Here is a 121,896-nt window from a genome sequence, read left to right on the forward strand (position 1 = left end):
ACATCATAGTCTTAGAACTGGTATCTCATGTTCTTTTGCCTCCAGGAGTTTCTAGGACTGGAACATAAGCATTTGTTTAACCAAAATTGTTCCAGACTTTCACCATTTCATTGAATTAAATAGAGAGGGTTAGAAATCAAAGGTGCTGTGTAGAGATACATTGATACTACCAGTTTGCCAAAGACTAAAAATTGTAACTTCTTAGTTTAAAATGAAAGGCTTTAATTTGTTACTTTCTCTATCAAATAGGTCCAATCCCAGAACAATAACACTGGTTGGGGGTGTTAAATAACTAGTAGTGGTTGCTTCGATTAAGATGCGATTTTTAGTTAAGTTCACGAATCATGAATCACGACCATCCTGTTATTCGTCGATTGCCTCGAGCAGGCCCCAGTAACGTCTCCTTCATCCTAGTACTGAGATTTTTAAGAAAGTGCTATATTCGAGGCTCTTTAGGAGAATGAGACCCATCATTGTTACTGGTATTTGGCATATTGGGTACGCCACGGGGAGTTTGCCAGACTCTGCCGTGTGGGCAGGTTACATTCAGTAGCCTGCCAGATGGTCCAAAGTAGGAATGAGATAATAAGATGTCATAATAAGATGTCGCACAGCCACAAATGCTTAACTTTAGTTAAGTTAAGGTAATTAATTTACCTTCATGAAGTAGAGTATAGACCAAACATTATGGCTGCTTACTACCTGTATTGCAAACCATAACACCCAAAAGGATAGATAGCAATTCTGATTGCTGGGGGTAAATTCTAAACAATAATGATGTATATTTTGTCAAAATAATGAATGTAATCAAAGTAGAGAGAGAGTTAAGTAGAAATCATCTGCCTCACAGGCATTGGGAGGGTGGGAGGGGGGTATATTGGGGTTCTTGGTAGTGAAAAAAAGTACTGGTGAAGAAAAACGTGTTCGATCATTGTATGACCGGGAATTAATCTTGAAAGCTTTGTAACTTTTCCTACAGTGAATCAATAAATAAAAAAGAGCAACCAGTGCTGACGTGGATGGGGGGAGAAAGGGACTCTCCTTCATTGTTGTTAGGAATGCTGACTGATCCAACCTTTTTGGAGAACAGTGTGGGCAGTTCCTCAAGCAGCTGGAAATTGAGCTTCAGTCTGGTTTTCACCAGCTGTCGACTCTGTGACATTGAGTGGGTTTCTTATCCTTTGTGCAACCGTTTCCTCAGGTCTAACAAGGGCTCATGGTGGAGATGGCAGAACTCTCAGGACTCCATGAACACTTTCATCTCCAAGCCTGTCTCCTAGTTGGAGGGATGCTCTGAATTCCACTTCTGACAGTGAAATCCAGTTAGAAATAAAACAAATCACTTCTGGATCAGTTAAGAATAGGCATGTGTTCTCTACCCTTTTCCCTGTCTTGTGTGTTTGGGGAACCATGTGTGGAGATGGTGAGATTAAAATTTAAAAAAGGGTACACAGGGGGCTGGAGTGATAGCACAGTGAGCAGGGCATTTGCCTTGCACGCGGCCGACCCGGGTTAGACTCCCATCATCCCACATGGTCCCCTGAGCACTGTCAGGAGTGATTCCTGAGTGCAAAGCCAGGAGTAACTCCTGGGCAACGCCAGGTGTGACCCAAAAATGCAAAAAAAATAAAAGGGCAGAGATGTTATCAGCTTCATTCTCAGAGTAACTTGATGTAGGGAAGTCTCTGACAAGTCACAGCCCTTCACACGTAGTGTACTTCCTATTTCATTAGGTACATCTATTCATCCAACAGATCCTCTATACAAAATTCTATAAATAGAAGAGGTTACAGCTTTTCACATATTGGTCAAGATTACTGCTCTCTAGAAGATCATATTCCAGAGTAGTAGGCATGGAAAATGAAATAAAAAAATTAATTCGATAGACAGGTTGTCTGAATCTCTCCTTGACCTTGTGTCAATTTCAATTTACACTGAGACAAAAGGTAAAAAGGTAAAGGCCCTCCCGTTGATCGTCGATTTGCTTGATTGGGCCCAGTAACGTCTCCATTGGAGACTTTGTTGTTACTGTGTTTGGCATATCAAATACTCTCGGTAGCTTGCCGGGGCTCTCCGAAACTGAGACAAAGAATCCTAGAAATGACAATATTTTGTTCACAATGTGCCTACTTCTCAGTAAGAGAAAACACAGAAACCTAAGAGACAAAATCTTACTTCCTTAGAAACACACTGGCACACTCAATCTGGTAGACAGAGACTGCTGCTCAGGCCTTCTTTACCTTCAAGTATTGGGGCCTTTGTCCTTCCTTATTTGGATCAAAAGGTGTCGCCTCTGTGCTGGACACAAAAGTCCTCTGTGTTCTATGAAGGGTCTAATGACTCAAAGGCCTCTGTAGGGTGGTGAGGGGTGGAGCATGTAGGTTGGGCATTCTTCCCAGACACTTGGTCTACTGAATTTCACCAAAAGTTAGTTGTGCTGGTGAAGTTTTGCTAAATATTTGTCAGAAACAAACAAAAACAACAATGTTCTGAGTTATTCTTTTAATTTTAGAGATATTTGCTATCTCTAAAGACTGAAAATACATATATATATTCATGCCATCACTATACATATATACATATATTCTCAGCTGCTTACCTTTCTCCATACTGTTTACCATGACCTCTTCTAGCCTCTATATTGTTTATCTGTCTTAATTATTGTCTGCCTCTCCATCCCTCTCCCTCAATGACTAGAGTGTGAGTTTGTGAGAAAGAGGATTTTCTTCTTCAAGTTGAATCCTGGGTTTAAGGTCTGCACCATTGCCCACAGGTTTTGTTGAATAAATATATAAGGCTTTTTGAGCCCCTGGTAGAGAGACTGGCTAATTGCCTACATACTACTGGGATTTTCTTTTCCTTTTACACCCATCTTGGTTCCTCACGCCTGAAAATATTTCTGCAATGGTAAGGGGTGCATCATCAAACTAATAACCTGAATTAGGGCACATACCCTTTGTAATATTCCTGAAGCACAAAGAAATAAACTTGCGGATTTGGTGAGTTGTTGAGTTATTTTGCTCTTCATCCTTCCCGATCACTCTATCTGGTAGACAGAGACTACTGCTCTGGCCTGCTTACCTTCAAGATAGGTAAGCACACATATGAGGCATGACTCTAACCAAGAAACTCAAGCTTTGGCTGGTACAATCTCCCAGAAAGAAATGGAGAAACTAGAGATCAGCTAGTCTCACCTTGTATCTAGAGAGAGAGGGTAATCTCTACCTCACAAGCAACCTAGAACATTGGGGGAAAGATTTTCTTTTTCTTTCTTTTTTATTGAATCACTGTGAGATACAGTTACAAATCTTTGATGTTTACGATTCAGACATACAATGATCAAACACCCATCCCTCCACTAGTGCACATTCTCCACCACCAATGTCCCCAGTATGCCCCTTCCCTTTCCAACCCTTCCCCATTATATATATATATATATATACATTTTTAATTTATTTTAGTGATTCACCATGAGGTACAGTTACAGACTTACAAACTTTGGTGCGTATGTTTCAGTCATACAATAATCGAGTATCGTTCCCTCCACCAGTGTCCATTTTCTCCACCAGTGTTCCCAGTATCCCTCCCATCACCACACCACCCCCCTGCCTCTGTGGCAAGCACATTCCCTTTTACTCTCTCTCTCTCTCTCTCTCTCTCTCTCTCTCTCTCTCTCTCTCTCTCTCTCCTTTTTGGTCTTGTGGCTTGCAATAGGGGTATTAAGTAGCATCATGCTCGGTCTATAGTCTACTTTCAGCACACATTTTCCCTCCATAGCGGGTCCTCCAAGCATCCTTTACTTGGTGGTCACTTCATCTTCCAAGCTGTGGAGCAATCCCCTTGGTCCTTATTTCTACTCTCCTAGGGTGTTAGTTTCCCAATCTGTTGCTTTATATTCCACAAATGAGTACAGTTCTTCTATGTCTGTCTCTCTCTTTCTGACTCATTTCACTTAACATGATGCTCTCCATGTTGATCCACTTATATGCAAATTTCATTATTTCATCAGAAAAGATTTTCTTTCAGAGAATTCTGAGTTGATGGAAGCAGTGCACTACTTGATGCCATGAGTCCTCGCTGTTTCTAGGTCTGTCCTGCAGTCACGAGGAATTAGTTGCTGTTTCTGTGCTCATTCTGATTCTGGATGTTACTCTCCCAGCTGACTAGACAGAGTTCCAGTCACTGAAGCCAAGGGTAAGGCAGACAGACTGTGAACTAGCCCATGAGCCTAATGATGGGGGTGCCAAAGCTTTTTCCAGAGCAACCTACTTGCATGGGGAAACAAATTGAGAACTCAACACAGGTGACAGGAGACTACAGTTGAGCAAGAGGCCCTTCTGATCAGAGTCCACACAACCTGTTTTTCTGTGCACCAGGCACCTCCTTCATTGCTGAGTCAGGGCTTATCCTCGTGATCCCGCCTCTGCCCTCTGGAGGAATCCTTTCCTAGTTGTTTCCAGGAGCCTTGGGAGTTACTGCCCTGGGCCTGGTCCCTGTGATTCTCTTCTGTATTCTGAAGGTGCTGCTGGACACCCATTTCCAAGATGAGAAAACTGAGGCAAAAAGTGGACAGAGTACACGTGCCACCGGAGACCCCAAACTTAAACTCACAGCCTTCAAGTCCCAGAGTTAGCTACTTTGTCCACCAATCCTTGCTACATCCTTGCTATATCCTTTTAGATAAATGAGTTTTCAATTTCCTTTCTGTGTTGCCCTTTCCTTTCACCACAGTATCTCCCTATCTTATTCCTTTATCTCTTCCTTCCTTCCTTCCTTCCTTCCTTCCTTCCTTCCTTCCTTCCTTCCTTTTCTCCCTCCCTCCCTCCCTCCCTCCATCACTTTCTTCCTTTCTTCCTTCCTCCCTCCTCCCTTCCTTCCTTTTCTCCCTCCCTTCATCCCTCTCTTCCTTCCTTCTCTTCCTCCTGTCTTCCCTCCAGACCTAGGTTCAAGGCCCAGTTACAGTGCTGCCATTTATGAGACAATTCACTTACCACATCTGTCTCATCATCCATAGAAATGAAAAATATTAGGTCAAGGGCTGGAGTAATAGCACAGCGGGTAAGGCAGTTGCCTTGAATGTGGCTGACCCAGGTTCAATTCCCAGCATCCCATATGGTTCCCTAAGTACCGCCAGGAGTAATTCCCGAGTTCAGAGCCAGGAGTAACCCCTGTGCATTGCCGGGTGTGACTCCAAAAAGAAAAAAAATTAGGTCAATGTGGTTATGATCACGAAGATTTGGCTGTGGGCATTTTATACAGCTCCTTGTAAAACCTCGATACTTTTTACCTGACAGTTTACCTGATGTTAGAGTAGCACTGAGCCTAGTCAGTAAAGTTTGAAGCACTTTAAAATAGGAATTGAACCAGAAAAATTGAATGAAGTCAACCAGAAAAATTGAATGAAGTCATTCTACATAGGATTCTGCCTCATCTCTGTTAATTCTAGGCTACAGGACCTTGAAAGACCTATAGTGTCTGGTGCCTGATTTTGCATCCTTCTGTAGACCCATTTGTAACAGGTTGAAGCATACCAGAGACAGGGGTGAGGAAGACTTATGAAGTTCCAACTAAGGAAAGAAACTATGATTTATTTCCAAAGGACACAACTTCCTTTGAAGAACAATCCTATCAGAGAGTTTTCCGAAGAAACCAAGGACCTATGTTTCCCACTTTCCTGACCACTTTGTGGGCATATAACCTGAGTCTCTGGCTACCACACATCTCTATGGATGATGATACCAGCTTCTCAAAGTGAAAATGACATAATGAGCACAATAACAGCGTCTCCTAGAGATAGGAGGTGCCCACAAGTTCCAAGGATATTGAAAGCCCCTGGATTCAGAAAAACCCAAATGATACCCTTACTTCTCCCCCAAATCCTTAATTGTGTCTGTTTGTAGGCTGTGGGTACGGGATCTCACTGTGAGAAACCAGAGGTTGTCCGTTGGCACAAAGAGTTAAGAAACCAAGTCAGAGACACAACTTTAAGAGTTTTATTAATAATAGCAAGTGAGAGAAGCTGTCAAATTGCAGATTCGAATGCAATGTCAAACTTCAATGTGTATTTCTAATGGTATGTTTCCCACGTCTTCACCTGGCGAGCCTTGAAAGAAAAAGACATTATTTTTAGAGCTAGACATTATGTTTAGTTCAGTGTGATCTTATGTATCCAAGTTTCCTGTGTCTTCTATAATATATCGGGAGACTCTGAAGTGCATTTTAATAAGTGGCGTTGTATTTGGGATGTGTGTGTGTTTGTGTGTGTGTAGCGGGGAGCTTTTTATTTGTATGCCCACATGCAATGGAAATCATTTTTGAGATCGAAAACTTAGATTTATTAAGTGAAATGGTCTAAATTAACCTTTATTTACAATCTGGTAAGATCTGAGTTTATGTTAATCGTGACATCTTTTGTCACAGGGTTAGCGATTCTTTAGGCATGATGGATTATCCCCTTATATTTATTTGCTGTACTTCCATGAATGGAGCAGTAGCACAGCGGATAGGGCATTTGCATTGCACGTGGTTGACCGGGATTCGATTCTTCTGTCCTCTCGGAGACACCAGCAAGCTGTCGAGAGTATCCCGCCCGCATGGCAGAGCCTGGCAAGCTCCCCGTGGCATATTCAAAAAGTCAAAAATAGTAACAACAAGTCTCACAATGGAGAAGTTACTGGTGCCCGCTCAAGCAAAATTGATGAACAATGGGAGGACAGTGATACAGTGCTACTGCCATGAACACATTTTAATGACCTTTTTAGAGAGATTTTCTTTCAAACAAAAAACTGGAGTGCCCCAGATATCTCATTTCTTCACATGACCTTTCTCTATGTAACTAACCACATCTTCACAAAATGACATCAGCTGAGACAGTAAGTAAAAAGGATGGGAAATGTTCAGGACATGCAGAGGCAATAAGCATGGGTCGTGACTGAGGTGATAGGAGAGCTGAGAGGGATCCAAAAGGGGAATGACCTGATCAAGTTTAAATGGTCCACAGGTCTCTCACTAGACTACCAATTTTTTATTGTCTCTCCAACTTTTAAATTGTGGTGGGTGTCATAGTAGCACAATGAACTGAGATGTAAAGAGCTTCGAAAAAGAAATAAACTGATGTATGGGGTTGGAGTGATAGCACAGCTGGTAGGGCATTTGCCTTGCACGTGGTCAACCCGGGTTCGATTCCCAGCATCCCATATGGTTCCCTGAGCACTTCCAGGGCTAATTCCTGAGTACATGATCCAGGAGTAACCCCTGCGCAACGCTGGGTGTGACCCAAAAAGCGAAAAAATAAAAAAAGAAACAAACTAATGTAGTCAAACTAAATTATATTCACAAGTCAGATTCTATATACTACAGCAGAACTAATTTTTTTTTAAAAAATTGATTCTATCTTTTTTTTTTAAATCAAGGTTCATACCGTCATCCAGGAAAGTAGAAACTGCATCATCTGAGAAACTAGTGGATTGATTTATTCTGAAGAGGTCTCCGGTTTATTTTTGATCTATCATTGACAAAGCACATGGCACGTGTAAAGTGTTGGCCCACATAGCCTGAACTGAATGGTCCTGTCCAAGGGGGTGATGCTCTTGAATCCGTTTCTTCGTCCTGTATTACAGATGAGGGTTAGGTGAATGTAACAAATTAATGAAATTATATTAAAGGAAAATTAAATACATAAAGCAATTATCAACAACTTACACAATTACAGTGTCGACTGGACCTTGCCATAAGTTTGGTGCCGATGGAGAACACCAAAAGCAGGCCTGTCATTCTGTCCTTCAACTACCAGGTAGGATGGTTTTTGATAATTAAGAACTGGGAGAATGGGAGAGAATGAGTACCTTTCCCAAGCAAGGATTCAGAGATACTCCTTGCTCAGGAGTCTGCCTAGATGCCCCCCCCCCATTTGACAGAGGGTTCACATCTCATGGTCCTTGCCATGAATATACACAGAACTTTCTGGATATGAAGATTATCCACATCTATGGGAGATGTGTAGAATATTTTCTGACTGAAAAAAGATTACCAAAACAATCTATTGATAGTCATTTTCATATCCTTGAATCCATAGGTCCTTTTGGAAGGAAAGGAGACCATGAGATGCAGAGTAATTTTATGGAAAGTGAGGTGGGATTCTATATAATAGTATAAACACCATTATTAGGCTCTGATTCCAGGAATAAGATTTCTTGCTGTAGGATCGGATAATATAGCAGTATGATAGATGTGTAGGACACAAGTGTAACTGTTCACAGGAGTACCACTGGTGGGCTCTACTGATATTGGCACTATAGGTAATTAACAGATTTTGCTCTTAACTCTTTCATCCCTCATATAAAATATCCACACAAAACTTCAGTTGCACATCTTATTTTACATATAATACCTAAGTTCCTCCAGTATAATGCAGTCAGCATATTTACCAGTAGAAATATGAGGTTATGACAAAATTTTCATATATTTGAATATGCAAACTTTGTACACAGCACACACCTTAATGTGGAAATGTTGAATTTTTACCATGAATATTGTGAAATTTGTCATTCACGGTCTCTGTGGCTACTACTCTAATAGGAACACAGATGAGAGTAAAATTCATGCAATAACCCAATTCTATTTATGATCCGATTCTATTATGTCCAAGATCTGCTATTGCCAAGAGAGATAGTGCATTGTTTGAGGATAACCCTGCCCCCCGCCACCCCCCTCCAACCCCTTAACACACACACAGACACGCAGACTAACACAAAGACACACACACACACATCGGTGGTGTATCCAAGAAGCACAAACTCATGTCCTGCTACACATGAAGTACCTAGGGATTCTGCAATATCCAGTACTGATTGTATTTGAGAGCACAGGAGACTTGTAGCCACATGGGGCTGTCTCGGAAAGTGGCAGAGGAAGGATATTCTTCTCAAAGAGAAACCAAAAGCAACCAAAACTTAGTGATGTATAAAAGAACATGTTCAGTAAGAGCAAATCCTTCATTCCTCATCTCACAACAATAGGCATAACACTTGCCGTATCCTCTTCACGTTCATTGTCCTTCGTCATAGGGGAGTTGATAGTGTCTACAATGGGAACTGCAGGGTCTGGTGCAGATGAAAGGCAGGGAGTAACAGACATTTCAATCGAGAGATCTGTGCAAAGGAGACAAAAACCATGACTCCATTCACCATCTCATACTCAGGTCCATGAAGCAGAAGTAGAGCTGTGCCCCTTAGTTTCAGGTGAAGCCCAGCACCCAGGAGGATGTACACTGCAAACCGGTTCCTGTCTACTCATGTCATGGTCAAGCCAGATATCACAAAATCCTGAACGAGCAAACTCCATCCCCAAACAGATAGGCGTTGCATGGAATCAGAGTCCGGATCTTCACACTGATGATATATCAGGTGGGAGAAGACCAAAGCCCTCACTCATGACCTGAACACGTGCTAAGGAGCATAATAAGCTCACCCAGCCTAGTTTAAGCTGCAAACTTCTGACGAAGGCCTTGCAGCTCGGAGTAAAAGAAATAGCAATGCGTTGTGGCCGTTCCGACTTGCTTCTTTCCTACAAACTCCTCATTCCTTGTAGATTAATCTTTCTCTTACTGATCCTTTTAGTTTGTTTCTTTTGGTGGAACCATACCTTGCAGTGCTCAGGACTTACTCCTGGCATTGTACTCAGAGATCACTTATGGCATTTCTCAGGGGACCATGTGATGCCGGAGATCAAACCTGGGTTGGCTGAAAGCAAAGCAACTGTGCCGCTCACTGTACACTCTTGCTGGCCTTCATTTTTGGCTTCGTGGGGGCTTCTGACCTGGGCTTCTATTCCATCAAAACTCCCTAACATTTAAACTTGTCTCTATTATATGGGACACCTATAGGCCTTTGGACTTCCATTCTCATAAGAACTGCAGAAGGTCTGTGCACGTTCACCAAATCGCATTCCCTCCCTTTTGCAAAATCACGCCTTCACTCTCTTTAGAAGTTCAGTTAACTGAGGTGTTAACTCATCACCAATATACTTCTAAAGACAGGCGAGATATTTTGTCATCACTCTCAGCCCATTCCTGGCCTTGCATGCTCCACAACTCTTTCTTTTTGTTATAAGCAGAGTGAAACTATGAATGTGCTCTGGTAATCACTTCACACTGCTCATATGATCTCACCAGAAGACTGAGGTGGAGTAGAGAGTATTGGTTCCTGGAAATTGCCATGAGGTGGTAGAGCTGATGTTGCAGTATCTACATTGATTGAGTTCCGCTGTTCCAGAGAGTCTGGCCTGGTCACAGGTTCATGCTGAGGTTGTGGAGTAGCAGCAATACTCGTGTCCTGCTTTACAAATTGAAGGTAAATGGATAGGTCAGATAAATGCAGTGACATCTAGAGAAGAAGAAACCCAATAAAGTAATGTGTCAAGCACCTTACACTATATATGCAAAATAGAGCGGTATAAACCACACACAATATTGGAGAATGAGACCTTCTAAGGTCCCTGCCAGCATCTGAGTGTAAGTAGAGATTACCTGAAAGAAGGTACAGGTGCTACCTCTTAAGACTCTCTCCGTGGATATAGACTGAAGAGTCCTTCCCTAACATGCCACCAGAGGTAATGTTAACCAATCACATGCCTTAGGCCAAAAAACATAATAATAATAATACTCACTCCATAAGGCCTGAAACCCTTTCTCTGTCTACCTACCTCCCCACAGAAATATAGAATTCTACCGTTAAGAACTGAAAGACTAAGACTAGAAGAACAATTTTTTTCTAATTAAGAATTCACGTTTCCAGGGCTGGAGTGAAAGCACAGTGGGTAGGGTGTTTGCCTTGCACATGGCGAATCCAGGTTCGATTCCCAGCATCCCATATGGTCCCCCGAACACTGCCAGGAGTAATTCCTGAGTGCAGAGCCAGGGATTAACCCTTGTACATCGCCAGGTGTGACCCAAAAATCAGAACATTAAGGAATCCACATTTCCCAGAAGAGGATTCTGAGCTAATCAAGACTCTGCCTGCACCAATGACATCTACCCACCAGCCTCCCTCCTGTAACAGACAGACAGACAGACAGACAGACAGACAGACAGACAGATCTTTATGTTGCTGCCTTGGATCAGACACACACCACGCATCTTTTGGGAGATGAGAATTGCAAAATCCCTGTGGAACAGTTGCAGTTTCTGATAGAAGATTCCTTGATTAACCTAGTGAAGTTACTAATGTGTTATTTATTTCACAGGTCTTTATGTAAGTATGAGCATACATGTGTTTCAATTTTAGAAATAAGGTCCCATGGTGTGCAATTAGACAATATAGCAGTGTCATTGATGCAAAGGACCCAAATTTAAGATGCATATACTGCTGAAGGACTACTCTGATGCTAGTTTAATGAATGACTTCCCCTTTCTTTATTGATTTGTGTTACATAGAGCATCTCTACACAAACATATCATTTTTGATATTTTAAATATTTTTACAAATATTTCACTTTGCTTGTTGGGATCAGTAACTTTCATTCTTCGCTGTACACAGCACACATCTACTTAATAATCTGTCTGCACCAAACTCTTTTGTGTGCTCAGTTTTGCCACCTGGCATTGGGGGCCTTCTCTTTTCTTTCAGTCCTACCCATACACACAACACTTTTGGGAATAGAGGTTTGTCAGTTCCTACAGAGCTCAAGTTCTTAAAATGCGGGTTGCCCATTAGTGGAATATAAAGTATCAGAATGGGAGACTAACATCCAAGAATAGTAGAGATAAGTACCAGGAGGATTACTCCACACTTAGATGCTGGCCTCACATGCTGGGGGAAAAATGCATCTCAGATAGAGAAGGACCACCAAGTAAAGGCCCTCATAAAGGGTGGGAGATGCAGGCTGAAAGTAGACTATAGACCGAACATGATGGCCACTTAATACCTCTATTGAAAACCACAACATCCCCAAAGAGAGAGAGAGAGAGCAAAAGGGAATGCCCTGCCACAGAGGTGGGGTGGGGTGGGGTGAAGGGGACGGGTTGGGGGTGGTGGGAGGAATGCTGGGACCATAGGTGGTGGGAAATGGGCACTAGTGCAGGCATGGGTACTCGATCATTGTATGACTGAAACGCAAGCACAAAGCTTTGTAAGTCTGTAACTATATCTCACAGTGATTCACTAATAAAAAGTAAAATAAAATGTGAGTTGCCACCTCAAAAGTTGTCTATAGTTGAATGATTGTTGTGAAAATTTGGGCAATAGTAAAACATGCTACAACCAAAAAATCACCATATCACTGTATCACCGTCATCCCATCGTTCATCGATTTGCTCGAGCAGGCACCAGCAACGTCTCCATTCATCCCAGCCCTGAGATTTTAGCAGCCTCTCCTTACTTGTCCTTCCCAATGGTGCCGTATTGGAGGCTCTTTCAGGGTCAGGGGAATGAGACCCATTATTGTTACTGTTTTTGGCATATCGAATACACCACAGGGAGCTTGCCAGGCTCTGCCTTGCGGAGTACCAAGCTACTCTCAGTAGCTTGCCGGGATCTCCAAGATGGAAGGAGAATGTATATAAGAGAATACGAGCAAGTATGTTAAAACCAAACACATGTGTGTTGCTTTAGGTACATCAGTGGGCTAGACTATAAAAGGTCGAATGCGGCTGCATGCGTGCTTCCGGGAGTTTTGTTTTATAGTCTCTGGATCTTGGCCATTGATGGGATTGCATGGAGCCAGGCCAGTTTGTGGGTGTGACTGCCGAGCTACTGGCAAACAGGGGATCTGGGTGGAGGAGGCCCAGTCCTGATCTGAGCAGGCTTGGAGATCTCAGCCCCGGGTCCCGCATACCTGGGTTCCTCTGCCGGTTCCTTCATGCCCGAGGCTTGTCCGAGTGTGGAGTGTGGACTTGAGTAGGGCTGTGGCTGGGTTCTGGAGGTTTTTGGTTGCTGGGGCTTGGATTGGGGAGGGGAGGGAAACTTAATCTGTCCCCCTCCGAGGGGCCTCATCGAAGACAGCCTGGGGCGGGGGCAGGAGATTCTGCATCAAGGCAGAATCAAAAAATATATATGTAAAATAAACTGGGTAATGAATATGATGTATCTCTGTCAGCACTTTGTCATGTGTCTTTTCTTAAAATAGGTCACGAGAAGAAAAAGTTTAAGAAGGTATATTTAAGAGAGCAACTGTAAATCACGATAATGTTTTAGGATGCTAATGAGATTCTATCCATCTTGGTCCACTGGTGATTTTGGTTATTATGGAAGACATGAGATCAAGAGTGAAAGAGAGGTAAAATTAATCTATTGTGTATAATGTTACTCCAAATAGCAGATTTTAACACAAATGTGTTTTCCAATGTTCCCATGAAATATATGATACTGTTTTCTTATTTTCCTTTCCTCTTTCTTCCTTCCTTCTTTCTTTCTCTCTTTCACTTTTTTCTTCTCTCCTTCCTTCCTTCCTTCCTTCCTTCCTTCCTTCCTTCCTTCCTTCCTTCCTTTATTCCCCATACCTCAGTGGCACTAGAGCTTCTATCTGGCTCTATGCACAGGTATTACTACTTCAAGCAGTACTCTGCAGACGATATGTGGAGTTGGAGTTCATACCATGTGAGACAAGTGTCTTCCCTGTATATTACCTCTGGCCTAACAAAACTGAGATGCTATGACATGTGCACAAAGCAGAACAGAACTTGTTCATGTGAATACGGAAGAAGATTGGATAATTCACACCTGTAGTTAATCTATGATTTTCATTTCACTATGTCACATCCACTCTACCTTATCACAAAATGACTTTTATGAGACAAATTTTAGGTCACTGCTACCTGTAATCCACATAGAAAATTTTAGGTGTTTTTTTTATAGTAGCCATCCCAGTCGTCTTGGGCAGTCTCGAGTTACTTCCAGATATGCTTATGGTACCATGTAGTAATGAAGATAGACTCACAGCTTTTCACATGATATGCACATGCCCTAACACTTGAAATATTGGCCTGATTGTTTTGTTGTGTTGTAAGAGTAATCACACCATGAAAATATTCACAGAACGCATAAACCAGAAAGTAGAGATCAGGATTCACTGTGGTTTTGAAAACATCAAAATTTCCAAAGAGTTAATAGTTATAGCTAATGGGAGTGAAAACATTGACAGCATTACCTTTTGCTTCTCGGTGTCCTTAGGCTGATTCGAAGTGCCACTTTCCCCAGCTTCCAGAAAACGTACTGTCTCTGATAATGACAAAGGAGTGAGGAACTTCACCTGATTTGCATAATCAAGCGGAGAGAAAATGAAATCCCTCCCTTCCCTGTCTCTCATGCGCACACTCAGTTCCACTACTCAAAAGCATTGATGAACCACATGATTCAGATGAGCCCTCAGGACAAGAGGAAGTCCGAAATAATTCCATAGGGACCTGTTCAGGTATTTTCAGAACTAAAATAGTACCTTTGGACACTTCAAGACTCAACTAGACACTGACACTAAAGAAAGGGTTTCAAATAAGTTATTAGGAAAACCACAATTTCATTTTGTTAAGATATTTTTATAAAAAAGAATAGCCTGGAACAGGCCTTACTATCTTACCAACAACTGGCTCACCATCAACAGAATGTGTCCCATTTCTATATTTTTTCCATCCTAAGTCTTTATGTTAATCAACTTCTATAATATTTTAGGAATTTTACAGAGGTGTGTAGTTTCACTGATGACATAGAAGAGTAAATTTACATGGCAATGTATGAATGAATTACTATAGTTAGCCATAACATAGTAAAACAAAAAAAAATCCCAGGAAATCATTTGACAGTGTTTAAAAAAAATACCTTCTTTTTCGTATAAAGAAGAGACAAAAACTTCACAATTGACTCACAGAGCAAAACTGTTCTAACCCATTTTTCTCTTGGGCAAATTTCAATTATAGAAACCCAACATCAGGAGAGAGCTTCGAGATTCCACAGGAGGAGGGGATGAGCCTCTCCAATTTCAAGGAACAGGCCCAGAAAAGAATTCTTTAGGGCACCAATGATATTAGCACCTGTCACTCCTAGAAACAGGCAGCTGTTTCAGGTAGTGCTTAGGATCACATCAGGGAACATGATAACTTCCCAAGAGTTAAGTGACTGTACTTCACAGAATTTCCCTATACCTACTTGTCTCTGGAAAAGTCTTCATTCTAGGTCTTTGTGCCATTTGCCTCCTGAATTCTTCACGCCGCCTCATTTCTTGTTCTATATCCAGTCTTGAAGATGGGAAGAAGATTGGGCTTCAATTAGAATTACAAACTGCGTCCTTCACTAGACATTGAACAGCTCAGCTGAAAAACTTCAACTTTAACCCCAAGTGTAATTATCACTATTCAGTACCTCTGTTTCAAGTCATCAAGTTCCCTGATCTTCTGCGCCAAATCCCAGTTCATCTTAAAATCTTCTGTCTGTGGGACAATAACACACCCATATTCAGTCATGGCCAAGAATACACAAAGGAAAGAGGAGAAAACAAAAGAAAACATACCCTGTTAGCATCAGTTGCTGCCTTCAAAGTAGTTATCTGAAAAAAATTCAACACATCAAAACCCCTGAGTTTTGTGCTCTGGGACCATTACAAAGTCTGCAAAAGGCGTTCGTATCCAGGGCAGATGCAATTACCTGTTTTTGGAAGGAGTTCTCTATTTGTTTCAGTTTTTCTTTCGTGCTTTCAATTTGTTGCCTATGAGATAGATGGTTCTTGTCACATAAAGCACAATATGAGCTTGAACATAAATTATCTCCCTTGGGTTTTTATGCTCACATCTTTCCCCTGATGTAATTTCTCCATTGTCATGTAACTTTTTCCTGATTATAAAAGTGCTCTAGGTGAAACATTATCATTTTGATTCCAAACCTATATTTTTATGCCTTCAGTGTTCACAACGGATATAATTTCCTTACCCATTACAAGAATTTCCCTGACTTATCAGGTGATAAGTATCTTCCATCAGAACACACTAGTCTCCTTTCATTTATATCTCTATCATATTCCAGGAGTTAAAAACCCATGTCCCAGGTGTCACAAACGTATCTATACATGTAATTGATCTTACATAACATTGTTTCTTAAAGACTAGGATATTATACCAGGCCCCCAAAACGTTTGCATAAACTAAGTTTCCACATAGTTTAGACAGCATTGTGAATCAGAAGCCACCATAAGTAACAATTTTGGGGTATACTTTTTTGTAGAACAATAATTCTTGTGTCACTTCTCTTTATGTATGTCTTTTGAACATTTACTTCTATTAGTATGTTACCTCAGGATAAATCTTGTGTACATATTAAAAACAAAGAGTCAAAGGGGACTCCTAAGCCTTTTATGGTTGGGATTTGAACTCACTTAAAGACGTCCTGTTCATATGTAGCTAATTTTAACATTTCTTCTGCTTTATATATCTCTTCCTCCAGTAAGCCTCTTTCTTGTTGCGTTTCTTTAAGCTTCCTATCATGGAAAAGAGGCACAGTTGTCCATCATGCCAACTGTATACTCATTTAAAGGGATCAGTCATGCTAGCACCTCTGATCATCTGCCAGAACTAAACTCCTGGCAATATAAATCAACATTTTTCAAAATATTTTTTACCACTCAATTCCTAGCACGAAAGTTTAGCACTGCACTGTAGCAGTCCTAAAGTCGTCCTGTTGTTCATTGATTTGATCGAGCGAGCACCAGTAGTATCTCCATTGTGAGACTTGTTGTTACTGTTTTTGGCATATCGAATTTGCCACAGGGAGCTTGCCAGGCTCTGCCACGTGGCCAGGACACTCTCTGTAGTTTGCCGGGCTCTCTGAGAGGGATGGAGGGATCAAACCCAGGTTGGCCACGTGCAAGGTAAATGCCCTACCCACTGTGTTATCGGTCCAGCCACATAGTCAATAGACCTGTATGAAAATGCACATTATCACTTATTACAACAATGAAAGGGGCTGAAAAGATAGTTCAGTGGTTAAGGCAAGTGCTTTGCATGAAGCCAACCTGACTCAGACCCTGGTTCGATACCTGGCCCAAGCATTGAACCAGCAGAGAATCACTGGGAGCCCGACCCCCTCCCCCAGACCTCCTTAGCACTGCTTGTGAGTACCCTTCCCCAACAAAACAGAAAAATCAAAACCAACAATAAGAGTTAATGATAAATGTCCTAAAGAATGGAAATAGCAAGGCGGGATGCAGTCATGGCTGGTGGGAGTGTCCACTCTCTGGAAAACAGTATGAAGACTTTGCCCCAAAATTAAAAATATCACTTTCGGTGGACCCAGTGATTCCAATCACTGCTATCTACTCCAAGAACATAAAATCTTTGAATTCAAAAAGATGCATGCACAACAATGTTCACTTCAGCACTCTGAATAGTCAGGATGTGGAGAAAAAAGTTGTGACTCACATACACAATGGAATCCTAATCTGCAACAAGAAAAGGTGCAATCTTTAAAAAAGTTGAATGCAATTTTAAAAGGGCAACGTGTTCAGATTGAAATCTAAAGAGCAGTAAAATGAATCCAGGGACAATCAGAGATGAAGGGATTAATTCCTATACTACTTTCACTGCTCCAATGTGATACTAGGAATGCTTGGTCAGAAAGAAAAATTCTGGTTTTAGTAATCAAGGTAGATATTTCAGACACTACTTGTGCTGAAAAATCTAAAAAAAAATTTGGGAACAGGATCTGAAGCGAGAGCACAGTGGGTAGGGTGTTTGCCTTGCATGCAGCTGACCCGGTTCAATCCCTGGCATCCCATATGGTCCCCCACCGCCCCCAGCACCACCAGGTGTAATTCCTGAGTGCAGAGCCAGAAGTAACCCCTGAGTATTGCTGAGTGTTACCCAAAAAGTACACACACAAAATAAATGTGGGAACATAAGCAAGGATAAATACAGTTTTGTCATTGGGGGTACATTCATTCAACAGATTAGTAAGAATTCACATAAGAACATCATACGCATTGATCTTAAGGGTTTCCTCTTGATAATTAAAGGTGGACATCGTGTTCATATTGTTGTTTTCAACGAGTTGATTGAGTTCCTCTTTTTTAGACTTGCTGAGCAGCATCAGTCCATTACAACTATCTTCCAATGTCCTTATTTTTTCTGTAAAGGAAGAATTATTTTTGATGTCTCTGTTCATTGGTTTTGGTAGAAGAGAAGAGCAGAAACCCTGAAGCAGAAATACACTTCCCCTTCCCAATTCTAACTGACTTCCTATCTGAATATTTTATTTCCTCCCAACAATCAACCTATCTTCTATGCGATGTTTATGACCTCTAATTTTTATCAGTTCTGAATTTTCGACGTTATCTTTCTGTGAGATAAGATCAGCCTGTGAGAAAAGAAGGAGAAAAGTAGCAGCATCCAACAAATATTTGCCACCAATGCTCCATGTTAAAGTTATTGTTCCAGGTATAGCTCAGAAAAATGTAACAGAACAAAAATAATTGTAGGGAAAAAATCGTGAGTTACAAATATTATGTGGACCCACAGATTTATTGTTTACTGAATAATGGGCCAGATGGCCAGATGTGAAGGCAAAAGCAAATGTATTGGAAAATTGCTCAACTAGATACTCCTTTAATGACGTTTTATAATGGCTCTTATATTGATGCCTTCCCTTAATTCACACAGCAAGTCCTCCTCTTTTCAGCATTGTTTGGGGCAGGGACCCTTAAACTAGGTTTGATGGCTTTATTTCTCATCTATTCACTGGGCTATCCTATTTATTTTGGAATACAACCTTGAAGGGTCAAAAATAACACCCATTGCAAAAGGTAGATATGCTTTCTGTTTTTTATTTTACTTTTTTGATTGAGTCATTGAGATAAGCTTTCTGCTCTTAAGTCAAAAAGTTATCATGGTATTGGGGCTGGAGAAATAGCTCAGCGGGTAGGGTGTTTGCCTTGCACGCGGCCAACCCGGGTTCGATTCCCAGCATCCCATATGGTCCCCTGAGCATCGCCAGGGGTAATTCCTGGGCGCAGAGTCAGGAGTAACCCCTGTGCATTGCCGGGTTTGACCCAAAAGGAAAAGAAAAGTTATCACGATATTAACTGCAGAAATATCAAACCAATATCAAAAGTTGGTGCAGATTTTATATGACCACACTTTCTTATGGTGACTAGCATGAGGAAGTGGTAATGTCAAGTCACCGATATATCAAAAAACTTAAAGCCATATGATGGAAAAGCTTAGCAGTCAAACAAACTCTTCCTATGTTCTTTTTTCTTTACCTTTATTTTTTTGCTCCTCTTGAAACAGTATTTCAATGCCTTCAGAAGTTCCTTTAATATTTTCTTGAGAATCTTTAAGCTATACAAACATGTAAGAAATGAAAATGTTTTATATGTCACGGTATTATATAATCCTTTCTTCAGTACATCTATTTATACAAATTATTAATAAGATGTAATTTTATTTATGAAATTCGCTTTGCGTTTTGGTGTCTATAGAGTTATGTAAGATCATAGTAGAATTATAAAGGAAGAGTTATAAAAGTAACTGCACCACCATAAGTGGAAGTCACTGAAGGAAATCATGAAAAAGAATTGAATGGGCAATATTACCTGGTGCTCCCGAGTCGTTATTATTTCTGAACTGTCTGGTTTTTGTTTCATGACACTATTGATCTTTTCAGATAATTTCTGTAAACGAACTATAAGGAAATAAAGGTTCACCTGAGATTACTGGGAAAAATCAACGAAAAGTAATAGTCCCAATGTTTCAGACACACGGTTATATGATCCAGCTTCTAAGAATAGAATTAACATTTGAGCTTTACTATTTTTTTTATCTACTGGCATTTTGTAATTGAAGATATCCTTTTTGAAGATCTCTCCAGCAGTGTCCAGGAGGCCTGGTGGCCCAGCAATTCTTGGCCAAATTAGTCAATGGTTCAATCAACAGAAACATGGATAAAATCCCTCTTGACCTGTGGTGCCTGGGATGCCAGGCTCACTCTGGTGATGCTAGAAACATTCAGAGCCACACAAAACATTTCTCAGTGTGGTGAACCTGGCAATGCTCAGGGAACCATGTGGTGTCAGGAATCTATTCCTGGTCAGCTGCATCTTGGGCATGTGCCCTAATCACTGTATTATCTTCTGGTCCCAAGAATACAGTTCTAAGTGAGACTCTGAATTTATTTTAAAGATAGGGAAATAAAATAATGACTCAGTTTAACTTTTCTCTCATTTGTAAGCACATTCTCAGAAAAATTAATCCCTTTGAAGATGTGTGTCATCACTAGGGAAGAGAATGAAAATTCAGGGACTGGAGAGATATTACAGGGAAGGTGTTTGCCTTGCTGGGCCTACCGGGGTTCAATCACAGGCACCCCATCTGGTCCCGAGCCCCACCAGAAGTGGCCTGAGTGCAGAGCCGGAAATAAACACTGAGCACCACTGGGTGAGGCCCAGAAAACAAATAGCATCAACAACAAAAGCCCTGAAAATTCCTCCTCATTTACATCGATGTCCTCTACGTAATAAGATACATTCTCCACAGGCATGAAAGGTTCCCTCAATTTCATTTTCAAACACAGGCCATGGTTTAATTAGCAGATACACTGCCTGACAATATCCAAGATTTTCTCTATGCTTTAAGGTTACTGAGCTTTTAACAATGCCCTTCTTCCTACCTTTCAATAGGAGTCAGTTGTGTCAATTTACTCACTTCAACCTCACACTCAAAGCTTCATGCACATCCTAAATATTTCTATCCAAAATTAAACTCACTCTCTTCTCCCTACTCTCCTGATCTATCTGTGTCCCTCTTTCTTCATCCTGATCTCTTAGCTAGAGGTAAGTCAACTTTACATTTGAGTCATTTATAATGCAAGTCAAATGACAAGTACTTTCATGAGTTCAGAAGTCATAATATTTACTAAGTTGAATTAAAACCTACATCACAATAGGCAATGAAAAATATCACAAGGATAACTTAACCTTACCTACCTTCATAATCTTGTAGATCTCCCTGGAATAGAAAGAAACAAAATTAAATTGAAAGTCATTGCATATTACTGAAAACTATATTTCATGATAAAACAGCAAAAATAGCAATGCAATGAAATGCAATTATAATACGGAAGAGTCCTACCAGACAATGGGGATTACCTTTCAGTCACCAATGAGGTTCTAAAATCACGAAGAGTACCAACATGTGTATATTTGTTTTCACAATGTATTTATGCATGTATGTATGTATATATATAAACACATTGCTGAATAAAATGTAAATGCCATTAGCACCAAAATACCTTCAAGTCTCTGGTTAAAACTATACTTACAAGGTTTATTAACATACTCACTGGTGGATTCATTTGCGAAATGTCAGCGATAAGTGCAAAAATTCCCAGAAGAAGTCCGCTAATTGCCAATTTCCGAATTGCGAAACATATAATCCCAAGGTGAAAGTTTTCATGCAGAATTTTGACAAACTAAAATAATTGAGATAATGAAAAACTAAGAAACTCAAACACGTTTATTTGGTTTTTATTTTGATTGGGGTAGGGGTGGATTTATTCTACACTGGGCAGTGCTCAGGGGCTATTTCTGACATCAGCTGCATACAGGGCAAGCGTTTTGCCTCCTGCACTGCCTCTACATCCCTCCCCAAACACAATTTGATTGTGCAAACATACAAAGCAACAGAGACATTTATTCATTGAAAGGTGTCATGAAGTTCATACAAAAATGTCTCAATGTATAAGAAAAAATCTGATGGACAATGGGCCATTGTCCAGTGGGGAAGGCATTTGCCTTGCACTTGTCTGACCTGGTGAGGTCCTCCCATCTCCTATGGTTACCTAAATACCACCAGAAGTCATTCCTGAGTGTAAAGCCAATATTTACCCGTGAGCATTGCCAGCTGTGGCTCCAAAAACTTGATGCATAAACTGGTAGAGATTTTATCTTATTTTGCATGAAAACACATCTCAAATATTTTAAAGTTAATAGAACTTATCAATTTACAGTCAACTGAAAATTGAGGAAGTAAATGTGAACTTACATTGAAAGAAAAGCTATTGTCTTTTGCAGATGGATAAAAGACATGGAGAAAACCATTTGGAAGACCCTCATGTCCAAACTATGAAAGAATGGGAAACATATCAAATATTAGGGACACCAGTGAGAAAAACAAAGATGTTTATATAAAAAGTAACAGGGAGAGTAAACAGCAACCATGATAATGCTTCACTATTTTAACACAAAGACAGGTTATTGTTCAGCCCAAATTGCTAGGTGCATTCGAATTTTCACTTAATGTTTGCATAACTCAAAAATCAGACACACAATGTCAGATTATAAGGTATATATGAGGACTTGCATTGCAGTATTATTGATGTTATAACACTATGAATATTGAAGTTAGTTAAATGCACAATTCTAAACATTAAAAAAAGAAAAATTCATGTAGTATTTCATTGCAATACTTAATACCTAAAACAATCGGTAACCATCACCAAACTTAATATATTAACCACTAAATACAGGTTTATCTGGCTCATAATATGTATATGAACATTATGGGAAGATCAAGAGGTAAGGTTCTAGAGCACAGCTCACAGTTCCAGGCTCATCTGACAGGCATGTAATCCTCAATATTGTAGTTTTGTCTAAATACAGATTATGAAAAACTGCTTTTATAAATTTCTTTAAAATATATCTAGAAAACTACTTTGATGCATGTATTTTAAGTATAGATTTGAAGACGACTTTTATTAAGTTAACTTTATTTATTAAATTGCTCTTAGTCAAAAAGCTGAGAGGTGGAGCCATAGCACAACAGGTAGGGCGTTTGCCTTGCACGTGGCCAACCCGGGCTCAATTCCAGGATCCCATATAGTCCACCGCCAAGGAGTAATTCCTGAGTGCAACACCAGGAGTAACCTCTGAGCATCGCCGGGTGTGACCCAAAAAGCAAAAACAAAACAAAACAAAAAAAAACCTACCCAACCAGGCGCTGATATTTTAACTGAGAACAGCTAACACCTATGGTTAGATACCTCCATTTTTAGCGCTATCCCCTTCACAAACAAAAATAATATACACACAAGAAAAATAAGTACAAGTGGTGGGATGGACTTCCAGAACTGAATGTAAGAGACTAGGTCTTCACAAGTAAGACTAGTGACCATGAGTAAAGAAGAGGTGGGGGGGGGGGCATTGTCTTGTTTTGCTTTTTTTTTTAAAAGATTCTCCCCACTGTAAGTGACTTTGTTGAGATCTAACTCACATTATCACACAATCCCTCTAGTTAAGACTCAATGTTTTTAAGTATCTCCTTAAATCCTTCCTTCTTTATGCTCTGTGACTATTTTCAGACTTTCATCTGATCAAACTGATGCATTGGTCCACATAGTCATAAACAGAACCCAGAACTGATGTAGATAGTGGTATCCAGAAGTCTTCAGACTGATTCTGAAAATGCCCTAGTCCTGGTCACAGGAAGGACTGAGCTCCTATCCTGGTCTCATGAAAAACATGTTATTTAAACAAAGTGGGAAAGACCCCAGTCTTTAAAAGGAAGAAGCCTACCCATCTGATAAGCAGTTGATATCAAGGATTTACAAGGCACTGGTTGAACTCTACACAATGAAAGCACCCAACCCCATCAGAAAATGGGGCGATGAAATGAACAGAAACTTTCTCAAAGAAGAAATCCGAATGCTCAAAAGGCACATTAAAAAAAGGCTCTTCATCACTAGTCATCAGGGAGATGCAGATCAAAACAATAATGAGATATCATCTCACACCACAGAGACCGGCCCACATCCAAAAGAACAAAAGCAACCAGTGTCGGCACAAATGTGGGGAGAAAGGGACTCTTCTTCACTGCTGGTGGGAATGCCAACTGATTCAGCCCTTTTGGAAAACAGTATGGATGCTTCTCAAAAAATTAGAAATTTGACCCAGCAATACCACTTCTAGGAATATATCCCAGCGATGCAAAAAATATAGTAGAAATGACATCTGCGCTTATATGTTCATTGCAGCACTGTTTACAATAGCCAGAATCTGGAAAAAACCAAGTGCCTGAGAACAGATGACTGGTTAAAGAAACTTTGGTACATCTACACAAGGGAATACTATGAAGCTGTTAGAAAAGATGAAGTCATGAAATTTACATATAGGTGGATCAGCACGGAAAGTATCATGTTAAGTGAAATGAGTCAGAAAGAGAGGGACAGACATTGCACTCATTTGTGGAATATAAAGTAAGGTAATGAGAGACTAACACTCAAGAATAGTCGAGAGAAGTACCAGGAGGATTACCCCACAGCTTAGAAGTTGGCCTCACATGCTGAGGAAAAAGGTAACTCAGATAGAGAAGGGACCACCAAGGATGGGAGACGTGTGCTAAAAGTAGACTATAGACTGAACCTGATGGCCACTTAATACCTCTATTGCAAACCACAACACCCAAAAGGAGAGAGAGAGGAAAAGGAAATGCCGCAGAGGCAGGGTGGGGTAGAGGGGACAGGTTGGGGGTGGTGGGAGGGATGCTGGGACCATTGGTGATGGAAAATGGGCACTGGTGGAGGGATGGGTACTCAATCATTGTATGACTGAAACACAAGCACGAAATTTTGTAAGTCTGTAACTGTACCTCACGGTGATTCACTAATAAAAATTAAAATAAAATTAAAAAAAAAAAGAAAAGGAAGAAGACATGGCCCTCGGGCTGTACTTACATCAAGGGGGGAGAAGAGAGGTACCAAGAGCAGGAAAAAACAGGAAAACACCTGTTTTGTCTCCATGTTCTGCCATCCAAGAACACAGTGATCAAAATAATCACCAATAATCCAGGGAAAGGGGAATTGGATCAGGAGGTCCTGGAGGATGTGTCCTTCCTCCTAGTGACCTGCTGTTTGAAAGTTGCCTGGGAAACCTGGGCACTTTGTCCTCTTCTCTCAACCAATCCCTGCCTTCGCCCTAGCTACATCACAATGGACATTCTCTGACACCTCCTACACACAAGCCCCGCCCCTTTGGGGGTCCCAGTGGCAGTTGCTCTCTGGAACTTTCACAGATGTTTGATTTCAGGTCCTTTCCAAATTAACTCTTGTGTGTATCTCCTATTTCTAGGAACTCCTTCCCTCTTTTCTGGACTCCCAAGATTTTCTGGGACCATAACTAAGCATGTATAAAGTTGGTGATGACAAAGAAGCCACAAAACACACACAAGTTGTACTCTTGGACAGCAGGTACAACCATGTCCCTAACGTACAGCTCTTCTGACTCACCCATTTTATTTATTTATTTACTTTAATTGAATCACCATGAGAGAGTTACAAACTTTCATGATTCAGTTTCATTCACACAATGATTCTTCCACCAGTGCACATTTTTGACCACCAATGTTCCCAGGATCCCTCCTACCACCCCCACCCCATCCCACCGTCCCTGCCTCTGGGGTAGGTACATTCCTTCTTACTCTCTACTTTGGGGCATTATGGTTTGCAATATAGATACTAAGAGACCACCATGTTTGGTCCTTAGTCTACTTTCAAGACACAGCTCCCATCCCAAGCGATTTCTCTATCCATCATTTACTTAGTGTTCCCTTCTCCATCCCAACTGTCTTCTCCCCCAGCAGGTGAGGCCAGTTTCCAAAATATGTAGGGATCCTCCTGGCCCTTACCTCTACTGTTCTTAGGTGTTAATCTCATATTATATTTTTTTATATTCCACAAATGAGTGCAATCTGTCTGTCCCTCTCGTTCTGACTAATTTCACCTAGCATAACACTATTAATGTCCATGCAAATTATATGCAAATTTCATTATTTCATCTTTTCTAACAGCTGCCTAGTATTCCACTGTGTATAAGTGCCAAAGTTTCTTTTACCAGTCATCAGTTCTCAGGCCCTCGGGATTTTTCCAGATTCTGGCTATTGTGAACAGTGCTGCCTGCATTAAACATACAAGTGCAGATGTCATTTCTACTGTGTTTTGTTTAGTTTTTTTTTTTTTTGCATCTCCAGGATATACTCCCAGATGAGGTATTGCTGGTCATATGGGAACTCAATTTCTAGTTTTTGGAGGAATTTTCAGATTGTTTTCCAAAACGTTTGGACCAATTGCCATTCCCACCAACAAGGAATGAGAGTCTCTTTCTCCCCACATCTGGTTGTTCTAGTTCTTTTTGATGTGTGCCAGCTTCTGTGGTGTAAGATGATTTATCACTGTTGTTTTGATTTGCATCTCCCTGATGATTAGTGACATAGAGCAGTTTTTCATGTGCCTTTTGGCCATGTGAGTTTGTTTTTTGGGGAAGTTTCTGTTCATTTCTTTTCCCCATTTTTTGACGGGATTGGAGGGTTTCTCTTGTAAAGTTCTACCAGTGTCATGTAAATCCTGGATATTAGCCTCTACCTGATGGATATTGGGTAAATAATTTTTCCCATTCCATGGGCTCTTTCTGTGTTTTGGTCACTGTTTCTTTTGAGGTGCAGAAACTTCTTAGTTTCATGTAACCCCATTTGTTTATATTTGTTTCCACTTGCTTGGTCAGTGGTATTTCATCCATGAAGGCGCCTTTAACTTCAATATCATGGAGAGTTTTGCCCACATTTCCCTCCATGTACCTTATAGATTCAGGTCTGATATTTAGGTCTTTAATCCATTTGGGTCTGACCTTTGTGCTGGGCGTTAGATGGAGGTCTGAGTTCATTTTTTTGGCTTGTAGCTGTCCAGTTTTCCCAGCTCCACTTGTTGAAGAGGCTTTCCTTGCTCCACGTCACATTTCTTGCTCCTTTATTGAGAGTCTGTGTCAGAATATTCAACTCTATTCCATTGGTCTGCAGATCTGTCTTCATTACAATATCTGCTGTTTTAATTACTATTGCTTTGTAGTACAGTTTGAGATTGGGGAAGGTGATGCCACCCCTCTTTTGGTTAATCTATCAAGAGGTGATAAAGTGGTGTTGAATTCTCCAACTATTATTGTGTTGTTATCAATGACTTTCTTCAAGTCTATGAGCAGTTGTTTTAAGTACTTTGCTGGTCCCTCATTAGTTGATGATATATTTAGGATTCTGAGTTCCTTCTGATGTACAGATCCCGTAATCATTAAGAAATGACTTTCATTGTCTCTTGTCATCTTCTTCAGTCTGAAAATCTATGTGGTCTGATACTAGTATAGACACCCCCGATTTTTTGAGGGAGTTGTTTGCTTGTAGAATTGTTTTCCATCCTTTGACGTTGAGTCTGTGTTTGCTCTGACTGTTTCTTGTAAGCAGCAGAATGTTGGGTTCAATTTTCTGATCCATTCTGCCACTCTGTCTTTTAACTTGTGTGTTTAGCCCATTGACATTGAGAGATTATTGTTATGGCATTTTGTCCCATGTTTCTGTAGTTTGGTTTGAGGGGTTGTCTTGTCTTAAAGTAGCCTGTTGAGTTGTTTTTGTAACCATGGTTTTGAGTGTATGAAGTTCCTGAGTTGTTTGTCTGTGAAGCTACATATTGTTGCTTCAAGTATGAACGAGAGTCTAGTTGGGTAAAGTATTCTTGGTGAGGCATTCATTTCATTGAGTTTTTTCATTATATCTCCCTCCCCCCCCCCACCCACTGTAGTCAGACTCAGTACGTTTCATCAAATAAATCGGCTGTGAATCTTAAGGATGCTCCTTTATAAACAATCTCCTTCTTTGATATTGCTGCCTTTAGAATTCTATCTCTATGGTTTTTTGTTATTCTAATTAGGATGTGTCTTGGAGTATTTCTATTTGGATTTATTTTAGCTGGTACATCTGGGGCCTCCCGAATCTGGGTGCATGTGTTCTTTGGCTCTGGGAATGTCTCAACAATGATATCTTTGACAGTTGCTTCTTCAACAGGGTTTTCTTTCTGTCCCTCAGGGACTCCAATGATTCTTATGTTTTTCCTCTTGGCTTCATCCCGATTTTCTCTTGGTATCTGTATGTTTTCGTACTGAAAATCAAGATCAAGGGAGATTTTGCCCTTCTGTTCCAAGGGAGGTTTTCGTCCTCCATGAGTTTGCCTTAGGACACCTGCATTATTGTTTGGCAGGTGTACCTTCCCAGTCAAACTCCCCACCTAGCACTGTCCCCAGAGGGGGTTGCGCCCACTAGTGCACTCCGCACTCTGCACCACCAGTGCACGCCTCACTTGGTGCAAAAGTGAGAGCCCCTCACGGATGCCCCCCCCCCACTACAACATCAGGTCTGTGAAAAAACAATCAGCCTGGGACTCCGCGCCAGGCTATTTTCATTGGGGCGCCCCAGAGTGGGGCGGCTGAGAGCCCTCCCCACCCCAAGGGACCCAGCCCCGGCAGCCGACCTCCACTACCCAAACACCGCCATGCTCCAGGCTGCATTAGACACTTCCTACCCACCTTCCATAATTACCACACCATAGTTTATGGGGTTCAGACAGTAGGCAACATAATATATATGATATATATATATAATATATACTAGATATGTCAAAAACAGTAACAATGATGGTCCTCATTCACCTGACCCTGAAAGAGGCCCCAAAATGCTATCGGGCTATGCCTGCACGTGACAGGGACGAATGGAGTTGTTACTGATGCCCGCTTGAGCAAATCGATAAACAATGGGATGACAGTGATACAGTGATATAGTGATCTATTTGTTTATTTTGAGGCTATTTTCCATTCTCTGCTGTTGTCAGGAGGTTCTCTGCACCTCATCTTGGAGCCACTGATACTGTCCTCAAACAGCTGTTACTCAGCTGCTCAGGCCTTCCACTGAGTTTTTCATTTCCCCTACCTAGTTTCTTAGGTCTGTCATTTCTGCTTGTAATTTCTTTTCCATTTTACTCATTTCTGCTCTCATATCCTCTTGTATTTTTTAAGCAGTGCGTTCCATTGGTTCTTTGAGCTCCTTATGCATCCTTAACAACTAAATTCCTTATCGGAGAGACTATATTGTTCATTATTACTGTTTGATTCATCTGGGCTAGCGACTTCACTCACTAAGCTTGGTGAATACCTGCATTGTTTTAACATTGTGACCTTTGGGTTTTGTTTCCTGTGTGTTGTTGTTAGGCCCCTGGAGTTGGGCTATCTTTGTGTGTTACCATGATTATGGAAAGGTGAAGTGGGAGGCCTGGGTTCACTGGTACCTCTAATAGAGGAAAAAGATGAAGTAACTTCTTCCTTACAGATACCAGTTTTGAGGTTAGAGATTTTAAAGGGATGTCATGAGGGGTGGTTCCCTGACAAGAATCTCGGGTCCAAGATTCTCTTTGTGTAGGGGGCCTGATTTCAGGCTAGGGAATTGGGAGGCATCCCACCACTGCCATCGATTTATGACTATTTTATTTATTATTTTATTTATTAATTTTTACTATTATTATTTTTTACTATTTTATTTATTGTTTTTTCTTGCTTTTTGGGTCACACCTGGTGATGCACAGGGGTTACTCCTGGCTCATACACTCAGGAATTCCTCCTGGTGGTGCTCAGTGGACCATATGGGATGCTGGGAATGGAACATGGGTCGGCCACATGCAAGGCAAATGCCCTACCCACAGTGCTTTACTCCAGCTCCTTTATGACTTTATCGTTGAAGAAACTGAGTCACCAAGCAGTGTAGATGACTGTATAAAATTTCAAAGATCGAACACATGGTGCATGCCCAATTCGAACCCTAGTAGTCTGGTTCTGAGTACTCAGAGCTGTCTGGTCTTGGAGGAAAAGGGAAAACTAGCTCATTACTCTGGTTCACTAGACCACAGGATATTTCAGATAAATTGACCTTTTTTGTTTTGTTTTGTTTGGGGGTCACGCCTAGCACTGAATTTCAGATATTCTAAATTGACTTGAGTTAACTGTTTACATAAGTTACACAAGGAAGACTCCCTTTAAGTGTCAGGGGTAGTCTTTTATTTCACTTGTCATAAGCACATTTATCTGTTAAGTAATCAAATAATGTTCACGTGTAAAGACATTCTCTTTAACTCAATACTCAAAATCAGAAGACTTTGGGCCTGAGCCATAGTGTAATGGGTAGGGCATTTACTTTGCATGTGGCCAACCCTGATTCAATCCCCTACATCCCATATACCCCATCCTTGCCCCAGCAAGGACTAATTCCTTAATGCACTGCCTAAGTGCAAAAACCAAAAACCAACAAACCACCACCAACAACAACAAAAACCCACTTTTACTTTCCCATTCTTTGTCAGTAGAACATGTTCCATCAAGAATAGAAAGTTCGGGGCCGGAGCAATAGTAGAGTGGGGAGGGTCATGCATGTGGATAACTTGGATTCGATCCTCGGCACCCCATGTGGTACCCAGACCACTGCCAGGAGTGATTCCTGAGTGTAGAGCCAAGAGTAACCCCTGAGCATCGCCGGGTGTGGCCCGCAAAAAACAACAACAACAAGAAAATAGCAAGTTTGTCTGGAGCAGAGCGACCAAGGCGGTTTTGAGAAATTCCTTCCTGGTTCCAGAAATGGCTAAGAGGGGAGTCAACCTTTTCTTTTCACACGGCAATAGCCAGCAAAAGGCGCACGCACTGCCTTTCTCCTCAAGGGCCTAGGAGGCAGGAGCAGGTGATGCTTTCTTTATAAACCAGTGGGAGGCAGAAGCTGTGCCGTTCTAACAGGCTCAGTCCAGTGCCTAGGAGGGGTCCTGAGTGGCATCTTGCACTTTGGGTCTGTGCCTGCTTTTTCAGTCTTCACTTTCTCTGACAGTATTTCAACGCGACGTTGATTTAATCTTTCCTGGAATAAATGACTTTTTTACTTTAAAGATTCACGGGCTGTTTGAGTAGGGGAGAATGTGAGGGTGGGGGGTGGGGTGGGAGGAACATGGATTCAAACTCTGAGGAACTGGGCCATAGAAACAATAAGCACTGAAGACAAAGACCAATAAGAAAAGAGTCAGTTACTTGCTTGACCCGTCGCATTGGAGCCCAACGCCAAGGTAAGGGCAAATGTTCTTCGATTGCTCCCTAATTTTTACTGAAATTTAGTGCTTACATTTTTCATTAACTTCAAAGTAGTTGGAAACATTGAACACTAGACAAAGGTAATAAAGCTTGTTTAAACTTAAATGTTTCACTTGTAACAAAAGCAGACTTTATATTAATATGTTGCTTTCAAAAGGAAACAAGCTAATAGTTTTTAATACATGTTTGTTAGAAAAACAAGCTCCTAGCCACAAGAGAACAAGTTGCAAGTTACCATCAGGGAAGAGAGCAGGAGGCGAGAGGAATGTAGAACAAGGACCATTTTTATGCTGGTGGAAGGAAACTACATTTTTGGTTGGCATCTTGAAGTATGTAGAGATGTCTAATTGCAATTACATACACTTGAAATGTATAAATTGTTATAAGCCAATGTTAATTCAATAAAATTAAACTATGTATATGTTTATAGTCTTGTTAGCTTATGTGCTTTAGTCAAGAAATTTGTCATGTTTCATAATTTCTCAGTTAGGACAATCTCATACACAGCGTCTCAGTGTGATTGTTACTGAAGAAATTTCCAAATCCTCGTCTAAATCTGGGAAAGATTGTATTAAGCAATGTTTGTGAGTCAGTTCTAAAAGTAAAAGCATGATGATGTTGCATGAACATTCTTTCTGTTGGAGGCGCAGAGACAAGACATGCGAGAGAAATGTACCGGTAAATTCGAGTTTTTAAATATGATTGAAGCTCAAACAGCCACTGAATTACTTTGGGACAGTCCCAGAATGTGGGGGATATGATCTGTAGAGCCTACGTGTCCAGCTCCATATCTTCCTCTGATGTTTTTAATCATAACAACATAGCTTTGACAACATAGCTTTTACAAGACAATGTATACCCTGATGTTCTTTTGACAAATGTTCATCCTATAACTGTTTGTACTATCTTTAGTGATTCTTTCTCTACTATGAAGTCATTAGGATGTAACACAAAAAATAGAATAAAAGGTGGCCTCTGGCAGTCGCTCTCCACCTTGAGCCAGATTGATGCCTTGTCCCTCCTCCACATTTCCCTTGCATGTGTTGTCTCTGTGCCTCTGACCAAAAGAATATTCATGCAACTTGATGTTCTATTGTTTTTTTTTTTTTTTTTGCTTTTTGGGTCACACCCAGCGATGCTCAGGGATTACTTCTTGGCTCTGCACCTAGGAATTAATCCTGGTGGTGCTTGGGGGACCATATGGGATTCTGGGGATCAAACTTGGGTGGGCTGCATGCAAGGCAAATGCCCTACCCACTGTACTACCACCCCAGCCCCTGATGTTCTATTTTCATGTGTCAATAGGCCATCTGTACATCTTCTTTGCAGAAGTGGTTATCAGGTTTTGAGTCTATATTTTTAAAATTGGGTTTTTATTGCTGATGTTGTTGCTCTTGAGTTGTGTGACCTCTTCCTATATATTGGACATTAATATATCTTTGACTGCTGTGTGAGCTACAAATATCTTTTACTAGTCAGTAAATTGCCTTTCCGTAATTAGAGTGTTTTTTGTTTGTTTGTTTGTTTGTTTGATTTTTGCTTTATGGGTCACACCCGGTGATACACAGGGGTTACTCCTGGTTCTGCACTCAGGAATTACTCCGTTGGTGCTCAGGGGATCATATGGAATTCTGGAAATCAAACCTGGGTCAGCCACGTGTAAGGCAAACGACCTACCTGCTGTGCTATTGCTCCAGCCCTCTGGGGTTTTTTTAATGTATGAAAACTACAGAATTTTGGTGTAGTTCCATTTATTTAGTTAGTTAGTTAGTTAGTTAGTTAGTTTTGCTTTTGTCTTTGGCGGGCACTCTGCCCCTCTCCTCTTGTCCTAGTGTACCCTTCCCTAACTTATCCTTCCCAACCCTACTCCAGTGCCAAGCTCCGACTGAAGGCCTGTTCTTCTGCTCTTAGTTTTGACTGCTATTCGGTACTTGATATTCCTGGATAATTATACATATGAGATAGATCATTCTAAACCTGTTACTTTCCTACTGACTGATTTCACTCAATGATACTCTCCAGATGCATCCACATCACAGTCAATTGCATGACTTTATTTTTTCTTATAACTGAGTAAGACTATGGTACACTCTATGCATGTGGGCCATAGTTTCTTTACCCAGTCTTTACCCATTTTGTGGGCACTTAGTTTTGTTTCCATATTTTGGCTATTATACATAGTACTATAATGAACATAAAAGTACAGATGTATTTTCTGTGTTGTGTTTTGGGGTCTGTGGGGTATATTTTCAGGAGTGAAATTCATGGTCTATAGAATTTCACTTCCTCGTTTTTTGAGAAATGTCCATATTGTCTTCAAAAAGACTGGGTCAGTTGACATTTCCACCAACCATGAATGAGGGTCCCTTTCTTCTCACATTCCCGCCGACACTGGTGATTGTTCCCCTCCGGTTTCTGGTGGAGATGATATCTCACTGTTGTTTTTATTTGCATCAACATGGTGATTAGCAATATAGTCCAATTTTCCATATGCTTTTTTTGTTACCATTTGTATTTCTTCTTTGAAGAAGTTCCTATTCATCTCTTCTCCCCATTTTTTGATAGGTTTGGAAGTTTCATTCTTGTAGAGTTCTACCAGTGCTTTATATATCTTGGGTATTAACCCTTTGTAAGATGAGGGGTAGGTAAATCATTTCTCCCAGTCTATGGTCTATCTCTATATTCTGGTCTTTGTTTCCAATCAGGTGCAGAAGCTTCTTAGTTTAATGTAGTCCCATTTGTTTAACTTCTTCTAATTGCTTGGTAAGTGGTTTTCATTTTTTAAAAAACCTCTAGCTTCAACGTCATAGAGAATTCTGCCTATATTTTTCTCTCTGTAACTTATGGATTCAGATCTAACATCTAGGTCTTGAGACCATTTTGATTTGACTTTTGTGAATGGCATTAGAAAGAGGCCTGTGTCCATTTTCTTGCATGTGACTGACCAGTTTTCTGAGCACAGATTGTTAAAGAGGATTTTCTTGCTTCACTTTCTATTTTTTGCTCTTGTCCAAAGATTAAGTAACCATACACCTGAGAGTCTGTCTCTGGATTTTCTATTCTATTCCATTGATCTGTTTAAATTCAGTATCACACTATTTTTTAATCACTACTGCATGAATTGTAGGGAAATAATCCCTCAACCTTTTTTTTTTGTCTAGGATTGCTCTAACTATTCAGAGGTGTGGTGGGTGCATTGTTCCATATAAATTTCAGGAGAGTTTGATCTATTTCTTGAAAAAATGAAATAGGTATCCTTATAGGAACTGCACTGAATCTGCATAATGCTTTGGGGAACCATTTTGACAATGTTAATCCTCCTACTATATCAGCAGTAGATGTATTTCCATTTTCTTGTGTTGTCTTTTATTTCTTAAAGTAGTGCTTTGTAGATTTGTATATATCTCTCACCTCTTAAGTTTAGTCTAGGTACTTGGTTTTCTTTTTTTTAAATTTAATGGCTATATTATGATTTGAACTCAATTTTATTTTTTTTAATAGTGAGACATCATGAGGTACAGTTGCAGACTTACACATTTTTGTGCTTGGGTTTCAATTATACAATGTTCAAACACCCATCCCTCCACCAGTGTGCATTTCCCACCACCACGGATCAGTGTGCATTTCCCACCACCACGGATCCCAGTATCCCTCCCACCCCCCAACCTCCATCCCACCCTGCCTCTGTGGCAGGGCATTTCCCTCTCTCTCCTTTTGAGTGCTGTGGTTTGCAAAAGAGGCATTGAGTGGCAATCATGTTTGGTCGATAGTCTACTTTCAGCATGCTTCTCCCCTCCTGGGAGGATCCTCCCAACAAGGTATTTGGTTTTCTGAGGCACAATCATGAATGGGATTTTTTAAAATAACTGGTTCTCAATATCTGGTTCAATATTTGGTTCAAATATTCTATTCAATTTGACTTTTGATGTTTATTGGAGGGGGGTGACGTGGGGAGGGGCAACTAACATTGCTCAGGGCTTAACTCCTGGATCTGCACTCAGAGATCTCTCCTGGGGGGGGGAGGTTGGGAGACTGTAGGTGGTGCCTGGAATAAAACCCAGGTCAGTCCCACTGCCACTTTCGCCCCTGTGTGTCTGTTTTAATGCTAATCACTTTATAATATGATTTGAATTTACAGAATAAGATACTATTATTTTTATTTCCCACTCCCACTCAGGATTCCTTGAACACTCAGGATCTTTTGTTTTTTCCATTCTTCTTTCTTCTTCTTTCTTCTTCTTTTTTCTTTCTTCTTTCTTCTCTCCTCCCCCTCCCCCTTCCCCTGCCCTCTTCCCTCCTCCTCCTCTTCCTCCTCCTCCTCCTCCTCCTCCTCCTTCTCCTCCTCCTCCTCCTCCTCCTTCTTCTCCTCCTCCTCCTCCTCCTCCTTCTCCTCCTCCATGCTACAAAAGTAATAAGAAACATGCAGTAGAGAAAAGCAAAGCTTATAGTTCATCCCTCAGAACTTCAACAAGCCAACTTAAAAGTTTGTACAAATTCGGGGCTGGAGTGATAGCACAGCACAGCAGTTAAGGCGTTTGTCTTGCATGCGGCTGACCTGGGTTCGAGTCCCTGCATCCCATATGAGCACCGTCAGGAGTAATTCCTGAGTGCAAAGCCAGGAGTAACCCCTGTACATCTCTGCTGTGACCCAAAAAGCAAAAAAAAAATTGTACAAATTCTAAAAAAAAAAATCAAAGGTCCATATTGGGATTTGACTGACTTTTCCAATCTGTTCTCTACATGGGATGTGTGCTTTTCTCCCCAGCGTTGAATAAGGTCAATGTGTACTGAGTGGAAGCAGCAGAGGGCGCCTGTGTGTTCTTTCCTCCTACTACACCACACCAGCGCAACCTACCAACTTGGTAGGAAGCTTTAGATAGGATGTGGGAATTGCAGGGCCCAATAGAAAAACTAAAGAATTCTTCCATACAGAGAGTATGCAAAAACCTGAACCAACACTTAACATGCTATGAAACAAGGATTTAGTCGCCTCCTGCGTACATGAGTCCTGGGCACCCAGGAACAAGAAAGTTTTTGCACAGCTTCCATAGCCCTAACCCAAGAAAACAAACAGCACGGATTACTCTGATCCAGAAATGGGTGATCGTGGAAAAGCCAAGATGATATCCATTAGTTTGGCCTGGGTATTCATCTCTGATTTTTTTTCTCACAAAAGTTCTTTAAAGAGAGGTCTAGAAATCAGGGGCTACCTCAGTCAGAGACAGCAGAAGGGCAGAGTGCTGTAAATTTAAGACCTGGGTTGATTTTCACAGGGAATTTTCAGATGAAGGGAATTTCTCTCCAGTGACTTCTAGAGTCAAGACTAGCTTGGTAAGAGGAGGAATCCCCAGGAATCTCAAGACAAGCTGTGACTTGAGGGACACCCCAGAGAAATACTCCCGAAGGATGAACACCCACTGAGGCTGCAGCACTGAAATTCTGGGAGTGCACAAAACAGATGCATGCAAGGCTTGCAGGGACCAAGTGATGGCGGTGTTGACTTCTTCCTTCCCCACAGTGAGGTCACCCCCACGTGGACACCGTGCAGGGTCCCTCCCAACCCCCCCCTCCCCCAGGTGAGGATGCTTGTGGATACAGAAGCCAGAAAAGCTCTGCTCTAGCATTGCTGGACACAACAAGGGGTTTCAGGAGAGTCAGGCGGGCCTTGCTCTAACGCAGCAATACTTCACATTCGTGACGTCCTGTGGAACACAGTGGGGCTTTCTGAGGTATTTTCCTTCTGCAATCACGAGCAGAAGCTTCTCCCAGGCCACCCAGGAGGGGGATGCCAGCCATGAGCCCGTGCCCTGCAGGTAAGACGTATGGTAGGAGCTTGTTCTGCAAAACTGGGAGCACGGATGACTTGGACGTCACCACTAAGCTGCCTCTCAAGTGCAATTCCCGGCCTTCTTTTTCAGCTCTGTAGGCCAGAAACATTCCTAGAAAAGCTGGGAAATCTGTTCAGGTGAGAAGCTTGTAGAATATCATCAGGGTGCAGTAATGGTGAAAGCCACCACCACCTAGAACCCTGGGAGCCGCCCTACCAACTGCCCTTCCCTATGCTTTTCTACCACAGAAATGTATTCATTAAAAAAAAGTCATGTGGATGAGTTTATTCTCTTCTGCGTCTTCAAACGCATCCATGAAACTTCTCCTTAATGACCCGAACTCACCATCCGTGATACTGTCCTCTATATACCCAACTGCGGCATCCAATTCTGCATCAGAGGCGGGAGAGTAGGAAAGCCCATGACTCTCTTCCACTAGAGCATCCATCACCAGCCCCTGGACTGCATCCACCCTGGACCACCTGGATCCTTCACCTCCTACTCAGCCCTGGGGCCAGTGAGCACCTGCACCCGAGGCCCTGCCTAAATTCCCTGCGACTGCAGCCTGGTGTCCCCGCCCGGCCCCCAAACCCCACCAGGCAGCAGCAGTGATCAGAATCTTCTTTCATTTTTTTGCAAATTTTCATTGGGTTAGCACTGTAACACTGTCCTCCTGTTGTTCATCGATTTGCTCAAGTGGGCACCAGTAACGTTTTTACTGTTTGGCATATCAAATGAGTCACAGGGAGCTTGCCAGGCTCTGCCCTGTAGGCAGCAGGATACTCTTGGTAGCTTGTCAGGCTCTCCGAGTAGGGCAGAGGAATCCAACTCAGGTCGGCCATGTGCAAGGCAAATGCCTTACCTGCTATGCTATCGCTCTGGCCCCTTCGTTGGGTTATCACAGGAAATGCAACAATATTTACATCTATATTTTTATTCATTAGAAATAAGTTTAAAAACAAAATATATGGAGGGACCAGTGTTCTAGCACAGCGGGTAGGGCCTTGCCTTACATGCGGTCAACCTGGGTTCCATTCCCAGCATCCCATATGGTCCCCTGAGCACCGCCAGGAGTAATTCTTGAGTGCAGAGGTGGGTGTGACCCCAAAACCAATAATAATAATAAAATATACATACAATGATAATATATGCAAAAAACTTTTTCATGGGACCTGAAGTATAGCCACTGCTTAATATTCATTTATCATCTTTATAGAAATCTAAGTATGATGGGAGCAGATACCTGTGTGTTTAGTTCTTTACTATTTCCTGTACACCTGAGTCAACTCCAACATGTATTAAATAAATTTCCATCTAAGTGTGGGGAGTTCTGAGAGAGTGAAGGGTTCCTTGAGACTGAAAATGGGAAGCAGAATGGTTTCATTGCTACTGCAGTATGTCACAATACCCTTGCATTTACTCAAGTAGAAATCTAAACTCTCCATCTTAATAGGATGTTCTTCCGAAGTTGTTGATGTTCTTATTGGCAGTCATGTAAGACATCATAGTCTTAGAACTGGTATCTCATGTTCTTTTGCCTCCAGGAGTTTCTAGGACTGGAACATAAGCATTTGTTTAACCAAAATTGTTCCAGACTTTCACCATTTCATTGAATTAAATAGAGAGGGTTAGAAATCAAAGGTGCTGTGTAGAGATACATTGATACTACCAGTTTGCCAAAGACTAAAAATTGTAACTTCTTAGTTTAAAATGAAAGGCTTTAATTTGTTACTTTCTCTATCAAATAGGTCCAATCCCAGAACAATAACACTGGTTGGGGGTGTTAAATAACTAGTAGTGGTTGCTTCGATTAAGATGCGATTTTTAGTTAAGTTCACGAATCATGAATCACGACCATCCTGTTATTCGTCGATTGCCTCGAGCAGGCCCCAGTAACGTCTCCTTCATCCTAGTACTGAGATTTTTAAGAAAGTGCTATATTCGAGGCTCTTTAGGAGAATGAGACCCATCATTGTTACTGGTATTTGGCATATTGGGTACGCCACGGGGAGTTTGCCAGACTCTGCCGTGTGGGCAGGTTACATTCAGTAGCCTGCCAGTTGGTCCAAAGTAGGAATGAGATAATAAGATGTCATAATAAGATGTCGCACAGCCACAAATGCTTAACTTTAGTTAAGTTAAGGTAATTAATTTACCTTCATGAAGTAGAGTATAGACCAAACATTATGGCTGCTTACTACCTGTATTGCAAACCATAACACCCAAAAGGATAGATAGCAATTCTGATTGCTGGGGGTAAATTCTAAACAATAATGATGTATATTTTGTCAAAATAATGAATGTAATCAAAGTAGAGAGAGAGTTAAGTAGAAATCATCTGCCTCACAGGCATTGGGAGGGTGGGAGGGGGGTATATTGGGGTTCTTGGTAGTGAAAAAAAGTACTGGTGAAGAAAAACGTGTTCGATCATTGTATGACCGGGAATTAATCTTGAAAGCTTTGTAACTTTTCCTACAGTGAATCAATAAATAAAAAAGAGCAACCAGTGCTGACGTGGATGGGGGGAGAAAGGGACTCTCCTTCATTGTTGTTAGGAATGCTGACTGATCCAACCTTTTTGGAGAACAGTGTGGGCAGTTCCTCAAGCAGCTGGAAATTGAGCTTCAGTCTGGTTTTCACCAGCTGTCGACTCTGTGACATTGAGTGGGTTTCTTATCCTTTGTGCAACCGTTTCCTCAGGTCTAACAAGGGCTCATGGTGGAGATGGCAGAACTCTCAGGACTCCATGAACACTTTCATCTCCAAGCCTGTCTCCTAGTTGGAGGGATGCTCTGAATTCCACTTCTGACAGTGAAATCCAGTTAGAAATAAAACAAATCACTTCTGGATCAGTTAAGAATAGGCATGTGTTCTCTACCCTTTTCCCTGTCTTGTGTGTTTGGGGAACCATGTGTGGAGATGGTGAGATTAAAATTTAAAAAAGGGTACACAGGGGGCTGGAGTGATAGCACAGTGAGCAGGGCATTTGCCTTGCACGCGGCCGACCCGGGTTAGACTCCCATCATCCCACATGGTCCCCTGAGCACTGTCAGGAGTGATTCCTGAGTGCAAAGCCAGGAGTAACTCCTGGGCAACGCCAGGTGTGACCCAAAAATGCAAAAAAAATAAAAGGGCAGAGATGTTATCAGCTTCATTCTCAGAGTAACTTGATGTAGGGAAGTCTCTGACAAGTCACAGCCCTTCACACGTAGTGTACTTCCTATTTCATTAGGTACATCTATTCATCCAACAGATCCTCTATACAAAATTCTATAAATAGAAGAGGTTACAGCTTTTCACATATTGGTCAAGATTACTGCTCTCTAGAAGATCATATTCCAGAGTAGTAGGCATGGAAAATGAAATAAAAAAATTAATTCGATAGACAGGTTGTCTGAATCTCTCCTTGACCTTGTGTCAATTTCAATTTACACTGAGACAAAAGGTAAAAAGGTAAAGGCCCTCCCGTTGATCGTCGATTTGCTTGATTGGGCCCAGTAACGTCTCCATTGGAGACTTTGTTGTTACTGTGTTTGGCATATCAAATACTCTCGGTAGCTTGCCGGGGCTCTCCGAAACTGAGACAAAGAATCCTAGAAATGACAATATTTTGTTCACAATGTGCCTACTTCTCAGTAAGAGAAAACACAGAAACCTAAGAGACAAAATCTTACTTCCTTAGAAACACACTGGCACACTCAATCTGGTAGACAGAGACTGCTGCTCAGGCCTTCTTTACCTTCAAGTATTGGGGCCTTTGTCCTTCCTTATTTGGATCAAAAGGTGTCGCCTCTGTGCTGGACACAAAAGTCCTCTGTGTTCTATGAAGGGTCTAATGACTCAAAGGCCTCTGTAGGGTGGTGAGGGGTGGAGCATGTAGGTTGGGCATTCTTCCCAGACACTTGGTCTACTGAATTTCACCAAAAGTTAGTTGTGCTGGTGAAGTTTTGCTAAATATTTGTCAGAAACAAACAAAAACAACAATGTTCTGAGTTATTCTTTTAATTTTAGAGATATTTGCTATCTCTAAAGACTGAAAATACATATATATATTCATGCCATCACTATACATATATACATATATTCTCAGCTGCTTACCTTTCTCCATACTGTTTACCATGACCTCTTCTAGCCTCTATATTGTTTATCTGTCTTAATTATTGTCTGCCTCTCCATCCCTCTCCCTCAATGACTAGAGTGTGAGTTTGTGAGAAAGAGGATTTTCTTCTTCAAGTTGAATCCTGGGTTTAAGGTCTGCACCATTGCCCACAGGTTTTGTTGAATAAATATATAAGGCTTTTTGAGCCCCTGGTAGAGAGACTGGCTAATTGCCTACATACTACTGGGATTTTCTTTTCCTTTTACACCCATCTTGGTTCCTCACGCCTGAAAATATTTCTGCAATGGTAAGGGGTGCATCATCAAACTAATAACCTGAATTAGGGCACATACCCTTTGTAATATTCCTGAAGCACAAAGAAATAAACTTGCGGATTTGGTGAGTTGTTGAGTTATTTTGCTCTTCATCCTTCCCGATCACTCTATCTGGTAGACAGAGACTACTGCTCTGGCCTGCTTACCTTCAAGATAGGTAAGCACACATATGAGGCATGACTCTAACCAAGAAACTCAAGCTTTGGCTGGTACAATCTCCCAGAAAGAAATGGAGAAACTAGAGATCAGCTAGTCTCACCTTGTATCTAGAGAGAGAGGGTAATCTCTACCTCACAAGCAACCTAGAACATTGGGGGAAAGATTTTCTTTTTCTTTCTTTTTTATTGAATCACTGTGAGATACAGTTACAAATCTTTGATGTTTACGATTCAGACATACAATGATCAAACACCCATCCCTCCACTAGTGCACATTCTCCACCACCAATGTCCCCAGTATGCCCCTTCCCTTTCCAACCCTTCCCCATTATATATATATATATACATTTTTAATTTATTTTAGTGATTCACCATGAGGTACAGTTACAGACTTACAAACTTTGGTGCGTATGTTTCAGTCATACAATAATCGAGTATCCTTCCCTCCACCAGTGTCCATTTTCTCCACCAGTGTTCCCAGTATCCCTCCCATCACCACACCACCCCCCTGCCTCTGTGGCAAGCACATTCCCTTTTACTCTCTCTCTCTCTCTCTCTCTCTCTCTCTCTCTCTCTCTCTCTCTCTCTCTCTCCTCTTTGTTGGTCTTGTGGCTTGCAATAGGGGTATTAAGTAGCATCATGCTCGGTCTATAGTCTACTTTCAGCACACATTTTCCCTCCATAGCGGGTCCTCCAAGCATCCTTTACTTGGTGGTCACTTCATCTTCCAAGCTGTGGAGCAATCCCCTTGGTCCTTATTTCTACTCTCCTAGGGTGTTAGTTTCCCAATCTGTTGCTTTATATTCCACAAATGAGTACAGTTCTTCTATGTCTGTCTCTCTCTTTCTGACTCATTTCACTTAACATGATGCTCTCCATGTTGATCCACTTATATGCAAATTTCATTATTTCATCAGAAAAGATTTTCTTTCAGAGAATTCTGAGTTGATGGAAGCAGTGCACTACTTGATGCCATGAGTCCTCGCTGTTTCTAGGTCTGTCCTGCAGTCACGAGGAATTAGTTGCTGTTTCTGTGCTCATTCTGATTCTGGATGTTACTCTCCCAGCTGACTAGACAGAGTTCCAGTCACTGAAGCCAAGGGTAAGGCAGACAGACTGTGAACTAGCCCATGAGCCTAATGATGGGGGTGCCAAAGCTTTTTCCAGAGCAACCTACTTGCATGGGGAAACAAATTGAGAACTCAACACAGGTGACAGGAGACTACAGTTGAGCAAGAGGCCCTTCTGATCAGAGTCCACACAACCTGTTTTTCTGTGCACCAGGCACCTCCTTCATTGCTGAGTCAGGGCTTATCCTCGTGATCCCGCCTCTGCCCTCTGGAGGAATCCTTTCCTAGTTGTTTCCAGGAGCCTTGGGAGTTACTGCCCTGGGCCTGGTCCCTGTGATTCTCTTCTGTATTCTGAAGGTGCTGCTGGACACCCATTTCCAAGATGAGAAAACTGAGGCAAAAAGTGGACAGAGTACACGTGCCACCGGAGACCCCAAACTTAAACTCACAGCCTTCAAGTCCCAGAGTTAGCTACTTTGTCCACCAATCCTTGCTACATCCTTGCTATATCCTTTTAGATAAATGAGTTTTCAATTTCCTTTCTGTGTTGCCCTTTCCTTTCACCACAGTATCTCCCTATCTTATTCCTTTATCTCTTCCTTCCTTCCTTCCTTCTCTTCCTTCCTTCCTTCCTTCCTTCCTTCCTTCCTTCCTTCCTTCCTTCCTTCCTTTTCTCCCTCCCTCCCTCCCTCCCTCCCTCCATCACTTTCTTCCTTTCTTCCTTCCTCCCTCCTCCCTTCCTTCCTTTTCTCCCTCCCTTCATCCCTCTCTTCCTTCCTTCTCTTCCTCCTGTCTTCCCTCCAGACCTAGGTTCAAGGCCCAGTTACAGTGCTGCCATTTATGAGACAATTCACTTACCACATCTGTCTCATCATCCATAGAAATGAAAAATATTAGGTCAAGGGCTGGAGTAATAGCACAGCGGGTAAGGCAGTTGCCTTGATTGTGGCTGACCCAGGTTCAATTCCCAGCATCCCATATGGTTCCCTAAGTACCGCCAGGAGTAATTCCCGAGTTCAGAGCCAGGAGTAACCCCTGTGCATTGCCGGGTGTGACTCCAAAAAGAAAAAAAATTAGGTCAATGTGGTTATGATCACGAAGATTTGGCTGTGGGCATTTTATACAGCTCCTTGTAAAACCTCGATACTTTTTACCTGACAGTTTACCTGATGTTAGAGTAGCACTGAGCCTAATCAGTAAAGTTTGAAGCACTTTAAAATAGGAATTGAACCAGAAAAATTGAATGAAGTCAACCAGAAAAATTGAATGAAGTCATTCTACATAGGATTCTGCCTCATCTCTGTTAATTCTAGGCTACAGGACCTTGAAAGACCTATAGTGTCTGGTGCCTGATTTTGCATCCTTCTGTAGACCCATTTGTAACAGGTTGAAGCATACCAGAGACAGGGGTGAGGAAGACTTATGAAGTTCCAACTAAGGAAAGAAACTATGATTTATTTCCAAAGGACACAACTTCCTTTGAAGAACAATCCTATCAGAGAGTTTTCCGAAGAAACCAAGGACCTATGTTTCCCACTTTCCTGACCACTTTGTGGGCATATAACCTGAGTCTCTGGCTACCACACATCTCTATGGATGATGATACCAGCTTCTCAAAGTGAAAATGACATAATGAGCACAATAACAGCCTCTCCTAGAGATAGGAGGTGCCCACAAGTTCCAAGGATATTGAAAGCCCCTGGATTCAGAAAAACCCAAATGATACCCTTACTTCTCCCCCAAATCCTTAATTGTGTCTGTTTGTAGGCTGTGGGTACGGGATCTCACTGTGAGAAACCAGAGGTTGTCCGTTGGCACAAAGAGTTAAGAAACCAAGTCAGAGACACAACTTTAAGAGTTTTATTAATAATAGCAAGTGAGAGAAGCTGTCAAATTGCAGATTCGAATGCAATGTCAAACTTCAATGTGTATTTCTAATGGTATGTTTCCCACGTCTTCACCTGGCGAGCCTTGAAAGAAAAAGACATTATTTTTAGAGCTAGACATTATGTTTAGTTCAGTGTGATCTTATGTATCCAAGTTTCCTGTGTCTTCTATAATATATCGGGAGACTCTGAAGTGCATTTTAATAAGTGGCGTTGTATTTGGGATGTGTGTGTGTTTGTGTGTGTGTAGCGGGGAGCTTTTTATTTGTATGCCCACATGCAATGGAAATCATTTTTGAGATCGAAAACTTAGATTTATTAAGTGAAATGGTCTAAATTAACCTTTATTTACAATCTGGTAAGATCTGAGTTTATGTTAATCGTGACATCTTTTGTCACAGGGTTAGCGATTCTTTAGGCATGATGGATTATCCCCTTATATTTATTTGCTGTACTTCCATGAATGGAGCAGTAGCACAGCGGATAGGGCATTTGCATTGCACGTGGTTGACCGGGATTCGATTCTTCTGTCCTCTCGGAGACACCAGCAAGCTGTCGAGAGTATCCCGCCCGCATGGCAGAGCCTGGCAAGCTCCCCGTGGCATATTCAAAAAGTCAAAAATAGTAACAACAAGTCTCACAATGGAGAAGTTACTGGTGCCCGCTCAAGCAAAATTGATGAACAATGGGAGGACAGTGATACAGTGCTACTGCCATGAACACATTTTAATGACCTTTTTAGAGAGATTTTCTTTCAAACAAAAAACTGGAGTGCCCCAGATATCTCATTTCTTCACATGACCTTTCTCTATGTAACTAACCACATCTTCACAAAATGACATCAGCTGAGACAGTAAGTAAAAAGGATGGGAAATGTTCAGGACATGCAGAGGCAATAAGCATGGGTCGTGACTGAGGTGATAGGAGAGCTGAGAGGGATCCAAAAGGGGAATGACCTGATCAAGTTTAAATGGTCCACAGGTCTCTCACTAGACTACCAATTTTTTATTGTCTCTCCAACTTTTAAATTGTGGTGGGTGTCATAGTAGCACAATGAACTGAGATGTAAAGAGCTTCGAAAAAGAAATAAACTGATGTATGGGGTTGGAGTGATAGCACAGCTGGTAGGGCATTTGCCTTGCACGTGGTCAACCCGGGTTCGATTCCCAGCATCCCATATGGTTCCCTGAGCACTTCCAGGGCTAATTCCTGAGTACATGATCCAGGAGTAACCCCTGCGCAACGCTGGGTGTGACCCAAAAAGCGAAAAAATAAAAAAAGAAACAAACTAATGTAGTCAAACTAAATTATATTCACAAGTCAGATTCTATATACTACAGCAGAACTAATTTTTTTTTAAAAAATTGATTCTATCTTTTTTTTTTAAATCAAGGTTCATACCGTCATCCAGGAAAGTAGAAACTGCATCATCTGAGAAACTAGTGGATTGATTTATTCTGAAGAGGTCTCCGGTTTATTTTTGATCTATCATTGACAAAGCACATGGCACGTGTAAAGTGTTGGCCCACATAGCCTGAACTGAATGGTCCTGTCCAAGGGGGTGATGCTCTTGAATCCGTTTCTTCGTCCTGTATTACAGATGAGGGTTAGGTGAATGTAACAAATTAATGAAATTATATTAAAGGAAAATTAAATACATAAAGCAATTATCAACAACTTACACAATTACAGTGTCGACTGGACCTTGCCATAAGTTTGGTGCCGATGGAGAACACCAAAAGCAGGCCTGTCATTCTGTCCTTCAACTACCAGGTAGGATGGTTTTTGATAATTAAGAACTGGGAGAATGGGAGAGAATGAGTACCTTTCCCAAGCAAGGATTCAGAGATACTCCTTGCTCAGGAGTCTGCCTAGATGCCCCCCCCCATTTGACAGAGGGTTCACATCTCATGGTCCTTGCCATGAATATACACAGAACTTTCTGGATATGAAGATTATCCACATCTATGGGAGATGTGTAGAATATTTTCTGACTGAAAAAAGATTACCAAAACAATCTATTGATAGTCATTTTCATATCCTTGAATCCATAGGTCCTTTTGGAAGGAAAGGAGACCATGAGATGCAGAGTAATTTTATGGAAAGTGAGGTGGGATTCTATATAATAGTATAAACACCATTATTAGGCTCTGATTCCAGGAATAAGATTTCTTGCTGTAGGATCGGATAATATAGCAGTATGATAGATGTGTAGGACACAAGTGTAACTGTTCACAGGAGTACCACTGGTGGGCTCTACTGATATTGGCACTATAGGTAATTAACAGATTTTGCTCTTAACTCTTTCATCCCTCATATAAAATATCCACACAAAACTTCAGTTGCACATCTTATTTTACATATAATACCTAAGTTCCTCCAGTATAATGCAGTCAGCATATTTACCAGTAGAAATATGAGGTTATGACAAAATTTTCATATATTTGAATATGCAAACTTTGTACACAGCACACACCTTAATGTGGAAATGTTGAATTTTTACCATGAATATTGTGAAATTTGTCATTCACGGTCTCTGTGGCTACTACTCTAATAGGAACACAGATGAGAGTAAAATTCATGCAATAACCCAATTCTATTTATGATCCGATTCTATTATGTCCAAGATCTGCTATTGCCAAGAGAGATAGTGCATTGTTTGAGGATAACCCTGCCCCCCGCCACCCCCCTCCAACCCCTTAACACACACACAGACACGCAGACTAACACAAAGACACACACACACACATCGGTGGTGTATCCAAGAAGCACAAACTCATGTCCTGCTACACATGAAGTACCTAGGGATTCTGCAATATCCAGTACTGATTGTATTTGAGAGCACAGGAGACTTGTAGCCACATGGGGCTGTCTCGGAAAGTGGCAGAGGAAGGATATTCTTCTCAAAGAGAAACCAAAAGCAACCAAAACTTAGTGATGTATAAAAGAACATGTTCAGTAAGAGCAAATCCTTCATTCCTCATCTCACAACAATAGGCATAACACTTGCCGTATCCTCTTCACGTTCATTGTCCTTCGTCATAGGGGAGTTGATAGTGTCTACAATGGGAACTGCAGGGTCTGGTGCAGATGAAAGGCAGGGAGTAACAGACATTTCAATCGAGAGATCTGTGCAAAGGAGACAAAAACCATGACTCCATTCACCATCTCATACTCAGGTCCATGAAGCAGAAGTAGAGCTGTGCCCCTTAGTTTCAGGTGAAGCCCAGCACCCAGGAGGATGTACACTGCAAACCGGTTCCTGTCTACTCATGTCATGGTCAAGCCAGATATCACAAAATCCTGAACGAGCAAACTCCATCCCCAAACAGATAGGCGTTGCATGGAATCAGAGTCCGGATCTTCACACTGATGATATATCAGGTGGGAGAAGACCAAAGCCCTCACTCATGACCTGAACACGTGCTAAGGAGCATAATAAGCTCACCCAGCCTAGTTTAAGCTGCAAACTTCTGACGAAGGCCTTGCAGCTCGGAGTAAAAGAAATAGCAATGCGTTGTGGCCGTTCCGACTTGCTTCTTTCCTACAAACTCCTCATTCCTTGTAGATTAATCTTTCTCTTACTGATCCTTTTAGTTTGTTTCTTTTGGTGGAACCATACCTTGCAGTGCTCAGGACTTACTCCTGGCATTGTACTCAGAGATCACTTATGGCATTTCTCAGGGGACCATGTGATGCCGGAGATCAAACCTGGGTTGGCTGAAAGCAAAGCAACTGTGCCGCTCACTGTACACTCTTGCTGGCCTTCATTTTTGGCTTCGTGGGGGCTTCTGACCTGGGCTTCTATTCCATCAAAACTCCCTAACATTTAAACTTGTCTCTATTATATGGGACACCTATAGGCCTTTGGACTTCCATTCTCATAAGAACTGCAGAAGGTCTGTGCACGTTCACCAAATCGCATTCCCTCCCTTTTGCAAAATCACGCCTTCACTCTCTTTAGAAGTTCAGTTAACTGAGGTGTTAACTCATCACCAATATACTTCTAAAGACAGGCGAGATATTTTGTCATCACTCTCAGCCCATTCCTGGCCTTGCATGCTCCACAACTCTTTCTTTTTGTTATAAGCAGAGTGAAACTATGAATGTGCTCTGGTAATCACTTCACACTGCTCATATGATCTCACCAGAAGACTGAGGTGGAGTAGAGAGTATTGGTTCCTGGAAATTGCCATGAGGTGGTAGAGCTGATGTTGCAGTATCTACATTGATTGAGTTCCGCTGTTCCAGAGAGTCTGGCCTGGTCACAGGTTCATGCTGAGGTTGTGGAGTAGCAGCAATACTCGTGTCCTGCTTTACAAATTGAAGGTAAATGGATAGGTCAGATAAATGCAGTGACATCTAGAGAAGAAGAAACCCAATAAAGTAATGTGTCAAGCACCTTACACTATATATGCAAAATAGAGCGGTATAAACCACACACAATATTGGAGAATGAGACCTTCTAAGGTCCCTGCCAGCATCTGAGTGTAAGTAGAGATTACCTGAAAGAAGGTACAGGTGCTACCTCTTAAGACTCTCTCCGTGGATATAGACTGAAGAGTCCTTCCCTAGCATGCCACCAGAGGTAATGTTAACCAATCACATGCCTTATGCCAAAAAACATAATAATAATAATACTCACTCCATAAGGCCTGAAACCCTTTCTCTGTCTACCTACCTCCCCACAGAAATATAGAATTCTACCATTAAGAACTGAAAGACTAAGACTAGAAGAACAATTTTTTTCTAATTAAGAATTCACGTTTCCAGGGCTGGAGTGAAAGCACAGTGGGTAGGGTGTTTGCCTTGCACATGGCGAATCCAGGTTCGATTCCCAGCATCCCATATGGTCCCCCGAACACCGCCAGGAGTAATTCCTGAGTGCAGAGCCAGGGATTAACCCTTGTACATCGCCAGGTGTGACCCAAAAATCAGAACATTAAAGAATCCACATTTCCCAGAAGAGGATTCTGAGCTAATCAAGACTCTGCCTGCACCAATGACATCTACCCACCAGCCTCCCTCCTGTAACAGACAGACAGACAGACAGACAGACAGACAGACAGACAGATCTTTATGTTGCTGCCTTGGATCAGACACACACCACGCATCTTTTGGGAGATGAGAATTGCAAAATCCCTGTGGAACAGTTGCAGTTTCTGATAGAAGATTCCTTGATTAACCTAGTGAAGTTACTAATGTGTTATTTATTTCACAGGTCTTTATGTAAGTATGAGCATACATGTGTTTCAATTTTAGAAATAAGGTCCCATGGTGTGCAATTAGACAATATAGCAGTGTCATTGATGCAAAGGACCCAAATTTAAGATGCATATACTGCTGAAGGACTACTCTGATGCTAGTTTAATGAATGACTTCCCCTTTCTTTATTGATTTGTGTTACATAGAGCATCTCTACACAAACATATCATTTTTGATATTTTAAATATTTTTACAAATATTTCACTTTGCTTGTTGGGATCAGTAACTTTCATTCTTCGCTGTACACAGCACACATCTACTTAATAATCTGTCTGCACCAAACTCTTTTGTGTGCTCAGTTTTGCCACCTGGCATTGGGGGCCTTCTCTTTTCTTTCAGTCCTACCCATACACACAACACTTTTGGGAATAGAGGTTTGTCAGTTCCTACAGAGCTCAAGTTCTTAAAATGCGGGTTGCCCATTAGTGGAATATAAAGTATCAGAATGGGAGACTAACATCCAAGAATAGTAGAGATAAGTACCAGGAGGATTACTCCACACTTAGATGCTGGCCTCACATGCTGGGGGAAAAATGCATCTCAGATAGAGAAGGACCACCAAGTAAAGGCCCTCATAAAGGGTGGGAGATGCAGGCTGAAAGTAGACTATAGACCGAACATGATGGCCACTTAATACCTCTATTGAAAACCACAACATCCCCAAAGAGAGAGAGAGAGAGCAAAAGGGAATGCCCTGCCACAGAGGTGGGGTGGGGTGGGGTGAAGGGGACGGGTTGGGGGTGGTGGGAGGAATGCTGGGACCATAGGTGGTGGGAAATGGGCACTAGTGCAGGCATGGGTACTCGATCATTGTATGACTGAAACGCAAGCACAAAGCTTTGTAAGTCTGTAACTATATCTCACAGTGATTCACTAATAAAAAGTAAAATAAAATGTGAGTTGCCACCTCAAAAGTTGTCTATAGTTGAATGATTGTTGTGAAAATTTGGGCAATAGTAAAACATGCTACAACCAAAAAATCACCATATCACTGTATCACCGTCATCCCATCGTTCATCGATTTGCTCGAGCAGGCACCAGCAACGTCTCCATTCATCCCAGCCCTGAGATTTTAGCAGCCTCTCCTTTCTTGTCCTTCCCAATGGTGCCGTATTGGAGGCTCTTTCAGGGTCAGGGGAATGAGACCCATTATTGTTACTGTTTTTGGCATATCGAATACACCACAGGGAGCTTGCCAGGCTCTGCCTTGCGGAGTACCAAGCTACTCTCAGTAGCTTGCCGGGATCTCCAAGATGGAAGGAGAATGTATATAAGAGAATACGAGCAAGTATGTTAAAACCAAACACATGTGTGTTGCTTTAGGTACATCAGTGGGCTAGACTATAAAAGGTCGAATGCGGCTGCATGCGTGCTTCCGGGAGTTTTGTTTTATAGTCTCTGGATCTTGGCCATTGATGGGATTGCATGGAGCCAGGCCAGTTTGTGGGTGTGACTGCCGAGCTACTGGCAAACAGGGGATCTGGGTGGAGGAGGCCCAGTCCTGATCTGAGCAGGCTTGGAGATCTCAGCCCCGGGTCCCGCATACCTGGGTTCCTCTGCCGGTTCCTTCATGCCCGAGGCTTGTCCGAGTGTGGAGTGTGGACTTGAGTAGGGCTGTGGCTGGGTTCTGGAGGTTTTTGGTTGCTGGGGCTTGGATTGGGGAGGGGAGGGAAACTTAATCTGTCCCCCTCCGAGGGGCCTCATCGAAGACAGCCTGGGGCGGGGGCAGGAGATTCTGCATCAAGGCAGAATCAAAAAATATATATGTAAAATAAACTGGGTAATGAATATGATGTATCTCTGTCAGCACTTTGTCATGTGTCTTTTCTTAAAATAGGTCACGAGAAGAAAAAGTTTAAGAAGGTATATTTAAGAGAGCAACTGTAAATCACGATAATGTTTTAGGATGCTAATGAGATTCTATCCATCTTGGTCCACTGGTGATTTTGGTTATTATGGAAGACATGAGATCAAGAGTGAAAGAGAGGTAAAATTAATCTATTGTGTATAATGTTACTCCAAATAGCAGATTTTAACACAAATGTGTTTTCCAATGTTCCCATGAAATATATGATACTGTTTTCTTATTTTCCTTTCCTCTTTCTTCCTTCCTTCTTTCTTTCTCTCTTTCACTTTTTTCTTCTCTCCTTCCTTCCTTCCTTCCTTCCTTCCTTCCTTCCTTCCTTCCTTCCTTCCTTTATTCCCCATACCTCAGTGGCACTAGAGCTTCTATCTGGCTCTATGCACAGGTATTACTACTTCAAGCAGTACTCTGCAGACGATATGTGGAGTTGGAGTTCATACCATGTGAGACAAGTGTCTTCCCTGTATATTACCTCTGGCCTAACAAAACTGAGATGCTATGACATGTGCACAAAGCAGAACAGAACTTGTTCATGTGAATACGGAAGAAGATTGGATAATTCACACCTGTAGTTAATCTATGATTTTCATTTCACTATGTCACATCCACTCTACCTTATCACAAAATGACTTTTATGAGACAAATTTTAGGTCACTGCTACCTGTAATCCACATAGAAAATTTTAGGTGTTTTTTTTATAGTAGCCATCCCAGTCGTCTTGGGCAGTCTCGAGTTACTTCCAGATATGCTTATGGTACCATGTAGTAATGAAGATAGACTCACAGCTTTTCACATGATATGCACATGCCCTAACACTTGAAATATTGGCCTGATTGTTTTGTTGTGTTGTAAGAGTAATCACACCATGAAAATATTCACAGAACGCATAAACCAGAAAGTAGAGATCAGGATTCACTGTGGTTTTGAAAACATCAAAATTTCCAAAGAGTTAATAGTTATAGCTAATGGGAGTGAAAACATTGACAGCATTACCTTTTGCTTCTCGGTGTCCTTAGGCTGATTCGAAGTGCCACTTTCCCCAGCTTCCAGAAAACGTACTGTCTCTGATAATGACAAAGGAGTGAGGAACTTCACCTGATTTGCATAATCAAGCGGAGAGAAAATGAAATCCCTCCCTTCCCTGTCTCTCATGCGCACACTCAGTTCCACTACTCAAAAGCATTGATGAACCACATGATTCAGATGAGCCCTCAGGACAAGAGGAAGTCCGAAATAATTCCATAGGGACCTGTTCAGGTATTTTCAGAACTAAAATAGTACCTTTGGACACTTCAAGACTCAACTAGACACTGACACTAAAGAAAGGGTTTCAAATAAGTTATTAGGAAAACCACAATTTCATTTTGTTAAGATATTTTTATAAAAAAGAATAGCCTGGAACAGGCCTTACTATCTTACCAACAACTGGCTCACCATCAACAGAATGTGTCCCATTTCTATATTTTTTCCATCCTAAGTCTTTATGTTAATCAACTTCTATAATATTTTAGGAATTTTACAGAGGTGTGTAGTTTCACTGATGACATAGAAGAGTAAATTTACATGGCAATGTATGAATGAATTACTATAGTTAGCCATAACATAGTAAAACAAAAAAAAATCCCAGGAAATCATTTGACAGTGTTTAAAAAAAATACCTTCTTTTTCGTATAAAGAAGAGACAAAAACTTCACAATTGACTCACAGAGCAAAACTGTTCTAACCCATTTTTCTCTTGGGCAAATTTCAATTATAGAAACCCAACATCAGGAGAGAGCTTCGAGATTCCACAGGAGGAGGGGATGAGCCTCTCCAATTTCAAGGAACAGGCCCAGAAAAGAATTCTTTAGGGCACCAATGATATTAGCACCTGTCACTCCTAGAAACAGGCAGCTGTTTCAGGTAGTGCTTAGGATCACTTCAGGGAACATGATAACTTCCCAAGAGTTAAGTGACTGTACTTCACAGAATTTCCCTATACCTACTTGTCTCTGGAAAAGTCTTCATTCTAGGTCTTTGTGCCATTTGCCTCCTGAATTCTTCACGCCGCCTCATTTCTTGTTCTATATCCAGTCTTGAAGATGGGAAGAAGATTGGGCTTCAATTAGAATTACAAACTGCGTCCTTCACTAGACATTGAACAGCTCAGCTGAAAAACTTCAACTTTAACCCCAAGTGTAATTATCACTATTCAGTACCTCTGTTTCAAGTCATCAAGTTCCCTGATCTTCTGCGCCAAATCCCAGTTCATCTTAAAATCTTCTGTCTGTGGGACAATAACACACCCATATTCAGTCATGGCCAAGAATACACAAAGGAAAGAGGAGAAAACAAAAGAAAACATACCCTGTTAGCATCAGTAGCTGCCTTCAAAGTAGTTATCTGAAAAAAATTCAACACATCAAAACCCCTGAGTTTTGTGCTCTGGGACCATTACAAAGTCTGCAAAAGGCGTTCGTATCCAGGGCAGATGCAATTACCTGTTTTTGGAAGGAGTTCTCTATTTGTTTCAGTTTTTCTTTCGTGCTTTCAATTTGTTGCCTATGAGATAGATGGTTCTTGTCACATAAAGCACAATATGAGCTTGAACATAAATTATCTCCCTTGGGTTTTTATGCTCACATCTTTCCCCTGATGTAATTTCTCCATTGTCATGTAACTTTTTCCTGATTATAAAAGTGCTCTAGGTGAAACATTATCATTTTGATTCCAAACCTATGTTTTTATGCCTTCAGTGTTCACAACGGATATAATTTCCTTACCCATTACAAGAATTTCCCTGACTTATCAGGTGATAAGTATCTTCCATCAGAACACACTAGTCTCCTTTCATTTATATCTCTATCATATTCCAGGAGTTAAAAACCCATGTCCCAGGTGTCACAAACGTATCTATACATGTAATTGATCTTACATAACATTGTTTCTTAAAGACTAGGATATTATACCAGGCCCCCAAAACGTTTGCATAAACTAAGTTTCCACATAGTTTAGACAGCATTGTGAATCAGAAGCCACCATAAGTAACAATTTTGGGGTATACTTTTTTGTAGAACAATAATTCTTGTGTCACTTCTCTTTATGTATGTCTTTTGAACATTTACTTCTATTAGTATGTTACCTCAGGATAAATCTTGTGTACATATTAAAAACAAAGAGTCAAAGGGGACTCCTAAGCCTTTTATAGTTGGGATTTGAACTCACTTAAAGACGTCCTGTTCATATGTAGCTAATTTTAACATTTCTTCTGCTTTATATATCTCTTCCTCCAGTAAGCCTCTTTCTTGTTGCGTTTCTTTAAGCTTCCTATCATGGAAAAGAGGCACAGTTGTCCATCATGCCAACTGTATACTCATTTAAAGGGATCAGTCATGCTAGCACCTCTGATCATCTGCCAGAACTAAACTCCTGGCAATATAAATCAACATTTTTCAAAATATTTTTTACCACTCAATTCCTAGCACGAAAGTTTAGCACTGCACTGTAGCAGTCCTAAAGTCGTCCTGTTGTTCATTGATTTGATCGAGCGAGCACCAGTAGTATCTCCATTGTGAGACTTGTTGTTACTGTTTTTGGCATATCGAATTTGCCACAGGGAGCTTGCCAGGCTCTGCCACGTGGCCAGGACACTCTCTGTAGTTTGCCGGGCTCTCTGAGAGGGATGGAGGGATCAAACCCAGGTTGGCCACGTGCAAGGTAAATGCCCTACCCACTGTGTTATCGGTCCAGCCACATAGTCAATAGACCTGTATGAAAATGCACATTATCACTTATTACAACAATGAAAGGGGCTGGAAAGATAGTTCAGTGGTTAAGGCAAGTGCTTTGCATGAAGCCAACCTGACTCAGACCCTGGTTCGATACCTGGCCCAAGCATTGAACCAGCAGAGAATCACTGGGAGCCCAACCCCCTCCCCCAGACCTCCTTAGCACTGCTTGTGAGTACCCTTCCCCAACAAAACAGAAAAATCAAAACCAACAATAAGAGTTAATGATAAATGTCCTAAAGAATGGAAATAGCAAGGCGGGATGCAGTCATGGCTGGTGGGAGTGTCCACTCTCTGGAAAACAGTATGAAGACTTTGCCCCAAAATTAAAAATATCACTTTCGGTGGACCCAGTGATTCCAATCACTGCTATCTACTCCAAGAACATAAAATCTTTGAATTCAAAAAGATGCATGCACAACAATGTTCACTTCAGCACTCTGAATAGTCAGGATGTGGAGAAAAAAGTTGTGACTCACATACACAATGGAATCCTAATCTGCAACAAGAAAAGGTGCAATCTTTAAAAAAGTTGAATGCAATTTTAAAAGGGCAACGTGTTCAGATTGAAATCTAAAGAGCAGTAAAATGAATCCAGGGACAATCAGAGATGAAGGGATTAATTCCTATACTACTTTCACTGCTCCAATGTGATACTAGGAATGCTTGGTCAGAAAGAAAAATTCTGGTTTTAGTAATCAAGGTAGATATTTCAGACACTACTTGTGCTGAAAAATCTAAAAAAAAATTTGGGAACAGGATCTGAAGCGAGAGCACAGTGGGTAGGGTGTTTGCCTTGCATGCAGCTGACCCGGTTCAATCCCTGGCATCCCATATGGTCCCCCACCGCTCCCAGCACCACCAGGTGTAATTCCTGAGTGCAGAGCCAGAAGTAACCCCTGAGTATTGCTGAGTGTTACCCAAAAAGTACACACACAAAATAAATGTGGGAACATAAGCAAGGATAAATACAGTTTTGTCATTGGGGGTACATTCATTCAACAGATTAGTAAGAATTCACATAAGAACATCATACGCATTGATCTTAAGGGTTTCCTCCTGATAATTAAAGGTGGACATCGTGTTCATATTGTTGTTTTCAACGAGTTGATTGAGTTCCTCTTTTTTAGACTTGCTGAGCAGCATCAGTCCATTACAACTATCTTCCAATGTCCTTATTTTTTCTGTAAAGGAAGAATTATTTTTGATGTCTCTGTTCATTGGTTTTGGTAGAAGAGAAGAGCAGAAACCCTGAAGCAGAAATACACTTCCCCTTCCCAATTCTAACTGACTTCCTATCTGAATATTTTATTTCCTCCCAACAATCAACCTATCTTCTATGCGATGTTTATGACCTCTAATTTTTATCAGTTCTGAATTTTCGACGTTATCTTTCTGTGAGATAAGATCAGCCTGTGAGAAAAGAAGGAGAAAAGTAGCAGCATCCAACAAATATTTGCCACCAATGCTCCATGTTAAAGTTATTGTTCCAGGTATAGCTCAGAAAAATGTAACAGAACAAAAATAATTGTAGGGAAAAAATCGTGAGTTACAAATATTATGTGGACCCACAGATTTATTGTTTACTGAATAATGGGCCAGATGGCCAGATGTGAAGGCAAAAGCAAATGTATTGGAAAATTGCTCAACTAGATACTCCTTTAATGACGTTTTATAATGGCTCTTATATTGATGCCTTCCCTTAATTCACACAGCAAGTCCTCCTCTTTTCAGCATTGTTTGGGGCAGGGACCCTTAAACTAGGTTTGATGGCTTTATTTCTCATCTATTCACTGGGCTATCCTATTTATTTTGGAATACAACCTTGAAGGGTCAAAAATAACACCCATTGCAAAAGGTAGATATGCTTTCTGTTTTTTATTTTACTTTTTTGATTGAGTCATTGAGATAAGCTTTCTGCTCTTAAGTCAAAAAGTTATCATGGTATTGGGGCTGGAGAAATAGCTCAGCGGGTAGGGTGTTTGCCTTGCACGCGGCCAACCCGGGTTCGATTCCCAGCATCCCATATGGTCCCCTGAGCATCGCCAGGGGTAATTCCTGGGCGCAGAGTCAGGAGTAACCCCTGTGCATTGCCGGGTTTGACCCAAAAGGAAAAGAAAAGTTATCACGATATTAACTGCAGAAATATCAAACCAATATCAAAAGTTGGTGCAGATTTTATATGACCACACTTTCTTATGGTGACTAGCATGAGGAAGTGGTAATGTCAAGTCACCGATATATCAAAAAACTTAAAGCCATATGATGGAAAAGCTTAGCAGTCAAACAAACTCTTCCTATGTTCTTTTTTCTTTACCTTTATTTTTTTGCTCCTCTTGAAACAGTATTTCAATGCCTTCAGAGGTTCCTTTAATATTTTCTTGAGAATCTTTAAGCTATACAAACATGTAAGAAATGAAAATGTTTTATATGTCACGGTATTATATAATCCTTTCTTCAGTACATCTATTTATACAAATTATTAATAAGATGTAATTTTATTTATGAAATTCGCTTTGCGTTTTGGTGTCTATAGAGTTATGTAAGATCATAGTAGAATTATAAAGGAAGAGTTATAAAAGTAACTGCACCACCATAAGTGGAAGTCACTGAAGGAAATCATGAAAAAGAATTGAATGGGCAATATTACCTGGTGCTCCCGAGTCGTTATTATTTCTGAACTGTCTGGTTTTTGTTTCATGACACTATTGATCTTTTCAGATAATTTCTGTAAACGAACTATAAGGAAATAAAGGTTCACCTGAGATTACTGGGAAAAATCAACGAAAAGTAATAGTCCCAATGTTTCAGACACACGGTTATATGATCCAGCTTCTAAGAATAGAATTAACATTTGAGCTTTACTATTTTTTTTATCTACTGGCATTTTGTAATTGAAGATATCCTTTTTGAAGATCTCTCCAGCAGTGTCCAGGAGGCCTGGTGGCCCAGCAATTCTTGGCCAAATTAGTCAATGGTTCAATCAACAGAAACATGGATAAAATCCCTCTTGACCTGTGGTGCCTGGGATGCCAGGCTCACTCTGGTGATGCTAGAAACATTCAGAGCCACACAAAACATTTCTCAGTGTGGTGAACCTGGCAATGCTCAGGGAACCATGTGGTGTCAGGAATCTATTCCTGGTCAGCTGCATCTTGGGCATGTGCCCTAATCACTGTATTATCTTCTGGTCCCAAGAATACAGTTCTAAGTGAGACTCTGAATTTATTTTAAAGATAGGGAAATAAAATAATGACTCAGTTTAACTTTTCTCTCATTTGTAAGCACATTCTCAGAAAAATTAATCCCTTTGAAGATGTGTGTCATCACTAGGGAAGAGAATGAAAATTCAGGGACTGGAGAGATATTACAGGGAAGGTGTTTGCCTTGCTGGGCCTACCGGGGTTCAATCACAGGCACCCCATCTGGTCCCGAGCCCCACCAGAAGTGGCCTGAGTGCAGAGCCGGAAATAAACACTGAGCACCACTGGGTGAGGCCCAGAAAACAAATAGCATCAACAACAAAAGCCCTGAAAATTCCTCCTCATTTACATCGATGTCCTCTACGTAATAAGATACATTCTCCACAGGCATGAAAGGTTCCCTCAATTTCATTTTCAAACACAGGCCATGGTTTAATTAGCAGATACACTGCCTGACAATATCCAAGATTTTCTCTATGCTTTAAGGTTACTGAGCTTTTAACAATGCCCTTCTTCCTACCTTTCAATAGGAGTCAGTTGTGTCAATTTACTCACTTCAACCTCACACTCAAAGCTTCATGCACATCCTAAATATTTCTATCCAAAATTAAACTCACTCTCTTCTCCCTACTCTCCTGATCTATCTGTGTCCCTCTTTCTTCATCCTGATCTCTTAGCTAGAGGTAAGTCAACTTTACATTTGAGTCATTTATAATGCAAGTCAAATGACAAGTACTTTCATGAGTTCAGAAGTCATAATATTTACTAAGTTGAATTAAAACCTACATCACAATAGGCAATGAAAAATATCACAAGGATAACTTAACCTTACCTACCTTCATAATCTTGTAGATCTCCCTGGAATAGAAAGAAACAAAATTAAATTGAAAGTCATTGCATATTACTGAAAACTATATTTCATGATAAAACAGCAAAAATAGCAATGCAATGAAATGCAATTATAATACGGAAGAGTCCTACCAGACAATGGGGATTACCTTTCAGTCACCAATGAGGTTCTAAAATCACGAAGAGTACCAACATGTGTATATTTGTTTTCACAATGTATTTATGTATGTATGTATGTATATATATAAACACATTGCTGAATAAAATGTAAATGCCATTAGCACCAAAATACCTTCAAGTCTCTGATTAAAACTATACTTACAAGGTTTATTAACATACTCACTGGTGGATTCATTTGCGAAATGTCAGCGATAAGTGCAAAAATTCCCAGAAGAAGTCCGCTAATTGCCAATTTCCGAATTGCGAAACATATAATCCCAAGGTGAAAGTTTTCATGCAGAATTTTGACAAACTAAAATAATTGAGATAATGAAAAACTAAGAAACTCAAACACGTTTATTTGGTTTTTATTTTGATTGGAGTAGGGGTGGATTTAGTCTACACTGGGCAGTGCTCAGGGGCTATTTCTGACATCAGCTGCATACAGGGCAAGCGTTTTGCCTCCTGCACTGCCTCTACATTCCTCCCCAAACACAATTTGATTGTGCAAACATACAAAGCAACAGAGACATTTATTAATTGAAAGGTGTCATGAAGTTCATACAAAAATGTCTCAATGTATAAGAAAAAATCTGATGGACAATGGGCCATTGTCCAGTGGGGAAGGCATTTGCCTTGCACTTGTCTGACCTGGTGAGGTCCTCCCATCTCCTATGGTTACCTAAATACCACCAGAAGTCATTCCTGAGTGTAAAGCCAATATTTACCCGTGAGCATTGCCAGCTGTGGCTCCAAAAACTTGATGCATAAACTGGTAGAGATTTTATCTTATTTTGCATGAAAACACATCTCAAATATTTTAAAGTTAATAGAACTTATCAATTTACAGTCAACTGAAAATTGAGGAAGTAAATGTGAACTTACATTGAAAGAAAAGCTATTGTCTTTTGCAGATGGATAAAAGACATGGAGAAAACCATTTGGAAGACCCTCATGTCCAAACTATGAAAGAATGGGAAACATATCAAATATTAGGGACACCAGTGAGAAAAACAAAGATGTTTATATAAAAAGTAACAGGGAGAGTAAACAGCAACCATGATAATGCTTCACTATTTTAACACAAAGACAGGTTATTGTTCAGCCCAAATTGCTAGGTGCATTCGAATTTTCACTTAATGTTTGCATAACTCAAAAATCAGACACACAATGTCAGATTATAAGGTATATATGAGGACTTGCATTGCAGTATTATTGATGTTATAACACTATGAATATTGAAGTTAGTTAAATGCACAATTCTAAACATTAAAAAAAGAAAAATTCATGTAGTATTTCATTGCAATACTTAATACCTAAAACAATCGGTAACCATCACCAAACTTAATATATTAACCACTAAATACAGGTTTATCTGGCTCATAATATGTATATGAACATTATGGGAAGATCAAGAGGTAAGGTTCTAGAGCACAGCTCACAGTTCCAGGCTCATCTGACAGGCATGTAATCCTCAATATTGTAGTTTTGTCTAAATACAGATTATGAAAAACTGCTTTTATAAATTTCTTTAAAATATATCTAGAAAACTACTTTGATGCATGTATTTTAAGTATAGATTTGAAGACGACTTTTATTAAGTTAACTTTATTTATTAAATTGCTCTTAGTCAAAAAGCTGAGAGGTGGAGCCATAGCACAACAGGTAGGGCGTTTGCCTTGCACGTGGCCAACCCGGGCTCAATTCCAGGATCCCATATAGTCCACCGCCAAGGAGTAATTCCTGAGTGCAACACCAGGAGTAACCTCTGAGCGTCGCCGGGTGTGACCCAAAAAGCAAAAACAAAACAAAACAAAAAAAAACCTACCCAAGCAGGCGCTGATATTTTAACTGAGAACAGCTAACACCTATGGTTAGATACCTCCATTTTTAGCGCTATCCCCTTCACAAACAAAAATAATATACACACAAGAAAAATAAGTACAAGTGGTGGGATGGACTTCCAGAACTGAATGTAAGAGACTAGGTCTTCACAAGTAAGACTAGTGACCATGAGTAAAGAAGAGGTGGGGGGGGGGGGGGCATTGTCTTGTTTTGCTTTTTTTTTTAAAAGATTCTCCCCACTGTAAGTGACTTTGTTGAGATCTAACTCACATTATCACACAATCCCTCTAGTTAAGACTCAATGTTTTTAAGTATCTCCTTAAATCCTTCCTTCTTTATGCTCTGTGACTATTTTCAGACTTTCATCTGATCAAACTGATGCATTGGTCCACATAGTCATAAACAGAACCCAGAACTGATGTAGATAGTGGTATCCAGAAGTCTTCAGACTGATTCTGAAAATGCCCTAGTCCTGGTCACAGGAAGGACTGAGCTCCTATCCTGGTCTCATGAAAAACATGTTATTTAAACAAAGTGGGAAAGACCCCAGTCTTTAAAAGGAAGAAGCCTACCCATCTGATAAGCAGTTGATATCAAGGATTTACAAGGCACTGGTTGAACTCTACACAATGAAAGCACCCAACCCCATCAGAAAATGGGGCGATGAAATGAACAGAAACTTTCTCAAAGAAGAAATCCGAATGCTCAAAAGGCACATTAAAAAAAGGCTCTTCATCACTAGTCATCAGGGAGATGCAGATCAAAACAATAATGAGATATCATCTCACACCACAGAGACGGGCCCACATCCAAAAGAACAAAAGCAACCATTGTCGGCACAAATATGGGGAGAAAGGGACTCTTCTTCACTGCTGGTGGGAATGCCAACTGATTCAGCCCTTTTGGAAAACAGTATGGATGCTTCTCAAAAAATTAGAAATTTGACCCAGCAATACCACTTCTAGGAATATATCCCAGCGATGCAAAAAATATAGTAGAAATGACATCTGCGCTTATATGTTCATTGCAGCACTGTTTACAATAGCCAGAATCTGGAAAAAACCAAGTGCCTGAGAACAGATGACTGGTTAAAGAAACTTTGGTACATCTACACAAGGGAATACTATGAAGCTGTTAGAAAAGATGAAGTCATGAAATTTACATATAGGTGGATCAGCACGGAAAGTATCATGTTAAGTGAAATGAGTCAGAAAGAGAGGGACAGACATTGCACTCATTTGTGGAATATAAAGTAAGGTAATGAGAGACTAACACTCAAGAATAGTCGAGAGAAGTACCAGGAGGATTACCCCACAGCTTAGAAGTTGGCCTCACATGCTGAGGAAAAAGGTAACTCAGATAGAGAAGGGACCACCAAGGATGGGAGACGTGTGCTAAAAGTAGACTATAGACTGAACCTGATGGCCACTTAATACCTCTATTGCAAACCACAACACCCAAAAGGAGAGAGAGAGGAAAAGGAAATGCCGCAGAGGCAGGGTGGGGTAGAGGGGATAGGTTGGGGGTGGTGGGAGGGATGCTGGGACCATTGGTGATGGAAAATGGGCACTGGTGGAGGGATGGGTACTCAATCATTGTATGACTGAAACACAAGCACGAAATTTTGTAAGTCTGTAACTGTACCTCACGGTGATTCACTAATAAAAATTAAAATAAAATTAAAAAAAAAAAGAAAAGGAAGAAGACATGGCCCTCGGGCTGTACTTACATCAAGAGGGGAGAAGAGAGGTACCAAGAGCAGGAAAAAACAGGAAAACACCTGTTTTGTCTCCATGTTCTGCCATCCAAGAACACAGTGATCAAAATAATCACCAATAATCCAGGGAAAGGGGAATTGGATCAGGAGGTCCTGGAGGATGTGTCCTTCCTCCTAGTGACCTGCTGTTTGAAAGTTGCCTGGGAAACCTGGGCACTTTGTCCTCTTCTCTCAACCAATCCCTGCCTTCGCCCTAGCTACATCACAATGGACATTCTCTGACACCTCCTACACACAAGCCCCGCCCCTTTGGGGGGTCCCAGTGGCAGTTGCTCTCTGGAACTTTCACAGATGTTTGATTTCAGGTCCTTTCCAAATTAACTCTTGTGTGTATCTCCTATTTCTAGGAACTCCTTCCCTCTTTTCTGGACTCCCAAGATTTTCTGGGACCATAACTAAGCATGTATAAAGTTGGTGATGACAAAGAAGCCACAAAACACACACAAGTTGTACTCTTGGACAGCAGGTACAACCATGTCCCTAACGTACAGCTCTTCTGACTCACCCATTTTATTTATTTATTTACTTTAATTGAATCACCATGAGAGAGTTACAAACTTTCATGATTCAGTTTCATTCACACAATGATTCTTCCACCAGTGCACATTTTTGACCACCAATGTTCCCAGGATCCCTCCTACCACCCCCACCACATCCCACCGTCCCTGCCTCTGGGGTAGGTACATTCCTTCTTACTCTCTACTTTGGGGCATTATGGTTTGCAATATAGATACTAAGAGACCACCATGTTTGGTCCTTAGTCTACTTTCAAGACACAGCTCCCATCCCAAGCGATTTCTCTATCCATCATTTACTTAGTGTTCCCTTCTCCATCCCAACTGTCTTCTCCCCCAGCAGGTGAGGCCAGTTTCCAAAATATGTAGGGATCCTCCTGGCCCTTACCTCTACTGTTCTTAGGTGTTAATCTCATATTATATTTTTTTATATTCCACAAATGAGTGCAATCTGTCTGTCCCTCTCGTTCTGACTAATTTCACCTAGCATAACACTATTAATGTCCATGCAAATTATATGCAAATTTCATTATTTCATCTTTTCTAACAGCTGCCTAGTATTCCACTGTGTATAAGTGCCAAAGTTTCTTTTACCAGTCATCAGTTCTCAGGCCCTCGGGATTTTTCCAGATTCTGGCTATTGTGAACAGTGCTGCCTGCATTAAACATACAAGTGCAGATGTCATTTCTACTGTGTTTTGTTTAGTTTTTTTTTTTTTTTGCATCTCCAGGATATACTCCCAGATGAGGTATTGCTGGTCATATGGGAACTCAATTTCTAGTTTTTGGAGGAATTTTCAGATTGTTTTCCAAAACGTTTGGACCAATTGCCATTCCCACCAACAAGGAATGAGAGTCTCTTTCTCCCCACATCTGGTTGTTCTAGTTCTTTTTGATGTGTGCCAGCTTCTGTGGTGTAAGATGATTTATCACTGTTGTTTTGATTTGCATCTCCCTGATGATTAGTGACATAGAGCAGTTTTTCATGTGCCTTTTGGCCATGTGAGTTTGTTTTTTGGGGAAGTTTCTGTTCATTTCTTTTCCCCATTTTTTGACGGGATTGGAGGGTTTCTCTTGTAAAGTTCTACCAGTGTCATGTAAATCCTGGATATTAGCCTCTACCTGATGGATATTGGGTAAATAATTTTTCCCATTCCATGGGCTCTTTCTGTGTTTTGGTCACTGTTTCTTTTGAGGTGCAGAAACTTCTTAGTTTCATGTAACCCCATTTGTTTATATTTGTTTCCACTTGCTTGGTCAGTGGTATTTCATCCATGAAGGCGCCTTTAACTTCAATATCATGGAGAGTTTTGCCCACATTTCCCTCCATGTACCTTATAGATTCAGGTCTGATATTTAGGTCTTTAATCCATTTGGGTCTGACCTTTGTGCTGGGCGTTAGATGGAGGTCTGAGTTCATTTTTTTGGCTTGTAGCTGTCCAGTTTTCCCAGCTCCACTTGTTGAAGAGGCTTTCCTTGCTCCACGTCACATTTCTTGCTCCTTTATTGAGAGTCTGTGTCAGAATATTCAACTCTATTCCATTGGTCTGCAGATCTGTCTTCATTACAATATCTGCTGTTTTAATTACTATTGCTTTGTAGTACAGTTTGAGATTGGGGAAGGTGATGCCACCCCTCTTTTGGTTAATCTATCAAGAGGTGATAAAGTGGTGTTGAATTCTCCAACTATTATTGTGTTGTTATCAATGACTTTCTTCAAGTCTATGAGCAGTTGTTTTAAGTACTTTGCTGGTCCCTCATTAGTTGATGATATATTTAGGATTCTGAGTTCCTTCTGATGTACAGATCCCGTAATCATTAAGAAATGACTTTCATTGTCTCTTGTCATCTTCTTCAGTCTGAAAATCTATGTGGTCTGATACTAGTATAGACACCCCCGATTTTTTGAGGGAGTTGTTTGCTTGTAGAATTGTTTTCCATCCTTTGACGTTGAGTCTGTGTTTGCTCTGACTGTTTCTTGTAAGCAGCAGAATGTTGGGTTCAATTTTCTGATCCATTCTGCCACTCTGTCTTTTAACTTGTGTGTTTAGCCCATTGACATTGAGAGATTATTGTTATGGCATTTTGTCCCATGTTTCTGTAGTTTGGTTTGAGGGGTTGTCTTGTCTTAAAGTAGCCTGTTGAGTTGTTTTTGTAACCATGGTTTTGAGTGTATGAAGTTCCTGAGTTGTTTGTCTGTGAAGCTACATATTGTTGCTTCAAGTATGAACGAGAGTCTAGTTGGGTAAAGTATTCTTGGTGAGGCATTCATTTCATTGAGTTTTTTCATTATATCTCCCTCCCCCCCCCCCACCCACTGTAGTCAGACTCAGTACGTTTCATCAAATAAATCGGCTGTGAATCTTAAGGATGCTCCTTTATAAACAATCTCCTTCTTTGATATTGCTGCCTTTAGAATTCTATCTCTATGGTTTTTTGTTATTCTAATTAGGATGTGTCTTGGAGTATTTCTATTTGGATTTATTTTAGCTGGTACATCTGGGGCCTCCCGAATCTGGGTGCATGTGTTCTTTGGCTCTGGGAATGTCTCAACAATGATATCTTTGACAGTTGCTTCTTCAACAGGGTTTTCTTTCTGTCCCTCAGGGACTCCAATGATTCTTATGTTTTTCCTCTTGGCTTCATCCCGATTTTCTCTTGGTATCTGTATGTTTTCGTACTGAAAATCAAGATCAAGGGAGATTTTGCCCTTCTGTTCCAAGGGAGGTTTTCGTCCTCCATGAGTTTGCCTTAGGACACCTGCATTATTGTTTGGCAGGTGTACCTTCCCAGTCAAACTCCCCACCTAGCACTGTCCCCAGAGGGGGTTGCGCCCACTAGTGCACTCCGCACTCTGCACCACCAGTGCACGCCTCACTTGGTGCAAAAGTGAGAGCCCCTCACGGATGCCCCCCCCCCACTACAACATCAGGTCTGTGAAAAAACAATCAGCCTGGGACTCCGCGCCAGGCTATTTTCATTGGGGCGCCCCAGAGTGGGGCGGCTGAGAGCCCTCCCCACCCCAAGGGACCCAGCCCCGGCAGCCGACCTCCACTACCCAAACACCGCCATGCTCCAGGCTGCATTAGACACTTCCTACCCACCTTCCATAATTACCACACCATAGTTTATGGGGTTCAGACAGTAGGCAACATAATATATATGATATATATATATATAATATATACTAGATATGTCAAAAACAGTAACAATGATGGTCCTCATTCACCTGACCCTGAAAGAGGCCCCAAAATGCTATCGGGCTATGCCTGCACGTGACAGGGACGAATGGAGTTGTTACTGATGCCCGCTTGAGCAAATCGATAAACAATGGGATGACAGTGATACAGTGATATAGTGATCTATTTGTTTATTTTGAGGCTATTTTCCATTCTCTGCTGTTGTCAGGAGGTTCTCTGCACCTCATCTTGGAGCCACTGATACTGTCCTCAAACAGCTGTTACTCAGCTGCTCAGGCCTTCCACTGAGTTTTTCATTTCCCCTACCTAGTTTCTTAGGTCTGTCATTTCTGCTTGTAATTTCTTTTCCATTTTACTCATTTCTGCTCTCATATCCTCTTGTATTTTTTAAGCAGTGCGTTCCATTGGTTCTTTGAGCTCCTTATGCATCCTTAACAACTAAATTCCTTATCGGAGAGACTATATTGTTCATTATTACTGTTTGATTCATCTGGGCTAGCGACTTCACTCACTAAGCTTGGTGAATACCTGCATTGTTTTAACATTGTGACCTTTGGGTTTTGTTTCCTGTGTGTTGTTGTTAGGCCCCTGGAGTTGGGCTATCTTTGTGTGTTACCATGATTATGGAAAGGTGAAGTGGGAGGCCTGGGTTCACTGGTACCTCTAATAGAGGAAAAAGATGAAGTAACTTCTTCCTTACAGATACCAGTTTTGAGGTTAGAGATTTTAAAGGGATGTCATGAGGGGTGGTTCCCTGACAAGAATCTCGGGTCCAAGATTCTCTTTGTGTAGGGGGCCTGATTTCAGGCTAGGGAATTGGGAGGCATCCCACCACTGCCATCGATTTATGACTATTTTATTTATTATTTTATTTATTAATTTTTACTATTATTATTTTTTACTATTTTATTTATTGTTTTTTCTTGCTTTTTGGGTCACACCTGGTGATGCACAGGGGTTACTCCTGGCTCATACACTCAGGAATTCCTCCTGGTGGTGCTCAGTGGACCATATGGGATGCTGGGAATGGAACATGGGTCGGCCACATGCAAGGCAAATGCCCTACCCACAGTGCTTTACTCCAGCTCCTTTATGACTTTATCGTTGAAGAAACTGAGTCACCAAGCAGTGTAGATGACTGTATAAAATTTCAAAGATCGAACACATGGTGCATGCCCAATTCGAACCCTAGTAGTCTGGTTCTGAGTACTCAGAGCTGTCTGGTCTTGGAGGAAAAGGGAAAACTAGCTCATTACTCTGGTTCACTAGACCACAGGATATTTCAGATAAATTGACCTTTTTTGTTTTGTTTTGTTTGGGGGTCACGCCTAGCACTGAATTTCAGATATTCTAAATTGACTTGAGTTAACTGTTTACATAAGTTACACAAGGAAGACTCCCTTTAAGTGTCAGGGGTAGTCTTTTATTTCACTTGTCATAAGCACATTTATCTGTTAAGTAATCAAATAATGTTCACGTGTAAAGACATTCTCTTTAACTCAATACTCAAAATCAGAAGACTTTGGGCCTGAGCCATAGTGTAATGGGTAGGGCATTTACTTTGCATGTGGCCAACCCTGATTCAATCCCCTACATCCCATATACCCCATCCTTGCCCCAGCAAGGACTAATTCCTTAATGCACTGCCTAAGTGCAAAAACCAAAAACCAACAAACCACCACCAACAACAACAAAAACCCACTTTTACTTTCCCATTCTTTGTCAGTAGAACATGTTCCATCAAGAATAGAAAGTTCGGGGCCGGAGCAATAGTAGAGTGGGGAGGGTCATGCATGTGGATAACTTGGATTCGATCCTCGGCACCCCATGTGGTACCCAGACCACTGCCAGGAGTGATTCCTGAGTGTAGAGCCAAGAGTAACCCCTGAGCATCGCCGGGTGTGGCCCGCAAAAAACAACAACAACAAGAAAATAGCAAGTTTGTCTGGAGCAGAGCGACCAAGGCGGTTTTGAGAAATTCCTTCCTGGTTCCAGAAATGGCTAAGAGGGGAGTCAACCTTTTCTTTTCACACGGCAATAGCCAGCAAAAGGCGCACGCACTGCCTTTCTCCTCAAGGGCCTAGGAGGCAGGAGCAGGTGATGCTTTCTTTATAAACCAGTGGGAGGCAGAAGCTGTGCCGTTCTAACAGGCTCAGTCCAGTGCCTAGGAGGGGTCCTGAGTGGCATCTTGCACTTTGGGTCTGTGCCTGCTTTTTCAGTCTTCACTTTCTCTGACAGTATTTCAACGCGACGTTGATTTAATCTTTCCTGGAATAAATGACTTTTTTACTTTAAAGATTCACGGGCTGTTTGAGTAGGGGAGAATGTGAGGGTGGGGGGTGGGGTGGGAGGAACATGGATTCAAACTCTGAGGAACTGGGCCATAGAAACAATAAGCACTGAAGACAAAGACCAATAAGAAAAGAGTCAGTTACTTGCTTGACCCGTCGCATTGGAGCCCAACGCCAAGGTAAGGGCAAATGTTCTTCGATTGCTCCCTAATTTTTACTGAAATTTAGTGCTTACATTTTTCATTAACTTCAAAGTAGTTGGAAACATTGAACACTAGACAAAGGTAATAAAGCTTGTTTAAACTTAAATGTTTCACTTGTAACAAAAGCAGACTTTATATTAATATGTTGCTTTCAAAAGGAAACAAGCTAATAGTTTTTAATACATGTTTGTTAGAAAAACAAGCTCCTAGCCACAAGAGAACAAGTTGCAAGTTACCATCAGGGAAGAGAGCAGGAGGCGAGAGGAATGTAGAACAAGGACCATTTTTATGCTGGTGGAAGGAAACTACATTTTTGGTTGGCATCTTGAAGTATGTAGAGATGTCTAATTGCAATTACATACACTTGAAATGTATAAATTGTTATAAGCCAATGTTAATTCAATAAAATTAAACTATGTATATGTTTATAGTCTTGTTAGCTTATGTGCTTTAGTCAAGAAATTTGTCATGTTTCATAATTTCTCAGTTAGGACAATCTCATACACAGCGTCTCAGTGTGATTGTTACTGAAGAAATTTCCAAATCCTCGTCTAAATCTGGGAAAGATTGTATTAAGCAATGTTTGTGAGTCAGTTCTAAAAGTAAAAGCATGATGATGTTGCATGAACATTCTTTCTGTTGGAGGCGCAGAGACAAGACATGCGAGAGAAATGTACCGGTAAATTCGAGTTTTTAAATATGATTGAAGCTCAAACAGCCACTGAATTACTTTGGGACAGTCCCAGAATGTGGGGGATATGATCTGTAGAGCCTACGTGTCCAGCTCCATATCTTCCTCTGATGTTTTTAATCATAACAACATAGCTTTGACAACATAGCTTTTACAAGACAATGTATACCCTGATGTTCTTTTGACAAATGTTCATCCTATAACTGTTTGTACTATCTTTAGTGATTCTTTCTCTACTATGAAGTCATTAGGATGTAACACAAAAAATAGAATAAAAGGTGGCCTCTGGCAGTCGCTCTCCACCTTGAGCCAGATTGATGCCTTGTCCCTCCTCCACATTTCCCTTGCATGTGTTGTCTCTGTGCCTCTGACCAAAAGAATATTCATGCAACTTGATGTTCTATTGTTTTTTTTTTTTTTTTGCTTTTTGGGTCACACCCAGCGATGCTCAGGGATTACTTCTTGGCTCTGCACCTAGGAATTAATCCTGGTGGTGCTTGGGGGACCATATGGGATTCTGGGGATCAAACTTGGGTGGGCTGCATGCAAGGCAAATGCCCTACCCACTGTACTACCACCCCAGCCCCTGATGTTCTATTTTCATGTGTCAATAGGCCATCTGTACATCTTCTTTGCAGAAGTGGTTATCAGGTTTTGAGTCTATATTTTTAAAATTGGGTTTTTATTGCTGATGTTGTTGCTCTTGAGTTGTGTGACCTCTTCCTATATATTGGACATTAATATATCTTTGACTGCTGTGTGAGCTACAAATATCTTTTACTAGTCAGTAAATTGCCTTTCCGTAATTAGAGTGTTTTTTGTTTGTTTGTTTGTTTGTTTGATTTTTGCTTTATGGGTCACACCCGGTGATACACAGGGGTTACTCCTGGTTCTGCACTCAGGAATTACTCCGTTGGTGCTCAGGGGATCATATGGAATTCTGGAAATCAAACCTGGGTCAGCCACGTGTAAGGCAAACGACCTACCTGCTGTGCTATTGCTCCAGCCCTCTGGGGTTTTTTTAATGTATGAAAACTACAGAATTTTGGTGTAGTTCCATTTATTTAGTTAGTTAGTTAGTTAGTTAGTTAGTTTTGCTTTTGTCTTTGGCGGGCACTCTGCCCCTCTCCTCTTGTCCTAGTGTACCCTTCCCTAACTTATCCTTCCCAACCCTGCTCCAGTGCCAAGCTCCGACTGAAGGCCTGTTCTTCTGCTCTTAGTTTTGACTGCTATTCGGTACTTGATATTCCTGGATAATTATACATATGAGATAGATCATTCTAAACCTGTTACTTTCCTACTGACTGATTTCACTCAATGATACTCTCCAGATGCATCCACATCACAGTCAATTGCATGACTTTATTTTTTCTTATAACTGAGTAAGACTATGGTACACTCTATGCATGTGGGCCATAGTTTCTTTACCCAGTCTTTACCCATTTTGTGGGCACTTAGTTTTGTTTCCATATTTTGGCTATTATACATAGTACTATAATGAACATAAAAGTACAGATGTATTTTCTGTGTTGTGTTTTGGGGTCTGTGGGGTATATTTTCAGGAGTGAAATTCATGGTCTATAGAATTTCACTTCCTCGTTTTTTGAGAAATGTCCATATTGTCTTCAAAAAGACTGGGTCAGTTGACATTTCCACCAACCATGAATGAGGGTCCCTTTCTTCTCACATTCCCGCCGACACTGGTGATTGTTCCCCTCCGGTTTCTGGTGGAGATGATATCTCACTGTTGTTTTTATTTGCATCAACATGGTGATTAGCAATATAGTCCAATTTTCCATATGCTTTTTTTGTTACCATTTGTATTTCTTCTTTGAAGAAGTTCCTATTCATCTCTTCTCCCCATTTTTTGATAGGTTTGGAAGTTTCATTCTTGTAGAGTTCTACCAGTGCTTTATATATCTTGGGTATTAACCCTTTGTAAGATGAGGGGTAGGTAAATCATTTCTCCCAGTCTATGGTCTATCTCTATATTCTGGTCTTTGTTTCCAATCAGGTGCAGAAGCTTCTTAGTTTAATGTAGTCCCATTTGTTTAACTTCTTCTAATTGCTTGGTAAGTGGTTTTCATTTTTTAAAAAACCTCTAGCTTCAACGTCATAGAGAATTCTGCCTATATTTTTCTCTCTGTAACTTATGGATTCAGATCTAACATCTAGGTCTTGAGACCATTTTGATTTGACTTTTGTGAATGGCATTAGAAAGAGGCCTGTGTCCATTTTCTTGCATGTGACTGACCAGTTTTCTGAGCACAGATTGTTAAAGAGGATTTTCTTGCTTCACTTTCTATTTTTTGCTCTTGTCCAAAGATTAAGTAACCATACACCTGAGAGTCTGTCTCTGGATTTTCTATTCTATTCCATTGATCTGTTTAAATTCAGTATCACACTATTTTTTAATCACTACTGCATGAATTGTAGGGAAATAATCCCTCAACCTTTTTTTTTTGTCTAGGATTGCTCTAACTATTCAGAGGTGTGGTGGGTGCATTGTTCCATATAAATTTCAGGAGAGTTTGATCTATTTCTTGAAAAAATGAAATAGGTATCCTTATAGGAACTGCACTGAATCTGCATAATGCTTTGGGGAACCATTTTGACAATGTTAATCCTCCTACTATATCAGCAGTAGATGTATTTCCATTTTCTTGTGTTGTCTTTTATTTCTTAAAGTAGTGCTTTGTAGATTTGTATATATCTCTCACCTCTTAAGTTTAGTCTAGGTACTTGGTTTTCTTTTTTTTAAATTTAATGGCTATATTATGATTTGAACTCAATTTTATTTTTTTTAATAGTGAGACATCATGAGGTACAGTTGCAGACTTACACATTTTTGTGCTTGGGTTTCAATTATACAATGTTCAAACACCCATCCCTCCACCAGTGTGCATTTCCCACCACCACGGATCAGTGTGCATTTCCCACCACCACGGATCCCAGTATCCCTCCCACCCCCCAACCTCCATCCCACCCTGCCTCTGTGGCAGGGCATTTCCCTCTCTCTCCTTTTGAGTGCTGTGGTTTGCAAAAGAGGCATTGAGTGGCAATCATGTTTGGTCGATAGTCTACTTTCAGCATGCTTCTCCCCTCCTGGGAGGATCCTCCCAACAAGGTATTTGGTTTTCTGAGGCACAATCATGAATGGGATTTTTTAAAATAACTGGTTCTCAATATCTGGTTCAATATTTGGTTCAAATATTCTATTCAATTTGACTTTTGATGTTTATTGGAGGGGGGTGACGTGGGGAGGGGCAACTAACATTGCTCAGGGCTTAACTCCTGGATCTGCACTCAGAGATCTCTCCTGGGGGGGGGAGGTTGGGAGACTGTAGGTGGTGCCTGGAATAAAACCCAGGTCAGTCCCACTGCCACTTTCGCCCCTGTGTGTCTGTTTTAATGCTAATCACTTTATAATATGATTTGAATTTACAGAATAAGATACTATTATTTTTATTTCCCACTCCCACTCAGGATTCCTTGAACACTCAGGATCTTTTGTTTTTTCCATTCTTCTTTCTTCTTCTTTCTTCTTCTTTTTTCTTTCTTCTTTCTTCTCTCCTCCCCCTCCCCCTTCCCCTGCCCTCTTCCCTCCTCCTCCTCTTCCTCCTCCTCCTCCTCCTCCTCCTCCTTCTCCTCCTCCTCCTCCTCCTTCTTCTCCTCCTCCTCCTCCTTCTCCTCCTCCATGCTACAAAAGTAATAAGAAACATGCAGTAGAGAAAAGCAAAGCTTATAGTTCATCCCTCAGAACTTCAACAAGCCAACTTAAAAGTTTGTACAAATTCGGGGCTGGAGTGATAGCACAGCACAGCAGTTAAGGCGTTTGTCTTGCATGCGGCTGACCTGGGTTCGAGTCCCTGCATCCCATATGAGCACCGTCAGGAGTAATTCCTGAGTGCAAAGCCAGGAGTAACCCCTGTACATCTCTGCTGTGACCCAAAAAGCAAAAAAAAAATTGTACAAATTCTAAAAAAAAAAAATCAAAGGTCCATATTGGGATTTGACTGACTTTTCCAATCTGTTCTCTACATGGGATGTGTGCTTTTCTCCCCAGCGTTGAATAAGGTCAATGTGTACTGAGTGGAAGCAGCAGAGGGCGCCTGTGTGTTCTTTCCTCCTACTACACCACACCAGCGCAACCTACCAACTTGGTAGGAAGCTTTAGATAGGATGTGGGAATTGCAGGGCCCAATAGAAAAACTAAAGAATTCTTCCATACAGAGAGTATGCAAAAACCTGAACCAACACTTAACATGCTATGAAACAAGGATTTAGTCGCCTCCTGCGTACATGAGTCCTGGGCACCCAGGAACAAGAAAGTTTTTGCACAGCTTCCATAGCCCTAACCCAAGAAAACAAACAGCACGGATTACTCTGATCCAGAAATGGGTGATCGTGGAAAAGCCAAGATGATATCCATTAGTTTGGCCTGGGTATTCATCTCTGATTTTTTTTCTCACAAAAGTTCTTTAAAGAGAGGTCTAGAAATCAGGGGCTACCTCAGTCAGAGACAGCAGAAGGGCAGAGTGCTGTAAATTTAAGACCTGGGTTGATTTTCACAGGGAATTTTCAGATGAAGGGAATTTCTCTCCAGTGACTTCTAGAGTCAAGACTAGCTTGGTAAGAGGAGGAATCCCCAGGAATCTCAAGACAAGCTGTGACTTGAGGGACACCCCAGAGAAATACTCCCGAAGGATGAACACCCACTGAGGCTGCAGCACTGAAATTCTGGGAGTGCACAAAACAGATGCATGCAAGGCTTGCAGGGACCAAGTGATGGCGGTGTTGACTTCTTCCTTCCCCACAGTGAGGTCACCCCCACGTGGACACCGTGCAGGGTCCCTCCCAACCCCCCCTCCCCCAGGTGAGGATGCTTGTGGATACAGAAGCCAGAAAAGCTCTGCTCTAGCATTGCTGGACACAACAAGGGGTTTCAGGAGAGTCAGGCGGGCCTTGCTCTAACGCAGCAATACTTCACATTCGTGACGTCCTGTGGAACACAGTGGGGCTTTCTGAGGTATTTTCCTTCTGCAATCACGAGCAGAAGCTTCTCCCAGGCCACCCAGGAGGGGGATGCCAGCCATGAGCCCGTGCCCTGCAGGTAAGACGTATGGTAGGAGCTTGTTCTGCAAAACTGGGAGCACGGATGACTTGGACGTCACCACTAAGCTGCCTCTCAAGTGCAATTCCCGGCCTTCTTTTTCAGCTCTGTAGGCCAGAAACATTCCTAGAAAAGCTGGGAAATCTGTTCAGGTGAGAAGCTTGTAGAATATCATCAGGGTGCAGTAATGGTGAAAGCCACCACCACCTAGAACCCTGGGAGCCGCCCTACCAACTGCCCTTCCCTATGCTTTTCTACCACAGAAATGTATTCATTAAAAAAAAGTCATGTGGATGAGTTTATTCTCTTCTGCGTCTTCAAACGCATCCATGAAACTTCTCCTTAATGACCCGAACTCACCATCCGTGATACTGTCCTCTATATACCCAACTGCGGCATCCAATTCTGCATCAGAGGCGGGAGAGTAGGAAAGCCCATGACTCTCTTCCACTAGAGCATCCATCACCAGCCCCTGGACTGCATCCACCCTGGACCACCTGGATCCTTCACCTCCTACTCAGCCCTGGGGCCAGTGAGCACCTGCACCCGAGGCCCTGCCTAAATTCCCTGCGACTGCAGCCTGGTGTCCCCGCCCGGCCCCCAAACCCCACCAGGCAGCAGCAGTGATCAGAATCTTCTTTCATTTTTTTGCAAATTTTCATTGGGTTAGCACTGTAACACTGTCCTCCTGTTGTTCATCGATTTGCTCAAGTGGGCACCAGTAACGTTTTTACTGTTTGGCATATCAAATGAGTCACAGGGAGCTTGCCAGGCTCTGCCCTGTAGGCAGCAGGATACTCTTGGTAGCTTGTCAGGCTCTCCGAGTAGGGCAGAGGAATCCAACTCAGGTCGGCCATGTGCAAGGCAAATGCCTTACCTGCTATGCTATCGCTCTGGCCCCTTCGTTGGGTTATCACAGGAAATGCAACAATATTTACATCTATATTTTTATTCATTAGAAATAAGTTTAAAAACAAAATATATGGAGGGACCAGTGTTCTAGCACAGCGGGTAGGGCCTTGCCTTACATGCGGTCAACCTGGGTTCCATTCCCAGCATCCCATATGGTCCCCTGAGCACCGCCAGGAGTAATTCTTGAGTGCAGAGGTGGGTGTGACCCCAAAACCAATAATAATAATAAAATATACATACAATGATAATATATGCAAAAAACTTTTTCATGGGACCTGAAGTATAGCCACTGCTTAATATTCATTTATCATCTTTATAGAAATCTAAGTATGATGGGAGCAGATACCTGTGTGTTTAGTTCTTTACTATTTCCTGTACACCTGAGTCAACTCCAACATGTATTAAATAAATTTCCATCTAAGTGTGGGGAGTTCTGAGAGAGTGAAGGGTTCCTTGAGGCTGAAAATGGGAAGCAGAATGGTTTCATTGCTACTGCAGTATGTCACAATACCCTTGCATTTACTCAAGTAGAAATCTAAACTCTCCATCTTAATAGGATGTTCTTCCGAAGTTGTTGATGTTCTTATTGGCAGTCATGTAAGACATCATAGTCTTAGAACTGGTATCTCATGTTCTTTTGCCTCCAGGAGTTTCTAGGACTGGAACATAAGCATTTGTTTAACCAAAATTGTTCCAGACTTTCACCATTTCATTGAATTAAATAGAGAGGGTTAGAAATCAAAGGTGCTGTGTAGAGATACATTGATACTACCAGTTTGCCAAAGACTAAAAATTGTAACTTCTTAGTTTAAAATGAAAGGCTTTAATTTGTTACTTTCTCTATCAAATAGGTCCAATCCCAGAACAATAACACTGGTTGGGGGTGTTAAATAACTAGTAGTGGTTGCTTCGATTAAGATGCGATTTTTAGTTAAGTTCACGAATCATGAATCACGACCATCCTGTTATTCGTCGATTGCCTCGAGCTGGCCCCAATAACGTCTCCTTCATCCTAGCACTGAGATTTTTAAGAAAGTGCTATATTCAAGGCTCTTTAGGAGAATGAGACCCATCATTGTTACTGGTATTTGGCATATTGGGTATGCCACGGGGAGTTTGCCAGACTCTGCCATGTGGGCAGGTTACATTCAGTAGCCTGCCAGTTTGTCCAAAGTAGGAATGAGATAATAAGATGTCATAATAAGATGTCGCACAGCCGCAAATGCTTAACTTTAGTTAAGTTAAGGGAATTAATTTACCTTCATGAAGTAGAGTATAGACCAAACATGATGGCTGCTTACTACCTGTATTGCAAACCATAACACCCAAAAGGATAGAGAGATAGTAAGAAGGATTGTGCCTGCCACAGAGGCAGGAGGTGGAAAGGGGTGGCGGTGGGGAGAGAGGTACTGGGAACATTGGGAGTGGGGAATGGGTATTTGAATATTGTTTGACTGAAATGCAATCGTGAAAGTCCGTAAGTCTGTAAAAATAAATAAAGAATTAATGTGCTACTAAAATATAAAAAAAAGATGTTGGGTCTGTGGTTAGATTTCCAGGATTCAGACAAAATTATGTCCTGGCAATTTCTAATTATGTGACCTTGGATATAATTTTCCTATGCTTCATTTTTCTATCCATATAATATATATAATGCCATAAATTATAATTCCAATTAATATCCTATTTGTCAATAAAATTATGGAACCAAAAATAATTTACCTTCATGGTGACTCTAAGTTGTAAGCATCATGTTACAGATGATGGGAGATACAGAGTGGTTAAATACCTTCTACAGGACACATACTAGCTGATTAATTTATTCCTTCCACAAGCAGTAGCTAAGTACCACACACTTGGAACGTAACAGAACAAAATAAAATATGGCCAAGGAAAACTTTTGTAAAATTAGGAATTTAAAGTCATTATTCTATATCCCTTGAGAAATGAAAGCACAGAGGAGGTGCTTAAAAGGGACAACTATTCTTGGGAAAATACCAAGAGATATTGAATTTTGAATTGTATGTAGTAAAAGCAATCCTATGATACGTTGGGCTTATATTTCTTCTAGATGAGGATGTTCTATGTAGTAGAATTGATCTACAGTTTTTCACAGGTGGTTATCTAAGTAAAAGGAAAAACTGGCAGACATTGGCAGTTGCTTCTCAATTTTCATCTTCTCTCTCTCACAGAAAGGAAATCCCCAATTCTCAACTGAATACATAGAATAAAGACCACACTTTCAACCAGTGGATCCATGAAACTTTAGTAAGTCAATCCATCACTCAACAAGTAGTCACTGCTTATACTTTCTCTGGGTTTGGAAACTTGGGTGAGAACTGATAAGAAGAAACATCAACCCCCAAAGACAGATAAAACTACATATCACCTAATTCAAAGAATAAATTTAAAAATATCAACAACAAAATGCTGTTTCTTTAATATTTTATTTGATACCTTTGAAATACATCATCTATCCTTCAAATAATCTTTTTAGATTTTTTTTTCTAGTTTAAAACTCCATAGACATCACTCCCCTCCTGTAATGATCATTGTGATGTTTCTTTTACCTACCTGAAGATTACAAGACTTCCAGTGAGGGGCAACTCTTGAAAACTTTTAATGTGTCCATTTATAAAAGATGGCCTAGATTTTTTTAATGCGTTAAAGACCCAGTGTTACTTCTTTTAGCTGATAAGCAATGTCCTTTCTTTCTGCAGTGCATAGTCTTATGATAAAATCTTATCTAAATCTGACTGGTATATTCGAATACACACCTGGCACCATAGTCTTTCACCTGTTTCTCTTGGCATAGATTTTTAAAGCAAGATACACCCATTGCTTCATCCTATCTAATTGTATAAAACGCCTCCTCCTAAAAGTGAAGAACTGTTTTTTAAGTTTTAAGAAAGGAAGCAAGAACTACGTTTGCTTCAGAACCATAAATATACCTCCTTTCCAGAGCCAGAAGATACTTAGCAAAGAGGGAGCATGTTTTAGCAGAAACAGAAGACAACTTCTCCACCATACTTCTAACATCTCAAGCCCCATAGAGACTCTTCTTCAAGTTGGTAAGCTCTTTTGCTTCATCTTCAGTGATTTGACTGTTGCTTGTACTCAAAGGGGGAAAATGACCCTATGAATTAGTTCTATTTTTGCTATTCTGAGTCACCTACCTATCCCTGTCTTTTCTTTACCTTCTCCAGGAAATTTCCTGTCTGTACCAAATGAGAGGCCAGTTTCAACTTTTAACTTTGATTTGGAGTTCCAGAGTGGGATATGGAGTCTATTTCAAACAAAACAGAAAATTTGCTACTTGGACTTTCAAGTCTTCTGACCACAGGACCCTAGGCTATACAAGTCCCCAATACTTTAATTTTGGGAAGGATGTGCTAGACAAGTGGTCCCAACTAGAAAAGGTAAAACATGTCTGATAAAATTGAAATATTGAGAAAATCCAACTGGCAAGGTGTCTGTTTTATAACCAAAGAGTTTAAATCCCTGTCTATGTTAGCATTAGAAAGTGAAAATTCATAAAATGACTAAGAAAACAAGCTTCATAGCCAGATAGATCTCTATTTAAATCCTGTCTCTGTCACTAAAATCATTTGAGCTTGAATAAATTACTTATCCTATAGAACCTTAATATTCTTCCTTATTTGCAAAAGAAAATGTTAAAGGCACTTGTTTCACAATATTGTTGAGAGGTTAGGTTAAGATATATGTAAAGAACATGGCATAGGATTTGAAATCTTGCTAGTACTCAAAAAATTTAGTTTTATCATCATGTGTATTATTATAATGTAACTTGTTTCTAATTAACAAAAATTTTCTCAGCACGCCTAGCACAATTTTAGAGGCCAAACACAAAATGTACTTGTTCAGTGCTTTTGTGCTTCTTTTCACAAAAGATAGTAACAGAGTGCTAAAGAGTAAGAGGTAGGAGTCAGAGAAAAGAGGTCTGCATCCAGATAATGAAATTAGAGTGGTTTGGTAAATAGGTGATAGTACTGGATACTAAACAGTGGGAAGAATTTAAGCAATGAGATATGAAGAAACAAGTTCTAGACGTATGAATGGAAACATGACTGTAAGAAATTACAGAAACTACACAGAGATGATTGAGTAAAGGGCCACATAGAATAGTAGTCATTTACTGGGAAAAAAGAGAGGCAGCTGTCCAATTTTGAAAGGCTCTATAAATGAAGGTATGGTTTGGAAAGTAATTGAATGCATCCCTGGGGGTTTTTAAGTGACATGACCAGAGTTGCTGACGCATTATGCAAAGTTACAGAAACTACACAGAGACGATTGAGTAAAGGGCCACATAGAATAGTAGTCATTTATTGGGAAAAAAAGAGAGGCAGCTGTCCAATTTTGAAAGGCTCTATAAATGAAGGTACGGTTTGGAAAGTAATTGAATGCATCCCTGGGGGTTTTTAAGTGACATGACCAGAGTTGCTGACGCATTATGCAAAGTTGGTGGGGAATGAGTCTCGGGAATAAAATGGTACCTCTGATGATACGTCATAGGATGACGTTCACATCATATGGTCGCTTGCAGAAAAAATGCTGTTACTAGCTGCAAAGCTCTTACCTGGCTCTAGAACCCAACAAAAACAGTGTTGAGAAGCAAAGAGATTGATGAAGTGGGGGGTTGTGAAGGGTTATGACTTTTGCATTGTTGTCATTGTTACTAAGTTATGTGAAGAGAAGCAGATGGAGAATATCTACAAGTGCTGCTTTTCTCATCATCATTGTTGTAATAAGGATGTTTAAAATCCTGGGTTCAATTCCTGGCACTTCAAATAGTGCTCAGAACACCAGGAGTGGTCCCTGAGCACAGGGGTAGGAATAAGCCCTGGGCACTGCTGGGTGTGGCCACCCATCTCCTCTTCACCTCCCAAGCAAAAAGAATGGTCAGGTTGTAAAGGGAAAAATAAATGAAGTTAGAAAAGAGGAATGAAGGGGAAGAGGTAAAAAAGAAAGTGAGAGACAGAGGGAGAGAGGAAGAGAGAAGAGAGAACATGTAGGAGGATGGAAGGAATAAGGAAAAGAGAGATTAATCCTCCCTCCCTCTATCATGAAGAGAAGGATGAAGGAAAACCGCCCCTTCACACAGAGAGGAAAATTCATCCAGAAAGGAGATGCTTTCGAAGCCCTGGCATCTTCCTCCCTTCACTAAACTGTATTGGAAAATATATATATTCTTTCTCTAAAATTGCTCCAGTGAAAATTTAAAATTGCAAGGTTTGTTTGGAAGTAGGAATAGAAATAAAAATGGCATAAAAGGGGAGCACTCTCTTTACAATTAGGATGGTATTCTGAGAAGTTCTTTCATTGTCACCAGAGTCTACGTAATCCCTCCAAATGTTGAGCTTTCTCAAGAGAGAGATTCTCTCTAGCATCAGACTTCACATGGCCTGAAACCCGTTGTGAATGTCAGGCCAATTTTTAAAACATTGAATTATTTGCAGCTAATTGAGGATGTTCTGTAACAATACCCCAAGCATATTGGCATTTTTCATAATCTTCATAATCATTCAAGGGTGACAGATCCTCACTCTAACAGATGGGAACCTCCAGTAACCAATGTTCATGCTGACTAATAATGCATATTTTGCATATCACCCTGCCTAGGCTGGACTCAGAGAGCCTTCCCCTGCACTCTGGAAGTTCAATACCAGAGGAGAAGAGGATAAATGGAGTTTTGAGAGAATGACTCATTTCTCCCAGAAGACAGCTAGCATCCTCTCGGATATCTGTGCCCTCAGCTCTGGGGACAGACTGATGCTAATGCTTCCCCTGTCACCAGAAACCTACTGGATTGGACTCGCCTGTATGCGGTTGGGTGAGGCTGGGGAGAAGGGCACCTGGGGTGGAGGCTCCTGCGGGATTCGAGCCCACTTGCTCCCAGAATGCTAAAGAAATGTCCACCCGGTGCCTACACTCATCACAAAGGCTCTAAACAGGCCTTTGTTTAATTCCCAGCTCCAACACTTACCATGGCACAGCGGTAGGGTGTTTGCCTTGAGCTCAGCCAGTCCCGCTGAGCCAGATTCGATTCCTCTACCCCTCTTGGAGAGCCCAGCAAGCTATAGAGAGTATCTTGCCTGCACGGCAAAGCCTGGCAAGCTACTGGTGACGTATTCAATATGCCAAACACAGTAACAAGAAATCTTAAAATGGAGACGTTACTGGGCCCACTTGAGCAAATCGATGAACAATGGGAGGACAGTGCTACAGTGCTACCACTTACCATTGTGGACGCATAAGGACTCTCTGGGCCTCAGTTTATTTGTCTATAAAATATACACAGAAGGAGTGTCCATTTCATGTAGACTGGTTTTTCAAAGACTGAATTATCTGCACATGGTGCTAACCTTATAGGTTACTTAAAATCTTAAAGACACAAAATTCTGTGAGGTACTTGCCTACTTCGGGTTTCAGCTTCCCTAGGTGGGAACTCTAAAGGGCCTTCTACATCCTGTACTAGGGTCCTTGAAGAGTCACCCTAAATGAGCCTGAATCTGGTCCTGGATATGTTTGGGATAGAGCTATTACTGATGGCATCCTGCCCATACCCTCCAACTCACTCATCAATACAGAACCCATGAGCATGAAATGCCTCTATCCTGAGCCCCTTCACATGGGGAGACGCAAAAGTAGATGGAAAGGAGTCCAACCCTTGTCAGTCCTCTGTAGGACAGACGGCTTTATCTCCTGTAATACCTGAATGTCTTCCCTCAGAACACAGGCATGCCTGTTGTTTGGCATTTGGAAGGCTTCTATGAAAATTAAAGCACCACTCGCACAGATCAAACTTCAAACTTACACCATTATTGATTATGTACTAGGGTCCAGTGGATAAACTTTGCCTGATAACAATGCTGTTCATTAAGAGAACCCTCCAATGTGATTCAAAAAGCATGTGTCCTTGATAATTCCAGGTGCGAGGGGCACAAAGAGGAGAGGAAGGGAATGAGCTCTCCCTCGGGTCTACCCAGGATCCCAAACTTGTTATGGTTCCCTATAGACTGTTAACCTAAGAGACAAATGATCCGTGCCCAAGAGAGAACAGTCAGCCTGGCCACTAAAAACCCAATATGAATACACAGAGTGATTTCTGCAATTATGCAGTTATGCCCATGTCCAACATAGACCTTACAGGTACCAGTTAAAAGTATGTGTGTGTGGAGGGATGTTGGCAAAAAAAGGTGTTTGCATTTATGATAATTAAGGTAATTTATTGATGGTGCATGGATACACAAGAGCAAACTAAATGTCCAGAAAGAGACCCACTTATATATTATGATTCTGGAATATTTCAAATATTTGAAAGAGAGTATGGTTGCTATAAATTATCAGAATATAATTGTTTGGAAACCTAAACATACATAGTTCTGTCCCAAATCGCAAATAAAGCAAGTTTCAGATGGACCATAAACACTTAGAAATATTTTCCAAAGACACAAAACTATTGAAAAAAATACAAATAGATGTACAATCTTAGGGAAGACCAATACCCAAACAATGAGGAAAAATTAATGTTTTTACATTTCATAAACTTTATGCTATTCTGTTAATCGAAGCAATCACCAAGTTGTACAAGGAGAATCTTATGGTTGATATGGAGAAAAGTGACAGATCAGGATTTATGACACTGTCTCCATTTCTGTGAGGTTTTATTATGTGATTACACATGATGAGCCATTTTGGCAATAATCAGAAAGCTGCAGAGTCATTATTCCAACAATTTATGGACGTTCTGTCAACGATTATGAAATACTTGATGACAAAACTCAATTGGTTTTGAAATTCATTTTCTGTCTCACAAGAAATTTCAACATCATATATCTACAAAAGAAAATGAAGAGAGCTTTTGTTCTAATTTTTTTTTGACTTTTTGAGTCACACCCGGCGATGCACAGGGCTTACTCCTGGCTCTGCACTCAGGAATTGCTCCTGATGGTGCTCAGGGGACCATGTGGGATCTGGGAATCAAACTGGTCGGCTGTGTGCAAGGCAAACCGCTCTGCTATCATGCCATCCCCAAGAGCTCTTGTTCTTTATGTACAGCTTCAGCTACCTTGAATTTTTGTATTTTTCTTAAAACACCACAAATTACATTAGAGGATCAATGCCAAAATAGGGAAACACATGCAGTCTATATGTTTAGTGACTGACTCCCTCAAAAGCAAAGAAAATTATTAGTACAATTTGACATGGCCCTCAAACGCTCCATGGAGAGGCAGGCATTTGAACCATATTGTAGCAAGCTGCAATGTTTTTATATGATGTGGGTTACAGGGTTTCCTAAAATTGTCCAAAGCTAAAGATTTCTTTGATTTCATGAGATGATTATCAGACATTCTTAACAAGGAACTTCTAATTTGTCCTTCAACTTTCATAGCTGATTCAATGTTGCTATTCCAAATCTAGATCCCTGTGACTTTAATTTTGAAACTGAATTTCCATACCATAAAATCCACCACTTAAAGTGTTCAATTCAATGGCTTTCAGTATAGCCATAAAGTTGTGCAATTCTCACCTCCATCTAATACTGAAAGATTTTTATCCCCCTGAGAGGAAGCCCCATAAGTGCACACTCTCCACTCCGGCTCCTGGCATCAACTAATTCACTTATTTAAAAAATTTTGTTTTATTGAATCACTCTGAGATAGAACGTTACAAAGCTGTTCATGGTTAGGTTTTAGCTATACAGTGTTTTAACAGCCATCCCTCTGCCAGAAACTGGTGTCTCCAGTTTTTCTCCCATCACCTGAATCCCCCCTCCCATGCCCCATGTTCTCAAAGAGCATTTTTCTTCTCTTCTCTCTCTCTCTCTCTCTCTCTCTCTCTCTCTCTCTCTCTCTCTCTCTTTCCTCCACCCAACTTCTTTTGGGCATTGTATTGTGCTTTGCAATACAGATACTGAAGGGTAATCATGTTCGTTCCTTTACCTACTTTTAACACTCAGTTCTTATCCACTGTGATCATTTCCAACTATTATTGTCATACTGTTTCTCTTCTCTATCTTATCTACCCTCTGCCCCATACACACTCTGTTCTCTTCTCTATCTTATCTACCCTCTGCCCCAGACACACTTGTGGTAGATTCCAACCATTGACCAGTCCTCCTGGTCCCTGTTTACCCTGGCCTTGGATATTCGTCTTCTACTATATATTTTTATATACCACAAATGAATGTAGTCATTCTATATCTCTTTTTCTCCTTCTAACTCATTTCACTCAGCATGATACTCTCTATGTCCATCCATTTATAGGCAACAATGTACTAGTTATTAAATTAAATTGTTTCTTTAATTGTTTCTTCAATGAATGATGGTTCGCTTTTTATTGAAGCAATATTGCTTTATGACTTAAATTAAAGCACGTATCATTAAAATAATATAAAACAATGATGTAAAATTATGTATACCATATAAGAATACTATGTAGTATATAGTATACTATTTTTATACTATATGCATAATTAACATCTACTCTAAGTACTATTTATACTATATAAATATTCCTACTCTATTTTTGAGTTAACCACTGAAAGTCTACTTTTATAGCACAGTGGGTAGGGCATTTTTGCCTTCCCCGCAGCCAACATGGCCGACCCGAGTTTGATTCCTTCGCCCCTCTCGGAGAGCCCCACAAGCTATTGAGAGTATCTCGCGCGCACGGCAAAGCCTGGCAAGCTAACCGTGACGTATTCGATATGCCAAACAGAGTAACAAGTCTCACAGTTGTACTGGGCCTGCTTGAACAAATCGATGAAAACGGGAGGACCGTGACCGTGACCGTGATCCTTTAAAAGACTATTGACCCCTTTTACCTGATTTACTCTCATGCTCACCTTTTCTTCTTGTATCTGCTAATTGTTGGTACAGTATTAAAATTTTTTAAATTTAGTTCAGCCCTTTTTTGTTTCTTATCTATATGCAACATATGATTGATTTTACGCATTGTTTATTTTTGCCCACCTGACTTTTATCACTAAGCATAAAGCCCACTAGATTCACACATATCACAAATGACAGTATTTCTTTATTTCATTGTGTACACATATATCTTTTTATATATATCTTTTTTGATATGATTATCTGTCAATGGGCTTTTGAATTGTTTTCAATGGGTACTCAAATTGTTATAGACAATTATAAATAATACTGTCATGTGTGTGCATATGTGTGTGTGTAGTGTTTTCTGTACTTTTGTATTTGGGGAGTAAATACTTAAAAATGGATTGTCTATTTTATAAAATTATTTACATTTTTTACTTAAAATTATTTTAAGTGCAGTTTTACATAGTTATGAGACTGATGCGCTACCTACTGCGCTAACAAGGCACCTAGTTGGGCTGGAGCGATAACACAGCGGTAGGGCGTTTGCCTTGCACGCAGTCAACATGGCCGACCCGAGTTCGATTCCTCCGCCCCTCTCGGAGAGCCCGGCAAGCTACCGAGAGTATCTCGCCCGCACGGCAGAGCCTGGCAAGCTCCCCGTGACGTATTCGATATGCCAAACACAGTAACAACAAAGTCTCCAATGGAGACGTAACTGGGCCCACTCGAGCAAATCGACGAACAACGGGAGGGCCTTTACCTTTTACCTTTACCTTTTACATAGTTGTTGTACTAATTTTATTGTAGAATAGTGCATTAGAGTTTCCTTTTCTCCACATCCTCTCCAATACTCGTAATTTTCTTGTCTTTGGGGTAATAAATATTCTCACTAGTGTGAAACAAAATCTCATTGTGGTTTTGATTTCCCTAATAATAAATGATAATGATAATGCACACTAGCAATCTTTATGTCTCCTTCAGAGAAATGTCTATTCACATTCTCTTCCTATTTTGTAATCAAGGTTTATTGTTATTGATATTTGTGAATTACTTACATTCAGTATGATGTGCAAAAATCTTTCCCCATTTAGCCTGACGTGTTTTTATCTTGATGAAATTGTCTTTTATTGTACAGATTTTCAGTCTGATATGGTCCCATTTGTTTATTTTTATTTTATTTCCCTTACTGTTAGCATCAAATACCAAAGAAATCTCCATGGAAAAATCCCTAATACTACTACATCAAGTAGTATTTTGTTTATGTTTCTTCTTATGTACTTTCAGATCTTAAAACCAAGTGTTTAACCCATTTTAAATTTTTTTATATTATGGTACTAGTAGTCTGGTTTCTTTTTCTCTTTTTCTTTTTTTTGTCCTGTTCTTTCTCTTTTCTTTTTTTTTCTTTTGCATGTGCTACCTAATATACTTTATTGAAGAGACTTTCCCTGTTTCCCTTCATGAATTTGGCTCCTTTGTTGTAAATAGCTTACCACTCCCTATGGATTTATTTCTGGGTCTGATTTTGTTGCATTAGTCTGTATGTCTTTCTTTGTTTAACTACTATCTTGTTTTAATTTTTATAAATTTATAGTACAGTTTAAAACTAGGGGCACACAATACCTCAATTTTGTTCACTCTAGATTTTTTTTTACTATATGGGGTCTTTGTATTTTCAAATGAATTTTGTGATTTGGCTTGGCTAGTTAGTTTCACCACTTAGCTGAGAATTCATGAGCATGGTGTTTTTGAGATTCGCTTATATGAATGTTCCATTCTTCTTATGGATAAGCAAGATCCCATTAAAGACTGATAAAATTTATTTTACCCTATACAAGGATATATAAGTGCATGTACCATTTTGTGTATTCATCAGTTCATGGGTATTTATAGATAAGTTCCACTTTGATAGTTATTATACCCAGTGAACGATGGCTATTTTGTGCTGCTACTGCTATTTCAATGTGACAAGCAGAAGACAAAGGTAGAGAGAGAAAAGCCTACACTGGTAAACCAGATACTTTTCCAAAATTAATAGGTCTATAAGAGAGTGTAAAGTATTACTGAAAGACATGCAATGTTATAGTCAGTTGTTCCTGAAATGTCCTCATTCTCCAGGTTTGGCGTCAAGTAAGCATCTGCTTAAAAAAAAAAATTTTAAAAAGGTCAAAAAACAGCCTGGAGCAAACAAGCACAACCAGTATGTGCCACTTTCATAAAATCTCAGTAAGTGTTATAGATGTTATCAAGCAGATTCAAAATTGAGCTACATTTCAAAATGTTCATGGTCAGACACTTAAAACATGTAAACGAAGGACTGTTGAAGGGGAACTAGAGAATAGCAATGCTTGATCTTCTGCTCTCTCTGTTCTTTCCAATGACACTGGGTTGATGGTCCAGCGGAGAGATGAGAACCCAGAGATGATTTTTTAGCAAATTTATCAGTATCTACAGGATAGTTGAGGAACTTTTCTCTGCCTAAGAGAGATAAGGGCCAGGCATGTGACTCACGGTACAGAGCAGGACTGCATACAGAAATGAGATCCCAGATCCCTGGTATCATGTGGTCCCCAAATATCACTGGGAGCGAGAGCACTGAGTTGGGAGTAACTCCTGAGTAGTGCTGGGTATGGTCGAAAAACAAACAAAAGATATAAGTGAAAGCTTTTATGACTTTTTCAGGAATCACCTTCATACCTTGCAGTTTCCAGCTCACATCAGAGGACATTCACTCTCGATTGCGCATGTCCAAGGCCCAGTGCATTGTGGTTAATGAGGCTGTGGCTCCACTTGTGGATTCTTTCATGTCTGACTGCCCTTCAGTAAAGACCAAGATCCTTGTATCAGATAAGAGCTATTACGGGTGGCTGGACTTCAAGAAGTTAATTCGGTGAGTGGGCATTTAAAACAACGTTTTTTTAAAGTCTGACTTGGAAAGCTGGGATGATGTATTTAAAATATTGGTGCAAATTGGTTGTGTGAGAACAGAGAGAAAAATTTGACCGCAGTATCTCATCCTAACACCAGAGAACACCCAACATAAGAATTTCTTGTGTGCCCAATCAGACTCATCTCTTACCTAAAGAATCATAAGGTGAAAGTCTATCAAGGAAAACTGAAAAAAATAATAGCATTCATTTAGGGATCTCAGGTTTTTAAAAGAGACAGCCCAGGTATTAGTGTAAATAATGAATTTGTTTAAGGTGTTTTTTAAGATCCAAAGAAGGTTAGATTGCAAATGCTGTTAACTAAAAATTATGACTGGTTATTGATTATATTCCTTGGAGTTCAATGGCTTTTAGTGAAAATGGCCGAGGCAACCATGACAGAAGAGGCACAGAACACAGCCACAAGAGAGTGCTGCTTCAGTCCAGCTGTTGAAGTGAGTACTGAAGGACATCAGGACTGGTCCTATGAGATCCTGTCTAGCAATGACAGGACTTTAAAGACATTAAAGTCCTGCCGACCTTAATGAGGTCATGTGTGAGTAAGAGGCATCTGAGTCCCTCTTGAAGGAAGCTGGTCCCAATCACCCAAATTTTTTAAGAACTGTAGGGCTTTTTTTTTATTAAAAATTTTTTTAATAGTGAGACATCATGAGGTACAGTTGCAGACTTACACATTTTTGTGCTTGGGTTTCAATTATACAATGATCAAACACCCATCCCTCCACCAGTGCCCATTTCCCACCACCACGGATCCCAGTATCCCTCCCCCCCCCATCCCCTCCATCTCACCCTGCCTCTGTGGCAGGGCATTCCCTTTTGTTCTCTCTCTCTTATTGGGTGTTGTGGTTTGCAAAAGATGCAATGGGTGACAATTATGTTTAGTCTATAGTCTACTTTCCGCATGCTAGGGCTTTTTGTTTGTTTGTTTTGTTTTGTTTGGGGGGCCACACATGGCAGTGCTCAGAGGTTACTTCTGGATCTGCACTCAGGAATCACTCCTGGCTGTGCTTGAGGAGGTGGTGATGATGGTAGAATGGAAGGTGTACTTATCGGTCCCAAGAATCGAACCTGGTTGGTGATATGCAAGGCAAGTTCCCTATCCGCTGTACTAAAATGAAACAGGGCTATGTTCATCACAGGAAAAAGAAAGTCAGTTCTCATCTCTGTCAAGGTCTTTGGTTCCCTGTCTGTTTTCCAAGAATATTTTCAGGAGGAAACAAAGAAGAAAAAAATATCCAAGAGAGAACTTGGTCTTCTCCAGAGAGGAGATATAGCCTAAAATTGTTCTTTGAGAAGGATCTGTAGATGGGCTTGGACTGGATTAATCTGGTCTTCTCAGACCTTTGTTCCTGCAGAATTGCCTCCTGTGGGATCCAGATTTCAGGTTTGCCTTTTCAGTTGTGTCTTGGTTTTATAAAGTTATAACCAAGCCCCAAATATTCCCTTGCACAGCGGGTAGGGCGTTTGCCTTGCAAGTGGTCAACATGGCCAACCCGAGTTCGATTCCTCTGTCCCTCTCGTAGAGCCCGGCAAGCTGCCAAAAGTATCTCGCCCACACGGCAGAGCCTGACAAGTCACCCGTGATGTATTCGATATGCCAAATACAGTAACAAGTGTCACAGTGGAGATGTTACTGGGCCCGCTCCAGCAAATTGATGAACAATGGGAAGACAGTGACAGTGACTATGGAGAAAATATAAAGAACTATTTACTAAATTGCAAGAATTATTTTACAGAAATTAATAGCTTTGCTGCTTTAAAAAATATAGTTAAGGACTGGAGCGATAGTACAACAGATAGTACAATGGCATTTACCTTGCACACAGCCAACCCAGGTTCGATTCCCAGCATCCCAGATGGTCCCCCAAGTACCACCAGTAATAATTCCTGAGTACAGAGCCAGGAGTAACCCCTGAGTATCACCAGGTATTACCCTAAAACCAAACCAAAATAAAATAGCTAATAATTCAACAAAACAGAATCTTAGGCATAAGATGGAGGCCGTTCTTTTTGACTGAGTGACCCTTTTCATAATGGTTAAAGGATTTCAGGAAATAGGGAGTCCCAGTTCCCATTGCTGCTTGAGGGGAAAAAGCAAGATGCGGGGGTTTTGGTTTTTTATTTTGCTTTTTATTTATTTATTTATTTTGGTTTTTATTTTTTTTTATTTTGGTCACTTCTGGCAGGGCCCAAGGGACCATATGGTGCTGGAGATGGAACACTGTGCCTCCGTGTGCATGGGAAGCTCCCTACCCATTGTACTATCTCCCCATCCCCCTAAAAGAAAATCTTATAGAAAAAGAGAACAAAAAACACATTTTTAGGAAGGGTGGGTTGCAGACTTGTAAGTGCCAGAGTGCTAAAAAAAATTATAAAAATCCTATTAGATAAGTCAAAGGCTTCTGAATAGGTGTTAGAACTGCCATTATCCTAGGCTTTTGAGGAAAAAATAAATTAAGAACAACTGTCACTGCCCAGAAAACCTTGATGGTTTTCAATTTTATTATTGTTTAAAACTCTTATTTAGGCACCATGACTTACAAAGCTCTTCACAATACAATGTTCCAAGTCCAATCCCACCATCAGTGTCAATGTCCATCCACCACTTTTTCCCAGTTCCCTCTCTCCCCCCAGCCTGCCTCCTTAATAGCCACCTTGTTAAGTTTGGTTAGTGTTATTTGGATCCCATGCTTTCAGTGTTGTTGCCTCTATAGTTTAGACACAAACATATAGCAAAACTCAACCTCGCTGATGTGCACCAATGTGAAATTTTGAATTTAGTTCTTAATTTCTTTTGGATCAATTTCAAATACTTAAAAAATACATTCCTTGCCAAAGAAGGCAACTAAAAGAATGATATGATACCATATTCACACTCATGGTAGCAAGATATTTGATAATTACAAGTGATGTATGAAAAATATATATTGCAAAAGACATTTCAAAATCAAAATATGGCAACAAGAATAAGATGAACTGCTATGAACCCTCTAGCATTGAGGAAATAACATTAAGCTAAAACTTAAGTGCCAAGAAGTCAGCCTTTTGAAGATCTGTAAGGAGCCTGTTCCTGACAATAGGAGCAGAAAAGTTGAACCTGAAAGGCTGTCACTGAGCCATAAAAGTGACGAGTAAGAAGTGGGAGAAGAGGAAGGTTAAGAACAATGTAGGGGGGCTGGAGCAATAGCACAGCAGATAGGGTGTTTGCCTTGCACGCAGCCAACCCAGGTTCGATTCCCTGCATCCTGTATGGTCCCCAAGCACCGTCAGGAGTAATTCCTGAGTGCAGAGCCAGGAATAACCCCTGTGCATCACCAGGTGTGATCCAAAAATTTTAAAAAAAGAACAAACTAGGGGTGAGAGTTCTTAGGGTCATGTAGGTCATGCGGGGAGTCAGTGAAGGAAACAGTGAAGTCACTGGGAAACAGTGAAGGAAAAGACTGAATGTGGCTTATCTTTTAGAAATACTCACTCTTTGGCTTTCCCCACACATACCCCGGCAGCAAGGTGGCCACCGCCTCAGAGCTTATCGGAAAGCCAGGTATGAGCCGGCAGTGATGGGGCAACTGCAGTCTCATGGGAAGGGGGATGATACCGGCTCGTCCTTCTCGCCCTACTGAGGTCACAAGTTGCCCCCCCCCCAAAGACTTTCTGGCATAAACCTAACACCAGACGCACAGAAACCAATCTCATAATTATCTGGCTCTTTGCAGAAATCCAAAATCGCGGCTGCGTGACATTATATGATTCTCATAACCAGCTATATAAAACAAAGTATTTCACAATGTCTTTTCAGCAATTTTGATTGTGGGGGGGGGGAATTCTAAACAATAATGGTGCATCTTTTGTCAAAATAATGAATGTAATCAATGTAGAGAAGAGTTAGGTAGAAATCATCTGCCTCACAGGCATTTGGAAGGGTGGGGGGGGTATATTGGGGTTCTTGGTGGTGAAAAATAAGTACTGGTGAAGAAAAACGTGTTTGATCATTGTATGACTGAGACTTAAACCTGAAAGCTTAGTAACTTTTCCCACAGTGATTCAATAAATAAATATAAGAAGAAAAATAAATACATAAATAAAATTATGAAAAAAAGTAAGGTGGAGTTCATGCCCAATTCAATCAGCTAATCAGTGGCTAAAAAAATAGCAGTTCTCCTACATAAAGAAAAAAAAGAAATACTCTTTGGGTGCTGGAGCAATAGTACAGCCGTAAGGCATTTTCCTTGCAAGCGACCGACCTGTGTTTGATTCCCAAATGGTCCCCCAAGCACTGCCAGGAGTAGTTCCTGAGTGCAGAGCCAGGAGTAACCCCTGTGCATGTTCTCTGATTTTTCCTACAAGCAATAGGACACTAATGAGGTCTGAAAACAGGAGCACTAAACTTAGTGGGTACCAAAATATTCAGTGGCAGACAAAAATAATATTTAATTTTATAAATGATTTTTTCATTGGTATCAGTGCTGATTCAAGGCACCCACAAGCTACCGACTACAAGAAAAACTAAAGCAGGTCAAGAGATGCGGTTTATTACCATGATTTATCTACCAACTTTGACTTAGGACGTCAGAATATTCCACTTGTTCCACTAATGTGCATGAGAACTGCACCCCAAAGGGTCAACCTTCCACAATCTGGAAAGTGCTGAAACTAGTCATTCCTAATGATGTTAGTTTTGATTAACTTTTGTACAAGGCAAAACAAAAAAAAAAGATAAAAATAATAATATATGAAATTTATGAGACGATTTTAAATAATTTTAAGTTTTCAAATACAAATATTTGTATCAACTTTTAAATGTTCATTTGCACATATTGTACCATATACCAAAAACTTTAAGCAATAAGAGTCTAAATTATATAAATAGACTTAGGACCAGAGAGATTGTTCAATGAGCTTTGAAGGATGAAGACCCAGGTTTGATCTCCTAAACCATGTGGTATTTATGAGCACTGTCAAGGGTGAATCCCTCACATCACTAGGAGTGGCCCCCGAACAAAAAAGAATGAACATATAAATATTTTGTGGTTGTTGATGTTTTTGACTAATTCTCTTCGGGTACTCTTGGCTCTGTTCTCAGAGATTTGCAGTGCCAGGAATCAAATTCAGGTCTCCTGCATGAAAACCTTGAGCTCAATCCAGTGAGCTAACTTTCTAGCTTCTATTCCAGAAATATTTTAATCAGATCATTTGTATATTTTAAAAATTAAAATGAATCGGTTAGACATCTACAACTCTCAAGCTCATTGCCTGTTTGTTTTTTCTTTTGCTTGTTTGTTTGGTATTTATTTCTTTATTTTTTGCTTTTTGGGTCACACCTGGCAATGCACAGGGGTTACTCCTGGCTCATGCACTCAGTAATTACCCCTGGTGGTGCTCAGGGGACCATATAGGATGCTGGGAATCGAACCCAGGTCAGCTGCATGCAAGACAAACGTCTTACCCTCTGTGCTATTATTCCAGTCCCTTATTTGTTATTTTTAACAAACAAATTTTATTGGCACAGGATTAGGATGACCAAGTCGGGCTAGTGCTGCCTGTGCTATGTTGCATGCTTACATTTATTTTAAATTTTGACACGGCCCAGCCGACCTGGGTTCAATTCCTCTGCCCCTCTCGGAGAATCCGAAAAGCTACTGAGAATATCTTGCCCACATGGCAAAACCTGGCAAGCTACCCATGAAGTATTCAATATGCCAAACACAGGAACAACAAGTCTCATAATGGAGACGTTACTGGGCCCGCTCGAGCAAATCAATGAACAACAGGAGGACAGTGCTATACAGTGCTATATTTTTAATGGATTCTTGTGTAGATTTTTACTTTTTTTGGGGGGGGGAGTGGCGGGGAGGGGAATGTCATATCCAGCAGTGCTCAAGGTTACTCCCAGTTCTGCCCTCAGAGGCTGCTCTTGGCAATTGTCAGGGAACCATGTAGTGCCAGAGACTAAATCCAGACCTCCATCATGGAAAAGCCTGTGCTCAACCTGTTAAACTGTCTCTCCAGTCTCAATTAAGTTTTTAAAAATTACATCTGGTGGGGCTGGAGTGATAGCACAGTGGGTAGGGCATTTGTCTTGCATGCAGTCGACACGGGTTCAATTCCCAGCATACCATATGGTCCCCTGAGCACTTCCAGGAGTGATTCCTGAGTGCAAAGCCAGGAATAACTCCTGAGTATCGCCGGGTGTGACCCAAAAAGAAAAAAAATTACGTCTGGGCTAGGGTACAACAGCACAGCGGGTAAAGCATTTGCCTTGCATGCAGCCAACCTGGACAACCCAGGTTTGATTCCTCTGCCCCTCTCGGAGGGTCCGGCAAGCTACCGAGAGTATCTCGCTCACATGGCAAAGCCTGGCAAGCTACTCGTGACATACTTGATATGCCAAACACAGTAACAATTGTCACAATGGAGACATTACTAGGTCCACTTGAGCAAATCAGTGAACAACGGGAGGACAGTACAGTGACAGTGACATCTGGGCTGGAGGGTAGTTTAAAGGATTGGAGAATATGCCTTGCATATGATAGGTTCCAAATTTAACCCAAGTACATCATTCCCACCCCAGCCCCGGTGCACACACAAGAACCACTGAGCCCAAATAGCATTATATCCAGAGTTTTTAACCATGTGGCCTGATTGTCCACATGTCATTGGGAATAGTCTCTAGGACCCCTGAGCATTACTTGGGAAGCACAATTTATTTTAATTTAATTTTTGAAAAAGACTTTTGCTACTAGATTTTTGGAAGCTCATTCAATAACAGCCTCATGCCAGGCCTTTCAGTAGTGAAGAGTGATAGATAAATGATGTACATGTCATCAGAATCATCAGATGTGGCAAAGAGAGGTAAGCAAGCAAATACATATTAAAGAGAATAAAGATTACTATAGATTTTCTGGTTTGAGTCATTGTATGAATAGAGAGCTTTTACTGAGAAAATAAGACTAGAGTATATGCCTCATATATTTCTTATGCACTGAAAATCAATTCAAACCTTGGGGTGGCTAGAGCAATAGTATGATGACTAGGACCTTAACAGCATGCAAGGCAAGCACTCTACTGGGGTTCAATCCTCAGCATCCAAATGGTCCCCCAAACACTGCCAGGAGTAATTCCTGAATGCAGAGCCAGGAGCAACCCCTGAGCGTTGCCAGTTGTGCCCCTTGCCCTGCCCCAGAAAAGGAAAATCAATACAAAGTTTTTAAACAGAATAATGGACAACTGCTTCTCTAAGAAATCATGTATAAATAGTCTTTTCAAAAGCCCAGAATACCAAACCAGGTCCTAACATAACTCTGTAGCACTGTAGCGCTGTCCTCCCGTTGTTCATCAATTTTTTCGAGCAGGCCCAGTAACGTCTCCATTGTGAAACTTGTTACTGTGATTGGCATATTGAATACGTCACAGGTAGCTTGCCAGGCTTTGCTGTGTGGGCAAGATACTCTCGGTAGCTTGCCAGGCTCTCTGAGAAGGGTGGAAGAATCGAACCCTGGTCGGCTGGACCAGCCACGCACAAAGCAAACGCTCTATGGCTGTGCTATATTGCTTCAGCCCAACATAACTCTATTTTAGATAATTCACTGTTACTTCTTTTCTGACTTACAGAGATGCACCTCTAAAGAAGACCTGTGCGGGGACCAAGAGCCAAGATCCAATGGCCATCTTTTTCACCAAAAGGACAACAGGACCTCCCCAAGTAGTTACACATTCCCACTATGGTTTAGGAATGAGATTTAGTCAGGCATCAAGGTACAGTTTTTTTATATCTCTATATATGTCTACAAGTTCTATTCTTAGACAGTGAGGACAGAATTTCATGGGACTGAAGCTAAGACAGAGATTCTTACTCAAACAGGAGGAACTGTCAGCATTTGGCCAGACAATAGTACAATAGCCCTTGTATCATGAAGCAGTCCCAATTAAATCCCTGGCACTGCTAGGAGAGGCCCTGGGTAGAAACAGGATTAGCCCCTAAACATTGCTGGGTATGGTCCCAAAACCTGAAGAAAGGGAAGGAAAGAGGAAAGGAGAGGAAGGGAGAAGTGAAGAGGAGGAGAGGGGAGGGGTGAGGAGTGAAGGGGAAGAAAGAAAAAATACAAGAAAAGAAAAGGAAAGAGAAAAGCCAATATTGAGGAAAAAGAACTGGGACAAAAAGCAGAATGGGAGAGTATACTGGAAAGGATCCAAAGCAAAACACTGTAAGTCGGAAATCTGAGAGTCTGGAGGGGAGGGGAAGAGGAATGGCCTCAGAACCATTACCCAAAGGCGTAGCTCCTCCTCTATTTTACCTCCATGTTATCTCCTCTAATATATATGTTACCTCCTCTCTGTGCTATCAGCACCATAATGGATGTTTTGACCACATTATGTAGTGTTAAACAAAGAGGCAGAGTCACAATTTATGAGGGTCCAGGTCAGCATCTAAGATGAAGATCCCATATAATAATATTTTTAAAAGATCTAAAAGAATACTATACCAACTCTTGGCAAATCCAATAGACTATTTTCCCTCCATTGTTGAAGCTCTTTAGTTGAATACTCACTGAAGTAATTGGTTTGCATTTGCTTTTACTTGCTTTATTTGGGGTTCGGAGCTCTGAATATTAAGTCAATTTTAAGACAAATGGTTGTTTTTTTAACTCTCCACTCCAGTTCCCTTAGCAAACTCTCCTTATGATCCTTAAAGGAAATAGATATTTATGTGTTGCCCATCTTCAATATAAAGTTTCTGACATTTATGAACTAACTATAATGGCAAGTGGCTATTAGATAGAGGTAGAATTGAGAAGTTAAAATATTCACTTATTCAATCCATGAATTATTAAATGTTTCTAATGGATAACTTCCAAGAACCCATTTAAAGCCTTGGTAGTTGAATAGCAACATAATTCCAACTGAAGTATATAATAGCATTAAAGAAATCCTATTTATCTCATGGCCATTCCCTGAGAGTTCCCAAGGGACTGGAGAGATAGCACAATGGGTAGAGCCTTGATGTACATGTGGCTGACTCGGGTTCAATCCCTAGAAATCCATTTGATCCCCCCAAGCACCATCAGGACTAATTCTTGATTCCTGAGTGTTAGAGACAGGAGTGTCCCGTGAGCATTGGTGAGGTGTGACCCAAACACAATCCCCCAAAATCCCCAAGTCACTCATATCTATAAAGAAAGGAGGTTTTGCAATTACTTGGTAAGGTCTGTAATTATAATACATGCCAGACACCTAACTACGTCTTTCATTAATCAACCAAATGGGTATGATGAAAATACTGAGATGAAGTGAACTTTAGACATCTGGAAGATGGGAATTGGGTCAGAACTTGAGACACCTGGAAGACAGAAATTTGGTCATAAGCCTCCAGGCAGATATTTAACAGATCTGTGTTCTGATTCAAATATATAAAAAGGTATTAGCAATTAGCCCGGCAAGCTACCGAGAGTATTCGATATGCCAGACACCGTAACAACAAAGTCTCCAATGGAGACGTTACTGGGCCCGCTCGAGCAAATCGACGATCAACAGGAGGGCCTTTACCTTTACCTTTAAACAAATAGGAACGTGCAAAGCTTATCTTGCCTTAGAGAGGACAGAGAGTGAAAATTTGAGAAAAAAATTTCTATCATGCCATTCCCATTTCTGTGTTTATTAGAGATTTAATGATCAGAGAAGTACTTTGATAGCTGCCAAGTATTTGTTTCTAGACCAGGAGACAGGAAAGGTTCGAAGAAAGGTCAAGTATAAGCATTCTAAAAGTTCATTCGCAGGTGGCCCTCCCGTTGATCGTCGATTTGCTCGAGCGGGCCCAGTAACGTCTCCATTGGAGACTTTGTTGTTACTGTGTCTGGCATATCGAATACTCTTGGTAGCTTGCCGGGGTTCGCTAAACAAATTCATGGAGAACTGTAATATTTGTCAAAAGAGCTAATGTTTCTATAGGAGAGAAAAATGTTCAGAAAGACAAAAGACAAAGCAATTATTTACAGAAGGAAGGGGGCATGTGAAGGATTAGAGGTGGATTTTGTCTATAAAATTTGATTTTTGTGGAGATAAAAATTGAAAGAGCACTCAAAGCAAATGATACAGGGTAAACCAGGGCAAGGCATGGAAGACAACTAGAAAGAGGATATAGATTGTGTAGCAATCCATTTGATTGATATATGTGCATGAAAAGAGGAGAAATGAGCAATAATAGTGAAATCAAGTGACCTTGAATACCAAGGTTGTTCTCTTGACAACAATAGGCAGTCAATTAAGGATTATTTTTATCTTCTTTTTGGGGGGCCACACCTGGTGGTGACCAGGACTTAGTCCTAGCTCTGAGCTCTGGGACCACTCCTGGTGGCTTGGAGGACCATTTAGGGTACAAGGGATCAAACCTAGGTCAGCCATGTGCAAGGCAAATGCCCTACATTCTATACTATCACTCTAGTCCTGAAGGACTTTTTAAAGCAAGATGGTATGATCACCAAAGCAATGTTGAAAAGTCTGATTAGATCAGGAAAATGTAGCAGTTACTCAGCGAACTTGTCGCTGAGTAATGCTTTATAACTTATAATTTAAGTTATAATTGATGTAATTTAAATTCACTGTCACTGTCACTGTCCTCCCGTTGTTCATTGATTTGCTTGAGCAGACCCAGTAACGTCTCCATTGGAGACTTTGTCGTTACTGTGTTTGACATATCGAATACATCATGGGGAGCTTGCCAGGCTCTGCCGTGTGGGCGAGATACTCTCGGTAGCTTGCCGGGCTCTCCGAGAGGGGCAGAGGAATCGAACTCGGGTTGACCATGTCGGCTGCATGCAAGGCAAATGCCCTACCGCTGTTCTATCACTCCAGCCCGTAACTTAAATTAAATATAACAATATCTAGTGGGTTGTAAGACTTAAATGAGCTATTGTATATCTATTGTATATATTGCATGCTTATTTAAGTATCTAAGATGTGTTTGAAGATTAATTACAGTAACTGTTCTTAATTATTAAGTAGCTGAAAAGGAAGGAACATGACAGACCCCAGACTTATCTTTGTCTATATCTAAGTTCATATTTAAAGTCTGAACTCACTGCCTTGGACCAAATTATTTCCAATCTTATCAAAATGTCCAATCTGTAAGATTTTTGTAAGAATTAAATTGGAAGGGGTGTGGAGAGATAATACAGCAGGTAGGACATTTTTCTGTAATTGACTGATCCAGAATTTGATCCCCAGTACCAAATATAGTCTCCTGAGTACCACCAGGAGTGATCCCTGAGTACAGAGCCAGAAGTGAGCCCTGGGCACCACATGTGATCTCACTCATATGTGATCGCAAACCCTGCCTGGAGTGATCCTTAAACAAAGAACCAGGAATAAGCCCTCAACACTGCAGATATGCACCCCCCTCCCCAAAAGAATTAAATTAGGTACAGCTTGAGTCAAATTTTAGCTGTATCTCTCCAGATTATATATGCACATGCCCTTTTACCCAGAAGTTCATTTCTATGGATTTGTATAATAGGCACACTGACAATTTGTCCCAAATTTAATCACTGCAAGTAGTGGCAACATAGTTTATAATAGCAAAAAGGTTGTGATTTGGGGCCAAGAGTTTCATTCAGTAATTTTGGTGCCTGATACTCTCACCATATTCCACCAAAAGTGTTTGGGGCTGGTAAGATAAATAATGCTATATCTGACTAAGAAAATATTATGCTACCATAATATAAGTAAAGTAAAAGTAAAGGCCCTCTCATTGATCTTCGATTTGCTCGAGCGGGCCTAGTAACGTCTCCATTGGAGACTTTGTTGTTACTGTGTTTGGCATATCGAATACATCACAGGGACCTTTGTCTTCCTAGTTTTCTGCCCACTTTGAGTTTCTGCTAGAATGAAAATGAAGGTGGCTCATATCCTAAAATCACCTTTGGTTGTTCTCTCTCTCTCTTAATTGTTGTTCTCTCTCTCTCCTCTCTCTCTCTCTCTCTCTCTCTCTCTCTCTCTCTCTCTCTCTCTCGGTGGGGGTCACACCCGGCAATGCACAGGGGTTATTCCTGGCTCATGCACTCAGGAATTATTCCTGGTGGTGGCTCGGGGGACCATCTGATCTGGGATGCTGGGAATCGAACTCGGATTGGCCGCATGCAAAGCAAACGCCCTACCTGCTGTGCTATCACTCCAGCCCCAGGTTGTTCTCATTTGAGTAATCTTTATTTCCATGGTTAGTTCTTGCTAATTAGTGATCATTACTGTTGCTACTCGTCCCATCACAAGAGAATTCAGATGCTTTTCCTCTTTTTAGACAGTGGATGGACCTCCAGTCGACAGATGTCTTGTGGTGTCTGAGTGATGCCTTTGATGGAACTTTGTCGCTGAGTAATGCCTTGGGAGCTTGGCTCCAAGGGGCTTGTGTGTTTCTGTGTGACATGCCAACCTTTAGTCCTGAGACTGTTCTAAAGGTAAGAACAGTTTTCTGTGTAGGCTGGAATTGAGGACAGAAATTAAGCAGTGTCCCAATGACTCATCTCTCAAATGGAGTGAATCAAGAATTAAATTTGGAGTGTAATTTATATTTGAAGAAAGTCTCATTGTTTCAACAGCAATACCATCTCACTTCTCAAGACACTCAACTCTCTCAGTTGAATCATTGAAAAGTAAAGCTTGAATTGTAAAGAAAATCACAAAGAAAATGATACTAGTTACATCAGTTACCACCTATTTATCGCAACTGACTTTCCAATATGCATAATTTTATTTGAGGGTCCAATAACAGGATTTGTTGTGAGCTAGAAGTTGTGGAAACTGAGGCTCAGAGGAGGTTAATTAACTAAAATCTTAGATATAAAATCAGAAATAAAACCCTAATCTATTATGTTCATTACATAATTTTCAAATTACTGTGCTAATCTTGTAACTGCCTCCACAATGCATAACTTTACTGCCAACATTTCAGACTATTGTCCAAAGTGATAAGATCTAATGCTTCTCTGATCCAGAAAGAAACGCCTTGCTGTGTTTCCATTTAATTATGAGGTGATTAATATTTTTGTTCCTAGATCCAGATAGGTAAAGCAAATCTTTTTTCTAAGTCTCATCAAGATAATGCCAGCCCCTTCCCCCAGCTAAATCTTTAAGTTAGTTATTCTTACCTTTTCTATCATTCTGCCAAAATTCACTGTCTTTCCCATTTTACCACACTGATTTGGTTTTCTTTCCCCTTGGGGTCCCAGGTCCTGCAAAGGTTTCCCATCACCACTCTATCTGGAAATCCAGGAATGTACCAGGACTTGCTTCAGCACAAAAGTTTTTCAAGGTATGTGAGGGTCTTTCCAAAGAGTCTGTTTCCACTTATGGCACCATAAATAAGTCCATAAATCCTTAATTTATGGAAGTATATCTCGTTCTACCCTTCATTAGAACTCATTCACCTTATTGTACAACTTATGGCAATAATGCTATTAGAGGGTAGGATTTTTTTATTGCCTTATGATATATAAAATTGTATCTTATCGGAGGTTGGAGAGAATGGTGCAACTATTAAGACTTGTTTTGCACATGGTTGAGCCAGATTCAACACCCAGCACCTTATATGGTCCCCTGAGCAATCCCAGGAGTGATTCCTTAGTGCAAAGCCAGGAGTAAACTCTCTCAGCACTGCTAAGTGTGTCTCAAGTCCTTTTTATCCCCAATTTTCAAAAAATGAAATCCCTATCTTTGGTCTCCAAAGGAACCCAAGTTATAAACCTCAGTTGCAGGGGCTGGAGACATAGTACAAAGATTAAGGTGCTTTCTTTGAATGCACCTGATCCCTTAGTGCAGAGCCAGAAATAAGCCCCAAACACCAAGTATAGCTCAACTCCCTCTCCCCAAACAAAACTTAATTTGCAATAAAAGTGTTGAATGTGGTCATTAATCTATTGTTATGTCTTCATTTAAAAAGAGTAATTTTAACAACAAATATATTACATGCTTTAAAAAAGGAAAACATTAAAGATAAAAGTTGTCTTCTCTGTTTAGGCCTTTTAAAAACATTGGGGAGAGATTGCATAGATGTTACCATACTCTGTAACATGGTAAAGATTGCTGTATCAGCTTCAACATACCTTAGAACTTTACTAATGACAGTGTGTGATCATGTGTATTGTTTTTTCAATCACTTCATGAATTAAAAAAATAATAATAATACACATGATTCTAATGAGCCTAGTACCAATTAAAGATTATTTTATTCCCCCACACGACAATTAAAATGATCATGCTTTCCTGCACCCGAGAATTGTCTGGAATTATCACTGTAAAGTGGAATTGTTAATTATCATTAATATATAATTGGTGAGAAATTTCAAGTCCAAAGCATTGTATAAAGCTTCACAGTTTGCTAAGTATTATTTAAGTTCTATTTTTTTAAATTTTATAGGTTAGAGATATAGTACAGTGATTAAGTTGATTGCCTTGCACATGGATGATACAGATTTGATCCCCAGCATACCATATTGTCCTCTGAGCCCTGCCAGGAGTGATTACCAGGCACAGAGCTAGGAGTAAGCATTGACACTGTTGAGTGTGACCCAAAAACAACAACAACAAACTGAAATGTTTGACCCAAATTTTATTTTGGGAAATTACACTAGCATATTATACTAGGATGACATGAAGATAGTATTATAAAAGCATCTTTATTAGTTTCATGAAATGATGGAATTGTCAGCTATTGTCTACTCGTATTGTTAGTCATATTATGGGGCCAGAGCAAGTGACACACTTGCATTGTATGTGGCAGACCCAGGTTTGCTACCCTCACTGCATACAGTCCCCCAAGCCTACCAGGAGTAATCCATGAGAAGAGAGCCAGGAGTAAGCCCTGGGTAACACTGTGTGTGGCCAAAAATTTTTTAATTGATACTAATATTTAAAATATGAGTGAATTAAAAATAAATTATAAGTTTATAAATTCTAAAAATAAGTGCCCTAAGTGTACCCACTGCCCTGAGAAAAAAAAATCATAATATTTAGATTTGAAGCCGAATTTGTAAATAAAGTAGCCCTCTTTCTATCTCCAATGATCATGAAATTCAGTTCTGCTTTATTTTATCAATTCCAGTGTACCCTTCATGCAATTCTGTCTTTGTAGAAATCCTTTTCAGGATCTTGGCATCCTTCTATTACTTAGTACAATCATTTGATTGATTCATGTTTAACACTAGTGCCCCTTCCATAGGCAAGCAAAAGCAAATCTCCGTGAAGTCTAATCCAAATGAAATGTCTGAAATATATTTTAATAATATAGTAATAAGAACATTAACTCCTACTGTGTACATATAGCAATATCTGCATTATTTTACCAAGATTTTTTAACAGATCCATTATTGTTTGACATATTCACTAAGTCTAAGAATAATTTTTGTGGATCTTCAGTTACAGATTCAAGAGTCTGAAGCATTGTGTAACTACAGGCCCCATCAACCCTGGGGTGATAAAGGATTGGAAACACATCACCAACTTGGACATCTATGAAGGCTATGGGAAGACTGAAACTGTAGGTTGATGTGGGTTCACCATTCAGTCGGATGCACACACTTGTACATTTGCTTTGTACAGATATTGTCAAAACATTCGGTACACACCTAAAATACAGATTAGCTGGATCATGAACTAGGGAAAGAAATTGGTTTAAGGTGGAGGAACTGTTCTTCTGTAATCAGTTAAAGAATAAGCATAGACAAATATATACTTGTATACTTTAGGGCGTTCGCCTTACAAGCGGCTAACATGGCCAACCCGAGTTCGATTCCTCCGCCCCTCTCGGAGAGCCCGGCAAGCTACCGAGAGTATCTCGCCCGCATGGCAGAGCCTGGCAAGCTCCCCGTGACATATTCGATATGCCAAACACAGTAACAACAAAGTTCCAATGGAGACGTTACTGGGCCCGCTCGACCAAATCGACGAACAACGGGAGGGCCTTTACCTTTTATTTATTATACCTATGACTGCCTCACAAAAGATCCAGTTCTCATGTCCTCCCAGAAAACATCTTTATTCTTTGAGAGTCTTACGTGCTGTGTTTATGTATCTTTCAGCAGTCACGGTCACGGTCCTCCTGTTGTTCATTGATTTGCTCGAGCGGGCCCAGTAACATCTCCTCCTTGAGACTTGTTGTTACTGTGTTTGGCATATTGAATACGTCACGAGTAGCTTGCCAGGCTCTGCCGAGCTTGCCAATCTTTCAGCCCTCCCGTTGATCGTCGATTTGCTCGAGCGGGCCCAGTAACGTCTCCATTGGAAACTTTGTTGTTACTGTGTCTGGCATATCGAATACTCTCGGTAGCTTGCCGGGCTCTCCGAGAGGGGCGGAATCTTTCAGCATTCTGAAATAATCATGTATTTTGTTGTCTGTGGAATGCCCCTGGCAATCGATCAAGAACTGTCTAATTGTGAGAGTTCTGTAAACTCAGGAAGCCTGACAAGGTGATAAAGGGGCATCCCCTACCTGGCTTGTGCATGCCTTTCATGAAGTTCTAGAAAAGCAAACGGGAAGTGCTATTTCTAGCATACCCACCTAGGTGCTGGAGCAAGTGAGTGTCAAAGAGCCCTTTCAAGAGAGTATCTCAGTTCCCTAGAGCCCTTTGCTACCTTGGTAACAGCCCCATTGTTATTTTTTTTAAACCAGCCATTTAGAGGGTTTATGCTGCTGGCGCATAAGGTTGGAGTACCTGATGTGAGACACCACAAGTCCCTATTCCTCTGGAAGTGTCTCTGGAATTGTGGCAGCCCCACTGTGGACCATTGTGGCAAAGCAACGCTATGTCTCCCTCTCCTGCCCATTTCAATGTGGCCCATTCCACCTTGGTTGTGGGGAAGTTAGTTATCAGTTCTTTGCCAGAGTCATTGTTACTTACGTACTTACAGATTCCATGTGTCTTTGGTAGGGGTTTAGTTCAGGATCTTCCTATGCTGCCATCCCTCTTCCTCTACCCCCTGTCCATTCATCAAACAAGTATTAAATGTTCTCTAATCGTTCAACTATAATGTGTCAATATTTTGAGATAGAGTTGATGCGTATTTTATGTGCTTTTAGTCTATGGATTTCCTATTTAATTTGTTTCCTTACAATTTGTTACTTAGAACAAAGTTTGGGTCTAGAGTGATAGCAGAGCAGGTAGAGCATTTCCCTGTATGCATCTGACCGGGATTTTATCCCCAGCATCTATTATAGTCCCCTGAGACCACCAGTAGTGATCCCTGGGTGCTGAGCCAGGAGTAAGCCATGAGCACTGCTGGTTATAACACAAAAAACAAGCAAGCAAAAAGAAAACAAGGCTTAAATATTTTACAGTGCAGATTTTGCCAGTTGCATCTTATGTAGTTGTTAAGGATCCATGTTTTATCTCCTCTGTATTTGCTGAAAAATGGCTAAGTCAGTTTCCTGTTTGATTTTATTGCCAAGACTATTAGGTCATATGATGTTCTGCCATCACAAGGTATGTAATATTTAGTGCCCTTTTTTTTCTTGTCATGATAGCTGTCATTGATGAAAAATTAATGGAGTCATTAATTTAATATTTTTAAAGGCAAAAAAACTATCTACATTTTTTTAATGTAGGGACTTCTTTGTGCCACTTCTAAAAGAATGAAATTGAAGCCTGGTTCTTTGGGAAAACCATTGCCACCTTATATTGTCCAGGTAAGACACCATAACTAGTAACTCTGACAATTACTGTTAATTGAACTCTTACTAAGTGTCAGGAATTGCCTATACTAGTATGGTATCATTTGCTGATGGCATAAAAGTATCATTGTTTACAGATTTGAAAATTGAGTTTCAGGAAGGCAAGATAATTTTTCCAAAATTACATATCTAGTAGGTGATAATATGCACTTATCAAACCCAAGAAATCTTATAACAAAATCTATAAAAATCATGGACTCCTGTCCACTGAGCTATCCTTCCAGTCCCAGGGTCCATCTTCCTTTTGTAATTGGTTTTTATTATTATAATTTAGGCAACATGTTGATAGTTGTATTAACATTTGTAATCTTAATGGACACAGTGACTGTACCTCACCACCACCAAATTTTCCAAGACTCCCCTAGCAGCCTAATATCAACATCATTTCTAGTTCATATCATCATTCTCTCCCACCCTTCTCTTTTCCACAATGGCAATATTTATAATGCCATTATTTGGTCCATTATAAATTATACTTTTCTTTTTAAAATTTATTAGGAAGCAGTTCCAAAAGTCTTGAGAATTAAAAAATCACTAAATTAGGAACTAGCATTATAAAGATGCATGAGACAAAGTTCTTAGAAGTCCTTATACTTGTCGGGGCTAAAATGGTCATTAAGGAAAGTGATAAATGGAAGATCAATTTAGTACTGTCAAGAAAATCCTATATACTTAAATTATTTCAGAATTAAAAGGAGTTCAGAAAATAAATTCCTTTTATTTAGAAGACCTAGAAAGAATTTTGCTAAAGAGAAGTCAAACATTCACATTTTCACTATTAAAAAACCACCCTTGCTTTTTTTGTGGGGAGGTTTACACCCGATGATGCACAGGAGTTAGTTCTGGTTCTGCACTCAGGAATTACTCCTGGTGGTGCTCAGGGGATGATATGGGATGCCGAGGATTAAATCCGGGTCAGCCACGTGCAAGGCAAACGCCCTACCCACTGTGCTACTGCTCCAGCCCCACCACCCTTGCTTTTTAAAAGAATTTAAACAATTTTTATTAAGACACCATAATTTATAAAGTTATTCATATTAAAGTTGTTTCAGCATTTAATACATTTAATACAGCCATGTAAAGATTATCCAGACAAGACTCAACAAATAAATAATGCTTTTAAATAAAGTAATTGGCCAAATTAACATTAAATACAATTTTTTCCACTCCAAAATAAATACATGTACTTCTTAAGAGCACATGGAATATTGTCAAGGAAAAATCATATACTGGGACTCAAAACAAGTCTCAATAAACATATGGATTGAAATTATATTGGTGATTTTTTTGATTATAGTGGTATGAGACTACTTGTGTTTCACCACATAATTGTCACAATCTATTTTTATTTTCCAATAATATCAGCATAATTTTAAATCTTCAAATAATGGTAATTCTCCACTTTTTTACTAAGAAATTGGCATGAAATGTGTAATGATTTTGCAGGGAAATGTTGTACAATACAAGTTTCTAAAAACTTGCAAAAGTCTCATGTTTAGAGACTAACAAACATACTTTTGAATAACATAAAACAATGACAACATAAAACAATGACAAATCAAAGAAAAATAAAAATTATCTACAAAACAAAAAAAAAGAACAGATGAGCTTTTCAATATATGGGACATAACAAAAGCTGTACTGAGATCAGATGGCAATATATTCTCTCATCAATAACAGTACTTTCTCACATCAATTTTCCAAGCCTCAAATAAGAAATCTAGAAAAAAAAAGAATAAAAAAAGCAGAAGTCAGAAGAAACTAATAGTTAGAGCAAAAATAATTAAAATAAAAATTTTTAAAGCTTGTATAAAAGTTTAATAAAGCCAATGGTTACTTCTTTGAAATGCCAGTAAAATTATTAAACCCCTAGTTAGCTCATAAATTTTTTAAAAATTTTTTTAAAAATTTTAAGAATTGCTTGTTGGGGTTGGAGTGATAGCACAGCAGGTAGGTTATTTGCCTTGCACGCTGCCAACCCGGGTTCAATTCCCAGCATCCCATATGGTCCCCTGAGCACCACCAGGAGTAATTCCTGAGTGCAAAGCCAGGAGAAACCCTTGTGCATCGCCGGCTGTGATCCAAAAAGCAAAAAAATAAAATAAAAAGTAAAAGATTTGCTTGCTCACAAATTTTTTACAAAAAGAATTGTAAAACAAAACATCACAACAAATATTACAGAAACTACAAAGTATCAAAGAGACACATCATGACTGAATTCAAGTGAACTAGACGATCTAGTTTTGGTGTGACCTAAAAGAGTTAAAAAAAAAAGCCAAAGTAATAATAATTTTTTTAAAACAGAAAAAAACGAAACAAAAAAGTGATCCTGGGGTAAGCATTATGAGAAAAGATGCAGGGTCCCATCAAGCAGTGTCAGGCTACTAAACAGAGAAAAGAAGAAAATTCCATTTATAATAAAATTCAATTTTATTTTTAATTTTTTTGAGAGGACGGAGAGGCATGTGGTCACACCCAGCGATATTCTGGGGTTACTCTTGGCCGTGCTCGGGGGACTATCTGGGATGCCAGGGACTGAACTCAGGTCAGCCCTGTACAAGGCAAGCGCCCTATCCACTATACTATCTCTCCAGCCCCTAGAATTCATTTTTAATGTCTCGCTTAAAAATATATTCTCCAGATAACCTAATTCACTAGATTTGATTCAGAATGATGTTTTTTAATCTTTTTTAAAACATAAGTTTGCCTTCAGAGGTGAAGAGCACAGCAGATAGGGCGTTTCTTGCATGTGGCCAACCCAGGTTTGATTCTTCCATCCCTCTTGGAGAGCCCGGCAAGTTACTGAAAGTATCCCGCCCGCAAGGCAGAGCCTGTCAAGCTCCCCATGGCGTATTCGATATGCCAAAAACAGTAACAACAAGTCTCACAATGGATATGTTACTGGTGCCCGCTCGAGCAAATCAATGAACAATGGGAGGACAGTACTACAGTGCCACTCTCAAAGGCATCTGGCAAAGGCCTAAAGAGGGCTGGAAATTCTTTTTTTTTCTTTCTTTTTCTTTTTGGGTCACATCCAGCAATGTTCAGGGGTTACTCCTGGCTCTGCACTCAGGAATTACTCCTGATGGTGCTTGGGGGACTATATGGAATGCCATTACTCCTGATGGTGCTTGGGGGACTATATGGAATGCCAGGGATTGAACCCGGGTTGGCCAAATGCAAGGCAAATGCCCTACCCTCTATACTATCGCTCTTGACCCTGAGGGCTGGCAATTCTTATGGAAAACATCTTAAAGTGAATTAGCAATAACACACTTGCTTTGCGTGTGGGCAACTGTGGGTTCAGTCTTCAGCACTGATACATACATACATACGCACATAAATAATAAGAAACAAACTAAAAGGGAAAAAAATCTTCCAAAAAATATAACTGGAATAATAAATTCAGAATAAGGATCACGGTCACAGTCCTCCCGTTGTTCATCGATTTGCTCGAGCGGGCCCAGTAACATCTCTATCATGAGACTTGTTACTGTGTTTGGCATATTAAATACATCACGGGTAGCTTGCCAGGCTCTGCCGTGCGGGCGAGATACTCTCGGTAGCTTGTCGGGCTCTCCGAGAGGGGCAGAGGAATCAAACTCGGGTTGGCCATGTTGGCTGCGTGCAAGGCAAACGCCCTACCCGCTGTGCTATCGCTCCAGTCCCAGAATAAGGATAAGAGAGATAAACAAAGTGGCTGAGAGCATGGCATGGTTTGCAGGAAGGAGAACCCAGGTTTGATGTTGGGCACTGCATGGTCCCCTAAGTACCATCTGAAATGACACCTGGGCACAGAGCCAGGAGTAATCTCTGAGCATGGATAGGTGTGGCCCCCTCCAAAAGTTTTCAGAATGAGTATGAAATTTTAAGGTGGCAGCTGGGAAGGTTGTCAAAATTGGGTTTGTGTATTTTTTTTATTTCTTATCTTTGCTGAGGAACTGTGGTTTATAATAGTGTTAGTCATGTACAGATCAATCCAACATGGGTGTGTATATTATTATCATCCTTTATTTTGAAATAATATGAAAAGTCCAAAGATTTGTCAACTCAACAAAAATCACTAAACTAGTCATTCAGCATGCTTCTACTTCTTGAACTTTTGACACATTCTTAATGTTCGTACATTGTATTCTGGGTCAGTCATGAAATCACCCAACTAAAACAACTCTGTGTTTACTTATTTTTTTTTTGAAGCAAAAACATTTTATTTGGAGGCTTTTGAGAAAAGGAAAGGAGGGAGAAGGAGGAAGGAAGGAAGGAAGGAAGGAAGGAAGGAAGGAAGGAAGGAAGGAAGGAAGGAAGGAAGGAAGGGAGGGAGGGAGGGAGGGAGGGAGGGAGGGAGGGAATGACACATGGGCACAAGCAGCACATGGGCTAGGGCGGTAGGTGACAGCTCAACATGTTCAGACGCTGTTTTTGCCTCTTCAACTGCCTTCCAATCCTTATCAGAAAACAGCCATGTCATCTCCCAGAATGTTACAAACTTGCCACACCAGCTTTAATTCTTCCTATTTCTTTTATTAGCTAAGTTTTGTGATTTAAAACTTTCTATTTTTCTTTTATTCCTTTGGTAACAGTTCAATTCTGTAATACATATGGATAGCTAAGGTCTGTGCTTTAAAGGTCACATTCCCTCCACATCCTACTTTTTGTAGAGGTTGTGCAAACCAGGCATACCTTACATTTCATCCTCTTATTAAATACTTTTGTACCATAGTAAAAAAAAAACTCACAGTAGGACTCATTTTACAAAGCCCATATTCTAGATAAAACATTAAGATACAGAGAAGAAAAAGAAATGTCCTCTAGGTCAGAAAGTGGAGAGGGGCTGGAGCGATAGCACAACAGATAGGGCATTTGCTTTGCATGTGGCCAGCCGGGGTTCGATTCCCAGCATCCCATATGGTCGGTCCCGCCCCCCGCCCCCCACTCCCAGCATCACCAGGAGGAATTCCCCAGGGCATGAGCCAGGAGTAACCCCTGTGCATCGCAGGGTGTATCCCAAAAAGAAAAAAAAAAGGTGGAGAGTAGAGCTACAAATTCGGGTCTTTCCAGCTCAGCCCCTGGACAGTATTGCTTCTTAGACTGTCCAGCCTCTATGTCCAGCCTCTAGGTACAAAACCAAGCTGTCTCCTGAAATCTTACATGAGGGAGAGAAGAGGGTCAGAAGCCTTGAGTTTAGATCTTGTGTTTTAGGAGTAATGTAAATTGCCTACAAGAAAAATATCTCTGTTGGTTATCTGATTCAAGATTGTGGATGGAAACTCGAATGTCCTGCCTCCAGGAGAAGAAGGAAATATTGCGATTCTCATAAAACCGAACCAGCCTAGCCATGTATACTGTCCACATATGGTAAGGGAAAGTTTTTTTTAAGTACTTTTTATTGTTAGTACTAATCACGGGACTATAATTATAGAGTATATTATGACCTATCAAATAATTTTATCTTAACTTTTAATTTTTGCCAATTGTCAAATCTATGAAAATGTTGAAACAGTACATTGAACACTTGTATAGCTCTCATCTCTCACACCTATTATTAATCATCTCACAATTATATTTGGATATTTTAATGAGTCATTTGGGAATAAGTATAGACATAATAACACTTTGTCCTTAAATATTTCAATGCACCTTTCTTTATAGTAAGGACTCATTCTTAATCATCAATGTCATTACACTTAAGAACAGTTTAAATGTCTTGAATTTTATCTAATATCTAGTCTATATATTTATATTTCACTTATTGTATTTAGAATGTCCTGGTATTTTTGTTAATATAGAATAGCCTGATTGCATTTTAATGTGTCAGTTATTTGACTTAAAACAAATCCTGCTTTTTTATGACAATGTTTTTCTACATTCAATGTTTTCTTATAAGTTTACAATACTATCTAGAGTTGGAATAATTATTTTCAGCAAGAATATTACATAAATGATACATATATATTATTTTCTAAGATTATATTGTCAGAATCTTTTAATTTTGATCCCTAGTTTAAGGAAGTCACTGTCATTTTCTCTATTTTAAGGTTCATCTTAAAAAATTATTTTAAGTACATTATTATTCTGGAGCAATAACACAGCAGTAGGGCGTTTACCTTGCCCGAAGCCAGCCCAGCCGAGCCAGGTTTGATTCCGCCGTCCCTCTCAGAGAGCCCAGCAAGCTACCAAGAGTATCTCGCCCGCTCGGCAAAGCCTGGCAAGCTCCCTGTGACATATTAGATATGCCAAACACAGTAACAACAAGTCTCACAATGGAGACGTTACTGGGCCTGCTCAAGCAAATCGATGAACAATGATTTTTTGTTTTATTATTCACCCTTTTTGATAACAAAAGTGATGAACTTAATGCAGAAATTTTTTAAAAAGATAGTAAAAGACCATGGAAGAAAATTATTTTAACGAATAGTTCCATCATTATTACCCACTGTTAACATTTGGTATACATCTATCTATTTTTTATAACATATGCTGTTTCATAAAATTGTGATTTTGTTATACCTTTTATATAGCTTTTATTATACCTTAGCTTCTTTTGCTACTTTTCATGATTCTCACAGAGAAGTAAATCTTATATATGGTTAAAAATTAATTTTACAATATTTTACCATATGAAAGTATCATGACATAACTAACATCCAGTTTTGTTGAAAATTTTGGATATTTTCAATGTATTATTTTATAAATACTCTTCTATGAGCATCTTTACTACTTCTTCAAATGACTGATGCTTTATTTCCCGGGGAAATAAATATCAAAATAAATTTTTGAGTTAATGACTAAGTAAAAAATTTTAATATTACAAAACTTCTATAAGAGAACAATATTTTCAAACTTTGAAAAGGTAGGTTAAATATACTATAATTTAAAAATCTTTCTCTAGAGAGAGAGAAAAGAAAAGTGCCTGCCAGAGAGGCAGACTGGGTGGGCGGGGAGGAGTTAGGGGCTGGTGGGAGGAAGCTGGGGACATTGGTGCTGGAAAATGTACACTGGTAGAGGGATGTGTGGTGGGACACTGTATTACTGAAACCCAATCATTAACAGCTTTGTAATAGGGTGTCTCATGGTGATTCAATAAAAAACAAAAACACTTTTTTAATCTTTCTCTCACTGAGGGTGTGATTCAGCCGTAAAGCTCAGGCACTGCACATACAAGATGTGGGTTCATTCCCCAGAACTGCAGTAGATAAATAATTTATCTCTTCTTTCAATGAAATTGTGCCATTTGCTATAACATAAAGAAGTGAGAGGGTTTTAAACTAAGTGAAATAAGCAAGAAAAAAGACAACATGTTCTAATTTCAATCATATGTGGTATAAAGAGAAAAATAAGATGAACTAAATAAACCAATAATAAATTTGTGGTCTATATGATCAATTAATGGTTTCCAGAACTAAGCGTATAGGAGATGTGTGTTGGGAAGGGTTAAATTAAAACAAAGTAGTCATGCTTGTTAATTTTCAAGGATGCACATCTAAAACATATATGTTACAATTATATCTTACGTCAATGAAAATCATTAAATGAAAACTTTTAAAAACTGAACCTCAGGGACTGGAGCGATAGTACAGCAGGTAGGGCGTTTGCCTTGCACGTGGCAGACCTGGGTTCGATTCCCAGCATCCCATGTGGTCCCCCAACACTGCCAGGAGTAATTCCTGAGTGCAGAGCGAGGAGTAATCCCTGAGTATCACTAGGTGTGACCTAAAAAGCAAACAAACAAACAAACAAAAACTGAACCTCAGTGGCTGAGGAAGTTAAGTGCATACCTTGCATGATACTCAGTCCCCTTAGATTCCTGCCACCACATGCCTGTACCCAGCACCACTAGGTGTTCCCAGCATTTCAGAGCCAAAGCAACATTACATCCTCAGTTGTTAGTATTGAACCATTGAACCTGTTTTACCAGGCATCACTGGGGGTGGTCTCTAGGACTCTTGAGCACCACATGGGTGCACAAATACAAAAATCAATAAAATAATCGAATTTGCCCCCAGAAAACCTTTTCTTTTCCATAATCAAGAGGTTCCACGTGAGAGACTCATAACCCACATTCTACTGGGATTATTGTACTTATTGAGAATAAGTCATTTACATAGTCTTTTGCTGACATTTATTAGTTCTTTAATAGATTATCTATTACATTAGAATATGTACAAAATGATTATGTGGTTCCAATAACATATAAAATCAAATGCTGTTAGAAAAGATGGATGTGAGGCCAGAGGGATAGTGTAGCTGGTAAAGCACTTCCCTTGCCAACCTGGATTCACTCTATGACATCCATATGATACCCCTGTCTCACCAAAACTGATACTGGAGCACAGAGCCAGGACTGAGCCCTGAGCATTGCTTAGTCTGGTCCACAAACAAAATGAAGGAAGGAAAGAAGGAAAGAAGGAAGGAAAGAAGGAAGGAAGGAAGGAGGGAGGGAGGGAGGGAGGGAGGGAGGGAGGGAGGGAGGGAGGGAGGGAAGGAAAGAAGGGAGGAAGGAAGGAAGGGAGGGAATGGAGGGAAGAGAGGGAGGGAGGGAAGGGAGGGAGGAGAGGGAGGGAGGGAAGGGCAGAGAGGGGAGGGGAAGGAGGAAGGGAAGGGAGGAGAGGGGAGGGGAGGGAGGGAGGGAATGAAGGGAGGAGAGGGAGGGAGGGAAGGAGGGAGGGAGAGAATGGAGGGAGGAAGGGAAGGGAGGAGAGGGGAGGGGAGGGAGGGAGGGAAGGGATAAGAGAGGAGGGGAGGGAGGAAGGGAGGGAGGGAGGAAGAGAAGGGAGGAGAGGGGAGGGGAGGGAGGAAGGGAAGGGAGGAGAGAGGAGGGGAGGGAGGAAGGGTGGGAGGGAGGAAGGGAGGAAGGGAAGGAGGGAGGGAGGGAGGCAGTTGTGTTTGATGAATGAAAAGTGTATGAAATGAGAAGCCAAGATCCTTTACTCACATTTTGTAGCAGGTCCCATGCTGAAAGTTATACCTTTGTGCTTCATTACATTCGGGAAAAACACCTCATTCCAGGCCTTATCCCTCTGAGGAAAGGAGAGGGCTTCTAAGAAAGGTCACCATAGATTGCTCTCTGTGGGTTTGAATTTTCTTTGGAAAGCCCTTGAGAAGTGTGTGTGTGTGTGTGTGGGAGAGAGAGAGAGAGAGAGAGAGAGAGAGAGAGAGAGAGAGAGAGAGAGAGAGAGAGAAGAGCCTGCCATAGAGGCAGGTGGGGGGTGGGGGTGAGGAAAGGAGGGCACTGGTGCTGGAAAATGTACACTGGTAGATGGGTGAGTGTTGGAAACAGTATGACTGAAATCCAGTCCCTTACAGCTTTGTAAGGGTCTATCTCACAGTCATTCAATAAAATATATATATATATTTTTAAAGAGTGGGATTCTGTGTTAATTCCCTCTTTCTTCTTCTGGGGCTAACCACACTGCTCAGTTTAAAACATTAAACTATAGAAATGAAGTAAGTCTAAGTTTCCTGATTTGTTGTTCTATCAGGTAAGCTTGGAGGACTACACTTCAGCAAGAGGACACAAGTTTTTCCTCACAGGGGACAGAGGAATCATGGATGAAGATGGCTACTTCTGGTGGACTGGAAGAGCCAATGAGAACATGTAAAAATCAGGGTCAGAGGTGGTAAAAGTTTGAGATTATCCTTCTAAATCTTAAGACCTGTGGGAATCTGGGTGTTGCAGAAATCTTTGTTTCTCAGAAATAGATATTAGAGAAAGTTTGGAAAATGAATGCAAACAAATAAAAATCATTCACAATCTTGTATTTGGGAATATATTCTTTCTGTCTTTTTTCTCCTTATATGTAAACTTTTTTAGTGGAAGTAAATTTAGTGAGAAACATTCTAACAGAACTTTCCTTTTCCATTCAGTTTCAACAGAAAAGTTTCTCTATTCAATATAATATGTTCATACCAAATCATTTAAAATTTTAGTTGCATATATAACATGTGGTAAGTACACAAATCTTAAAAAAAATAGCTCAAAGGAAGTTCTTATATTTATAGACTCCCATAATCATCATCCAGTTATAGATAGAGTTTCTTTGAGCTGCAAGACACTTAAGAAAAAATATACCAGCTGGAGTAATAGTACAGTGGGTAGGGCATTTGCCTTGCACACGGCCGATCCGGGTTCGATTCCCAGCATCCCAAATGGTCCCTCCAAGCACTGCCAGGAGTAATTCCTGAGTGCAAACCCCCGTGCATCACCAGGTGTGACTGAAAAGGGAAAATAAATAAATAAATAAATAAATAAAACAAAAGACAGAAAAAAATCTACAAAATATTTCTGAGAGAAATAAAGGAAAAACTTAAGTAAATGGAGATGTAGTCTATGATTACAGACTAGAAGACTTAGTTCTATTTGACTTCAGTCCTTAGCAACATTCCCCTACTCTCTACCAAAAGACAGTGTTTAAAGATCTACACTACCTAATTTTATCTACTTATTCCCTGCTTCCCTTCCCTTCATTGCTGTTCACACAAAAAGATCAGGCTTCACACACCTCAGCTGTGGTGTTTGCCCACACGCTTGCAGTGCTGAGGGTCACTATGATGTTCACACAAGTGATCGCCAGGGGTTCGCCCACACAATTGCAGTGCTCACATACGTATGGCTGTACACTGGTAATGTCACGCTTTTAATGTCATGCTTTTGTAGCATGGAAGGTCTTGATCGGTACAGAACTAGGACAACACTTGGCCAGCACATGTGGGTGGTCCCGGGGATTGAACCCATGACCTCACACTTAAGAGGCAGGAGCTTTTACCACTGTACCATCCCCCCAAAACCTAGACTATTTTTTGAAGAGTAATAAATTCGAGATGTGATTCTGTCGTTAGCCCTAAAGTAGTCAAAAGATGTGAAGGTTCAACTATGGACACAGGAAACTGAGACTGATACGACTATGACTGGTGCCAGCACTGGATCCCTGCAGAACAGCAGAATATTCAAAAAACAAAAGGCTATGGTAAGAATATTTTTTAAAAAACAAAAAACCCAAAACTCTTCTTCTATATTAAAAAATTGTGCTTTTGGGTATGGTGCTGCCAGCAGGTCAATCTGTATCGGTGAGGCGAGTGCATCAGCAGCCTCATGGCGCCTTCAGACTTCCAGATACTCCAAAATCGCTGCTGTGCCTTTGGCCGGACACCAAAAACTTGGGGCAAAGTTTACCAAGAAAGTAAATGGCCAACAGTTAGGTATGTGGGAAACACACCCACAAACCACCTCCGGCTCAGCTGTATAATTAGAGGCATGGCCTCTCTTGTTCCTGATTGAACTGCTTAATGGCCATGATCCCAGAGACTCAGAAACAAATATCAAAACCCAACGGCTTTTGGCAGAAATGCATCCAGTTCCTGCAGTAGGTTACTGGTGCTGGGCCAACCCATGTGGGAATAGGTTTCGTGCCTTGGCTTGTTCCCCCGGGCGGCCCAGTGGCCGCCATCCTTCAGAAGCCACTGGAAAGTTAGGTTTGGGCCCACAGTGACAGGACACGCAGGGCCTCAAGGGATGGGGGGGGGGGAGCTGGGCCTGTCCTCCCCACCCCAACGAGACTCCAAGTCATCGCCCACGGATGGCCTCTTTGGCTCCTGATCAAGCTGCTTAACGGCCATGATCCCAGAGACTCAGAAACAAATCTCGAAACCCAGTGGCTTTTGGCACAAATATATCTGGACCCCACAGTACGTTACTGTCGCCAGGCCACCTCAGGGAGGAAAGGTTGTTGTCACTCCGCCTGCTCCCCCTTGGTGGCTCAGTGGCCGTCATCCTCCAGAAGCCATTGGAACAGTCAGGCTTGGGCCTGCAGTGACGAAAGTTGTTGGGCCTCATGGGATGGGGAGGGGGGGCGCGGGCCTGTCCTCCCCACCCTAATGAGACCCCAAGTCATAGCCCACAAATGGCCTCTCTGGCTCCTGATCAAGCTGCTCAACGGCCATGATCCCAGAGACTCAGGAGCAAATCTCAAAACCCAGTGGCATTTAGCAGAAATGCATCCAGATTTAAGTGTTAAAATTTCGGAATTTCAAAATCACATGGCCCTACTGCAGTCACGCGACATCATATGTTATTCATAACCAGCAATAGAACACAAATTGTCTACTGTTGCCTTTTCAGCAGATCTGAGTGTTGGGGTAAAATCTCAAATAATAATGGTGGGTCTGGTGACAAAATATTGAATATGATCAAAGTAGAGAGAGAGTAATGTGGAAATCATCTGCCCCACAGGTAGAGGGAGGGTGTGAGATTGGGGTATACTGGGGTTTTTCGTGGTGGAGAATAGGCACTGGTGAAGGTACGGGTGTTTCATTGTATGACTGAGACTTAGACCCGAAAGCTTTGTAACTGCTCTCACGGTGATTCAATAAATAAAATTATAAAAAATGAAAAAAAATTGTGCTTAACTCTCATGTCTACAGAAAACACCAGGCTAAGGCTATTTGAAGAATATCTTGATATAACCCCATCTCTTAAACCATTCAGCACCCTCTCCCCTCTGGAGAAGCCTGCATCCTCGTTCCTTCTTAACGATTTCTGAATAAAAATGTTTTCAGTTCATTATTTGTATCCTTCTAAAATTATTTTAGGGGCTGGAGCGACAGCATGGGTAGGGCATTTGCCTTCATGCGGCCGACCTGGGTTTGAATCCCAGTATCCCATATGGTCCCCCAAGCACTGCTAGGAGTAATTCCTGAGTGCATGGGCCAGAAGTAACTCCTGTGCAATGCTGGGTGTGACCCAAAATGCAAAATAAGTAAATAAATAAATAAATAAAATTATTTTATGTCAGGGAAAGTGACTAACCTGAAGCTGGGTAGAAGTTAGGGCTGATCTTCCTTTTCCTGCAAAGAGCAATTCCTTACTTCAGCCTGACTTTCGCCACTCCTGGGGAAATCCGGTGACTGGGATTAATTTTCACACAATCTTCACACGATAAAGTGGGATTTAAGCAAAATCTGATGGTTGTCAAGTAGAACCGGTGTGATACAAGAACAAGAAGCCATGCAGTGGAGGGGCTTGTGGCTGACTTTCTCAGTCCTGGCCCACCCAGAAATTCCTGGGATGAACAACATAGGTCAGAAAGTAGACTCCTCTTTCCAGGCTAATATGTCTCTTCTCCCCACTTCACTTAAGTCACCTGCAACAATAAGAAGAAAGCATATGAAACCTGAATTCAAATATTCGAATTTGAATTCTGGCTCAGAAATTTACCAGGGAAAACCAGCAAACCTCACTGAAACTTAATATCCTCATTGATGAAAGAAAGAAGGGTACTAAGTATGCCTGTCTTTTAAAATGTTGTGAAAATAAAATTTTAAAAAAACTACAGGCAAAATAATCTTATATTTTGTGGGAATTCCACAAATATGTTTAAAAAGGACCTACCACTCAAAATTTTATATATTATATGTTATATTGCATATAATATATTACATATGATATATTACATACATATATTATATATTACATATATATGTCTGTGATTCACTTTCTGATCCTCTTGTCCCAGTTAGAAGGAACGGGAAGGTTTTTTCTCAGCTTCCCTGCCCCTTCCCTTTCTTCCCTTTACAGGGACACAAATGTTCTACAGCTAAGCGCATACAATGACTATTGTATTAATTGTATTCTGGCTCTTCAGGGAACTGATGGTTTCTTTCCTTATCTTTACTAACCTGTTCCTTGAATTCCCTTGAAGTGTCTCCCGGCTTTCTCTTGTTTCATAGCACGCAATTGCTGCTATGGTTTAGAAATGATAGGTTTGCATTTGTTTTGCCAACAGATCACCTCAACAACTGAAATTCTCATGAACAAACATCGTTACTTTTATTTATTAGCGTGGGTGGGGCTCCCGAGTGCTTTTGGAGCCTAGAAGCCACTTTTGGTGATTCTTTGCCAACTGTTAGAGCAATTTAATGTGAGGGCCCTGAGAGTATCTATTACCCAGGCCGCTCGGGCACCTTTATGTCAGAGTGATGGTGGGCCTTGGGAGCTGCACTTGGTGATGCTCAGGGGACCATGTGAGACTTAGAATGGAGCCAAGCATGCACCTAAACCCTGTATATCACAGAGTTTATACAAGTTGTCCTGAGACTTTCTTCTTGGTCAACTGCACATAGGCTGTGCCTTCTGTTTCATCTCACTTAGACTCAAATTTCTCATTTCAAAATTGGAGCTGACATACGCCTCTGAGGGTTTTGCAGAGAGTGAGAAAGTGCGTAAGAACCTTTGTGAGGACAGCAATCATAGTCCCAGAATTTTATAGTCAAGTTCTCTCATTCATTGTTTCTGCCCCACTATCTAGATTGTCCTCAGCACCTGCAAATACAAAAGAGAACATTTATCCACCTTCTATCTCTTACTTCTAGGGGAGAAAATGGCCCTAACCAGCAAGAGCAAAGAAGCAGATAAGAAAGATAACTAGATAAAGCAAAATTCAGAGAATATAATGATTTTAATAACATTTATGATAATGTTGCTTCTTTTCCCCTATAGCAGATAGTTAAATAACACAAGTCATGGAAAAGGCATGAAAAATAGAAGCTGCAAGCCTTGTTTCTAAGGAAATTATTGTTTTATAAAAATAATTTTATGAATATACTAGGAAAATTATGGATTATTAGTTTATGACCACATCATATTAAAATTGTTTCTTAAAATGATTATTTTAATAACATATAAGAATTACCAAGTATAAATTCCTAAGTTCCTAAGCTATATAATGCTATACAAGAATAATTTATTAGCTGTTTATGAAATACTTCTTCTGTACCAGATACTGTTTTAAGCCCTGTATATAAATGAGTGAATAAGCAGGACAAGAAGCTATATTTTCACAGAGCTCCTATCATAATAGCAGTAGCACTGTAGCATTGTCCTCCTGTTGCTGGGCTCTCCGAGAGGGATGGAGGAATCGAACTGGGGTCAACCATGTGCTACCTGCTGTGCTATCACTCCAGCCCATAATCGTAAGCAGTAAGCAAGAAAAATAATTAACCAATAAGTCAAATAGCCACGAGAGTTAGAAAGAAAATAAAAAGGATAAGGGGGTGTCACATTAGAATGTGGTCATGTAACAGTCCAAGAAGTGACATTTGATTAGAGATCTGTTGAAAAGGAAACAATTGATTCAGAGCAACCTAGACATGGTAATGAATAAAAGAGAACTTAGAGTACAATGAAGTGAAGGAGAGAGAAGAGCAGCAGAAGATAATGATGGAGAGGTGGGAAAGATTCAGGAAATGTAAAGCAGTGGTTCTTGGTTCTCATTACTCGTTAGAATCACACCACAGGAGTGATCTCTCTACCAGGTGAAGCCCAAAACCCAAAAAAAAATTTTAAATAAAATAATCAGAGGAGCTTATATATATATGTGTACATATATACATATATACACATACATCATAC

At 40.6% G+C, this 121,896-nt stretch overlaps 1 protein-coding gene and 2 pseudogenes across 1 annotated transcript; 1 reads left to right on the forward strand and 2 right to left on the reverse strand.

Moving 5' to 3' along the window:
* Positions 1-36,621: 36,621 nt before the first annotated feature.
* LOC130045918 (ADP-ribosylation factor-like protein 2-binding protein) lies at positions 36,622-37,227 on the reverse strand (annotated as a pseudogene).
* Positions 37,228-74,926: 37,699 nt separating this feature from the next.
* On the reverse strand, positions 74,927-75,532 carry LOC130045919 (ADP-ribosylation factor-like protein 2-binding protein; annotated as a pseudogene).
* A 3,452-nt stretch (positions 75,533-78,984) lies between these two features.
* ACSM6 (acyl-CoA synthetase medium chain family member 6) lies at positions 78,985-120,913 on the forward strand. Its single transcript, XM_056138802.1, has 13 exons — positions 78,985-79,052; positions 79,188-79,400; positions 81,622-81,832; positions 88,518-88,725; positions 96,392-96,535; positions 101,070-101,226; positions 101,998-102,080; positions 104,183-104,303; positions 106,368-106,448; positions 111,747-111,848; positions 115,973-116,088; positions 120,637-120,703; positions 120,794-120,913. Exons 2-13 carry the CDS (start codon positions 79,209-79,211, stop codon positions 120,911-120,913), a joined length of 1,602 nt encoding a protein of 533 aa, XP_055994777.1. The 5' UTR covers positions 78,985-79,052; positions 79,188-79,208.
* The last annotated feature ends 983 nt before the right edge of the window (positions 120,914-121,896 follow it).

The sequence above is a fragment of the Sorex fumeus genome, unplaced genomic scaffold (assembly GCF_029834395.1).
Source record: "Sorex fumeus unplaced genomic scaffold, SorFum_2.1 ptg000130l, whole genome shotgun sequence".
NCBI classification, from domain to species: Eukaryota; Metazoa; Chordata; class Mammalia; order Eulipotyphla; family Soricidae; genus Sorex; species Sorex fumeus.

Bases quoted from the DNA above. Each gene is read 5' to 3' on its own strand.
- ACSM6 (XM_056138802.1), top strand. From the start codon at position 79,209: ATGAGAGGCCAGTTTCAACTTTTAACTTTGATTTGGAGTTCCAGAGTG. The intron at 81,833-88,517 runs GTGAGGCTGGGG...TGACTTTTTCAG, and splicing joins ACTCGCCTGTATGCGGTTGG to GAATCACCTTCATACCTTGC. The intron at 96,536-101,069 runs GTACAGTTTTTT...TCCTCTTTTTAG, and splicing joins AGATTTAGTCAGGCATCAAG to ACAGTGGATGGACCTCCAGT.